Here is a 130,954-nt window from a genome sequence, read left to right on the forward strand (position 1 = left end):
ACAAAGGGGATGACGTGTTCCCCTCCTCCTCTCTCCCCCAGACATCGATGACTGCAGCACCAGTCCGTGTCACAACGGAGGGACGTGTAGAGACCTGGTGAACGACTTCTACTGCGAGTGTGCCAGCCCCTGGAAGGGCAAGACCTGCCATTCCCGTAAGTGTGTGTGCGTGCGCGTGTGTGCGCATGTGTTTGCGTGCGTGTGTGTGCATGTTTGTGCATGTCTGTCTGTGTCTGCGTATGTGTCTGTGTCTGTATGTGCGTGTGCATCCGTCTGTCTGTGTGTGTGTGTGTGCGCATTACGTACGTGTCTGTCTGCCTGTGTGTGTCTGTGTGCGTGCGTACACGTGTGTGCGTTGCGTGTGCGTGCGTACACGCGTGTGCGTGCGAGGCTGACCTCTGTGTCTCTTCCAGGCGAGAGCCAGTGCGATGAGGCCACCTGCAACGGCGGCGGGACCTGCTACGACGAGGTCGACACCTTCAAGTGCATGTGCGCGCCGGGCTGGGAGGGCGCCACCTGCAACATCGGTAAGCGCCCGCGACCGCCAGGCCGGCCTGTCAGTCACAGGCCCCCCTCGCCTCCCGCCCCCCCCCCCCCCCCGCCGAACGCCCTGACAGTAATCTGCTTAAAGAGCCCCTCCCGGGGCAGATTATCCCCTCACGGCTCTCTAAACTCCGTCAGGGTTCGGGAGAAACGTCTGAGCCGCGTCGACGTGCGTGCCAGCGCAAAAAAAAACAAAAAAAACAACCTGCAGAAATGAACAAGCACTCCGGGACGGTGAGGGGGGTGGTGTGTGGGGGGGAACTCGCTGGAAGTGTGTGTTTGACTGTGTGTGTGTGTGTGTGTGTGTGTGTGTGTGTGTGTGTGTGTGTGTTTGTGTGGGTTAGAGAGAGGTGATCATGTTCTCTCTGCTCCATTTCAGCCAGCACATACAGCCTCTTTCTGGAGAAGGTGTTCATTTCGTTGTCCCTGAAATACTGTCCTGAGGCGTTTGTGTTAACGGGCTGATTAATTGATTTTTGCAATTATGATAGAACGGTTACCTGTTCTCATATTGAGTTAGATGGTTTAAGACATGGATCCTCAAATCCAAATCCGGCCTTGGTTTTCGTTTCCCTCAGGTAATTAACTGAACAATTAGCGCTACTGATTAGGAGGAGACTGCATTCACACCTGACTCCCAGGTAAACGGAGGGTGGAAGACCAGCAGTTCTTGGACTGTGCTTTGAGTAACAAGGGTCTAAGGCATCCCCTGCCAAATCCCTGTTTAGCAGTCTCAAAAAAAAGAATGAAATTGTGTTTGTGTGTGTGTGTGTGTGTGTGCGTGTGTGCGTGTGTGTGTGTGGTTCACAGGAGGAGGGAAAAAATGCTAACCGCTTCCGTTTTCACCCCGCAGCCAAGAACAGCAGCTGCCTGCCGAACCCGTGTGAGAACGGAGGCACCTGCGTGGTCAGCGGAGACTCCTTCACCTGCGTCTGCAAAGAGGGCTGGGAGGGCAGCACCTGCACCCAGAGTGAGTGCCCCTTCCCTGGGGTCGCGGGGGGGCGAGGGTCGGGCCTCTTAGCCCTGGAGCCTGGTGGTCACTTTCTGGAGCGGGGGCAGAGTCTGTTCTAACGGACATCTGTGCCCCAGGCTGCTAACCCCAGCTCTGAATGGTACCTTACAGGCTGCTAACACTAGCGTTGGATGCTAACTTACAGGCTGCTAACTCCAGCACTGGATGCTAACTAATAGGCTGCTAACGGCAGCGCTGGATGCTAACGCACAGGCTGCTAACGGCAGCGCTGGATGCTAACGCACAGGCTGCTAACGGCAGCGCTGGATGCTAACGCACAGGCTGCTAACTCCAGCACTGGATGCTAACGCACAGGCTGCTAACTCCAGCACTGGATGCTAACTTACAGGCTGCTAATGGTAGCGCTGGTCCCCTCATAGGCTGCCGTAGGCCATGGGAAATGCTGCTTATTCTTTAAAAAAAAAAGGGAACACAGATGTTATCTTTTTGTTTTTTTTTCTGGAACATTCCTGACCCGCATGAATCCTCCTCCCCCCCCCTCTGCTGTGTATGGGTCCAAAAAAAAAAAAAAAAACGAAAAGGGGCGTAAATGTATTCCCAAATATTATGTCATGGGCGCAGTTAATAAGACTGGATAATCGGTAACTCACAGACCAAAGTCGTCTCGCCTCTTAGACATGCAAGCGGGGACTTGCTTTTTCTTTTCATCTGTGCTTCCAGGTTTTGATTTGTTTTGGGCTGACGTGTGTCAAACATGCCACTTTCTCTTTTGCAGATACCAATGACTGCAGCCCACACCCCTGGTAAGTCACTCCCTCGAATATTTTTTATTTATTTATTTTTTTTTTTTGGGGAATTCGCGATGGTAAACAAGTCCCGCCGGTGTCGGTTCCCACAGCTTCGCGCAGGAGCGTTTGGCATCGGAAACACGCTCAGCTGTTCCTGTCTGCTGCAGCGCTCCTTCTGAAGGCTGTGCAGACACAGCCGCTGGCATCCAGTGTCTTTTTTTTCCTCCCCTTTTCTTTTTCCTAATGAAAATTGGTGCAGAGCAGTTTTGTGCCATTAAAAAGTGCAGGGCTGTTTTGTTATGAGAGTAAACTTAACATGGATGGCCAAGCAGAGGGGAAAAAATAAGAACAAAAATAAAGTATAGTAAATCGATAAATAAGTATATAAGACCTGGCACAAAAAAGAAAGGGACTTTTGGCTGGACCACAACAGTGGGTAACAAAGTTACACCATTGGTCGGCCGAGTTATGAAGTTACACCATTGGTCGGACGGATCACGTGTGTTAGGTCAAGCCATATGCTAGGTTTTGACCTGGTCTTGTTTGGTGAGTTGCATGCCTAGAATCAGGGAGCTGTGACTGCCTAGATGCCAGACTAGCGGTGGACTGTGACTGACCGTGTTGTGAGCCACTGTAACTGACGGGCATCGCCCTTTCCGCAGCTACAACAGCGGGACGTGCATGGACGGCGACAACTGGTACCGCTGCGAGTGTGCCGCTGGATTTGCCGGGCCAGACTGCCGAATAAGTGAGTATTACCCCCCCCACCCCCCCACCCCAAAACTCCGCCCCCCCCCCCCCCCCAGGGGACCCGGGCCTGATCCTACGCTAATGCCCATTAAAGTCTGCCATGTGGGAAAAGTCAATCCCCCCCCCCCCCCCCCAGCTCCACTCCTATAGCCAAAGCCCGCTCCTCTCCGTCATTATGGACGCGGTGTCGATGTCCAATTAGAACAGCTTTGCGCTTGCGGGTCGAGGGGAGAGGGCAGCCGGGGTCACGCGATTAGGGTTCGGGGTCCCCGGGGGGAGAGCTGCGCTCCTGGGCGCTAATCGGGGACGGAAGGCCGCGCCGATTAGCAGCTTGTTTTCGGGTTTGCTTCTCTCCTTCTCGCTTTGAGAGGCTCGCCCACGTGTGTGTTTACCCAGCTGCGTCAGGGTTTTATCAGTCAGAGCCGATTTTAAAATGATTAGGAGTTTCTGAAGGCGTGTCAAGCTCAGACTGCAGTATTACAAGACGTTGTCACAGCCTTCCTTTACAGAAATGGAATATTTAGTAAATTTGTGGACTTTCCACAAATTTAGTGTAAGTGTAATCCTTAGCAGTGTAAATGTTGGAACATCTCCGTGGCAATAATGTGTGTAGTACCAGTAAAATATCTCACTCCCCAGCATGTTTCTGAATGTGTTCCAGTTCCGTGAGGGTTATGCTAGCGTGTGGGTTTTTGTTGTTCCTCCTTCGGCGATGGGGCCCGGGTTACCGCCTGTCCTCCGCGGGACGCGAGGCGAAACGGGCCCCGCCACCTTCAGCACTCTTAAATCTTGATTGTTACTCGCTGGCCTCCGATTGGCCCGCGTCGGGTTTCAGCGAGGAGACCATAACGAGTCCGACTCGTTCTGTGGAGAGCAGCAGCTCCGGCTGAGAGACAGGCTCTGTGTGCCGCACGGCGCGAGTGGCTGGCCGATTGTGTTTCTGTTTGGGTGTATTAATTCATTATCCCCCCCCCCCCCACCTCTTCCGCAGATATTAACGAGTGCCAGTCTTCGCCTTGCGCGTTCGGCGCCACCTGCGTGGACGAGATCAACGGCTACCGCTGCCTGTGCCCCCCCGGGCGGGTGGGACCCAGGTGCCAGGAAGGTGAGACCCCCCACCCCTCGGGTGACCTCAGTTCACCCACAGTCCACTGAGGTCTGCATGTTTTCCCGTGCCTCGAAAAAACACTGTTAACCATCTAAGGTGTGACATCACAGATGTGATTAGAATGTTCTCAACATGAACGTTCTATTGCTGATGTCACAGTCACTGCTGGTAACTGGATGCAGTGGAGTTCCAGAACACTGACTTTTGAAAAAATTTTGCACTCCGTCCCTCGTAAAAAGAGGCGGGTCCCTGTTCCCTGAAGGCCCCCTGGCTGCAGTAGTTCTCAGTTCAGGGGTACTGAACGTGACAGATTTACCACTGGAGTCGGGTCGCACAGAGTGTGAAGTGCGAGCGATGGCTGCAGATAAGACGGCCCCAGGCCAGCCCTAACCCGCCAGGAGAGCGCGCGAGCGGTAAACTTGACTCCTTTTTCTCCCTCCCCCCCCCTCGTAGTGACGGGAAGACCCTGCGTCACCAACGGGCGCGTGGCGGCGGACGGGACCAGGTGGGAGGAGGACTGCAACACGTGTCAGTGCCACAACGGGAAGAGCACCTGCACAAAGGTACGACTCCCCCCCCCACCCCACCCCCCCCCTCCCCCCAGGCAAACACCTGAGGCCGCTTACCGCCCCTTTACTGTGGGCCACACAGACTGAGTACTTATCAGGCCCCACATGCCACACCCTTTATCTACAGTGCCCTGAATGAGTAGTTGGCCCCTTCCTGATTTCCTCTTATTGCATATTAGTCACGCTGAATGTTTTCAGATCTTTAGACAGTTTTTTTTTTTTTGTGTTACTTTATTGTCCAATTTGGGGAACTCCCATTGGTTAGTTTCTCCCCCGTTCTGTAAAACAGAGCCACCCGTCGAGTGAGAAAACAGTCGTGTGTCCCGCTGTTTTACATCACCGTGGCGACAGTACACGTTTAAATAATGGGTCTCTTGGTGAAGGGATGGGTGTGCTGGACATCTAGCCCATCCCTGAGGTAGCCCCCCCCCCCCCCCCCCCGACCGCCAGAATTTTTTCGGGGTCCTGATGGACCTAACCGCTGACCACCCCGAATATCGCCTGCTCGCCCCTCTTCCTCGCTTCGTCCGTTTATTTATTTTTGACTTTTTTTTTTCCCGTTCAGCAGATGTGGTGCGGCCCCAGGTCCTGCCGGGTGCACAGCAAAGGTCGCGGGGAGTGCCCCGCCGGCCAGACCTGCGCCCCCATTAAGGACGAGCACTGCTTCGTCAAGCCCTGCCCCGGCCAGGGGGAGTGCTGGCCCTCCGGACAGCCCCCGCTCCGGACCAAATGTCACCCCGGCTCCAATTTCCTGGAGAGCAGCTGCGCCAACATCACGTTCACCTTTAACAAGGAAATCATGACTCCTGTAAGTCATCAACCCGGGGGGGGGGGGGAGAGAGGGGACGGGACGGGAGGGGAAAACCCGATTCGGTTATGAGCTCCCAGTCCATTACGGCTCCGCTAACGATATTCCTGTGCTAACTCGATAGAGCCACTCGAGATCAAATTCACTCGGGCGGCTGAAAGAGGGGCTCTGTTTCGTGTGGGGGGGCGAGACTGGGCGGGACTGGGCGGGGAGGAATCATAATTCGCCTGCCCGGTGAAGTTTTGTGTCAATTTTCTGGGTTTTCCCCCCAGCCATTATGATGATTACCTCACCCCCACCCACCCATCAACTGCCAAAAGATCTATAACCCTCTGCTGTCGGTATTGATTAATAATGTCTGTCGCTGCGTTCGGAAATGGCCAAGCTCCTTTTTTTTTTTTTCCCCTCCTCTAGAATTTTCATTGAAACCTGTGTGAAAAACACATTTCTCCAGCCTCAGAGTGGACAATACCCAAGTCTTCACACTGAACCTCGTTTCCACCCGTCGTTTAATGTGAGGACTCGGGTGTTTTCCGTTCCAACGGTTGAAATAAAAAAGGGGAGAAATGTGCGTTTCACACAAAAACCAAACTCACGTGGCCTGTCCTCGAGCAAGCTGGCCGAATTTGGGATGGCGGTCTGTGACGATGTTGTGAACCAGAATCCCATAGGGGAGAACAACAGCACTTCTTCTGGAAGGTTTTGGATTTTGAAACTGTCCCCCCCCCCCCCCCCCCCCCCCCGCTGTTAGTCACTGCAGGGGTTGACGGTGGAGCACATCTGCGCCGAGCTGAGGAACCTGTACGTGGTGAGGAACCTCTCGTCCGAGCTCTCGGTGGCCATGACCTGCGAGCCCTCGCCGACCGCCAACAACGAGATCCACGTGACGATAGTAAGTACCCATAAGCCACTGCTCCATTCCGAGCGTCTGCCGCATGATTGCCTGTGATTGGACGTAAAGGCCCGTTCGGGTCAGAACACCACCAGCTTTGTACGGGCCTGGGTTTTAAACAAGGGGTCTCTGGACCCCTGAGGGTCCTTGACAGTACTGTAGGCAGGTCCCTGCCCAAATTTGGTATGTGATGAATGTATTTCGAAATGGGGAAAATATTTCAAAATATCAAACCTTCTATTAAATATACCCTTCTTTAACTTATGAAGAAGGTCCCCAGATTGCCTTTGAGAAGTTGAGAAGCCGTTGTCTTCTCAAAGTTGTGGAGTGTCTGTTTTACGCTTGCGGTGGTATTGTGGAGTTGTAGACCAGAGTTGGGTGGGATCGGTTGCAGTTCAGGTTAGGAAACGATTGTAATTTGGTTCTTTTGCACAGCAGTATCCACTGAAATTACGACATGAACTAATGCCGTCCCACGTTCGAATTTCGGATTTAATTTTCCCCTCCGTTTACATTTCTTTATTCCCCCCATTTTTACTTCAGTCAACAGAAGATCTGAGGCAGGACAGAACGCCCATCAAAGAAATCACCGATAAGATCATCGACCTCGTCAGCAAACGCAACGGCAGCAACGCCATCATGACCGCCATCGCGGAAGTCCGGGTGCAACGGCGCCACCCCCCGGCCCCCACCGGTAAGAGGCCCTTCGTCACGGTCGACATCGTTAAGAGGCAGGGGTGTTTTACCAAGTTTAAGTTAGTCTGGGTCTACTTTTGAGCCTGTGAAAAGTTTGTGGGATTAGTTTCCTGCAATCCGATTGGCCTGCCGAGATTGGCCTCCTATTGGAGCCCCGCCTGAATGAGATCATTATTCATCCTTTCACTGGTTTCTTGGTAAAGCACATCCCTGGAAGTTGAGCAGACTAATCTCACATCGGTGTCAGCCTGGCTCATATTACCATAAGGTTATGAGCAGCCTGGTCAGGCTCATAGTGCTGTAAGGTTATGAGCAGCCTGGTCAGGCTCATAGTGCTGTAAGGTTATGAGCAGCCTGGCCAGGCTCATTGTGATGTAAGGTTATGAGCAGCCTGGCCAGGCTCATAGTGCTGTAAGGTTATGAGCAGCCTGGTCAGGCTCATAGTGATGTAAGGTTATGAGCAGCCTGGTCAGGCTCATAGTGCTGTAAGGTTATGAGCAGCCTGGTCTGGCTCATAGTGCTGTAAGGTTATGAGCAGCCTGGTCAGGCTCATAGTGCTGTAAGGTTATGAGCAGCCTGGCCAGGCTCATAGTGCTGTAAGGTTATGAGCAGCCGGAAGGGCTCATAGTGCTGTAAGGTTATGAGCAGCCTGGTCAGGCTCATAGTGCTGTAAGGTTATGAGCAGCCTGGTCAGACTTATAGTGCTGTAAGGTTATGAGCAGTCTGGTCAGGCTCATAGGGCTGTAAGGTTATGAGCAGTCTGGTCAGGCTCATAGTGCTGTAAGGTTATGAGCAGCCTGGTCAAGCTCATAGTAACCCCCAAGACATAAAACCAGTCTTAAAACCAGTATTTCCTCATTAATCAGGATGTACCACATCCTTAACTGGTGCTTGCTTTTTGGGGGTGGTTTTTCGTACATTTGGTTAATGGCGTGTCCTGCTTTACTGATGCCACGCCCCCTTATCCGCAGCAGACTACCTGGTTCCCCTGCTGAGCTCGGTGTTCATCGTCATCTGGATCCTGGCGTTAGGCTCCGCCTTCCTGTGGTGCGTGCGCCGCCGGCGGAAGCAGAGTAGCCAGGGCAACGCCGGCGCCGTGGCGACGGAGGACAACACCACCAACAACGTGCGCGAGCAGCTCAACCAGATCAAGAACCCCATCGAGAAGCACCCGGCCAACGCCAACACCAACGCCGTCCCGGTCAAGGACTACGAGGATAAAAACTCTATCATCGCCAAAATTAGGACAAACAACTCGGAGGTGGTGGTGCCGGAGGAGGAGGAGGAGGGGGCGGAGAAGCGTCTGCAGAAGGGCCGCTTCGCCAAGCGGCCGGCCTACACCTTGGTAGACGGGGAGGACCGAACGCCCCACACCACGCCCACCAAACACCCGAACTGGACAAACAAACAGGACAACAGGGACCTGGAAACAGCACAGAGCTTGAACCGGATGGAGTACATTGTATAGTTGGGGGGGGGGGGGGGGGGCGGAGGGCAGCCGCGTTGCCGTGCAACCTTAGCCCGCTTCCTGCCTCGTAAGCGAGATGGGAGAGGAGGGGGTGGGGGTGGGAGGGTAATGTGGGGTGGGAGGGAGGCGGGTTCTCTCCGAGTTTGTAGTTCTTAAAACTGTTGCGTCATATTTTTTTGACTCTGAGGTTATTATTTGCATAGAATCCCTGTGTTAATTTAAGTTTTGACAAGGCTGGCTTACACTGGCAAGGATCGTTGCTGTGGTTGGCTGGGACTGATCAACTGCTGCGTTTTCACGTCTATGCAAAACTAGTTTCAAGTGCCCGTTTTTCACGAATCAAGACGCGAAAAATTACGTGGTTGGTAAGCGCGCACACGGTGGTTCTTGAGTATTAAGCGAATCTCGCCTTTCCCTTGCGTGGAAAGTGATTGTGAATGGTCTAAAGCATTTTGTTTTTCAAATATAAAAAAAAAAAGAGAAAATGACAACAACAAAAAAACCCTAAATATAGTTTTGAATTCTGAATTTACATGGGCTCTATCTAGTTCTGTATTTGAAAGTATATCTGCAGCTCCATACCACAGCAACCATCACAAAGTTTATTATTTATTATTTTTATTATATTTTTGTTTGTCTGGGGGGTGGGGGAGGGATGGGAGGGGGTCAGGTCAATGTCAGCAGTTGCTGCCAATATGAAGAATTTAAGTGTCAATTTAGAACGTTGTATAGATATGTAAATATTTTTTTTAATTAATCACTGTGTATATTTGATTTATTAACTTAATAATCAAGAGCCTTAACATCATTCCTCTTTTTATTTATATGTATTGTTTAGATTTGAAGGTTTTGATGGCTTTGTAAGCTTACAGCTTCTTTATTTTTGATGAAAATTTTGTTTCATGTTTCATAAATGCCAAAATTTGAAGTGTTCTTGAAAGAATAGTTTATTTTTTAACGATAGGACGGGCATTTTTGTGCCTGCAAAAAAAAAAAAAGAAAAAAAAAAGAAAAAAATGTTTTGTACAATGTCAGATGTTTGAAACCATTTCTATAGTATCTTTTTTTTTTTTTTGCCAGGACTTTTTTTGTAAGTACTTACGGCATGTGAGAAAAATGAAAAAAAAAAATCTATAATTTTGCTGCTTTTTGGGTTTTAGGAAAAAGCATAGCGACGGGCACAGAGACGGACATGACAGGCATCGCTTGCCGTGAATACAAAAAACACTTTAAGGGAACAATATCTTTTTTGTAGCTTAATAGTTGCATGTGACAAAAAAAAAAAATAAAGGCAAGGTGTTGAAGAAGGAAAAAAAAATCAATTATCTTAATCCACACAGTATAACGGACAAAAACCACATTTAGATAAATGTATCTGTAATTACTTTCTGCTTTTTACTAGCGTTAATGTAATAAGCTAGGAGATGAATACTTGAAGTGTGGGATCCAATGAGAACACTGTAGAACCATAATGGGGGTACTGGCCTTTATTAAACAGGAGTCTGTGCTTTATCGCTGTGCACATATTTTTGTTTTTATTTTAGTTTTATTTCGTTTTATTTTTTTTATTTTTTAAAAGGCTCTTACAAAAAAAACAAACATGTTAATCTCATTTGTTAACTTTTGAGATCATGGAGAAAATTTTGCGTACTTTTTTGACTTTAGTGTTATAAACTTGAGAATGGATCTTTTTTTTTGTTTTTGTTTTTTTTGTTTTGTTTTACTGAGGTGTTATTCCTGGCAATAAATCTTTTTTTGAAAGTAATATTTATTAAATATTTTGTATGAAAAGAGGATTCAACTTTTGAAGTGGTTTTATTTGGCGCCAGGAACCTGATTTTAACATTCGCACCAGGCGAAATCAGGCTGGGAGAACTATGCGAGTGGTAACTGTTTTAACCCTTTGAAAGTGTAGGTTTTTCAGAATATATATATATTTTTTAATTATAAATCAGTGTTCTAGAACACCACTGCTTTCAATTGGCAGTAGCGACCGCTACATCAGCATTAGAATGTTTTAAGGACATTGTAATCACATATTTGTGATCTTACACCTTTAAGGGTTAAATATGCTCTTGCCTTGCCCATTTGGTTTAGTTTAAAAATGCTAAGGCAATTTGTGTGCAGGCCCCCCAATATAATTTGCGCTGCTCATTTCTCCATCTTTGTACATCTGGGCGGTGGTGCAGTGCATGATGGGTAGGGGAAGAGCGGGCTCCTTGCCCATAAAGGTTGTAGGTTCGATTATCAGGTTGGGGTACGGCCGCTGTTCCTTTTGAGCGGGCTAATTAGCTTGGATTGCTTCAGTAAAATATCCAGCTGTGGGAAGAAATGGGATCGTCCGTGAGGAATGCAGGTTGTGTAAAAACCGCCGCGGGTTAGCTTCCGCTAAATGCCCGTCACGTAGCGCGAGGCGTTTGATGTCCTCGAACGGTTTATGTTCTCGCCTGAGTGTTTTTTTGGAGGCTTTCTTGCGCAACGCTTAACGGGGGGGGGGGGGGGGGGGGGCGACGCGAATAAGCCGGGGCAGGACAGCCGAAACGTGCCTTCTCCATTCTTCGGGGGTGGGGGGGGGGGACGAGCCCGTTAATTACGAGATCACTTTGGACTTGTGCGTACTGGCAGACACGCCCCCCTCCCAAACCGCAGACCGCCCCGAGGGCTTTGGACCGCTTCGCCTCGTGAAGCGGCGCTGTTCCAAAACTCTCGGGCGTCCCGTGCGAGGTTCATCTCGGACCGCGAGAGAGGGGTCGGGTATTTTCGGCCATCCGCCGTCGCGGTGGAGAATCTTGACATGAATCTGTCAGATGACTTAATGTTGAACCGTGTCCAATGACTTTTAAGAGCCAACGTGACATGAGGAGGGTTCCATGGATGATTGGCTACGTGTGTAGCGGTGTACTGTAACAGGTTGGGGAACTGGGCTTTGGAACCTGAAGGTTGCAGGTTTGAGTCCAATGTTGGACTCTACCACTATGGCCTTGAACAAGATACTTAACCTGTATTGCTTGTCTAAGTATCCAGCTTTATGAATAGATGCTATGTAAAAAATAAAAAAAAATGCCATTTAAAAGCTGCGTTGATCCAGCTTGTCAGAGAGTGTCTGCTAAATGCCTGTAATGTATTGTAATGTGGGGCTGTGGTCCAGAACTTGCCCTTGTCTGAGTGCTAAACCAGTTAGGAAAGTAGCAGCAGATTATCCGCCTCTTGTGGGCATTATTGCCACACTTACCTGAGGTGTTTAAAAGCCAGGTTTAGACTGTGCTAATCCAGCAGACAGCCTTTCTCTTGGCAGGGGTCTGAATTAAGAGGCAGCGGCCATCTTGGAAAGCCAGGCTACTCGCAAAGCCCTTTCAACGTTATGTGCGAGGCGCTGACCTGCTGTTTCCTGCCATCAAAGCCCAGCTCTAGTCCTGACTCTTGCCGGATATTGTCAGTTGCATTTGGGGCCCCATTGGTCATAACTGCGTGCGTTTCTTACACGAAGCCAGCCTGATTTAAGCTTCAAACTTATGGGTTAGATGGAATCAGCAGCAATCCTAGTGATACTGGTTGGGAGTTTCTTGCTGTGTTTCATTTATAGAAATCCAGCAGCATTTAGTCTAAAATAAAAATACACTTTAAAAATCTGTATATTTCCACACATTTAAAAAACAATGTGCCTACTACTGTTGATCTTACGTGGATGAAAGACTTGAGCAATAAGAACTAGAGAAAGTTAAGTGTAGTCTGGCACATCTAAGGAAGTACGGGAAGTGTCGGGAAGTACCACACAAATACTGTTGCTGTGTGTCCGCGCCTATAACGCAACTGTTTGCCCACATTACAGTGTCTCTTGATTACCTTTAAGACCTTTGCTTTTCGCGGGACAACTATGAATAACGAGGCATGCGATTAATCATACCACCATTTCTGCCCACCCTGTCCTTACTGGCAGAGGAAACCTGTGGGGGGGGGGGGGGGGTTAACATTTTATTATAATGGAACATCCCTACGTTTAATGTCATCGTCGCCGCTTCCCATAAAACGCGACAGACCGCTTCGGGCGGGAGGAGTAAAGAGATCGTCAGTTTTTTTTTTTTTTCGCCGATGGAAATAAATTTGAGCCGCGGACAGGGGCGTGTGCTGCGCGGGCAGCTCTCGTGATTAACGTCCTCGGCGAAGAAAACCGACGCGCGGGGCTATCCTGGTACGCGCGTGCGCGTTTGGATCGGTTACCAGCGTCGCGCGGTAGGCTGCTTCCCTTCCTTCGGCGCTCGCCGCGTCAGTTCAGCAAGCTCAGGAGCAGCCGACCAGTTCCGCTCTCTGGTTTTAACTTTTTTTTTTTTTACTTCCTTAGGGATCCTCCGAGCGTCTCTCCCGATTGCTCTCCCTCCTGCCACGTATCCATTTATCGCCCTGCTACGCCACTCACCTTCAGAGAATAATGCGTTAAGGAAGGATCCTGAAGCCGTGTTTAAAAAAAAAACTCTATTAGGCTACACAATGTTTTTGTGGGAGACTTGAGAACGCGTGACGGTCGCATTTATTTATTTTCTGCTTGCGGTCACATGCGCCGTCCGCGCTGCATTTAGAAGTGCCGCAGGTTAACTGATCCGTGCCAAAAAAAAAAAAAGTCAGACAGTTATGACCTGGGTTCTAATTTAATACCCCGTGATTGATGTATGGCGTTTGGTTCTATATGGGTCTATATGATATTAGGTGCACGAGGAAATGAACGGGCATGAGAATGCCGTCGGGTGGTGTCGACTTCAACCTGCGAGCCCAAGTCATCAGATGGTGTCGGAAGCACGCGCGCCAGCTCCGTAAAAGAGACATCGCCTCCGTCCAAAGGGCCAAATACCAGAACTAGTCTATGTGTGACCTCCTGCCTCTCAGCAACATGTAAATATGCATGAGGGTAAATGAGCATCGAATATGGAAATTTATGCTTTTCACGAAGCCCTCTAGCCTCTCTTTGTAAAGTCGTCCAAGAATTCCTAAAGAATCTGGCGGCTTCTAGAATATAAATATCAAAGACAATGACGAACCATCCAAACATTACAGGGCAGAAAAGGTGTGTGTATTTATTTCTGTGTTTGTATGCTGTGTGTGTATCTGTGTGCTGTAGTGTGTGTTGGCATATTTGAAAGCATGTGTATGTGTGAGAATGTATGTCTGAGTGTGGTTTAGTGTTAGAATATTTGTAACTGAGCTCGCAAGTCTGTGGCCATGTTTGTCTGCGTGTGAGAGAATGTGTGTAATGTGTGACTGTATGAGTGTGTGGTGTGTGTGTTTGCTGTAGTGTGTGTTAGCATATTTGTAAGCGATCTTCTGTATGTGTGAGCGTGTATGTCTGTGTGTGAGTGAGAGCATGTGTTTTTGTGTGTTTGTGTGTGTGTGTGTGTGCTTGTGAGGATGTTGCGTGTGTGCGTGCTTCTGAGGCTGTGTGTTTGCAGGGTGTGTTTTGTGTTTGTGTGTGTGTGTGCTTCTGAGGCTATGTTGCAGGGTGTGTTTCTGCATGTGTGTGAGTGTGCGTTTGTGTGTGTGTGCGTGAGTGTGCGTGTGTGCGTGTGTGTGTGTGTGTGTGTGTGAGTGTGCGTGTGTGTGAGTGTGTGTTTCTGCATGTGTGAGTGTGTGTGTGTGTGTGTGTGCGTGTGCGTGTGCGGGTGCGTGTGTGTGTGTGTGTGTGTGTATGCATGCATGCTCGTGTCGGCCTGCGTGTGCTGTAAATATGCGCATAATATCGCATGCATCTGCGTGGCGTCGGGCGTCCTCCTCCTCCGCCTGTCTCCCCTCAGGGGAAGACCTCTCCTGGACCCCGATTCTTTCCTCCCTGTCTGTGGATCTGGAGCTAATCTACCAGCCAGAGGATGCCGGCCTGACAGAGGCTCTTTCATGCTTGCGGCCAGCCTGTTTTGGTTTGTCTGCTCTGTGTTATTTTATTATTATTAGGTTTTTTTTTTGGGGGGGGGGGAGGGGTTTTTAATGTCTTTTTTGTCTTTTTCTTTTTGCACAAGACCAGATTGATTTCAGAGTAGCTTTTTCCCCACACTTGGAAGCAGCGCCTCTTCATACACGGATGTTTTTTTTAGCTGTTTTTTTTTTTTTCAAGCCCCAGAGCATGGCACTTTTTCCCCATGACCTCTGACCTTTCCCTGGCTGAGGGTGATCAGGGATGACTTGGCAGAATCTGTTTTCGTTATTGCTCCGCAGTTGGGGGATATCGGAGACCCTCCGAAGCGGTGTGTCTTCGCACCCTCTCTCAGCTCCTTGCCTCCTCCTCCTCCTCCTCTGTGGCCCCCTCCCTGCCACCCCCCTTTGGATTTTTGGATGTCTGCGGTGCTGACTCACGGCTCGAGGCCCGGGGCCCTGCGCTGGGACGGAGGCCCGAAGTGGCTCCACTTTTTGGCAGCCCAAAGATCCTGGCTGTCCTGGTATCCAGCCCCCCCCCCCCCCCCCCCCTCCTCCCCGCACCTCCTCCCCACACTTCCAGAGGAGCCGGGCCGGGGAGAAGGCCAGAGCGGCGCTTTGATCTCCTCCGTTCTGTCCACCCATCTGCCTTCACCCCTTCCACTCACCGTGGGAGTTCTCCGGGATTTGGACCCCGCCTCATCCCTGGGTCTGTTTTTGTCGCCACGGAAACCAAACACCAGCCAAATCTCCGCGCCCAGGACACGCCTACCTGTAGCACCCCACCTTGAATCTTTAAAGCCATTCAACGAGGAGGCGCAGAACCATAACTTGCTTGCTTGCCAATCATGAATCGTCTTGTGAGCTAGTGATCATATTACAATTCTGATTTATCACATTACATTTCATAGATGCCTATGACGTGCTCATAGCCTTGTATTCATAAAGCTTTTTTTTTAATCAGGAGTGCTGTTCTGGGATCAGTCTTCCCTATCCACATACATAACTTATCCATTATGAGCTAAAAGGCTGAACTGATCTCAGATCAGCGCTCTCTACTCTGAGATGCTTTATGAATATGTGTCTCTGTCTCATAGACTGTTCCTCAGCAGCGCATCATGAACTCACAAGTTTTCGAGAAATACCCCCCTCCCCCCCCGGGGGGCTCTTTTTACACCTGACAATGGCGAACGGCGAAACAAAGCGACTTCAAAGCCGCTCGGTAAAAAAAGGGCAGAACAGAGGTCTTTGTTGAGGTGCGTAACACGGCACCGTGGCCGAACCGGGGGCGCTTTCTTAGTCCCTTTTGTTTCGCGAAAAAAACGTTAAGTCGCGATTCGGACGGAAACCCGACGCCGGCCCTCCCTCGTGGAGAAAATGCCTCTCGTGGGTCCCCTAAGAAAAGCCGGGCGGTTAAAACGTTGACGTATGTAAACGCTCTCGGGGGGGGGGGGGGGAGTAGTAAGCAGTAATTTGGGGGTGGGGGGGGGGCGGGCAGGGTGTCTGTAAAATAGCGGACGCGCTTCGTAGAGAGAAAGACGGCCTACGGTTGGTGAGACCGGGCCTTAATGAACAATCCGAGCCCCGTGGAAAAAGACTCTTTGAAGTCCGGCAGTTCAATAACCCCGGCAGGTGGAGAGCGCTCCCAGCCGTAACAAAGCCGGTCCAGGGCCCATTGTCCCTCTCAAACCCGGGCCTTCAACAGCTGATAATGAAGCCGAAGTCGATGGCGGAGTTCCTTGGCTGAGCAAGAACAGAGCACGTGTTTGTGGGCCTCTGTGCTAGGAGAGGAGAAGGGAACCTCGGAAAACCCGACGGGTCCAATGTAATCCCTCAAAGGCCAACCCCTGCTGAGAGCCGCCGCCATTCAGTGAGCTTTTACACGTCTTCAGAGCTAACGCTGTGCCGATTCCTACTTCATTCCGTAAACGTTTCAAATCAAACCCGGGATTTCAGAAGCAAAGTCCGTTTCGTGTGTCCGTGTTTCCCAAGGTGAAGTTATTCAAATTCAGAGACTTCCTTTATCCCTTTGAAGAGTAGGGTTTCCAGCACTCCATTCCTTTCAGTTACCAGCAGCTAACATGGGCATTGGAATGTTCAGTTCGGAACATTCTAGCCCACACAACAGTATTTGTGATGTCATACCTCAAAGGGTTAAAAGGCCTGGATCGCCCACCTGGGGCTCTGCGCCTGACTCCAGACCATCTGGGTAGGATCACGATCCGTGAGGTCCGTGCAAGCTCTGCCTCTGGTGATGCGGAGGCTTTGGGGACATCCTCTGGACTTCACTGATGTGAGCCATTGAAGTAATGAGAACCGGGAATGTTAACTATTATATCCCTAATGAGCAACATGCCAGATGCTTTTATGGGAGTTCTTCTTGCGAGAGTCTCATTAAGGAGTAGGGTGTTAGCAGTTAGGGAAATCGTGACATGGGCTACTTCACAGAGAGGGTGGCTCGGGTTGGAAATCCCCAGTGCCTGTGGCCTGAGGACAAATGGACCCCCACACCGAGGCATGGACGCACATGGAAAGGCACAGCCAATGGGACGGGTGGCTCCAGGTTCCAGAGAATTCTCACGCTGCCATTCCATTCCATTCCGGAACACAGTTTAAATCGCTTTAAAAGTTCATTTCAAATAACCCTTGTGTGTTTTTTTTTTTGTTTGTTTGTTTGTTTGTTATTTTTTCTTTTTTTTTTTCTGTGGGAAAAGATCACTTCAAAAAGCGAATGCAGTCCACAACTGTTAAACTGACAAAACATGAAAAGCACACGGCTAAAGAATGGAGGGATCTGAGTCTTGCAAGGGTGGGTGTGCGTGTGGTGGCGGGTGGAGGGTGGAGGTGGGTGGAGGGTGGAGGGTGGTTCTTTAAAAGCGTCTAACGGTGTTAAAGTCTCACTGCCTGAGCTCCGACCGTAAAGCATGTAGTCTTTTGTTACCTTGCTGCAGCTCTCTCTGTGGCGGTTTGCGGGTTGGGGGGGGTTGGGGGGTTGGGGGGGGGGGGGGGAGAAGGGGGCGAGGGGGAGAAGTGTATTCCACAAAGACACATCTTCTGACCTCAGCGCTCTGTGAAGCGGACCCACAAACGCTGGAATTTGCCACACACGTTTGTGACAAAACCCCGGCGGAGGGGAGGTCTTTTACAAGCTGGCCTTTGTGTGTATTGTGTTCATGTCTGTGTGGGTTACTCATGTCTGCGAATGGCTGGGGCCTGTCTCAATACACCCCCCCCCCCCCCTTAAGGAGGGCCCAGTGTGTTCAGGGATGTTCAGATGCATGCACACACACACACACAGGCAAACACACATATACACACATACAAACACACATATACAGGCACACATAAAACACACACAAATGTGCACACAAACACATATACTCACACAAGCATATACACACAAGGACCTGCACACACACACATACACACCATGCACACACTTGCAGACACCACAGCAGGGACCTTCCTGTCTCTGCTCCACCCTCTGCAAGAGAGAAAAGAGGATTTTTCTCTCTTTTTTTTGGAAAAACGAATAATTAACAAGAAGAGCCATGACTCAGCCTTTGAAAGCTCTGGGAACCGTGGCGCTGGAGACCGGAGGAATGATGTAAACTCTCTCTGTAAAGGCTGGAAAATGGCCGCCAGGGGAGGACGAAAGGGGATCATAAATAAGAGACAATAACCATCCCGCGTGTGGGCGAAGCTCTGTAAGGCCGTCGCTGGTGCTGACGTATAACCTTTCATAAGGGGGGGGGGGGGGGGGCATTGTTATTTTGTTGTATTTCTGCAGTAGTTTTAAGGCCCCGTCGTGCATTCTTCTCTTTCTGTGTACAGTGCCCAACACGTGCCCCCCCGCGGAGAGAAAGGGACACATGCAACCCACTCCCCCACCCCCCACCCCACACCCCCTTCTTGTGCTAACATCCGATAGCGCGTTAATAGAAGCTGTGGAAATGACACAAAGCCACACTGTCGGTCTAGAAAGCATTACAGAATAGAGGGTGGAAAGGGAGGGATATAATTAAGACTTTAGACTCTAGTGCTGGTCATGCACAATAAGCTCTCTTTTCATCTGTTGCAAGAGTGAGAGAGACAGAGAGAGAGAGATGGGGGAAAAAAATGGATATTTGGTTTCAAAAATCCAAAAAAGAAAAAAAAAAAAAAGAGTGTTACAGCTTCAAAAAAAGCCGAATGACAGTGTAAAATTTGATTGCGGCGAAGCTCGCGCGTTTCCCCACTTTTGGCCAAGAGCGTGAAAGCACTCCACTGCATCCGAACGTGGAACCTCCGCGCTTAAACAAGCCTCTGATGGGCCGGATACTCTCAGACAGCACAATCACCTAGACTGGAGGTTTGGCTGTGTGTCAGAAGTGGAATTTGGATGCCGGAGGACAGAAACCGTTTTTATTTCTTGTGTCGTACGGGTTGGAGGAAAAGCCATTGTGAAATCTTGCACCCATCATGGCTTTGCTTTTAAGAGCACAGCACACCAGCTTCAACATTTGTGCATGTTTTTGCTCTGGCAGAGCACTGTGAAACCTCATTCTACTTATCAAGGTCTTGATTGAAGACCATGATTGGTTAATTAGTTGAATCAGGTGTCCTGGTGCTGGGCTGAAACAAACATCTGCACCCACACCGGCCCTTTTTGGGTAAGATTGGACACCCCTGCTCTAGATTTTCACTCCAGCCCTAACAGAGCACACCTCATCCGACAACTAGAGATCTTGCCGAGCTGCTAATTAGTAGAATTAAGTGCGCCAAATTATGGTCGTAGTGAAAACCTAGATCTCCAGAAACAGTGTTGGGAACCACTGGTCCAGAGTGGGTTTCAGCTGACCAGTTGAGCATTTATGGAACATTCTGGAACAACAACATTGTTCTGAGAGAACAATTTACAACTTCCGTCAATGTGGTGCAAATGGATTGACTCTCTTCAGGAAGAGTGGCACTTGACACCCAATTAAGTGCCCTTTCATCAGGAACTCCTTTATGTTCACTACCAGTTCATGAGCTAAGTTCTATGCCTGTTACATAAACCATGAAAATTCCCATAACTGTGTGGGGTCCCTTATTTCCTCACCCTAACTCCTCACCCTGCCTAGAAAGCTACAGGGGACTGTCAAACAAAGGCAACACTTGACGAGCTGAGGAACACAAAGTACATTGAAAACAGGTGCTTCAGCGCAGGTGTGGTTCTTGAGATAATTAAGGAATTAACGTCCCAGCATGCTCGTGGTTGTGTATAAAAATGCTTGGGAGGCCCAGTCCTGCATTGCTGAGGCTGGAAGAGAGTGCTGTCATTTTTTTTTTTTTGAAAGAGTGCTGGTTGTCGGGGCATGTTTAGCAGGGGTTTGACTTGCGAAGACTGCTGAAGTGTTCCATGACAAATATAGTGACTAAGATGATGTCACCTTTGAGGCCTAAGGGGGAAAATGTCACGCAGCCAACTAGGTCAGAAGTCCATACTTCTCGATCTTTTCGTGCGTTGATTGCGGATGAAAAGGGGGAGACCGTTGTTTTCAAATCGACCTCGGGTGTGACCAGGCAGTTCAATCAGAGCAGTCTATCGAGAAGTCTGAACACGGCTGTTGGTGTTTTCATTATCTGTACTTTTCACCGTCTGTAATTACAAAATGGCCACCGTGCCTCTCGTAGCTGAGAATGGCATTTGTGCTTGCTTCTGCTTCTCCTGCAATGGCCTTAAACTTGCCCCCTGATAACCTCTCAACCCCCCCTCATTTTTGAGTAATTGGAGGAGTGAAGATAAGTGTCCCTTTCAAACCTAAGGCCTCAGATTTTCTAACAATAGCGTTGCCATGCAACCTTCTCGTGTGTCTAATAAGGTAACCAGAGACGTAGTACTGCAATTAACACCCATGGTTGAGTTTGAGGGGGTTTATGCCCTGGACACCTTTCCAATGTCCACAGATTTAGGGGTGTGACACAATCAGGATAGGCAGGAGGCAATACATTCATTGATACCTGGGTCAGACATGTATTCAAAATACTTTAACTCTTTCGATACCAGTAATATGGTGTCTTATCTTCTCTACCTACATTCAACAAAAAACACACCCTGTTTAAATGGTCTCTTCATAATTGACGGTACTCTGCCTGGGAGGTAAGCCGTGACTAAAGCAGGGATCTCAAACTCAGATCTCAGATAATTGCTTGTATCGGCTAGTTTTCGATGTATTCCTCCACTTAAATGTCTAATCTAAGTCATTAATCGGCTAAAGAGTCTGCCTACCTGGTTTCTAAGGCCTAAATTGCCTGCTGATTGAATCACAAAAAACAGCTGAGGCTCTCCAGGACTGGTGTTTGAGACCCCAGGTGTAAAGGGTTGGAGTATTTCAAATAGTTAATTAACTCAGGTGTGTTAATTGGTTTGCAGGTACCTTCTTTCCTGCATGATTACACACAAACGTGATTCTCAAAGGTGGACTGGCTGTCAACCCATCGCAGGGCGCACACACACACACACACACCATTCACTCACACACTCGTACTCATGGGCAATTTTAGACTCTCCCGTTAGTCTAACCTGCATGTCTTTGCACTGGCGGGGGTGGGGGAAGCCCACATGGACACGGGGAGAACATGCAAACTCCACAGCACATGCAAAAAGCCCTGGCTGGGATTTGAACCTGCTACCTTCAGTGCTTCCCACTGCGCCACTGTGCCGCCCATCAGTAGCACGTTAGTGTACCCTCTTAAAAAAATAACTAAATCAATAGAAACGAGAGCAGATAGTTGGCCGCTGAACAGACTGTGCCACACAACCTCCTTCGAGACGTACTTTTTTAACATCTCTGGCGTGGTGCTTTTAAACTTTTTTTTTTTTTTTTTGCTGTTTAATAAACATGAGATAAATTATGTGAACTGCAAGGCAACAACTTTGACACTAGCACCGTGTGGGAGAATTAGGACTTCTTTTTAGGTCTTTAATAATTTGTAATCGCTCGTGTATATGCTTAAATAAATATGACATGAGCAAGCATAATGCTAGGGTGTGAATGTGTAATTGGCATGAAAGTATGCGCAACAACTTGAACCGGCTTCAGTCGAAGTAGTGCAAATTCAGCTGGATTCTTTCATCAAAGAATATCTCAGGAAAGATTAAAAACCTACAGGCCCTACCATGCATGCAGCCTTCGTGCCAAGGGTACGGCATTTTGACATGCATGAACAAGAAAGAAAATTCAAATTAATTTTTAAAAAATGCCCCACAGGAGTCCTGTGAGAGAGAATTTTATTCTTGATAGACACTTTTTTTAATTTCCTGCAGCTGATCTTGATTTTTTTTTTTTAAATCTTACTTGGTTCATTTATTATTGTCATGAAAGAGGAAAAATCTATGGGAATAAGAAAAAAAAATCCAGGCCATCAATCATGTGGTTAATTGCAATTATTTTATTTTTGTGATACATTTTCTTGTGATTTGATTATCCGTTTTATTTCAATATATTGCAATGTATTAAATTTCCGTCAGGGTTATGTAAATATTATGTTCCATAGATCATACACAGCTTTCCCTAGCTCCAGCCTTGTTGCCATCAGTTGTGGTTCCGATTCAGCCAGAGCGGGAGTCCAAATCTTCAGCCCGTGGGCCCCGCTCCAAGTCCCAAAACCCAAAAACCCATGAGCTGCCGCTGGGTTAAAATTCAACTGGCAACCGTCAAATTTAAAAGCTGCGAAAATGATTAATGCATTCGTGATTAATTGTTATTATTGTGATTTTTTTTCTTTCTTTTTCTTCACAGTGCAGGTTTTCCAGGGACTTGTGGTCAGGGCTTGCAAAAATCGGCCCAGTGAGTCACCAGCTTCTCTTCGCTCGGTCACCTGACTGGCAAAGAAAATAAAAAACCGTTTCACGCCAGAGGAGCGAATCCCGTGGGAATGGCTGAGGAGAGGGCACGGAACCTCTCCATTTCAGGGGCGCGGCCTGGCCGGCGCCTTCCAATCGGGTGTCTCGCTGCTCAAGAGATCAACAACAAGAAAATGTTGACACTATGCAGAAAATGGATGGTAAAAAAAAAAAAAAAGTTTGCTGAGAAAAAAAAAGTCCATGCGTATGCTAACCGTTTTATTTGTCTTGGATTTACACGATCACGCCATCGCTGGCCACAAGTGCCCTGAGGATTTACCCGTGTAACAACCTGCTACTCTGGGAGGCGTGGCCTTATGTGTGCCCGCCCCCCCCCCCAATTCACCGTACCCAAACATGGCACGCACAGGGTACTCAGACTGAGATCTCCAACTGCCCCTCTGCGGGCCAAATCGACGGAGTGAAGCGTGCAGGCATTTTCCTAAAATAACACATGGATATATTGTTGATATTATTGTCACCGTCAATTTACGCGATGTGTAATTTATGCTTTATTATGCCTACGTGTTGTCATGCCAACGAAGTGTATTTTAATTTTCATTTGAAGCGTGCAAATTCTAATTACCGAGAGGAGGCTTGAGAGGTGACCCAACTTAGGTGTCTAGGGGGGTCAGGCTAAAGTTTCATTATGGGGCCTAAGATACCCCTTGAGGGCCCCTCTGGATCTCCTGGAGAGCCAGCAGAACAAAGACCTGGGACCCTCAAAAAAGCGCACGAGAAAGACTGATGCGTGTTTTTGGGGGTGGGGGACAGGAGGACGGGGTGATGGGAGGGGTGGGGAATGGGGGCACGGGGGGACGGGGGGGTGGGGGGGGGGTTCACTGAGCCTCAGACGCACTCTGAGCGCGGTCCGGGCAGCTGGGAGGAAGTGGTCTCATTGAGGGGAGATGAAATCATGTGCAAATATGAGCGCCTTTCCAAAGCTAATAGGGTTATGAAAACAGCTCTCCCTTCCCCTTTGTGTCTCTGCGCCGGCCCTGCACTGTATCGCTGCTCACGGAAAGCCCCGGAAAGCCTCCATAGACAAGCTCAGCCCCCCATTGTCTAAGTCTCACTCTCTCTCTCTCACACACACACACACGTACACACACAAACTCTCTCTCTCTCTCTCTCTCTCTCTCTCTCACACACGCACAAACACACACTCTCTCTCACACACACACACACACATACACACACAACCTCACACACACATACACACATAAACACACTCTCTCTCTCTCTCTCTCTCTCTCACACACACACACACACACAACCTCACACCCACATACACACACAAACTCTCTCTCTCTCTCTCACACACACACACACTCACTCACAACCACAAACAGACACATGCGCAATCACTCACACACACACATAAACACACTCTCTCTCTCTCTTGCTCTCTCTCTCTCTCTCGCTCTCTCTCTCTCTCTCTCTCTCACACACACACACACACACACACACACTCACTCACAACCACAAACAGACACATGCACAATCACTCACACACACAGACACATACACACATAAACACACTCTCTCTCTCTCTCTGTCTCTCTTGCTCTCTCTCTCTCTCTCTCTCTCTCTCTCACACGCACACACTCACAAACAGACGCACGCACATACACTCACACACGTGCACACACTAATGTGAAAATCATCACAAATTACAATATCACGTGTACTTGCCAGCCATATGTGCTTATTATTTGGAGAGAAAGACAGCTCCCTCCCATGCTGATCGGGGCCGGGGTGTGGTCAGACGCTGACCCCTGTCCCGGCAGGGTCACCGGGGCAGCCCCGCAGCGCGCGTGAACAGAAACGCTGACCTCCGCACATTTTGGGCCATGTCAAAGAAATCTACTCGCCGGTGCCTGATCTGACCCTGCGTGGAAAAGGCCTCTCTTTATAAAAAAAAATACATATATATATAAAATACAATATCAAACTAAATAATTAAATAAACCCTGTATGATGCAGATGATTTTAGAAAGATATTAAATAATGACTTAAAGGTTTTTTTTTTTGCTGACAAGTGGAAAAAGCTTAGATCATCACATCATCCTTTTTTCCACATTTATCTCTCTATATTTTTTTTTCATTGAGGTTTTTTGGCCCTCCCTTCCCCCTCAAGATAGTTTTCACCATTTTTGTTGGAACATCAATGACCCAATCTGAAAATTCCCCTATTTTCTGCAGACCACACTTTTTAGGATGGGTCAATGTTTTCTACCCACTCTTTGAAAGATTAATAAGACACAGGGATCATGGGAAAGTGATTCAGATTCATGTTACTTCCATTATTTTTGGTGGTGCAGCGTCACTTTGCTATTAAGATTGACCTCCTGACTGACTCACCAAAACAAATTCAGGAACAGAAAAATAATCTTGTTTCTCTGGCTGAAGAGTGGGGCTGTTCTGGCAGGAGGACCCATCTTTCAGAATAAAGAAAGCCAGCGCAGAGAACCTTCATAGTGTTTGCAAACACTGGGCCACACTCGGAGCGAGCAATTTCTGTCACTAAAACTGTCATGAAAAGACATTGAACACAAGCCTCCTAGCCCAGGGCAAAATTGTTGACATTAACCTCAGCTGTGTCTCACGTGCATGAATATTGGCCGTGTGTATTTCATACATTTTTCATTTACGTCAAGCCGGCCAGATTAAACATAAATAAATAAATGAAATATATCTGGCAAATCAGTCCGAAGAAATGAACGAAGTGCGCAAATGATGGTTTTGTCGTGTGGAAAAACTCGAGCCTGCCTGTGCGGTGTCTCGCGTGATTACAGCGATCCCTCTGAGAGGCTGTGCCAGAGAGAGGTTCGCCACGGGACCTCAAACACACAACCGCCCACACACTGCCCCGAAAACCCCCTACCCCGACCCCAAAACCCAAGCCCCCCCCCCGCCCCAGCTCGAACAAGACACGAAACCCGCATCCAATTAAAACGGTCGAATTTGAGCAGGGCTACAGTTCTCCTGGCTGGAAAAATTGGTTACGTAATGTGAACTTTTCACTGAAGGAATAACAACCCTTCCGTACGATGTTCAGACTCTCGCCTGCAAGTCCTTGAAAGGCGAACGCAAATAAAGGGGGAGAAGAGAAAAAAAAAACAACATTTATTTTGTCAAAGAAAACTATAATTAAAGGCTTCCGCCTTAAACAGCCGGCTCTGGCGATGCGTTTTCGTGCCAGTGCTGGAGCCTGCTTTCACTGGGGAAAGTGTGTGATTCACAGATCAGAGACACACAGGAGCCAATACGCATCTTACTGCACTGGGCTGCTGATTTTGGATCAGTTTCACCTTTTTCATAATGAATAAATGCATTTATTATTATTATTAGAGTTAAAGTTTACTTATTATTAAAGTTATTTATTATTATTATTATTATTATTAGTATTATTATTATTATTATTATTATTATTATTATTATTATTATTATTATTATTATTATTATTGTTAGTAGTAGTAGTAGTATTTGTATAGTACATGTCAAGCATATACAACACAAAGTGCTTTACAGAGATTAAACCATTTTTATATTAAAAAAGAGACAGACATTTAGGGACAACAAAACAATGAAATATAGCCTTAGAGGTGCTTAGAGGCCCTAACAGAGAAGGCATGGTCACCTTTAAGACATGGACAGGGAAAGGCAGATCACCATTCCTATACTGAGATACCTTATGGGGGGTGCATGTTGGGGGGGGGGGGCAAGTAGACAGACAGTTCTTATTGGACCCCATTCCTCACATCCTTATGAGTCATTGCAGCCATTAAAATTCCACTACGGGGGTAGTAATCTCTGCCCTGTCCTGAGGTACCCTCATTAGTCTCTACAATATAAGCCTCAGGTAAGTGACTCAGGCCTAGACCGGTTGGACATACTCCACTCACCCTCAGAGTTATCATTCCTGAGTACAAATTCATTTCAAAAAAATGTTTTAAATAAAAAGAAGTGGAAGAGCCTGAGCGGTTTCTCATCCTCCTTCATCCTTCAGACGGCGTGTCATTCAGCCTTCTGGGTTTATTTGACAGAAGAAAACTGGTGAGGAAAGGAAAGTGTCCCTCTTTCATTCATTGACTCACTGAGACTCACTGGCTGTCATTCAGTGAGTCAGTGTCCATCATGGGGCGGTGGTCATGGTGTTGGTGCTGGTGGGTGAGGGATGTGGCGGGGTGTGTAGGCATGCAAACTGTGAGTGGGTGGGAAAATACAACTTAAAAAATGTCATATCTGTGATTATTATTAATACATTCTTGATTAATTGTGCACCATGCATTTTCCATTCACGACGGAAGACATGAATGGAAAATGCTTAAACTGAAATGCACAAACGGCTGCTTTTTTTTTTGAGACTTGCCTGTTGTTTCCCCAGCTTGTAAAACCATGAATTATGCGTCACCAGCTTCACTTCTTTGATTTACAGGAAGAGGCCAGCTGAGAGGTAGCTACAAGGCACAATGTGAACATGAGCTGAGGGCGGGAACAAGACAAAATGTGATGGGGACAATGTGTAGAGGGAGACATCGTCTTTTGTATGAGACATGCTAATTCACATTCTAAGTCACTGTGGTCATTAAAAACCCCAATGAACTATTATTATGAACTAGTATGATTATGATCATGATTGTGATTATAATTACTATTCTTATTATTGGAAACCAACATGTAACTCACAACCTATGTGCAGCTGCACTGCTGTAACATGTAGGGCTGGGCGTGAATTTTGCTGAGTAACTGGAAGAGGAAGTCGAGAGCGTTAAACAGAAGCTTTCCTATCCAGGGGTGCGTGTTTGAGTCCAGAAAAGGACTCTGAGGAAACCGAGCTCTGAGGAAACTCACAGAAGTCATCGGAGCTGATGTCAGTTTTAAATTAAGCCCCCCGTCACCCGCGAACTCCGTCGAACACATGAGTCACCAGGGCCATCTGCAGTGTAACTGCGTTTTTCACCATTAAGCAAACTGCTCAGGAACCATCTGAATCAGGAGCCACAAGGTACTTTGGTGATTCCCAAACCGAGTCTTTGAGTCATTTTCCGTTGAACTGAAAACCATCTAGAGACGATGTATTCAAGAATTGTAGAAGTAACCTATAGTTCAATAGAAGGTTGTATCTGACCTGACTAAATAAAGCACCAGCATTATAACTGCCATGACGTTTGAATTTGGCCAATCAGTGATCTGCAGTATTTCGACTCCAATCGTCAATTTCTGCTGGGCTCACCTGGTATCTAAACCAAGAGCTAGGACTATACTTTTTACTTGGAATCAGATACAGTGTGGTTCTGCTGACAATGGAAACATTAGTAGAATCTGGGGGCCTTTAGTTTATAGTTACAGTATGGTGCAGTATGGTATACTGGTGGGAAAATACCCACGCTGGAAATTCCTACAAATTAGGCTTTTGAAACAAGATGTGTGGACTCCCCGGTCCTATCGATGACTCGGGATGAAACACATCGAAAACCAGGAGGCACCACACCCCTTAGGAACTGCAGTTTGACATCGCTAGCTTGTGAGAATGTCCAACACAACAGGCCCTGTGATAGCAAATGTTACCACAGAATGACCCTTGGCTTTTTAGGGTGTTTTTTTTTGTACGAGGGTGGGTTCGTTTCACTGGAGCACTAACAAAAAATTTGGGGTGACATTATTGGGCAGTTCTTAGGACACTGCGGTCTGTTTCCTGTGTTTGCGCGCTTGCGTTTTTTGGCTCAGAAACGGGGGGGTGGGGGATTTCGTTAAAAGTCAAACGTCAACAGCAGGGCACGGCGGACTGCAATCAATAAGGCCCCAGACTGCACTGGGAGGAGAGCACGAGCCACTAAACCGCATGATGTATTCCTGTTTACTTCATTCCGACGCTCGTGCTGATTGACACGGAGGCAAACCAGATCACATTAGTCAGCTCGCCTCCTGCTTCTGTGGCTCTTCACCGAGCTGCTTTTTGGGGTGTGGGCATCAGTTATTAATTTACTGCAGGCCGTCTGAAAAAAGGCCCAATATTAAAAAAAAAAAAAAAAAAAAAGTGAGGGAATACGCTCTTAAATAAATATGAGGATTGCGACAGAGCCTCAGGCCAGGAAAGAAGAAGAAGAAAAAAATCTAATTAAAACCTCTTGAAGTTTAAAAAAAAAAGAAGAAGAAGAAGAAAAATGGCAGCTGTTTGCTTAACAGCACTGCATTAGCGTGCTCACTGTAGTGGGAAATTAGAGAGCGAAGAGCGAGATTCTTCATGCAGTTTGTGCGTCGTTATTCCTCTCCACCAGCTTTAATCAAACGGGACAACGGCCCTGAGGACAGAGGTGCGCATGCAGGGAACCCACAATGCACTGCAACTGCTGTGTCAAACTTCAAACATGATGGATTATAAGGATGGATAACTTTTATTATTACTATTATTGTTATTATTATTAGTAGTAGTAGTAATAGTATTACCAGCATCATCCATATTCTCAAGAGAGAGAAATTGTTATTATTATTATTATTATTATTATTATTATTATTATTATTATCATTATTATTATTTGATGAGAGGGTTTGCTTTTGCCTGCTTGTGAGAGTACGTATAGCCAACCTTATAATTTTTTTTTCCTGCAAGGGAATCTACATCAAGTCTGGACACAAACCTTCCTGTGTGTTGAAGATAAATCATTGAGAAGACTGAATATTGCATATTCCTATTGCCTGTGGAAGTCATTTTTCTCTTTTCGTGCACAGCCAGTCTTTAACAAAGGCAAACACTTTATCATCAGGACAAATCCATCCTCTCCTTCCTTGGCTCACAGAGTGGTGCAAGGTGAAGAAGGTGAACAGTGGGCAGGAACTGTAGCTGTAAGCATAAGAGAGTAGCAATTTTATTAACCCTTTAAGTTGTGAGATCACAAGTATGTGATTGGAATGTTCTCAACTGAACATTCCATTGCTGATGTAACAATCACTGCTGGTGACTGAAAGCAATGGAGTTCTAGAACACTGACCTAGAATTTAAATAAGCCTTTTTAAAAGCACTTAGTGCAGATGTACAGGGTCTCAAAATAGCCATACAGTAGAGAAGGACCTGTGTGCTTTACCTCTCTCTGTTCGCTCATCCCTTAATTCACCGTGGGTACACATGGGGGCCAATGTAATTACCACCCCCCCCCCACCCCACCGCATGCTCCAGAGCAGTGTGCCGCTCTGTGAAGCCAGGCGCCTAGCAGAGCACCCGAACCAATCAGAACACAGAGATAAGCATGAAGGCGAAGACACCAGAGGGGACACACGAAACCCTAAGTCCTCCTGAAACGGGAATGCACGTCACCCAGAGATGCTGGGTAACAGATAGAGAGCAAAGCAATATTCTCCACATCGCAGGATCGGGCCGGCGTCTGATAAGCAGGTTTTTCTGCTCGAGCTACAGAGTGACTTCCGCCTGGCAGGGTGATATTAAACAGAACCGACGACAGCCCGTCTCCTCCCCTGGCATCCAGCCACCGCTCGTGTGTGCGGAACAGAGGAAAAATACGGCATGAAGTAAAAAAATCAAAATGCAAATAAGAATTGTCTGAACGTTTAAACATGTTTCGGTGTTTCAGGATGTTCGTCGCGGGAAAAATCTCACACTTCTTCAGCTTGAGGACACAAACGTTCAGGAGCCTGCATTTGACAAACAAGCAGCCCGATCCTGCAGGAAAACCAAACGTCAGGGCAAATTACAGCGGTATCGTTTGCTTTGGCAAGGCTGTGAATATTTGTCAATGGACAGGAATGAATTGCGAAATTGTAAACAAACAAAAAAAAAAAAAATGCTTCTGAACCCTGGAAGCGTACCCAGCGTTGATTATTTCTGGTCTTTTGTTTCATTTCCGTGTTGATTGCTGCGTATCGACACCTTCAGAGTTCAAAGGTTCAAAGTTGCAGGTGCAGCCTTGCTGTACCTGCGAAATCCACCCTGAAGTGAAATTCTGAAAAAGAAGGCCATTTTATTGCCATTTTTGTCTCTGGAAGTTAATTTTCTTCCGTCTCTGAACAAAGAGTTTGACGGAGTTTGACACCTGTGCTACAGTGGCCTCCACCACCACAGAGCCGTAGTCTGAAGCACATTCAGATTAAATGCATTACTTAAGGGTAAAGCAGATGCAAAGACAGATCTGCCATCATGCCAAAATGTCTTTCATTACAAAGCACTTTACCTGTGGCGTGCATCTTACAGTTCAGTGCGGTACATATGAGCTTATCTTATTCTTATTTAATCTGTCAAAGAGCCCAATATGGAAATGTATCGGCTGGTGCAGGGGAACGAGTCCTGTCTCCCCTTTGAAATTAATGTAAATTCATTTTGATTTCCGAACACCTTTCCAAGCGGTTGAGAAAGCTCCCCTTTAGCCATAGCGAAGCTCGAACCCGCACACAATTATGAGCCTTCTGGGGGCCATTTGCTGATCTCGCCATTTTTTTTTTTCAATCTGTGTTAAAGACAGCTGTATGCCCCCTCCCTCCCTCCCTTCATCCCTCCCTTTCAGTAAACAGAGGAGCAGGCAGCAGAACGCGGGGAAGAAGGGAGCCGGTGCTGTCAGCCGCTTGAGGAAAGCAAGGCGTGTTTCGGTCGGGGCGGAGCACACACCGCTCCCTAATCTCCGCGGAATTTCGCCCCGGCGAGATGGTCGGAGGCCGGCCGCACTTACCCGCTTGTTCCCCGGTTACGCTTCGCCGAAAAAAAAAAACGACGCGGTCGCTCGGGGAAGAGGCGCGCAAACCCCAGTCTGGTTCTCAGAGAGTTCTCCAGACTCCTCGTCTGGATAATGCCCCCCCCCCCCCCCCCCCCAACCCCTCCCCAAAGGCAGATGCAGAGACAGTGATGACTCTGGCTCGGTCCCTCCTCCACGTGACTCCTTTACAATGCACGGGTACCCTTGGAAATGGTTAAAAAATATTTCCATTCTTCTCGGGATAAACACACAGGACAGTGTTTGGGTGGGTGCAAGGACAAAACGTTGACGTCTTGGGGGATCAAATTCCAGAACGCTGCATGCAAATGCGCTTAATTTCTAGTCACCGTAAAGAAAATGTTTACGGGGACTAAGGCCTGGTCACGGTGGCATGAGCATAGAGTTTTTTGAAAGCACTCGCTATTGAAGTCTTGCTATTGAACAGACGATGTTCGCAATCAATGCCTTTTGCATTTTTTGTTTCGTTTTGTTACTACCAGCCCCCCCACCCCACCACACACACACACACACACGCACACCGCATGCTAGCTAAGACTATTTTAGCATGGCGTCAGTGGTAGCTTCCTGTTAGCTGCCTCCTCGAGAGGTGCATTGAGAATTCTGGCGTAATGACATGCAATTAGGGTGTCTGCTTTCCGCAAACCTGTCACAGGTTCACAGGCATCGGCCTGGGGCTAAAGAGCCCGATGGCCCGTTTCCCAAGTACCTCTCCAGTCCTGCTGGGTAATTTTCCCCCCGAAAGTCAGGGGGAGGGGAGCCTCCATCAGGCCTTGTCATCGTGATTCCTCGGTTTTTTTTTTTTTTTCATTCTTCCATTTGCCATTTCATTCATTTTTTCAATCGTTTAATTCAAAGTGAATGCTTGATTGGCAGGATTTCTGCAACTGTCGTTAGAGGGCCGAAGGAAACGTGTTTTCAAGGTGGTCGACTTCTGCGAATGTTTGTTTTAGAACCGTGTTATTCCCTTGCACCCAGCAGTCATGGCCCAAATTTGCATTGGTGACATAAATTTGAATCTTTGCCAAAATTTGACGAGGATGGGGGGGGGAGGCAGGGGGGGCTGAAGAGTATAATAGTTATTTTTGTGTTACCTGAAGTAGCTTGACGCTCACAAACTGTCACAGTTCCATTTGGATAAATACTTTCGCCTGCACTTTTCAGCTTAAACTGAAGAGTGAAGTGTAATTAAGCCCAAAGTGGTGGAACTAACAGTGACTCATTAAATTTAATCGGATGTATCGTGGCTGAAGTTGGTGATTGACAGCATACGGTATCTCTACCCACAATGCAGTTCAGGAGCTCTTGCTCCTCCTCCACTACCATACAGCTCGGGATTAACAGGTAATAATGTCATAAAAACATTAAGTAAATAGACAGTATTGAATTGAAAGTTCCTGCCCTCTCCCTGGAGTGATGCAAGAACTGCAAAACACTTCCTTCTTTTTTTTTTTCTTCTAACATGTGTACTAACAATCACATTTGAATACTACCGGAATCCTTAACATTCAAAATCACACACACACACACACACACACACACAAAATGCAAACACGAGCGAGAACGATTAAGACCTGCTGCTTCGCAGCGCCGACGGTTAGGGAGAAATAAAACCTTCGACGAGACGGCCCTCAGCGACGAAACTCTTTTGTTCCGTCGCCGTTGCCGAGACAGCGGGTAATTATCGCCATTATTTCCCATGGCCCAACGCGGCGGGCGCATTGTGGTATTGTTCCTGCACGCTGCGCTCAGACCTGACTGACTGGCATCTTCCGCTGCTTATGCAGTGCGGTTTTTTTTGTTTGTTTTGTTTTTTTTTGCTGCAGAGAAAGAGACGGGACCGGATGGTGCGGCCGGGAGCGCAGGTATGATAAAAGCAACAAAAAAAAAAAAAAACATTTAAAAAACAACAATGAAAACTTACAGCGCCCCCTAGCAGGCCACCGCTGGTACAGCTGTCAGAACGCCAGCGTTTTCAAGACGGGCTGATCAGAGACCGTACGTTGCTCAATGTTCCCTGCGATGTAGAGACGATGTAGGGAAATGCTGGCAGATCATCAGCAGCCACTGGCACGGGTTCGACAGGCGCTTGCTCGCACCTCCGGCGTAAACTGACAAAGTGCTTCGGGGCAGAAACTGGAAAACTCGCGTAACCACTGACTCCAGGGCAAGCAATCAAACACTGGGCCCAAGCTTTGCTCAGAGCGCAAAGCTGTCAGTACTAATCATCTGTTTTTTTGTGTGGACTTCCAAAGGGGGACAGTCAGAGACCCTTGATAGCATTCATAGCTACTTAGCGCTGCAGTGGGAACTACAGTGACTATATATATATATATCCTTGCATTTATATAGCACTTTTCCAAATGCTCAAAGTGCTTTACAGTGATGAAGGGGAACTCACCTCACCCACCACCAATGTGTAGCACCCACCTGGGTGATGCACGGCAGCCATTTTGCGCCAGAAAGCTCACCACACATTAGCGAAGGTGGAGAGGGAGAGAACATTTTTAGCCAAATAAATCCGGACTAACAGTTTGATCTAATTTGTTTACAGCTTAACGTCATCGGATTCAAGCGTGAGATCAATAAATCTTCATTCCCCCCCCCCCCCCCCCCCCCCATTTCCAGAATCAAAACTGGGCTGAAGTATGAGGTTCTTTTTTTTTTTTTTTTTTTTTGGTCTTTCGGCCGCTGAACTGGACAGAACGTGCCCCGTAAAATTCCGGAACTATCCGGCCTCCGCTCCCTGGTGAGTTGATCTCGCCAATTCCCAGGACTGGGGCTGCCCGGGATGTCTGGGCCCCGCCGTTGGGAAACAGCCGAAGCCATCAGCTTAAGACATCAGCTGTTGTTTCGAACCATAAAAGTCCCGCGCAGTTTGGCGTTGGTTGGTTTTGGCTGCCCGCCTGAGCCAAATGCTCCGTGGTAGAGTTGCGTTTCTGTTTTTCAGGCTGCTGGTTAGTCTCCCTTTAGCAGCAAGTTGACCTTTTTCCCTTTCTGTCATTTTTTTTCTTTTTTGGATAAGTAATTGTGTGCCTCCGCATTTTAAAACATTATCATATTTATGCACCGTTCAGGCACAGAAATAGGAGATTATAGACCTTTCTGTGGATATTCAAACTGTCCCACAGGCCAGACAGGTATCGCAAAGTCACCCTACAGCACAGGAACTTGAGGTCTGCAAAAGGGATTGTGTTTCATGTGTGTGGTGACTTGGAAGAGGGAAAAAGCTAAGAGTAAAAACTGTCATTATTCTCTATCCTGAGACATTCATTCGGGTCCGAGAGTACGCATTCCTCCCCGTCGTCTTGTTGTGAAGGGTGCATGGCATCGGATCTATTATACAGAGCTGCTTGTGAAACAGACATGTTTATTCTTTTCAGCAGACAGAACGTGATATTATATTAAACTTTCCCTGCCTCCTCGTTTCCTGTGACAACAATTAAGGGGGGTGAGAGCGGAGTGAACAAAGCACACACACACACACACACTGTCTGGGAACATGAAGCAAATGTTTTTTATGCTCTAAAAATGGAGAGAAAAAAAAATGAAAAATATCTCTCGTGTCATGTGACCGAGTGAAGCACTCTTTCCCACCCTAGAAATAAAGGTCAGAATCCTGCTGTGTGACTTCACCGTGATTAGTCATATCCCGAGGTGCTTCTTCCATGTGTGTATATATATATATAAAAAACAAAAGAATAAATTAAAATATAAACGTGTTTATTGCCAGGCTTAGTGGCATGACTGTGAGTGATGTACTCATAAAAAGGGAACTGCAAAGACTTGTTTGCTTTGATCTGTTATTGTTTTCTTTCCGTGCTGTGGGAGAAAAGAAGTGCGGCGCATGAGACAAGTAAAACATCACACCACCGCCGCCGCCGCCGCGCGCGCGGTAAGGCTAGCGCGCGGTAAGGCTAGCGCGCGGTAAGGCTAGCGCGCGGTAAGGCTAGCGCGCGTTCTCGCGTCCTGAGCACGACGAGCTTTCAGGTGAGTCGTCCCACCATGACTCGGCGAACCCATCTTTCCCACAATCCTCGGAGGCTCAGCGAAGCCGCGGCTGAATCACATGGGAGGAGACAAGTCACCCGGGCCATGGGAATCAGAACCCTGGCCCCCGAGCTGCTTTGATGTCAACAAGTGCTTTTTCCGTCCTTCTTCTTCTTCTTCTTCTTCTTTCTCTTCTCGTTCTTTTTGTTTTTCCCGAGGAGGAGCTGGCGGAGCTTTCTGGAAGGACATCACACCGGGGCCCTCGCGCGTCAGGACGCCTTATCTTCTGCGGCTCGCACCTGAAACAATATTTGCACATGAGCGTTCGATTTAGCGTTCGGCTGACCCTCATCCGCGGCGGTTACCGAACGGCTGCGCCGCCGTACCGCGAGCCGACTGGGGGGGGGGGGCATGGGGGGAGGGGGAACAGCTCACGAGAAAATGGGGGGGGGGGGGGGGGGGGGGGGGCGGGGGTAGAACCGCTAACCTGCAGGTGCACGCCGCCGCGGAAAAGGCCACGACGCGGCGGAGTTTGGCGGCCTGACAGACGCTCCTGGGCGCGACTCCCCTCTCCTTCTGAGCGCAGCTAGGGCTGCGAGTCAGAGCGGGCGAGCGAGTGAGGGAGTAAGAGAGCGTGGAGGAGGAGGAGGAGGAGGAGGAGGAGGAGGAGGGAGGAGGAGGAGGAGGAGGAGGAGGAGGAGGAGGAGGAGGAGGAGGAGGAGGAGGAGGAGGAGGGAGGAGGAGGAGGAGGAGGAGGGGGAGGAGGAGGACATCTGTGATAATATCGCCCTTCTCGCGCTCCGGATCACGCTCCCCGGGCCTCGCGCACGGACCGCCACGGCGAGCGCTCCGTCCGAGCGGAGAAGGCGCGTGAGAGGTTACTCCAGTGCAGCGCTCTGCATTCAGCAAACGGTTTTGTTTTTTTTTTAAACCCATTCCCCGTTTTGGCAGAATTCTTAAAAGCTTAAACTGAACAGCCTTCTTCCTACACACAAGGCAAGTTAAATCACGTGTAGAATGTAAGGTAACAAGAGTGTCTGGTTCCAAGGGAAATTAAAAAAGGTTAACGATCACCGTTTTTAAATTTCCCAACACTGCTGTTATATTAAGAACGAATCTGATTGAGAAATCAGTACGCACAGGAATGTTATGTCCGCTGATGTCTCAATCAAATGTATTGTATTAATTTCCCAACACTGCAGTCATATCGAGAAGAATTAAGACGGCAAATTATGATTGGGAAATCAGTCGACACAAGAATCTTGCACATATTGCACATCGTATTGAATTTCTTTATAATTACTACTTGAAGATCAGAAAGAAAACCTGCACATTCTTAATTGCATTCCAAAATAACAAGAGCCAAAATGGCCGAATGCATTGTTTCCTGTGTGCAGGTCCCTGAGATGTCAGATTAATGATGCGAGAGCTTGTTGAGAAAGCGGAATAATGGGCTGACTTGCTCCTTTAAATCTGAGATCAAGGTCTCATTGCTTCCAGACTCCCCCCCCTCCGCCCCCAGATGGATGTTAGTAAGTGCATGAAACAGGCACGTGAACTAATTTGGAGAGGGGGGGGGGGAAATGTGCATCAGATGTTAGGTCAAATGGCTACGAGCTAACATGCAAGTAAGAAGTATAATGAAGGGGGGGGGGGATGATTCATAATGTATCATACAGCTTTACGACCAATAGTACCTGTGTGCTGTCGCAAATTGGGAGGAAATAATTTTTACATGGGTCAAAACCCAGGGGTGTCAGACTCCAATCCTGTAGGACCACAGGGTCTGGTGTGTCTCCATACTGACTTAAGTCACTGATTGGCTAAAGAGTCAACACACATTCTTCCTAAGGTCATTGATTGGTCGCTGATTGAAAGGAAATCAGTAAAAACCCACAGACACTGGTGTTTGACAACCTTGAGTCATGGACACTCAGAGACTGACTACAATGACCATCATGCACCAGGCACTGCTGTATTGGTACATTGGACCAGACGCATTTGGCACATACTACACTTTTGATGCCACTGCACTCTTCCACCGTGGTCTGGTAAATTTCAGCAAACATGAAAACATCCTTAACAAAAAGAGAGAATTGTCCTCTTTCTGTTTCAAAAAAAAAAACGCAAGAGAGGAGGAAAAAAACGAAACAAACCTAATTGTCCAAAAGAAGTGATTCACCAGTTCCTATAGTAAGTGTTTTGGTCAAGTTTAATAGCTTGCCTGGGTTCACGCGCAAGGCCTTCCAGACCAGAGTCAGCGCTTAAGTTACAATTTCTCTGCCCAAAATTATATATCAGGAGTGAAGTGTGGCGGCAGCAGCCGATGTTGTGGTGAGGTCCCTGGGGCCTCAGGAACTGTCCCAGGGGAGCGTGTGCACACGTGTGGTCAGTGCTCTTAACCCTTTACGGCGTGAGATCACAAATACGTGATTAGAATGTTCATAACTGGACATTCTAATTCTGATGTCACAATCACTGCTCGTGACTGAAAGCAATGGAGTTCTAGAACACTGACTTCTAAAAAAAAAAAAAAAACATGCAACAAAACCTACACTTTGAAGTGTACGTAATGAAATGGTCTGAGATAGGCAGGAGTCCTGCCTCAATATTGTACTCTGTCTGTCTTTTTTAAAAATGTTTTTCACCGTTTTTTTCCCTCCCAATTCTGAATGCTCACATCGTAGACCAAACCAGAGGGGGCCGGACAACAAGCAGGTGCTCTCCTCTGAAGCGTGTGACGTCACTGCTGCAGCTTTGCACACCCCGGGGAATTCTGGGAAGACGGCCGCACACCTGTGCTTTTCACTGGGCTGCGGGTTTACTGGTCTGTTCCTGTTCTTACAGTCTCCCTCCCCCCACCCCCCCCTGCTGTGTCACCAGTCAGGAACTTCTTCTGGCACATGCTCCTCATTTACGGTACCACGGCAACCACAGTCACCATCAACAAGAAGAACAACAACGGGGGGGCGGGGGGCGGGGGGCAGGGGGGGGGGGCGGGGGTGGTACTTTATTAAGGCGCTATAATAACAGGTTGGGTCCCGGAATTAGCGTGGGCTCCAGCTGTGGCCGGGGAGCTGAGGCAAAGAAAAACATTAATCAGGAGAGCTCCTAAAACAGCCCCCCCTAGGGGATGAGGGAGGACAGAGGAGGAAGAGGAAGAGGATGAGGGAGGGAGGAAGAATGCAGTAAGGGAGCCATATGGGAGGCGGGGGGCGGGGGGTGGGGGGTGGGGGGGGAGTTCGCTTCCATAATTTCCACGCTCTGTGCTTGCTCCCACCGCTTTGAAATCCAAAACCAGGCTGAAGCAAAACCCCTGGCAGCTTTCATAGTTGATATCAAATGAGGAAATATGGAGAGATTTCTTGGAATGTAGGGGGGGAGTTGGGGTGTGAGGGGGAAGGGGGGGGTGTCAAAAATGTGAGACTAATTACTTAACAACTGGTTGTGGTGGAGGGAGGTGGGGGGGGGACAAGAAAGATTACTTTTCCTGATACCCTCAGTGCAACTTTTGTGAAGACAGCTACCCGCAAATGCACGTGTGACCTGGAGCCCGTAAAGCTATCCGTCCTGCAACGCTTGCTTGTTTTGGTTTTTTTTCAAGTCGCTGAAGAAGGCTGGGGGGTAAGGGGGGGTGGTGTTAAAACCCACCCCCCCACCCCCAAAGCAAGGACTGCCAAGTTGAGTCAGTGGAGCACTGAGCAAAGCTGAGAAAGTCCTCTCCCACGGCTATTAGTGACCGTTCAGCCTGCAGGCTGGGAGCTGTGAGCTGGGAACTGGTCACTGGGAGCTGGGAGCTGGGAACTGGCAACTGGTCACTGGGAGCTGGGAGCTGGGAACTGGGAGCTGGGAGCTGGGAGCTGGGAACTGGCAACTGGTCACTGGGAACTGGGAGCTGGGAGCTGGGAACTTACACTGTTTTTTTTTGTTTACATTTACATTGCATCCATTTATACAGCCGGATATATACTGAAGCAATGCAAGTACCTCACTCAAGGGTACGACAGCGGTGTCCAACCAAGTGTCCAATCAAGTGTGCTGGAGGGGAGTTATCAGGCCCCTCCCCTGGCAGGTGGCCCCCTCTGGCGCCTGCAAGCATCCAGGGAGCTGGCACCACTGTTCCTGAACGGCACAGAGCTGCCCCCCCCCCCCCCCACTCCCCCAGGCATGTTAGCCCCCCACCCCCCCGCCCCAGCGACCATGGGCCAGGAATCAATACGGTGATTGACAGGAGCAGGAAGGTGTGCATCTGTTGGTACTCTCCGTTCCCTCCCCAAAATCGCCCTGCCATTTCACTAAATCTGGCCCCCTCCCCGAAATCGCCCTGCCATTTCACTAAATCTGGGCTTAAAGTCTTCCCAGTTCACAGAAGTCAAATCCACACTCCGGGCATGGATGCTTGCCCCAAAACCCCCCCCCCCCCCCCCCCCCCGCCCCCTGCCGCCCTTTGCATTTTCTGTTACACAAACTGAAATGGGGGGGGGGCAGAGAGAGAAAGAAAGAAAGAGAAAAGAGGGTATGAATGTTTACAAAAAATTTCAACTGACAACAAACGCTTTCAGTGTGAGCTTATTTGGGAGCGTATTTCTCGGGTCTTCAGGTCTGCACCTTTGACGGTGCCACTTAACTGACTGTAGCAGTACCGATCTGCGGCCCCTGGGCAGACTCTGGGGGCACAGCGGGCACGGAATTCAGGGGAAGACATGTGGGTGATATGGCTGCCAAAAGAAGCACAGCCTCTTCCTCACTAAGCCACCCCCCCCCCCCCAACAATGTTCCAAGAAAGCCATGCATATTTCTCATTTGATATCAACTATAAAAGCTGGGTTTCAACAGAGTTTTGGATTTCAAAGCGGTCAGAGCAAGCTACATTTTAATCGCGACGTCACCTGTTAACATTAGATCTGTGATCTTCGATAGTGGCGGGGCAGGGGGTAGGGGGACAGGGGGCAGGGGGGCGGGGGGCATTTTGTGGCACACGCTTGGCCTGCAGCTTCATTTTGCATTCTTAATTAGCCCCCCTCTGGGGCGTGTAAACATCACGCTTGTCCCTCAACACCGTGGCATAAAGCCAACCCTCAACACCACAGCGTAAAGGTTTGTGTTTCTTTGGAATTCACCATTCAGCCATTTCATATATTTTATAGTTCACAGTGTGCACATGGTGAACTATAAAATACATGCAGTACATGTGTTACATTATTTATTTGCTACACAAAGCAAAATAATTTGGTGCTTTGCTCCAGAAGAAAATACCATTAGGGATGTATTCTTAGCAACCGGTGGTGTTAACACTGGCCTAGCGGCCTTTACTGAGCAATAATCTATATGTGAAAAGCTGCTTTGTCATTATGCTTGACTATACATCTGTACTTTATAGACACAAAATCCGTAGTTTCAAACTTCATCCTTCCCTTCGCCGAATCATAAACTTCCTCAGAGTGCCTAGGATCTCCCTTTTTATTTCTCTGGCTTATTTTCTGACTCCCTTCCACATGCACCATGCACAATTGTAATTTAATTTATAGCCCTTAAAGTCCTCCGGGTATCTGTTTGTGTTCAATACCATCTTACTCTTATGCCTCGCCACAGGATCCATGACCTCTATACATAACGTAGCCTACATAATGTCCATTGAAGGGTCTACAGACACACTAGATCTTTTTTTTCTTTCTTCTTTCTTTTGGTTTGTAGCCTGGCTATAAATCTGAGGGAGTCCTGTTTCATTACAAACCACCGTGCTAAAATAAGACAGACAGGAGAGAGGGGCCTAAATCCTGAGCCGTTTCGACTCTACTTTTCACTATGGCCGTCTGCCAGCAATTGGGAAATTCACCTGCTTCTGGGCCCAGGGGTCCTTTATGAATCTATAGGCGTACTCTGCGCGCGCACACTTGTCAACACTGAGCGAATTAAGATTCCAAAACCGTCCACGGCACCCGCCTCGCGAACATGCGAAAACCAAACGCGAAATAAGCATTAGGCTACCGAAACCACAGGCATTTACAAATAGATCGTAAACGTTTCGTTAATGTATGTTTTGGTCCATAAATCTATCTCTGTTTTAGTTCAGACATGTAACACATTGCTCCTTACCTATAACTCAGCTGAGGAACTTTAACATCATAGCGTGACAGCTTGAATCGATTTGCAACGGTTTATTTCACCGCGGCGTATCCGAAATTTAGTTGCACATTGACTCCCCAAAACATCTTTTGATCCCTCTTAGAAAAGTTGCATTGCTTTGTAAAAAATAAATAAATAAATAAGTAAGTAAACAGCAAGAAGGCTACTGTTACCAAGCTAACAAAGTTATCTTGTTGGGATGAGAGAGAAAAGCATAAGGACTGGGTTGAGACTGGGAAAAAAAAAAAAAAAGTCTACAGCCCCTTTTTCAACCCGACACTTGCTTACATAAGTATCTGGCTACCTAGACAAATACAGGAAGCAAGCCGGAGAAAATGAACTGGGTAAACGCTAACTATGTCATCCACGGACATGCCGAAAAATATACAGATGGCCGAATAGTTCTGATAAGATGTTTTTCCAGCATTAACCCTTGGCACCGCAGAACCTCTGCAGCGGACCTGGAGCGCTGAGCTACTGGCGCTGGTTTCCTCGCGGGCTCGTTAACGAAATATACGCTCGCCTTTCCCAGCACGGATCGCGCCTTCGCCTCGGTATGCGCTGAATGTTTAAACAAAACGGAGGAAGCTGCAGAGAACAGGGTCAAAACGTTAAACGTCCGAGTCAAACCTCTCCCCCGCCCCGCGATTATTGTTGAGAAAAATCACTAATAAAAATTATTCTAAGAATGTGTTTAACACTTGTTCATCACTGTAAATATTAAGGAAAAGTGAAAAGGAAATGTATATCAACCACTTATATGAGATTGAACTTGGCATAAATCACCTAATAATATACGCCATTACAACCGAATTCCTCATACAGGAATAAGCTTTTAACAACTGTACAACAAAATCTTTCATATTCACCACGGGCTCTCCCTAATTTTAGTCATATAAACATATTTGATTTGTAAGAATTGCAACAATGTGATTGTGTGTGCACACCCCTTTCTGTGGAACTAATAAAATCCGTCCACTGGCCAGTTAAGTGGGATGTTAGTCTCTCCTGATTAATCAGGAAGTACACCCTTTTCCTGGACCCTAAATTTCGCGGCCAGAGGCAGAGCACTTAGTTATGCCGTACGCTCACACATATCAAAAGATTTTGTGCTCACACTCTCTTACAGCTGATGGTGAGAATGTTAAGCAATAGAGCAGTGTAGTGGCCATGTAGTTTAATGGTTAAGGAACTAGGCTTGTAACCTAAAGGTCATTCCTGGGTTGGACACTGCCGTTGTACCCTTGAGCAAGATAGCCTACTTGACTTGCATTGCTGCAGTATATGTCCAGCTGTATAAATGGATGCAACGTAAATGCTACGTAAAAGTTGTGTAAGTCGCTTTGACATTTACAGTGCGAAATGTCTCCAGTGTGCTTGGCTTTTCTTTCTTTTTTTAGGGGGGGTGGGTGGGTGGGTTACATCACTCTTCAGTCTTTGATCTTGTTAATAAAGTACAAATAGTTTTTTTTTTTTTTTTTTTTAAACATGTTGGTACTTTACAGCTTCTTGTGACCGTCCGCACCTGCAGTGTCATGTTGATGTCAGAGTTGTTGGTCCAGGTGCGGCCGTATCACTGTTTCCATATTTCAGTGCCTTTGTGAACTCTAGCCCCATTACTCACTGAGTGCTTTTGCGTTTGCTTTTGCTTTTTCCCTAATAAAATGTTTTGAATTTTCGTTAGTTGTTACAAGCAGCAGCATAACCAGGAATTAATTTTAGAGGGAGGGGGGGGGGGGGGGGGGCTGGGTCAGGCCAGCAAGTTGAGTTCTCTAACAAGTTATTTTTCACGTGTATTCCAGTATCCCCAACCCCCATCCCATCACCACAATCCCCCCACAGGCCAACCTCTACATCTACTCTGTGTTCCTTTCCTTTTCATTTTAAGACATTTTTCCATGACCTTTAAAAGTCAGCTATTCTGTTTCTTGATTGCCAATTTACCAACTGTGCCCAGGCAAGTAGCTCCTGGTGCATTGGCCCATGAAGCGGTGACTCATTCCCAGGCCACGCGGCGCTACAGGAGAGCTGGGGCCAATCAGAACGAGCTACAGGAGAGCCGCAGCCAATTGGAATAGGTTGCGGGAGAGCTGCGGCCAATAGGAACAGGGGCATTCGTCTCACTTACAGCGTCGGATGTGGGTGGCTGCTTGTTGCCCAGGTAACCTTAGGTGGCGGTGTACTGAATAACCCTTGGTGACTCATCTATCCTTGGATGGGACAGCGCTAACAGCATCCCAGGGCAGCACCCGGCCTGAGTCGGCCAATGACGTTGCTCAGACTGGAACGTGGGAGCGACCTGTCCTGAGCCGGGGGCTCGGCCTGCGTCTTTGGCGAGCGTTTTCACCAGCTCAGCCGTCTGGGAAGAACTGGGTTTGCGTCTCACACTTATGATTAAAGGCAAGGCTGTACAGGTCCATCCAAGTTCAGAAAGTAAAAGGTCTCCCCAGTATGATTTGCTCCAATCGTGGCCCCTGTTGGACACGTCTGCACTCCGTTGAGAGTTGAATTAACACTGGGCGTTTTACTGTGCGCCTAGGGTTTGCAGATCAGCGCAATTCGTCAGCCGTGAAGTAAGTAATTAGAGAAGTCGGCGGGCTGAGTTCATGCGGAAGAACCACAGGGCAGGACTTTTACCATCGACCCTGCACTCTGAGCAAAGGTCATGTGCCATCAATCTCACACCAAACCAGAGAGAGAACGTGTAATGATGCTGTCCAATTTTTGTCTCCTTACCTGTATGTACCTGCCTGTTTACCTGTCTGCTTACTGTGGTGCTTACCTGTATGTTACCTGTTTACCTGTATGTTTACTTGCCTGTTTACCTGTGTGCTTACCTGTCTCTGTAACTGTATGTTTATCTGCTGATTACCTGTATGTTTACCTGTTTCCTTACCTGTATGTTCACCTGCCTGTTTACCTGTGTGCTTACCTGTCTCTGTAACTGTATGTTTATCTGCCTGATTACCTGTATGTTTACCTGTTTCCTTACCTGTATGTTCACCTGCCTGTTTACCTGTGTGCTTACCTGTCTCTGCAACTGTATGTTTATCTGCCTGATTACCTGTATGTTTACCTGTTTCCTTACCTGTATGTTCACCTGCCTGTTTACCTGTGTGCTTACCTGTCTCTGCAACCGTATGTTTACCTGCCTAATTACCCGTATGTTTACCTGTCTCCTAACCTGTCCGCTAACTCGTGTGCTTACCTGTATGCTAACCTGCCTGCCTGCCTGCCTGCCTGCCTGTCTGTCTGCTTACCTGTGTGAACTGCCACAGGCCTGTCAGCCGGAGCTGCCTAGCGGAGTGAGTGTGGGTCACACTTTTTTTGTAACTCCGTGTCAACCTGTCTCCGGCTGACCCCCGAGGGAGATGTTATCAGAGGCGCGGGGGCCTGTCCGTCACCGCAGCCCCGGCAACAGCGTTTCGGACTCCGCAGTTCCCTTCTCATTTGAGTTCCCACAACCGAAAGATAAATCTCTCTCTGGTTTTTTTTTTTTCTTCTTTATCTCTCCTTTTGGAACGCTGCTGTAGTTCAAATACAGCCTGCAGCGTGTGTTGCAGCCCCGGCCTGTCAATCATGTCGTCTGACTTTGAGGAGAGAGTTGCTGGGAAACTAACACCGACCTGTATCCTCGGGCCATGAAACACACACCGAAAAATATCTCCAATCTGCAAACTATTTAATTAAATGAAATGCATCTGCCTTGTGTTTCTTTTCAGAAAGTATATTGCATTCATATTTCTAATATTTTACTGGAAGTTTACATAAGTACATTACTTAATGCAACATATTTTGCATTAATTTGCCATGTCTTCCAAACAATTTTTTGTGATCTCTTTATGACCTCTAAAAATGTTTATGTACATTCTAACATTCCTAACAAATGCCTTATTTACTACTTTATATGAATAATGTATCAAAGATCCATTTTATTTATATTTTAAGTCTCCCAGACTAGCTGTAACCAGAACGACCCTCCTTGCAGATTTGTAATGGGATGGAACAAGGGTCCTCACCCTGGTCCAACCCTAGTCCTGGTGAGCCGCAGGGCCTGCTGGTTTTTGTAGTTACTCAGCACTTAATTGGTCAGAAAGAGCAGCTGGATTACATAGATAAACTCACCACACCTGGTTTCTCTGGTCTGAGCAGGTTGGTGATGATGGGGTGAAAGTAAGAAACCAGCACACACTGTGGTCCAGGTCCAGGACCAGGGCTGGGGAACCCTAAGTTAGAAGAAACGCGGGTTTAAATTGCATTCAGGAGGGGTGAACTACAGGACGCCATCACAGATTAAATCGGCTCAGCAGATATCATCTCCTGCGTTCCTTCCATCCTCTCTTCTATAGGAGCCCCCAGTTAGTAACAGGAGTTTCTGGTGTGATATTACCATATGAGGGCCATCCATTGTCAAAGCATTGTCCCTGGTCTCATTAAAATGGAGTTTTTATGGTTCAGTGTAAAAACAAAATAAAAAAAACAGAAACAGAGCTGTTTCTGTTTTCAATGTTACAAATACAGAGGTGAGTCTCAGGTGCATTTAGAATCCGTGGGCCTTATTTGCGGCAGAGGCCCAGGGCGGAGCCTAAGTGGGCGGAGTCAAAGAGGGCGGGGCCTAACGTGCGGGAGCAGCGGGAGAAACTCGGCCGGGCGGGAACGGGCGGGAACTCCGGGCCCCGTAACGCGATCGGGAATAAAGCCCTTCGTCCCCGCCGCGGCGGGAGAGGGAAGCGTTTAGCCACCGCTAAGTGCTACCTGTGCCCCCCCCCCCCCCCCTCCCTCGGAACTCACCCGCGCTGTGTGTGTGATTATCTCCTCAGACGGCAGCGCGCTAATCCGCGCGTAATGGGGGGGTTCTGCCATGGGACGAGACGGGGATGGGGGAGGGGGGGGACGGCGTGGGGGTGACATCATTCGCCACCCTGCTCGCCGGCGTCAGCTGGAAGGCCGTCTGATTTCCCGCTACTTCCTGCTGGGGGCGGTGGTAGGGTGGGTGTGGGGAAGCGCTTTTAGCCTGAATTGTGGAATGTAAAGGGTATAGGGTGAGGAGAAGTTGGCCGGGGTGGCAGAGGGAAGGGGGGGGGGGGGCAGGGGGCAGGTGGGAGAGGTGCAGGTGTGCCCTGTCTGCAGTTGGCCAACGCGAAACTCAGACGTTTCTGACCCCTTCCCTTCCCGTAAGAGGAACAGTGACTGGCACCCGAGTCACAACCACAAGAGTGAACACTAAAAAGGGGGGGGGGGGGGGGCGGGAATACCCTCTAAGGTGCAGAGAGACAGACTCAAGCATTCTTTCGTTGAGACTGCGGCGGCCACCTGCACAGTCAAGTCGCAGTCACAGGCGGGAAGCAGAAGTAAGAGGTTGGTCAATGATGTCATAACTGTAAATGCACTGATTGGCCAAATATAGATAACTGTTTCCTAGGCTCCAGTTGCCCCAGTGACCGCACTGGCAATCCCCAAGCTGTCTTCTGGATAACCTGGGAGGCCAATGTGATGGGCAGCTCAAAAAACAAAAGAACACCTCTTCTTGTAAAAAAAACACTTCTTCTTGACAAAAAGAAAACTTTCATTACATTGCATGTTGCTTTGTATGGAATCCTCATGTCATCGAGAAGAGAGCTACATATGATTTTGTTTATTTCCTTTGAACAGAAAGATTTTCAAACTGAATTTCAAGTTAGATTTTTTTTTATACAGCACCACTTATTCCATGACCTCAAATGACTTTACAGAGAAGAGGAGGAATCTCATCTTAAATTAGCACCAAAGTATACGGCATCCACCTGGGTTCTGTACAACAGCCATTTTACACAGGAATGCTGATCACAAACCAGGGGGGAAGAAAGGAGTGAGTTATTGAGTCATCTCCCCCCAGGGCATCCGGGAGAGGTGTGAAAAAGGTTTACAGCAGCTTAATTCCTTTTACAAGGAGTGCGTTAAACTGCTTTTCAGACCTGGGTCCAATCATAGCTTAAAATGCTTCAACCCCTTTAGACATTTAGTAAAAATTTCTGTGGGTTAGTGACCAAGAGACACACATATTTTCACCAATACGCGGTAGGTAATCCACCGCAGTTTGGTTAGTAATGCTGAAAACTCTCAGGCATTGGCAGTAGTTTTCATAATATGTCCGCGTCTTAAGATTAAAGTTACTTCAAACACACACGTTTGACCCGGCTCTGTGGTGTTTTAGCCGCGGCGTAAACAATTTAATAATTTATTTTTTATTTTTTCAGTTTTGTGGTCACGAGGTAACGACGGCGCAGCGCTGTGAGGTTCTGGCGTGTTAAACCGGTGATGACCGCCTCAGATTCCCACGGGTCCAGGGGAAAGGCAGCAGACCCCCTCTGTGTCTCTGACCAGGACAGCCTGAGGCGCTGCTGGAGGTATCTGACAAAAAAATAACCAGACGCGCCCCCCCCCCCCCTCCCCACACCCCCTCCCCACACACAGAATAACCCTGATGGCCAATCACAGAGTCCAGCAGGGGTCCCACTTTCAGCTGGTAAACACCAGAGGGAGATGAGATGGGGGAAAGGGGTGGGGTGGGGGTTGAGGGGTGGGGGGGTAAGGTTTTGGTAATGCCTGCCTCTCCTCCCACGCAACAATAAGAACAGAAATGCGAACACGTCATCGTGCTTTCACCCTGCGGCTCCTGTCTTTTGAAGTCTGCAGTGTCAAACACATGCACCTCGCCTCCGCCCTCCCCCTGCCACTCCCTCTCCACTCCCCCCCCCGTGCTTCTCAGCAAACCAGCTGTTGTCTTCAGGCCCCCCCAGGCAAGACGCTGGGATCCAGAGAGCGGCAGCAGCGTTCCCCACAACAGCACAAAGGGGGGGGGGGGGGGGGGGGGGGGGGCATGTGCAGGTTACCCTGACGCCAGCGCCAAGGAGACAACAAAGACAATCGGCGATCACTCAGGAACAGTGAGGAGGCAGGGGGTGGGGGGGGGGGGGGGGGGGGGGGGGGGTGTCATAGTGGACGAATCGGCAACTGAGAGTGCAGTGAACCCCAACCACCCCCCCACACCCCCACACCCAAAACACACACACATACAAGGCTTTGGCTGCATGCCCACTAAGATGCAAGCTCAGATGGTCCGGTGGAGTCTGCAGACTGGTCACACGGTAGGATTTATGAACTGCGCATTGCCTGTCAGCATCTTACCCAGCAGCCTTCACTTTCCAAAGATCTGGTTATTTGAGTCCATTAAGCCCGTTTAAAAAAATAAAAATACATAAATCTTACTGTCTGTCCCAGGGCCCGTATCTTCAGCAGGAGTGGTGACATTGACTGACTGCTACGTCGGTCTGCATTGTTTTAATTGTGCTAGCGGCCTAGCAGCCTGCATTCACTTTCGTCACATTTTCAAGCATGCATGCGCTACCTAGCTGCGACCGGCCCGGCCCCCATGCAGCAGAAACACGCACGTGCAGTCGAAGGCCACGTTCACTGCCCAGAGCCACAGAGCTAATCGTGGATGCTTTTCACACAATGACCACCTCCTCAGCTCAGGGGTTAGAATGTTTTCGTAAGTTAGAAATTGCTGATGTTGTCACCAAAAAACATGGTTTTTGGTAGCGGCTGGGACAAAAGTCAATCTGTGCTTCGTGCATATCATGTCAGGTGAAACTTACATCATTCAAATCACTCAGCGTACAAAACCAGGTGGTTGTGACCCTGTCACCGAAAAAACATGCAGCTTGGGACAAATGCCAGAAATTGACGGCAGCTTTTAAGACGGTCTGCAATTATCTGTCTTTAAGTGGCTTGTTTACACGATGTATATCCACACACAATACACAATGTGCATCTCGCACTCCTGTCAGCTCTTCTTGGAAGGACTCGCAGACTAAAGGCTGAGGGTCCAACCGCTCAGTTGCTTCAGCAGGCATTTAGTGTCACTCAAGAGCATTTACTTCATTTGTCATGTCCAGCCGTGACAAATGGATGTTTCACAATTCAAATGCAAATGCGACGTGATAAGTCCCCGTGAGTAACAGACTCGTGTGTGGAAACGCCGCTGAAGGGGAGGTACGCACGGTGAGAAACGTTAAAACGAGGTTTTAAAAAAACACGCGTTTTCCACCAGCTCATTAAATAAACACCCGCATCAACACCTGGAAGCACAGTAAGAACACAGGGAGGGGGGGGATGCACAGTAATGGGCGAGATCCAGATCAGCACTTGAGGAAACATGGGTAAAAAAAAAAAAGAAAAAAAGAAAAGGCAGCAGATTTACACAGAGCCGCCGCAGACACCGCCGCGTGAGTAATGGAACTCCGCTTTCTCACAGACTCGGAGATGACGTGAGAAAGCGCGCTGGCTGGCAGGGTGTGTCCGCGCGAAAGCGATTGTTCTACATCATACTCCGGGGCTAGCTACCCTCCTGGAGTTATTCGCTCAGCTATTAGCCAGTGATAAATGTCTCCAGCGAGAAAAAAAAAAAGAAAACCTCTCCCTGCACTTAAGCTCTCCCTTATGCAGTCAAATTAGCATCCAGTTCTGAGTTAGGGGGCACAGGAGGGCTAGCTGCCTAAAAATCCTGGCTTGTGCGTTTTTAAAATAGAGCCATTCCACGCTAAAGTTCTCTTTCCCTCCTTACCTGTAAGAAATTTGGAATATTTGCTGTGTTAACATATTTAAGTAACCCTGTTCTGTCACACTGAAACTAATGAGGCGTAACCATCAGGCAACCGTGGAAATGTTTTCTTCAACAAAATGTTGACTGCGTGCGAGATCATGAAAGCTGAATTGTACTGCAGAAGGATTTCTGCGTTCAAGTTGACGACAGTTTTCCGTAAAATATATTGCTTAATGCAAAGCCAGCGAAAGGAATTTACCTCTAACTTTGAATAGAAAGGCAGACACAAAGAGACAAGGTGCATTAGAGTCACTGCGAAGATGTGCGATTCACACTGCCTGAAGTGGCTTGCTTGGGCAGCAGCGAGCAAATTGATTCAGAAATGGAAGCGAGCTCATACATGCCCATACCCACTAAAAAAATAACAGCGAGGGCAAAAATTAATGTGCGTTTCCGTGTCAGATTAAACCAGCAGATTGTTCAAATCTCTGTGCATACAAAACCAGCGAGCAAATTCTGCAGATTAGATAGCCGTTTGCGGGTGAGGGCTAGTGTTGAGTTCTGTGTGAGGAATGGTGACTCACATCTAGGACCTCAGAGAGCGGTTCTACCTAAAGCAGCTGGCTGCGTGGGGATTTCCTTTAAGAGAAACTATTTGCCTTCAGTTTATACAATATCAGCAGTGAATCCTGCCAATTCTCAGACGAAAGTCAAACAATAAAAAGAACTGCCACAGAAACGATCATAAGCAAATGATTAAATAATTAAAGCATATTAAGACTATTTATTATTTCTTCATTTAAAGCAAATATTTATTCTATAAACGAAGCTGAAGCGACCAGATCTTGAACATCAAATCTGGTCTCACCAGACAGAGCAAGAAGGTATGAGTGCCCCCTTGTGGTGGTATGGGTAAGTGAAGTTTCCAGGAGGGACAGCAAGGTTGCATGACCCTTTCATCATTTTGTTGATTTCACAGAGACTTAAACATCTGGATACACTAAAAAAGATAACCTTCAAACTTTTTACCTTTTCTCCGACAGAGAAACATCTGCTCCAATTTTAGATCCCCCCACCCCCACACCAAAAAAACAAAAGAAACAAGTAAATAGGGCAAAAATCAAGCTGAACTTCGCGCTAATAACAAACTGTAAATCTTGCTGGTGCGTATGGTAGCAGTTTTAACTTCACAGGTGGGGTCAGTGTTTTGAAATAATACTGCCTCAGGTTGTGAGATATAAATCATAATTTAGATCCTGGCAATTACTTTCTCCACCTGTCCTCTTTGTGGAATGCACGTCTACAAAAAAAGTTAGTGACTGAATTAAGGTGGAATGGGATTCGCTTTTCTTTTTTAAAAGAGGCAAGAAGAAAACAAGACAGAGTGTCTCGAGCACCAAGCCTTTTTTTTTTTCGACCTCGGTAACGCATCTGGGTGTAGACAGATTTCGCATATTGCCCCCCCTCCCACCTCCCCCCTTCTGGATCTATTGTCTTGCGGATGACCACTACTGACCAGCGGGTTGTGGTTGACTAGTTCCGACAATTACCGTGTCGTGGGAAAGCAGACCAGGGGCTGGATCAGCCCTGTCAATCACTCAGTGGGGGGGGGGAACCCATAACCCATAACCCATAACCCTCTGGTTATGGGTTCCAAGCTTTGCTAAGATCATTTTTGAGATGCTTCTTTTTTTATTCTTCTTTTGAAAAAGAAAAAGTGAAATATGTCATGAGGTGGTTGAGAAAAAGGAATGCTTTTCTCTCTTTTCCGTTTCACCGTCCCTCACGAGCTGTGAAGCGATCACTCCCAGCATGCATTGGGGTCTCCCCAAATCCTTGCATCTGAGAGCTGAGAATCCATTGAGAATGAAGCAGAACCTTTTTTAATTTTTTGTTTACCCCTGTCAGGCAGTGATGTAGCGACGGGGGGGGGCCCAGTTTCCGCACGTGGAGACAGAGCCGTGTCATCACCGGAAGAGAGCAGCTGCGTGCGCAGAGACGCGGCGTTTGCACCAGACTCTGATCAGACAGGCGTTTCGCCAGAGTTAACCCCGCGAGCTCCCAGAACGTCGCGGCGGTGGCCCGGGACGGCTCTTTGGGGGAGGTCCCAAGACCGTCGCGCTTGGAACCGCTCCATTCGTTTCTATCAAATTACAGCTGTGAAAGTCAAGTGGGCAGCTATATGCCGACTGTAAACATCAGATGGCACCCCTGCCCCCCAGCCCACAAAAACAGTCTGTGACTTCTCCTAGCCTCAACTCCTCTGGGGAGGGGGAGGGGGAGGGGGAGGGGGAGGGGGGGGGGGGGGGTAAAGGGCAATCACAAGAATACATTCCAAGTGTTCACACTACCTTCAAATTATACCACTGATCTGATTCAGCCATGTCAGCCACATTAAGATTTTTTTTAGCAGCTACAGTAGTTATCTTAATGTAGCATGCACTTATCTTATTGTGCCCTTTGATTGGCTGTGACTCAGTGGGCTGCATGTTCAAATTAAGTCCAATGTCACATGCTGTTCTTCACATTGCTGAACGGTGACTCCACGGGGACCTTTGTGCGTCCCGTAGCACAAGTGCGCCACTGTGGTCAGGACGACACAAAGAGTGGTTGGGTTAGAGAGGACCGCATTCTGCGCTAACACAGAGGACCGTGCGGCGCAGAAATCGGGACTTTCTGACTTTTCAGTGTGAAATTCCTGCCTTTTTCACACGACACAGTAAATTACACACACCCGGCACCCCAAAGACGCAGAGTCCCCCCCCCCCCCCACTGACGTACGGAGAAAAGCCTCCCTCACAGAAGTGGCACTGACGTACGTAGGACCCCCCCCCCCCCCCCCCAAAAAAAAAGTCATTTTCTTGAAGAAAGATCAGGGGAAGCGAAGTCCTGCGAAACTCATTGTTTTATGCAAGAAGAACTAAATGAGAGCAGGGTTCTGCAGGGATGTCACGTGATCAGTGTTTTCTGTGCCTGAATGGTCTAAACTGCAGGTGCTTAGCAACAGGCTATGTAACTGACCTGAAGGAGCCAACTGCCAAGTCCTGTTAATGACCGACCTCTGACCTCCAGAGACTCTGCCTACCAGTGCAGCATACGTACCGTTTCTACATCGGCTGCTCTTGATCCTCGTCCTGAGAACCACAGGGTCTGCTGGATTTTCTGTTACTCAGCATGTAAGTAGCACAGAAATGTATCACTTAAAAAATCTGTCACACAGCTAACTCTTTTCTTGGGTCTGAATCAGTTGCTGATCTTAAGGTGAAAACCAGCAAAAACTCTGTGGCTCTCCAGGAACAGGATTACGGATCACTGGGCCATGTCAATGTGTAGGTATAGTGAAAGGGACTGGGGTTATTCAAAGTAAACATTTTGTATGATGTCATATAATTAAAGTAAAACTATCATTTTAAAGAGCACCCTCTACACCAGGGATCTGAAACTCCAGTCTTTGAGTGCTGCAGATTATGTGTGTTCTTTGTGGTTTCCTTTCAATATGCAACCAATTTAGGCTTTTAACCCGAACCAAGGCGGGCAGACACTTCAGCCAATCGACGACTTAAGAATTAAGCTCTTAAAAGTGCTGAAACACAATGAGAAACCATAGACACAGCAGCTTCAGGACTGGAATTCTTTCCCGCACCTCCCTCTCCCTTTGGAAACAGCTGGAACAGTGGGGGGTAGGCGAAGGGGGGCGAGGGGGGGGGGGGGGGGGGGGATCTGGTGATGTAATCCACTGAGATTCTGGGTGCAGCCTGTGTCCCAACCTGCCCAAGAACCCCTACGGCGGCACCTATGGCACGTAGGCCGTCGCAACCATGGCAGAACATCCCTAAAGATCGTCCAATCACACGCAGCGTGCACAGAAACTCCAGGAGAGAACACTCCTCCCCCCCTGCAGCATCATCAGCTGCCATTCCCACGCCTGTGCTTTACATTTGGGAAAGTATGGAGATCCTGGAAGAGGAAGTTCTGGGACATGAGGGAACAGCCCCCCCCCACCCTCTCCCCCACCCCACACACACACTCACACACAGCCCTGTTGGGGCAGGCTGCATGACAGACGTATGCTTCATAACAACCAGCACGATCCAGCCTGCTTGTTGAACACGCTAACCACCCAACCTGTGGCGTAACAATACACCCTCATGCGCACTGAATGAGGCTGTGGGAGATCCGGGAAGTGACTCTCAGTCTGGAAGTACTGATTCTCAGGCCCTAAATATCTCCAACAGAGGCAGAGCGGTGGAGGTGTGCCGTCTCTAACAGCCGATAGCAGGAGAGAACGGACCAAAAGAAACCAGCCGTGCAAATGGATCTTGTGAAAGGAAAGCCGTGCGAGCTGCTCCAGATAAGAGCGCCGGCTAAGCGGCTAATTGTAGATGCGCTATAAGCGCTGAGTCAGTCTGCCGCCGTGGCGACGGGCGAGACGGGCGAATCTCACGCGATGTGGCGGCGCTGGCAAACGCGTGGGCGCGGAGAGGCCGAGTCCCAAACGCAAACGCCGCGCCCGCCCCGTCTGAAAGGAGGCGTTCGAACGGAAGCTCTCGTTTCGCAACGAGGCCGAGCCGGCTTTGTTCGGTGCCACACAGAGGGGCCGGGCAAGCTCCCAGAGCGGGGGGGGGCGGGGATGTGGGGGGGGAGCGGAGGTTGGGGGGGGCGGGGGGGGCGGGGGGGGCGAGAGGACAAGAGAAAGAGTCAGCTATCGCTGCTACTTAATCCAGAGTCATTCACTGATGCCGCTTTTGTGCTTCGCCACTTTGTGAATGAACCCCCCCCCCCCACCCGCAGCCCCCCCCCACCCTCTTCAATTCAGAGGGCATCCTCTCCAACCCCCACCGCCCCACCCCACCTTACCACAGTGAGTATGGCTTTGCTGGCTTTGACCTGCCAAAAAAACATCTGAAGGCCTTACAAAAGTTGGGAGGGGAGGGCGGGGGGGGGGGGGACTTGTTTTCACCTCAACTGTGAGCTGGACAGGGGACTTTCTGTTTTCTGGGATGAATCAGCAAGGAAATAAATTTTGGCAAGGAGGAGCCAGGACGGAGGAGCTGGACGAATGGGCCCCTTTCATTACATTGCACTGCATTACATTGCATCGGCAGACACTCTTACCCACAGCAAATTACCACACAGGAAAAACGGAAGTGTGCTCACCTGAATATTAGTATGAACAACGGTGCCCGAACATTCACAGACCAGGGAGTACATATGCAACCACATTCTGAATTTATAAAGGTCACATCCATACAAAGCCCAAAGAACAAAAACATTTTAAAAAAAATTTAAATAAGAACCATCTTTTCCACCCCTCTCCGCCCCCTCCTCCTCCTCTTCCCTCCCCTCTCTCTCCCCAGCTTTTTTATTTGACTCCAGCTCTGGTCAGCATCACTTTCAGCTCAGGCTGACCCTTATCCCTCCCCCCCACCACCTGCCCCCGCCCCCCGCCCCATTTACTGGCGGTGTTCCTGCAGGAGCTGCCGGGAGGGTCGCCAGCAGGGTTTCTCACACCTTCCCTCCCTGCCCTTCACCGCTGCTATCACAGCTCCTGGTTTCTCTTTCCTCCCTCCCTCTCTCTCTCTCTCTCCCCTGCCTCTTCTCTCTCTCTGTCTCACAGGAGCTGTATAGGAACTGGCCCATGCGTGCGCGCAGCTCCGCGGCTAATGCTAACCAGCAGCAGATGGCTATGCTGAGGAAAGGGTTAACAGAACGCGACAGATGCAGTCTCGCCCATTTTTAAAAATCCTTTACGTTTCTCGTCCATGTCTTCGCTAAGTTGGGGAGTTGGAGGGTAGTGGTGGGAGCGGGCGGAGGGGCTGCTCTTTAAGATCTTCCAGGTGATCTGTTCATATTTGCAGATGCTAGTTTTTTTTTTCCGCCACCACCTCTTCCCTGGGTTTGAAGGCCATTTGTCATTGGTTATTGGGAAGAAAGGTCAACCCCCCCCCCCCCCCCCCCACCCACCCTTCTGCTTTGTCCTTTGCTTTCTGCACTCCCACGTGGACATACATGCTCAAGCTAAAGGTGTTTGGACTGCGATGCCTCCTTTATAAAAAATGTTAGCACACCTGGATTAAGGCGGGCACGGCCCAGCAGCGGAATTCCGGCAACACGAACAGACACGAACGCCCCGCGCGGTCCGGTTAGCGCTCCGCAAACAGCGCTGAGTCACGAGGTAACACTTGGGCACCGATAAATCACTGAAGCGAAAGGCAAAGACTGTGGAGCACATTTGACTTCCCTTCATATGCCTTGAGAGCACGGTCGCTTTATTGGAAACACTTAACACTGAAGGACAGCGGCTGCGTTTTGGTGGGTGTGTGCTTAGTGGTGGTGGTGGTGCGGGGTGCAAAAACAAGAGAAATGTATCGACTTGGCAACTTAAGAACTTTCTCCAAAAGCGCGCATGCCAGTAATTATGAATTTATGAGCCCTTCACATATGTTATTTTGGAGGGAAAATATAATTTCGGCATTACTGGAAATCATAAAAAGCACGCCGACTGCTCTCGGCTAAAGTGAGTTTGCGATTGAAAACCCTGTGTGGTCTCCTGCCATCAGCACGTCTGGGGGGGGGGGGGGGGATGAACAGAGCATGCGGCGGAGAGTGCATAGGCTACGTCGCGCACTTAAAATCCTAACCCCCCCCCCCCCCCCCCGAAATCGCCGTTTCTTCGTTTCCCAGACAGTTCAAACAAATGTCACTGACAGATCTGCTTAATAAGACGCAGATTTTTTCGAGGGGGCTGTCGTATAAATATTCGTCGTCCTTGGAGACGGCCCTATCAGTGGCACTTACACCCCCCTCCCCCCCCACACCCCACCCCCCCCCACCTTGGCTCGCAGTCCCGAGGTCTGTGAGGGTAAAAGGCAGTATGCTAAGCTGGAATAAACTCGCACCTATTACCATTACACAAACCAGAGCCCCCCCCAAAACAAGCATTTTAAAACTGAACCTTGTAAAAGAGTCACTTTCTCAGCTGTCATGGCCCATTGTGAGCAGCAAGTGGGGAACGGGAGGGTTTTTAAAGCAAGGAGAGGGCCTCGTTTTCTCTAAAAACGGCGCCTAAAACTCTCTCCTAGAACACGTGTGATTCTCTGGGAATTTTTTTTTCACAATATGCAAGAGTAATTATGCATCCTTACTAGAGCAAATGGTCTTCTCTGCTACCATCCAGCCTTCTTATTGGAAAAATGTGGCATGTCGGTGTATCATAACGTTTAGGAAACCAGACGTACGTTGTAGGTTCGATTCGCAGGTGGGGCACAGCTGTTGTACTAGTGAGCAAGATGCTTCGCCTGAATTATCCTGCTTTATAAATCTGATTGTATGCAAAGTACTATAAGCTATGTGCATTGCTGTGGATAAGAGCATGCACTAAATGCTAAATTTAAATGAGAAAAATATCAAAAGTTCGAGTTGGTCTGCTTGGATTCCTGTTTTTTTTTTTTTTTTTTTTTTTTTTTGTGACAGGCATCGAGTCATGGAGAATGTGAGTGCAGACGTCCACAACCCTAAGCTCAAAACCCTTCAAATAAATTCAACATCAGTACAAGAGAATGGCTGGCTTTCGTTTTTGCTAAACAGGCACATCTGATGTTCATTATCGGCGGCGCTCTAACTGAGCAGCGGACGTCCAGGCACGGTCAAAGAGGAGCCTCCTCCGAGCCCCAAAATCCCAGGCCTGCTCCATTAGCCAACGCTTTATCTGGCAGACGGCCAGGGACGGCTTGTGATTTACAGGACCCAGCTCCGTCTTAAACTTCAAATGGATCGCGGACACTGGCGTAGAACACAGCAGCCTTGCCTTGAAATGAAAAGAGAGCTCGGAAAGATGGCGAAAATAGTAGGACGCATTCCCGTGCAAATTGAATTTGTTAAGCCACGCCGCTGGTAGCCCCCTTCGTCGAATTCCAGACAGCTGATAAAGAAAGCGTAATGCCTCACTTCCTCCTAAGGGTCAACAAGGCATCGCTCTCTCAGACCTTTGTCTCTACTTGTTTAGCCCAGTAGACACGTTTGCCTTATAGCCTATATAAAGTACCAGAGGCAGAATTGGATGATATTTATTGAACTGTTTCCAGAAAAAAAATATCTTGGAATGAAAGATTAAAAAGTTTGTCGCAGAGTTTGACATTGACACCACAACTTTAGCAGTTGCTTGTTCCTACAAAAAAAGACCTATTTTAATGAGCTAGCCAACACCTCCCTCTACTGGCAAAAGGAGATTAGATTCTAGACAAAACCATTTTCGCCTCTGCAATGTAATTATATGTAAATTTCAGATATTCTATAAACCAAGAATCTACATTATATAGGATATAGAAATCAAAGCACATACCAACCTTGCTGCACATGTTCACAGAGTAACCGAAACATAATGGCGTGTCTGAACGGAGATTTAATTGACTGTTCAATAGACCAACAGACCTCTATTTAATCAGAAACAGTTGTCCAGCATGCGTACATTCAAGACATTACTGTAGTTGCAAATAAGGCCATCAATGATTAAGTGCTCATTGACTTTTCAATTTATTATGAACTGTAAAACATAAAAGGACTGAATTAATTAGATATTATGCACCTCAGTAAAAGCGCTGCTAGAAAGAGCTATCACTAAAATAATGTCCGCTGAAAAGGCTAATAAATATGTCGATCTGACTGCATCAATTAAAATGTAATATGCAAACTGGGGATGTGGATTAAAATAAATATTAATTAACTGAGCTCTTGTTAATCACCATTAAGCAATGCTGTAAATAATCTGGAATTCATTCATCATTATTTAAAATGGGGACTGAACAACATTAATTTATGTGCTTAACATTAAATTGAGTGTTAAACAGTTAATGAAGGATTAAAACAATGCCTGAATCTGTAGTCATTAATTATAATCACTGTTAGAGACACGTGCCTGTCTGTGTGACAAGTAATCCATTGCTAGAAAATAGAAAATGGCTGACATTTTTAATTAATTACATACTGGTTGGGAGATAATCAGTTCAGCATGAAGGCTGTAGCTCGGCTGGGAAAGACATTCCACAGATTGCAAATTCAACCTGCGATATGGGTTCAACCGGTAGGCAATACATCATGTACACTCGTCTTATCCTGTTCGCTGTCACACCATGATTCAAATAAACATAATGGATATTTGCAAAACAATCTTATTTTTGTTTGTTTGTTTTTTCCTAATAGTGCACTTGATTTGGTTAACAATGAAGCAATGTTTCTGGATGTTAGTTGGTACGACAAACTTCATTCATTTTACTTTTTGTATGCAATGCTTTGACAATTTCCAATATATGAAATCTCCTGGCTGTTACCTGCTAGTTACCATCACCGTCCAAATTGCTGAATCGATTGAACATTTAATGGCAGATAGTGCACAGAATTGCCTACTGTGTACACCATATCGAGTAACATTTTTATTTTTATTTTGGAGAAGTAGCCAGATAACTAGCTATGAATGAATGAATAAATGAATGAATGAAATGATCATGTCCAAGCGCCGCTAAACAATAATCGCTGGACAAAAAGGGGAGTGGCACTTTCCGCGGTTTGTTTTGAATCTCCATGTGAATATAAGGACCCAGAGTGATCCACTTGGTGTGCCTGTTTATTAAACGTTAAATATCGTTATAAAATACACAAAAGCAAGCATGATAGCAATTTTGTAGCGTATTATGTAATATATCCATACTAGTTATTGGAGAATTAAATTGTTCTGTGGCAATATTTGTTTGATTTGACCTAAAAGAAATTAAAAAAAAAACATGCATATAAATGGTTGCATGTACATGTTTTCAATAGAGGAAAATACAGCATTTTATTTCAAATAAAATGACTTGTTCGCCATCGTTAAGGTGATTCGACGCATGTGCTTGTTCGGCCTGTTCTGCTGCTTATCGGGCATTGCTAGTCGGTTCGCCGAATGTAGAAGGACCACAAAATGGTTCTCATGTGTGAAGGTTCGTCTATCTGAAGGTGAGTGACATTGCAACATTTTTGAGTTGAATTCTCCTGAGGATTTGTTTTACGAAGTAAATAAATGCCGTTTTATCACAGTTGGTGTTTTTGCTCTGGAACTATAATATGAATCCTTTCCATTTTTAAGTAACAGTTTAAACTAGCCATTCACCACTAGCCAGTTAGCGGCTACCCCTTATGCAACTCCCGGCTGTAAGGTTTGATATTAACTATTTAAGTTAGCTTAGATAGACATAACGTCAAGTGCATGTTTCACTATTTGCTTCCACTACAATGGCAAAGTGGGTGCCTTTATTGCGAAAAGGGGGAAAACGTGAATGCGATCGAAGTTAGTTAGCAAGCGGTCTTATTCTCTCTCATCTCTCAACGTTTGTTTTGCACAGGCTTGCAGCACTGCAGTGCAATGGGTCTGAGGAGGTTTTGGAATAATTACAAAGTGCTGATTGTTATGGGCACAAGTCTTGGGTCGATACACGCCGGGTGGTACTATTTAAAGACGAATCCTACGTTACGAAAGCAAGGTGAAGAATACATTCCGGAGCCGGCCATAGTGGCGTACGTTGCGCCGCCGCCACCGGTTTCTCAAGTACCCCAACCATCTCAGGGGAAACAGTAGATGTGTAAGTATACTTTCCCAGCTGGCCAATTTTACTTCACAGAGGTATGCAGCTTCTTGTTTTTTAACGTAAAAGTGAATTATCCACATTGCCGTGTTGTTCGTGCAACGTAATTTGCGTAAATAACTTAAATGAAACGTCATGAAATGTTTAATTACGCTGAGGTGTGTATTCGCGATGGCTCCAAACTACGTCGACACATTGGGTACAATTTTACTAACTGATCATGTACGCTACTTCGTCTCATTCTGTGGGTTGTATATGTTTTTTTTTTTTGTTTGTTTGTTTACAGTATGCAGTAGGCCTACGTCCGAAAATTCAATGCTTGGAAAGGAATGCTCTATCTTTGAATTTTATTACATCCTTATTTCAACACCCACGTCCTATTTAGACACTAAATCTAACCTACGCTTCCATCGCAGGACAGGTGCCAGTGGGCTGCAGTCATGAAGAACTCGGGCTGGTTGCGGAAAAATTGGCTGTGGGTGGCCGGAAGTGCTTTTATCAGCATCCACATTGGCACGTGGCTCATGCAGAAAGCCCTGAAGAGTTCCGTGCGCTCGGAGACGCAGATGAAACAGAGGAGTGTAGAAGACTAACAGCCGGAGACTTGTTTTTGATGCAAGTGAAAATCATTTTAACTACCTTCTCTTTTTATTTCCTGACAAATGTAAATAAAATGTGTGACTTTTGATGGGGTAATTTGTGCAATAAATATTAGTTTTACAGTTTGGCCCTCACGTTTTCTGGTCTGGTGCATTCTAAAATGCATCACTTCTCTAAAGAAAGGTCCCTTCTCTCTTTATCGTTGCCTTCTTTGGTTGGATATTTCAACATATTTGTCAGCCTGGTGGTTGTCCCTGCTGGTCTTAGTCAGGTTTCTTGTAAATCCACTGCACTTGGTAAAATGCATGCATAAAATACAAGGGGAATGCTGTCCCAAGCAGGATTTAGAATTCCGCTGTGCTCATATTTTGTTGTCTCCACGATGTAGCAGTGTGATGGACTAGGTGACACTGGTGACACTGCTGACTCAAAGAGATGTATCACAGCTGTCCTTCCTGCTGACCTGTCATTCCCCTTCGCTGGCTGGGGGATTGGCTGCCTTTCCGAGATTTCTAGCAGACATTCCTGGTCTTGCTCGAATCGACCACCCTAATAAGCGGGAACTCTTCCTCAAGAAGGGCCTAACCCTGCGTTTGTCATCCGTGGTCCTGGAGATGCACGATGTATGGTGGTTTTTGTCATGGCCAATCTCTTGGATCAATTAAGGTTGTTGAAAATTTGTTCTACCATAATTGTATGGTTAAACTTATTTAGTAGGTTTGGCTTGTTGCCATGTGCTGTCGGTAAACTGTTCATTTTGCACAAATGGTTTTAAGGAATCCACACTGATTTCACCTGTCAGTTTGCAATTTAATCAAAAATTGAACCTTTTTCAACGCAAGTTATTTGCCATATACTAATGTAAATCTGGAATTTTGGTGTTTATTTGAATATTATTGGTGAGAATTGGTTGAAAAAATATCCTAGATCGGCTCATAAAAAGAACAATGGTTGAAAATTAGATTATAATTAGAAACAATGAAACCTATCCATATGGCACAGGAATTAAAAACGTAATTTGGTCTGCCCGATTTAAGTTCCTGGGAGCTGAATATGGGACAAATTTTTTCAGGGCATTATGCAGCTATTTCTGGCATAATATGGCTATCATTTGTTCTTCACTAGGTGTAAAAAGTCTAATTAAGAACAGTTTGTGTCTAAATAACTAATAGCCACTCATGGCAATACTGAGCTTACTATGGTGGAACAAAACTAGCATACAGTGGGTCCTCAGGACCAGGGGTGAGAACTACTGGCCTAAATCAATGTAGATTTTTTGTGTAGTATTCAAATTCCACCACGTGATGGTAGCATTGATTTCATTTTGGAATTTTTTAAATTGTAGGCCTCGGTCTTGGAAAAAATTTTTTTCAAGTGTCAAGGTTTGGAGTTTAAACTTTATTCCAGGTGGATTTTGCTTTATGGGCGTTGTGAATTTCAGTATCTCTGACATGCAAATTGTAAAAGACGATACATTGTGAAATAGGTTTATCTAAGTTTTATTTATCCTAGAGTACAACAATATCCTAAAACGTGCATTCTATTCAGACATTTGTCTGTTTTGTGCATCGGTAATTACTAAATGTAATTTAAATTTCATAAATGTACCTCATAATATCTGGATAGTTTGATTTGAATTGTATTACCATGATTTGCACGACATCATTACGTTAATTTTCTGACGCTCTACACCGGGCAATTTACCTGTGTGGAGAACAGTCGTGGACCTGGCTAACGACGTATCCAGACCAGCGCATGAAAGCGCAACATCAATAAAGTACGAAATAGGAGTTAACTTATGCAAACCTAGAATATGTTCGCTCATACGGCTAACCTGCATATTCAACCATAAAGGACGCCGTAAACAATCTATTACTGTTAATGGGGTGTATCTCACACAAACGGGCAATTGTGTTTCTTTTGGGCAGATTCTGCAACACGCAGGTATTTTCGCATCATTAATTAAGGAATAAATGAGATCATCTTGAGGAGGAGTTGGAAGGATCGTGGAGAGGAAGAACAGGGACTAATGGCGGAAGTTTGAAAACCTGCGTTTTTGTTATTGCATGCGGAATCGGCGTTATAGTGTTGACATCCAATTATAATCTAAAATGTTTATTTCACCTACAAAGAACGGATAAATAATAGGCTGCAACCGAGCTTATTTAGAGTTCTCTGTTTTGATGCGGTTTTACCTTTTCTGAACTTTTAAAAACAACTTAAACCAACTACCCCGAATGGACGAAATCAGGAAACTCCAGGCCTGGCGTGGGTCTAAGGACAGAGTCCATTGGCTGGGGTGAGTTCGCCTATTTCCCCGTATGGATAGTGGAAGTTCGCCTCGCTTTGGTTTTCGTTTCTTTCATGCTACATCGCACACACGCACCGCGCGCACAGTGTTTCCGTTTTGGTCGGAGATCGTACAGCACACACATTGGTGTCTAAAGGACAATCGTATCAATTCCCACCCGAGATGAATTCTTGAATATCAAGTTTCAGTGCTGCGTCATGCATGCTTCAATGGAAGTTCCCGGACGGACTCCAATGGCTGTTTTCTTTCTTCTTTATTTCTTGGGTAAAACGTGTAAAGCTTTAGAGATGTGATGGGTATCACATTTCTGGTGTCTTTAACCCCGCTGTGATTGTGCAACCACAGAGCAATGAAGCCTCTAGTGCCCCTTGTTAGCTTAAATGTGTGCACTGAACAGGAATATTTGCTTTTGTCAGTTGGGAAGAGTTTCAGAGGAACACACAGGCCTCACAAACCATTCATTTTCATATGTATCCTATGAACCTCAGTTGTGAAAACAAGTTGTTTTTTTTGTTTTTTTTTTTCTTCCCCCCCCCCCCCCCCCCCCCCCCCCCCCCCCCCCCCCCCCCCCCCCCCCCCCCCCCCCCCCCCCCCCCCCCCCCCCCCCCCCCCCCCCCCCCCCGTGTTTCTGTTCTTGGCTTGTTTCACTTTGCAGCCATTCGCCAGGTCTTCACCCACTCCCCCCCCCTTCATAATTTCACCATAACCCTTACGAAATGTGACATGTTTCCATTGAATATTAAGTTTCTTTCGTAGTTTAAACTTGGCGCACACTTAAGTAGCAGTTACATTTCACGAGAACCTCCTTAAAGAGAACATTAGCACCTGTAACATTGTCAGTACTTTAACTGATAAAAAAATATCAGTTGAGCGTGAATAACTTCAACCGTTAAAATTATTTATGTTCATTTGCTTGGAAATGGATGGCTTCTAAATATTGATGTCCCTCTGGACTGAAATATTGAAATATACATGCGCTGCAACACCTTTGCTGATTTTATTTGAAAGGAAGGTATACCGCTGAGCTCAAATATATTTGTGCAACTCAAACAACCATGAAAACCACACACCTGGATGCTGAGAACAGTCAGCACCCCTTTGGCAATGGAGTCCCATGGTGCATTTCTCTATTGTGTTTGTGCACACGGGCCACAACCTTTTTTTAGATGCAGTTAGAAAAAAATAAAAATATTCTGAAGCAGGTATCAAATGAGAAATACTAAATATCCCATCCTCTGCATTTGTAGCTCATGAATGTTTGCAGTTGTGATTCACTGCTGCATTCGTAGTTCATGTTTGTTTGCAATGGCGGTTCATTTTAAATAATAAAAGGTATACTGTTAATGTTGCCTTACCTACAATAAAGTATTACCCACAAATCGACACAGGAGTGCGTGTGTGAACAGGAAGTCGATCTCCCAGACATGGTCCATATTGCAACACTGTAAAGCATTTCTCAGAGTATCACTTGCGAAGATTTAAGAATGGGTGGCACAGTCTATTTTGGCATTTCAGTGGTGCTAAAGCATCTGACAAGTTGAAGGAGAGCTAATGGTTCCTCTGTACGGAGGTGAAGGTGTGGCTGAGGTGTACAGCTTTCCAAATCCCATGAGTCAGCACCATCATGTGTTTTTATTGGCTGAGCCAGCACCGTCCTGTGTTTTTATTGGCTGAGCCAGCACCATCTGCAGAGCATGCGATTCTGCATTGTCCAAATAGCTGTTGAAGGAATAATAATAATAATAATAATAAAACTTTATTTTTTCTAGCACGTTTCATACAGAGATGCAGCTCAATGTGCTTTACATTAGTAGGAAAGAAAAAAATTAAAATAAAATGAAATAATAAATAAAAAAGCATGTAAATTTAAAAATAAAATAGCATGTGATAGATGAAAATGCATAAAATATACACTCCATGGCCAAAAGTATGTGGACACCAGATTCAAAATTCAAAATTAATTGGCATTAATACGGAGTTGATCCACCCTTTTCTGCTATAACAACCTTATACTAGATGTTGGAGCATTTCCTAGCATTGCACAGCAGCAATGGCAACAGCAAACAGTCAAGCTACAGGTATTCCATTGCAAGTCCTCTTTTTGTAATGGTGCTTTGTGGTGGGTTTCTTTGATTGTTTGGCTTTCTTCTCAGAAGATGAACGGCACCAAAGCCTTCCTGGACCTGGGGTAATCCTCAAACTTTTCCAGGTAAAACCTGAAAACGTATATCATTAAAAGGTCAGTCTTCACATAAAAACAACACTGGGCGAAGACAACCTCGGTCTGAACTGCTGAAAAGGCACTGCTGGTCACGTGGCTAAGAGGAAACTGGAGTCCCCCCTATAGTCTGAACCATTTACTTACTGATTTAGGGGGTAAAAATGACGTGTAAGGTGACACGGTACAGATGTGTAGGACTTCGCTAAGGGTATTTTTGATGAGAGTAGCTTTCAGGAGATGCAGTCTTTCCCATCTACTCAACATTACATAAGGGAGGCCTGTTGTCTCTTGTTTCTTTTAGACTCGGTAATTCTAGGAGGCTTGGTAATGTCATTCAGCTGTGCAAGTTTGCTTTGTTTAAAGTGTCAGGGTCGTAGTCTCCATCAGGAGTGTCATCGCTGACGCATAAGAAAAATGAGGAATCAAAGTACTGTTTTCGTGTCTATGCCAGAATGCCTCGGACCTGGGGTCCCAAACCGGTCCAATTAAAAGCCTGGACAGCTCTGCAGTTTGAGATGGAAGCTACTCAGATTTCTCAAAGTAACGCTTTGTCCTGTGTTTCTGTGCCTGTTGAAATAAAAGGTTTCAGTGTTTTTTTTGGAATCCGAATAGGACACGTCAAGTATTGCCAATAACATTTTTTACCTGAACTCTGAAGTATGTACTGATGAGTGCAGTTCTAATGTCAGTGAACAGTGGAGGAGGGTGCAGCTGAGGGTGTAACCGTGGTTACCTGTGATGATGGTAGGCACGCGGTCCAATGGAGCACACGGTGAAGAGGGCGAAGGAGAGGCCTGGCAGCGACCAGGTTGCTATGGCGTAGCCGGACCATTCCACTATCTCCCCAAAGAAGTTGGCACCCGAGACGTACTCAAACAAGCCCCCTGAAATTGAAGCAGACGAAGTCCGTGATAAATACGGTTCATACAGTATAAATATACTTTAAATATAACTAATAGCTTTTGGCACTTCCATTTTGTATCTTCATAGCGCTTGTAATCCTGGCTCACTCCTAGTTTATGACTTTATTTTGGCATTATTTTACTGACTTGGCCTATGCTTACTGTGTGAACTAGACTTGATGTTCATAGCCATGGAGAACAGATACTTTGAGAATTGTACCTTATCGGACCAGTGTTCTGTAGTTGTTCCAATGACCTTTGGTATGCACATATCGTGTGTCACTTTGGATAAAAGCATCTGCCAAATAAAATGTTATAAGACTTCCCTGCATGAGCACAAATTGCACAGTGTCTGCAATCAAGATGTAAACAGCTGGTGCTATTTATAATTTTAAAAAAAATATATTTATATATATATATATATATATATATTTCATTATTTTTAAGGGAGGGGAAAGAGGCCGGACTTATGATGTGGGAATTATTTCCACTTGCCTATGTTGCAGAGAGAGAGAGATTTTACCCCTTCCAATGATTATCATACCTTCATATGGATGTAAACCACGCCAAAGTGAGAGATCGGATGAACTATTTTAAAACACACGCACGTATTTTACTATTAATTTATGATCGTGGAGTAGGAGGCGGTGGCCTCCTCTTTAGGTTTTAATGGTGCTGCTCTTTGAGTAGGAAGTGTTCCTCACGCTGGTGACGCACCATTTTGCCTGGCATATCAAAGCCAGCATTGGGATAATGGCTTCAGTGTGCTCCCTTTGAACCACCAGAACAAAAATAAAGAATTAAAAATGGCACTGGGTCTGGGTCACTTTAAAGTTCACCCTTTTTGATTTATGTTGGAAGGGCAATCTGGCTCTATAAAAGGCGAAATGATGGACTGGCTAATTAGTTGTCCAGTTTATGAAGAATCGCATGAAGTACAGTGGTCTGTTATCTTCTTGATGTTTTACTGTAGTTTTTTTGGAGAAGTCAATAGCAAGGTTAAGGGGAGTAGTCCAGCTTTTACAGATCTTGTGAACGTAACGTTACCTTTGGGAATCTTGTAAGTGACTTCACCAGGTTCTCTCAAACTGCGCAGCACATAATCGCTGTGGACGTTGATGGCCATTCCCAGGAAGAACAGAATCAATCCTAAATAACAGAAAAGGCGCGATGTGAATATCCACACCTGTACTCTCGAAAGTCATTGGGTTGTAAAAGCTGGCCGCCAAAACAACGCACGTGTTGGTCGGCTTCGTGAAATTTTTAGCTTCATGCAGCTGGTCTTGCTTAGAGCAATTGCGCTTGTGAATCTTTACAGACATACTCCAGAGCCTTCTTTGGATAATTTGATCACACCGTAAACATTTCAACCTTTGTTAGTATCAAAAATGACTTAATGGAAGATTACAATAACATCTCCTGCTTGTTTAAAAAATTGAAAGCCTACATAACATTGACCTGCAGTTAAAGGTGTTGCTGCCTTAATTAATCAGCAAAAATGAAAGTATTACACTGCGTGTAATTGTGCATTAACCTTTATTCTCAAAACCAATTTTCTGCATAGTGTAAATCTGTTTAATTATATAAATATCAGTAATGTGTGGTAAGATGTGTGGTTTGGAAGGTATTGGGTAGGACACGTCCCTAAAGGTAAAAAATAAAAAAATAAAAAGATGTGTGCCTTACAGTTAGCTTTTTGCATGTGTCCTTATCCTGCCTGTGTTAATGTACACCTGTGTAAAAATACCCCTGCACTGTAAAAACCAAAAGAATGTTTGTCTAAGTATTTTAGTCTTGTATTTAGACTTCAATATCTAATATATAACTAGATAAAATATTTTTTTACTCGAAAAAAACAAATAAGATTTTAAAGTCTCGTTAGAAGACTAACACGCTTTAGACAGACTTTTTACGCGGTGCGTGTTAATGTACACCACTGTTAACATAACATCAGGTGACTAGTGATGTCCTAGGCTTGCCCTTGCCGACTCCGCCTGCCCGTTCCCCATACCACCGGGAGATCGTTACGCCCGGTTTGCCATCCTTTCTCCCTCCGTCTCTCTCACCGATAACCAGGCGGATGTCGGACGCCCAGGCCTCGTCGTACCGGGCGCAGTATAGCATGTAGTAGCCCTGGAAGAAGCCGTTCATGGAGCAGAATATGGCTGCGTAAAGCACTATGCGCAGAGGGTACGGACGACCTTTGGTCAGCAAGGAATAGATGAATGTCCTAAAAAATAAAAATAAAAAAATACCATTTTAAAAATGGTAATTAGGTCAACATTTTCAGAGAGGCAAAGAATCAAGTGCAACAAATTGGTACACAAAAGTGCATATTATATTATGCCTCCAAACAACATACATGTGTATAGTACCCAGATTACTCTCAAAAAATTGGTTAAACCTAAAAAAAAAAAGTTGATACTAGAACTTTTGGTTGTAACTTATTACCGTGATACATGCAACCTAAAACTACCGATCTCCAGGAAAGGCACAGTATAAAAATTGATATTCCTCTTTATAAATGTGAATAAGGGCTATAAAATAGTTAAGCCTCTAAAAAAAAAAAAATTCCAGTATAAGCTGCCTTTTTTTGTTTTTTTTCCCCCCCTCTTTAAGCTGTGAACTCACAACACCCCCCACCCCCCAACTTTTTAACAAAACATGTTACTAACCCGAACATTCAACCAATGAATCTCTTAGCTTCTAAGCCTCAGCATGTGATTCCACACTTGTGATGTTTCTCTTCCCAAGTAAAAAGGAAATAGCCTCTAATAATTGTCTCAACCAGAAGCAGAGGACACACAAGCTTTCAAATTTTTTAAATCTCTGACTACAGGAGAGAGTGTTCAGCGATGGGGCCAAATACTTTCACCCTGGTATGCTAGAAACATTCAGGTCTGGGAAAAAAAATCAGCACATCTGGAATAATTACACCCCTGCGGCTCTCCTCTGTGCCCCCCCCCCCGCCCCCCCCGGCACACGTGACTCCTGTAGGCCCCCGAGCACTCGAGCGACCGGGCTGTGCGCGCAGTGTACCTCTGGAAGTAATGGAGGCAGAAGGTCCCAGCGAGCAGCCGGGGTCCCAGCCCGGAGGAGGGTCCGCGCGAGCTCCACATCAGGCCCACGGGGACCAGGAAAGAGGGGAGCTCCTGGAGGAACCAGGCCGCCCGGGCGGGCACGGTGCGGACGCGCTCGGGGGGGGTCCACGTAGCGCCCGTAGGGGCTGGACTGCCGCGTCTGCGCCAGGAGGTACGCCACGCCCGCCAGGACGAATCCGCCGCTGAGGGCCTGCACCGCCGCCTCGCTGCACGCCATCGGGCCGGAGGACTGAGCGGCCGCTTCTGTGGGCCGTCGAGGTAATCCCCCCGTACCCGTCCCCATCGGACCCGGTTACCATCTGAGGAGGCGTGTCTGCCCTTTTTTGGCATGAGGGAAGGGACATTCCCTTGATCCTCCTCCTCCTCCTCCTCCTCCTCCTCCTCCTCCTCCTTCCTCTTCACTTCATTTGAAAATCGTCCACCGGGAGAGAAGCCAGCCAGCCAGTCTGCTTTCGCTTTGAAATGTAACAGGAATTTCACACAGATTAATGAGCGAGATGCTTGCCACAGTTTTTTTTTTAAGTGGGAGGAGCTGTCACATTTTGATGGAGCCAAAGTTTCCTTGACTAAATTCCAGTTGGACCGAAGAAAGACTTGATTGTGGTCCACAAATCCACAAGCCCAAGTTGATCGTGAAGTCACACGTCATCACAGAACTTGGGGACCCGCTTTGCCAGACTTGGTGATCTCACAGTTCGCTGAACCCTTGACTGTTGTGCGTGAGCATTTCTGAGAATTAATCAATTGTCCTGAATTAATTTCAGCACGTGAACATGGTCGACAGGGAGTCCTGCAAGCATCTTTGAGGAGGAGAGATTTTAATCAGGCTGTTGTGAGAGGTCAAGGCGATCTTCCATGAGTAAAGGGGGAGGTAAACCAAAGCACGAAGAAGACCAGTACGGCTGGAGAGAAATGAACGAGGTAAAAACTTTTCCACTGGAAAAAAAGTAAAACTCTAATTAAATAACAAATAATAAAGATAACACCCCGATGCTTCTATCTACACAGAAGCACATAATCTCCAATAGTATGCTTCTCTGTTGCATTTGTTACGTTAAATTCCTGTGCAGTTCCTGAGGGCCGGTGTGTGTATGATGGGTGTTCTGGCCAACCAGTTGTTTTGGTTTAATGTTCTAAACCAGGGGTATTGGACGGACTCCAGTTCTGCAGGGCAGCAGTGCCTGCTGGTCTGTGGTGTATTTCAACGTTTCAGTAATTGATTAACTGGATTAAGAATCCAAACAGGAAACCACAAAAAAATAAAAACTGCAGACATGCCAGTCCTCGAGAAATGGAGTTTGACATACCTATAAAAGGCAGTACGCCAGTTCACTCCTGATCAGACCATATTAAACCGGCGCACACGAGCAGCCTGCTGCTTGTAGCTCGTGACTGTCAAGAAGATTGATGTGATCCACTTGAGTCTCAAACACTGGCAAATCAAGCGTGCCCGCCACCCGGATGGTTTCAGCCAAATTATCAAGGACAATGCAGGTTATGTGCATAGGTGCCAGCTCGTCGCCGCTGATGGGCACAGTACTCAAACAGAATAGAGACTGGGAGCGGGTGATCAAGAATTATTATAAGGGGCGACATAGCTCAGGAGGTAAGAGCGGTTGTCTGGCAGTCGGAGGGTTGCCGGTTCGATCCCCCGCCCTGGGCATGTCGAAGTGTCCCTGAGCAAGACACCTAACCCCTAATTGCTCTGGTGAATGCGAGGCATCAATTGTAAAGCGCTTTGGATAAAAGCGCTATATAAATGCAGTCCATTTACCATTTACCAATTATCCAAAACGAGGAGACTTCATTAACACTACAATAGACTTTTTTCTGGCTAAACCTCTGGAGACCGAAACATCAGACCCCCTAATGATTGGCAAACCGATTTGATTTAAGGAGACCAGACACTGGCTTTCTTAAATCATCCATCCACCCATTATCTATACCCCCTTATTGCTGGGCGTGGGAGGTGCTGGAGCCTATTCCAGTGTGCAGTAGGCGAGAGGCAGGAATACACCCTGGGCCGGTCAGCAATTTATCAATGCAATTTAAATAAACGCCATTTTCAAAAAGTGCAAGAAACCTTACATTTCGACCTTAAAATCGTAAGTTCAATTAAATGACTGGGCTATTTAATGAAGTGCAGAAATTGACTTGCAGTCCCAAAACTGATCAGCCCCTACACAAAGGGCTACGGGAGAATAAGAATTGAATGTGTTTATCTTTAAAGGATGTTTCTTGTTGGATGGTCTTACCCTGCTAATAGCTGACCTTTGCCGTCTATGTAATAATCCTATGATACCCTCGTCAGAAGCCTTCTGAGGGGAAGATTCAGTGCGAGTTAATTTGTGTGTAACCAGTAGAATGTCTCATGATTAAGCAGAACGATTAAATCTCGTACTGACTTCAAACAACGCAATCCCAAACTCAGTTATCAGCTGGAATTGATTTAATTTTCAGGATATGAGTTTTCAGGCAGTTTTTGAAGCTCTTTAAAGTAAAAATAACACAGAAATCAGGCCAACATTTTTATAAACTGAGACCACCATCTAAGCTTTTTCCATAGTCAGTCCGTGGGGAAAAAATAACAACTCTGCTTGAAATGAGTTCTTTTTTAGACATTTGGTTAATGCCCGTCATTGACAGAAAGAAAACACTCAAACTAATCTTTCATAGCTTGTCCCTAGTTGCCAGGGCAACTAGCTCCGTAGATAGTTCTACCTCATTTCCTTAGAAACTGCTTCGTCATGGTGCTGTTGATAAATGCCGGTTTTGTGATGCGTGTCGTTGCTTTAAGAAGTACACATCAAAATGTTTGGTGAGAAATCAGCTCTGACAAAAGTTCTTCTAACTCTAAGTACATCTTGTCCCCGTTGGACCAATCCAAACTTAAATTTAAACAGTTAAATTTGTTACATTTCAACAGTGCAAATTAGGTTATGGAGGATGCAGAACGTGACCGTTCTGGTCCCACAGGTCATGTTGTACCGTTGAGAAAGGAACTCAATGTGAAACGTTTCAGAAAAAAAGAACGTTGTTTTAAAAAGGGATACAATATTAATTGCTTGCTATGTAGTTTTCCCCAATGAAAAGTGTATGACAAGCAAAGGCTCAGTATTGCTGTCAAGAATGCCCTGCATGAGTGTTTTTTTTCCCCTCACAACATTATGCTTCAATAAACAAAACAAGAATTCTTTGATACATGATGCCATGATATCACAAAGGTAAAAAGTGAAAAAAACAACATCAGATTGAATTTGCAGCTGCCAAACAATTGTGTGGGTGAACACTTTTTGTCAGCACAACTAACTCCTTGTCCATTTGTTTCATGTCAATGACACATTGAAAACATAGTGCCCCCCCCCCCCCCTTCCCAATTTAAATCTTCTTCCTCCTCCCCCCCCCCCCCCCCATGTCAGTGGTGATTTCTGTCGATGTGAGGCTGTGGCCTGGCCCCTGTTCTCCTGTCATCGTACGGACTAACCGACCTAACGGAAAGTTCTAGAAGCTGTGTTGCCTGCCTGGTGGTGTCGGAAAAGCAACAGCAGTTGTGTGCCCTTTCAGACGCGGGCCAACATGAGCATCCACAGCCAGCCATTTCCCGCCAGTGCTTGACTCGCACTGGATCCTGTGGGATTTCGGCATAAATTTGCGGGAAACAGGATCCTGGACCTCTCCCACAAACTGGAACCTATTTACATTAGGATTAGGCAACTCTTGGAAGGGATGGATAAAAATAAAAATGCGTCATGTGATTCCAGTCTCCTGAACAGGATCCTGGACCTCTCCCACAAACTGGAACCTATTTACATTAGGATTAGGCAACTCTTGGAAGGGATGGATAAAAATAAAAATGCGTCATGTGATTCCAATCTCCATTCCAATCTCCCCCCCCCCCCCCCCCCCCCCCCCCCCCCCCGCAGTCGCAGAATCACTTCCCCTGCTTTCAGCACTTTTGTTTTTTTTTTGTGTTTTTGTTCAAGAATTTCTGAGCTGCTTCAGTTACCTCCCGCACACAGGCACTTTTTGTTCAGACACCTCCGAATTTAAAAATAAAGCACAATTGCTGATTGCATTGACAACGTTGTTGCCCCCCGAATCCTGCATCCTCTGTTCTCCCTCAGGGGTTTTTCTTGCATGACAGTGGGAGGGACCATCGGGGCTGACGTTCTTTGCGAGGCTTTGCACCCGCAAGATGATTGACACCTGTTCTCGTCCAATCCGTAGAAACCACCTGAGCTGGATTTTCTGTGACGGGGATCTCAAACTCCAGTCCTGGAGGACAACTGCAGGCTTTTGTGGTGTCTCTTCAATCAGCAGCCAATTTAGGCCTTGGAACAATGTGTACACACCAGACAATCTGTGACTTAAAATAATAAATTACGTGCAGGAATCCAGCAGGAAGCCTGCCATCAGAAACCCCCCAACCTACAATCCAGTCCCAGTGGAAACTCATTAATGCTGCCCAGCATTGTTTCCAGAAAATGGCCCAAAAAAAAGAAAACAGGAGAAAAACATCAGCAGTGGTTTAAGTGCCCCTCTACTACTACATTCGGTCAAATGATTCTCTTGTTTCACTTTTGTGGTATCCATGGAAATGTTTACTTGAGCCAATAGAAAAATCAGCATCCAGCCCCAGGATCTCACACCATCTGTCCTCCATGGCTTCAGAAGATCTTTCAGTTATATGTGTTGGACATGGGGTGAAAAGGCTCATGGGAGAAATGTTTTTTTTTTTTTTTTAAACTGCTCATCCAGCCTGAGCTCCGTCCACAGAAAACCGTAACTATGGGTACAGGATGTCGGGGATGAGCTGGGATGAAAACTTTGCTTTGACTGCAGAATCCCGTCTGTTCTGGTTCTGGCCCATGTGCAAACAAATGTCCTCCTCCCTCCAACTTTCTGGATGTACTGTATGTACGTGTGCCTTTATGGGAACTGCTGAATTGTGGGGGAAAAATGGCCATTATCAATTTCAGGTAACTTCCTGAACTGAAATGTGATTGGCCCCACCCCACCCCAACCCTGGTTTTACCCAGCATGCACAGTACACAGTCTGAATTCTCCAAACGACGTGACTGTGTACAGTGTGAAGCTACATCACTATTCTGCAACTGAACTAGAGTAAAAGCGTTTTGACGATTGTCTGTGCTGAAGACACGGGTTTCACACACCGCTGGGAGGTAGACCAGGGGCAGCCATGTTAGATGAAGTGTACTGTCCTGGCATTAACCGGCAAGTTTCCCTAAACTAACCCTCACCCCTCCTTCATCAGGATTTATGCACAGCTGTTCCTCCTGTTTGCAATCAAGTGCATTCAACAGGCAGAGGTGAAGGGTGTCAGCAGAAGATTAAATACTGAATCAAATGCTTTTGGGTAGTCATGTCCCAAGAGGTTATTTTGAGGGTATTTAGGCATCTTCTCCAGGATTTTCTTCATACCATTCAACTGCCGGGGGATCTAGTGGACACATTTCCTGGTGTGGGTCTAGAGGAAAAACACTGGGGTTTCCAAGGGTGTTTCCAAAGTACATATCCCATATTCTTTTGGCCTGGAACCCTCATCCCTTGACCGCCATCCAGAGCAGCTGTTCTGCAAACCCCCTCGCATTACCGACAGTGGCCACCGGAGGCCGAGGAGCGAAGTGAGCACAAGGTTGTATGAGGAGGGCTACAGCTGCTAACAAGCCACTGTTTTTTTTGGGCAGGCACAGAAATGGGTCAATTGGAGGTTGGGCTGCCCGGAACCGTTTGGGTCAGCACCACAGACTGGCCACCCACTGGGAGAAAATCTCAGACAGCCCTTCTTCAACCTGGAAAATAGGGGGGGGGGGATCTAAGCACTGTTTGCGGGAGCGTCTTGATGCCTCTCTTCCTTGGATCAAATAAATCCCCACCTGCCACCTTGCTCCCCTTTTCTCCCCAGCCCTCGACCATAACGCCAAAATCCACTCTCTCCTTCACGCTGTCTTACCGCAGGAACACTGTCGACAGTCTGCAGAAATACACCAGCACACTGCTGTTCACCTGACCCATCAACACTCTCAGAAGAAAGGGGGTTCCAAAACACTCCTCTGTGTCTCCATAGAGGAACCCTATAGGGTCCCCAAGGGTCTCTTTGTCAGGAAAAAAATGGTTAAATCTGGGACCTTTCACACTTTTCGGTCATACTACAAAGGGTTCCGCTATGGCCCCGCTACTGAAATCACGGTTCCTGAGGACTGAGAACTGCTAATTTCCCACCCTCCCTGTTCCTGGGAGTCCGGTGTGAAGACAGCCTGGCCAATCAGTAGCACTAATTGTTCAGTTAATTCCCTAGGAGAAAATAAAACCAGGGCCGGATTTAGAATCCAAGGGCCAGACTTGAGTGTCCATGCCCTATGGAGTCAACCCAAAAGAGCCATTTCTTCTGAGAGTGTAGGGTTGTCAACAGTCCAGAGTTAAACAGGCCATCCGGTATTTCAGCCAAAAATGGGTTTGTCCCAGGACAGCTATTGTCCCATATTTCTCTGACTTGTGATGCCATGGATGAGTCAGTATAACACTCACAGAAACACAAAGCAGGCTGCTGAAACACTAGAAAGTGCTATTGTGCTTCTGTTATTCTGTGGTTACCGTGCACAGAATAATGAATTTTATAAATGACCACCAATATTCTAAGCAGATAATGACGGCAACCTGAGACCCATTACATATTTTCAATAGAACCAGGCAACATAAAGGTTTCTCTGGAAAAAATCGTATTTTGAACACAGCAGTAGGCGTACCATTGTAGATAACAAAAAGGAGCTAGCTTACCATCCTCTCTTGTACATCTTCAATTGACAGAAAAAATCTTTTGAAGTCTGCATTACTAATTACATTGTTGAAACACACACACACACACACACAGACAGACAGATACACACACAGGCACACACACACAGCCTGACAATATAATGCCTCGGGACCTCGCAGCTCACCTTGGCACATACGATGAATGGCAGTTGATTTAAAAAAAAAAAAAAAAAAAAAAAGTTTTTAAAAAGCTGTCTTTGGAACAACTTTTGTGTCATCCAAACTGCCATTTAAAACCCACTAGCCTCGGCTAGCCTTGGTAGCCGGCCAGCACCCCTGCCAAGGCTGTCAGAGTACACTTTCTTGAGGTCTTTTCAAAGGCTGGGAAATCATTATTCCAGTTTTGCCAAATGGTTCGGTTGGGTTATTATTTATTCATTTATTTAGGTGACTATCTGTGAAAATGTCCATTGTGAAGTATTTCTTTCTGACGACCTGTATATAGCCATCTAAAATTCAAGGCTTGAATTATTTATTAACAAAGATATTTATTTATTTATCGTTTGTTTGTTTGTCTCACATATACGATGCCCCAGCCAAGACAGTGATGTTGGCATGGCCACTGTTTAGTGAAACTGGAGCGATGCTCTATGGAGCATTCTGGACAATCTATTTGGAAAATCTATACATCTCTAGGCCTCGAGTTTAGAAATGACGTATTTTACATCAGTTATGTTTATTCATGGTTATATATTAGGAAAATGCCAGTATACGTCTTTAGCTTGTGGCTTAATGAATACGTAAGGATTGTGTAGGGTTTTCTATTGAAAGCATCGTCTGCCCCAGATAGTCAATCCCTCGCTCTCATTTTCTAATTACCAGTTGAACACATCCCAGGAATCCCTTTCAAAGCACATAACATCGCACGATTGTTACTCCCACGCTGTCGAAACCGGTTAAGATATTTATACACACGGGCTATTTGTCTGGCACATTTACTGTGTGGCAGTAGTCTTGGCACCTTCTCCCGGCAACACTTGTTTAAAAGAAAACTTAAAAATGTCAAAACTTTTTGTTAAATTAAATTCAGTTTCAAGTAGTTTTTGAAACTGAATTTAATTGGTGGCATAGCCTAATCCCAAGCCATACCACCTTGTTTTTAGTTGCTTGTGGTGAGAGAACAGGGAAGTGCACAGGCATCCATAGAAATCACTATCTTCAAAAATAGCCAAATTATCAGTATGCCCGTAGGTCATTGTTAGGACAACTTGACACACTACTCAAAAAAAAACTGTGTAGCGGTTAATCAGGTAATCAGTTAATCTCCCCCTCCACAGGATAGAATACCATGGCAACTTGATATTGGCTGAACATCCTGTTTTGAGCAGCCTGGAGCCAGTTTCCTAAAACAGATTTTCAGATCTAGCCTAGCTCCCTTTGTTGTTTACTGTAACAATGCTGATCTTGGCAACAGTGATTTATATGATCAAGGCAACAAGCCCCACAGTCCCATCAGAGTCACGGTGCTTAATGACATTGGAAAATGTAGCCTACCGGCAGCAAACAGGACAGACTAATTTTTCCCCATCTACATCTGAGGCACACGTGCGTGTATGTGGACTGTGTCCCAGTGGATGTCCAGCATGTGGCACTATTCTGTATGTCCCAATTCTCATTCTACCACAGCTGACCTGTAGCGCCACCTGGTGGACAAGCAAAATATTTTTTCACTAAGAGAGCAGGAAGGTATGGTGTCCAAGCAGAATTCACTGACATATTCGTGTGGTGTTTCTTGGGTCTTCAATACAAAGTGAATGTTCCTTTTCGGTTTATATCAGTGTACAGTTTGAAAAAAAAGTTTTGACTTTCAAATCAAGCAAAAGAACAGCTAAAGGAGCTTCTAAAGCTCCTATTTCTTCACAAGGGAGATATGAAGTCCATGAAGCACGATCTATCATGAAAGTCTTCAGTGACTTTGAGCCCCTTAATATAAAACTGGATCAGCACTTTTCTGTGAACCACCCCACCGATGTGACTTTGATCACTAGCTTCAGAACATTCCAGAAATGCTACCATAGACGTTCTTTTCATAAACTGTAAAACAGGATGTGCAGATAATGTGAATATAAATGTGTTGCAACCAGTAAACCATTTTTTCTGGATTATTCTTTCACAGCATGTCTTAATTGCTTAATTCCAGACTTGTTGGAAAGTCCATCAATGAGGCTGAGCCTTGAGGAAAAGGGTGAGAAAAATGTAAGAACTGCCTAAAAAAAATGTATAATCTAAAAGTTTGAGATTTTCTTTTTACTTCTCTGCTTTAGCATCTGCATAGGTCAATAGGTCATAGGTCAACCACTGACAGGTTTCCTGCAAATACCCCACAGCAGACCGAATAAGGACACATTTCTTTCCATTAGCAACAACTTAAGCCCGGAACTAGTGCCAAAGAGGAAAAACACAAACACACAATTAAATGACAAAGGAAAAAAGGAAAAACAATGAGTTTCAGCATTTTTAAAAGTTTTTTTTTTCTTTTTCTTTAAACATTTATAATGATCTCTGGATAACATCTGCAGAGCATACCGGGTGCTTAATCAATGCAACCTGAGATAAAAAGACTCCACCGTGGAGTGCTGCAGTTTTTTAGTTTTTTTTTTTTTTCCTTAAACAAGAGAGGTTCTTGACTTCAAGTGCAGACCACTCCGTTTCCCTCTCGGCAATTGACAAGGACAAACAAAATGATGAACAGATAAACAGACAGTTTAATCTAGCCTCCTCTCTCCGAGTCTTTCTGCAGGGAGATCAGGCGGGCGCCAGGCTGGCGAGCCTTGTGCTAACGGGTCCTTAACTCCGAAATGCACAGCTCCTCGTGAAGCCTCAACACAGGGAGGTGCAAACGGGCAAAGGAACGACCCACTCTGTAAACCTGGGGTGGGGGGGGCAAACGGTCAGATACTGGAACAAAAATAAATGGCTTCCGCTGTCCTGACTTTGGATTCGAATGGCTGTGCATGCTGGGAAATGAAGGCGCAAACATGGTTGCGGAAAATTCAATTAAGAGGGGGCGGGGGAGGGATAATTTACGTCCCGATAACGGTAGCCACGGGCAAAACCGGCACAGTCTGCAAGCTGCTCAGTCAACAGACTGGATTTGACGTGCGCCTGCCCCCAAAAACAACTTAACCAGCTCATTCGTGGCATCTGAACGGGCAGTTATGGCACCTCACACTTTAGGAACGTGGAAATATTTCGGAAATGTGACGAACACAAACCTTGCGTCTGCGACGACGCATCTAATCGTCACTCCAAGACGAAAGGAAATTCGAAAATTGCTATTCGCCAAATCAGGCCAAAAGTTGGGACTCTGTTCGGCATTGCACACCGCATCTTAAGTTTCGTTACTTCACAGGATCAAAAAATAATAATAAAGATCAATTCAGGGCAAATGCATAAAATACACCAGTCGTAAAACAAAATCTCACTTTATAATGGAAAGGGAAGGCTGAACTACAGTAATGCATACGCTAAAATGTGCTACTGAATGCTTATAGGTCAACTTCAAACCTGCAGGTCAACATCAAGGTAGAATCAAAACAAATATGAAAAAGAATATGTGAAAAAACAAGACGGGTAAAATGAGGAAAAAGACCGGGGAGGGAAAAAAAAAAAGTCTAAAAACAAGTGATTATTTTTTTTTTTTGGTATAGATTGTACAGCAGAATGTTAGTGGACTTGTGTGTGCACGTGTGCGTGTGCGTGTGTGTGTGTGTGTGTGTGTAGCCCTTTTATTAGAAACTGCAACAGTAGGCCTCTGTTGTATTGTGTTGGCAGTAGCTACCTAAACGGCTTATATGTACGCTTCCAAAAAGATGCACGAGCAGCTGATATTTCTCTCTTCCTGTCCGGTATCATTCGTTAAAAATAAAAGCGCCTTTGCAGTTTCAGTGTACATCCAGCACAGCTAATGTTTTTTTCCTTTTTTTAACAGAATACAAGTGTACAGTTCTGCAGAGTGCAAATGTAAAGATAAATGCTTTTATATATATATATATTTTTCCCCAACTCACAATTTGTTTTTTGTCTTTTTTGTTCTTTTTTCTGTCACTCAGGAAAATGGGGAGGTGTGTGAAGTTCAAAAAGTCCTGGCATGCCTCGTACACCCCTCCCCAAACCCCCCCCTTGCCCCCCCCCCCCCCCAAACCCCCCCTGGCCAGCTCATAGTGAACACAAAACTGGCTGTGTCACTTGCACTAGCACACCGAATCAATGCCAGCCACCCCCCAAACACAAAGGGGGGTGGGGAAAGGTGGTTTCAACCAGGTCTCAAGCTGGGAAACGCACAAGTTGAGGAGGCGGGGGGGGGGGGAGGGGAGGGGAGGGAGATAAGACGGTGGGCACATATTTCTCCTATGTGTGTTTGTAATGGTAGCTGTGCGTTAGTAATGTACCCCAAGCACGTCAGTCTGACCCGGTCCTGGAAGGGGGCGGGGAGGGACTCCGAAGCCAAAACTGCTTTCTGAGGGGGGGGAGGGGGGGGGGGGAGGAGGGGGGCCGAGGTGCGGGGGGGTTCGACGGGTCCCTCCTCAGTGGGCCACCAGTGATCCGGCTGCGTAGCTGACCGAGCTGTCCTGCCAGCTCCTGCACTGGCTCGACTGGGCGTAGTTGAGGAAGGAGAAGTTCATGTCCAGCCCGACCTTCTTCAGCTCAGCCACAGCCTGCGCACACAAACACACAGGAATGGGGGGGGGGGGGGGGGGGGGGTGGGCGAGTGGGGGGGTCAGCATGTGCCTCCAAATGGCCCAAGTGCCCCCAGGCGCTGCAGTGGGTGTGGCCTTTCGTTCAGACCGACATTACTGACAGGGTGAGGGGCCGCAGGGGCCGCTTCAAATGTAACTGAACTGGCACCTGTATTCATAAAGCATCCGAGTAGGAGTAACAATCTAGAATCAGGTTCTCGCCCATATCCTAACCCTTATTCATAATGAGCTGAAAGGGCCCACTGATATACTTTATGAATATGGGCCTGTATTCATAAAACATCTCAGATTAAGCGTATGCATCTACGATAAGCGTTCAGCTGTCCATATCTTAACTTTTTAATCATTAGAAGCAAAACTGCTTAACTGATCTTAAGGTCAACGCTTGTGCTCTGAGAAACTTTATGAATACGGGCTTAGCCGTTTCAGCGCTGAGCTAGAATAGAGGCCTGCACCCCCATCAGCCCTTCCGAGATGAGCTTGGAGGTCCCTGCGCTACAGGATGCTAAACAGTCTGTTTAAAGTCCTGAAATCCAAAATGAGATCATTTAAATCCTAAATGAGATTTCGGATTGAAGGATTTAATCGCCGCTTGGAACGGAAAAGCCTTGCGTGTGCCACTTTTTTAAGTTGGTGACCTCACGAGACCCTACGCGGGGTCCCGCTGGTTCGCGAGATGGCGGGCAGGGAAGATCCGGTGCGCCGCGATAATGGCCTCAGTCATTAAACACCCACCGGTCCGCGACGCGGAAAGCAAGCCGCGTCGGATTTAAGCCGAACAACAGAGTTCTGTTCTCACTCCAGGAAAACTTTCGATTAAAATTTGGAAGGACGGCTCCGGTGCTGTTGACTTGTGCTTTGGCCAGCAGCCAATGCAGAGAGTCCGCGGGACTGAAATTATCCACTAAACTTGTATATTTTTGCTTTTTCTCAGGGGACTATTTTCTCCCGATTTTTCTGCCCAGTCACCGTTTGATAGCGTTTCAAAATACGCCGCCAACACCTCAAGGCTCGGACCACACACACTACCAAGCAAATCTATTCCACTTTTTTTCCCTCCTTTGCCATTCTGTTCCATTTTATTTTCATCAGGGAGGACACGTTTTTTACATAATTAAAATGGCAGATACTCACGTTTAACAGTACTCCGATGGGGTGACGTCCACAGATTGTGTTGTGGTACTTCTTCAAGTAATTGCTAAAGGATATAGGGTCTAGCTGCTCAATGATGCCCATTCCCTGGATAGAAAAGAGTTAACAGTTAACAGATTACTCAACCCAGACTTTGACTGACAGCTGAGGAAGTGGAGGGTAAAAAATTATATGAAATTCTTAAGATATTTAAATTTCACATATACCCTTTAAAAAATACCTTTCGCTATGGATGCAGTGAAGACCAAACTGGCTTTAGGACTAGCAAAGTGTGCGCCTCACAGGATGCTAATGCAAAATGCTAAGCACACTGCCAACCTTATGGGATATACCATAAGACTAGACTTAATATATCTCAATAATTATGTCAGGCTTCCTGTGATTAAAGCCATCTGTGTGAAATGGTGGGTTTATCATTAAAAGCAAAATAATGAATCAGACAAGACAACTAACAAATGAATCTACAAGAAACCTAATAGCCTGACAGACGGAGTACATATTACTATAACTGCTCACTATGACTGATGACAAAAGCCTTGAAGCATAACATTTTCTTTTTTGGAATTTGGCAGATGCTCTTATCCAGGGCAACCCAACAGATCACATTTTTATGTGCAATCCATTTATACAGCTGGATATTTAACTGAAACGATTTAGGTTAAGCACCCTGTCCTAGGGTAGAACTGCAGCATTCCACCCGGGAATCGAACCTGTGACCATCCGGTTCCCTAACCATTATACTAAACTGCCACACAAGACCAAGCCACTGAGTGGAAGACAAACCAGGCAGATAAGCCTGCCGGTACTGCTGTGAGCCTGGTCTGGGCCACATTTGTGGTCGGAAACTTCCGGAAATTCTGCACCACACCTACCAAGCTCCTGTAGGCCATTACTCAGTGGCAGTGTAGAGCCCAGGGTTTGTGCCCTATAAGACACAGGTTTGACTCCCGGGTAGGTTTCTGCTGTTGTACCCTTGCGGGAAGGCTCAGGACAGGCCCGCGTCTGGTATCTGCTAAATTCCAGAAATGTAAATAACTGCCACAGTTAACGTAAGCCACTCCAGCCACGGCCGGCGTAAGTGGAGGCAGCTGCGCTTGCCATTTTATCGAGGTGCTCGATGGATCTGTAGATCTCCCCCTGGGACTCGTCGTAGTAGGTGTAGCGGAATCGGTGCCCTTCAGGAAGGTGGGGGGCGGGGGATGGGTGGGGACAGAGGAGAAGTTTAAAGAAAAATTAAAAGTACATCAGCAACGTTCCGTACAATAGACTGCTGCACCTTGGGCCTGGCCTTGAATTAGTGCAACTGCATCACAATTTATCTGCTGAGGTTGTTACACACACACACACACAGACACCCGCACCTGCACACACACATGCGCACACACACGCACGCACAGAGGTTGTACAAATTTGTTGAGTGGTGGCAGACTGCAGCAGGAATGACCCATTATAGTTTCCACACCGTGTTTAGCCTCAGGCTAAGAACGTACATAGCCCTGGGCTAACAGAACCCTTAGCCCCAGGCTAAGCCTCGACTATGACTAACCCTGGTGTAATGCAGAGTTTAAAAAAAAAACCACAGTTTTCACACTTAACCGTCTATGCCCATGCGCTAGCCTTACCCCCTGGCCTAGCTTCCGAGAAGCTTGCTTTTACCCATCCGGGCTAACCAGCAGATACCGAATATTCGCAGACCCGTTTTGAGGTGTCACCAAACACTCAGCGATAACCTTGCTCCAGAGTACATACAGAAACTTAGACTAAGTCCACGCTCTCCAACCTTTGAAGAGGCAGGTACGAAAGCAGCTTCACCTGGGGCTGCCGGCCCCTTAATCCTTTTTTGATGACAGCCTCTCAAAGCAGTTAAGAGCATACTCAAATCTGCAGGTTAGCCCTGGGTTTAGCTGGCATTAAATATGTAGGGAAATTAGCTCGGCTACAGTTAGCTCCAGGTTTAAGGACAGCCCAGGGCTAATACAATTACGTGCGAAACCCCTAATTATAATGTGATTTTCCTAACGTCGGCTAATGGGTCCCTGGTTGGACGGCCCTTCAAGGATCACGAGAACAAGCACAGTTCAGCACATTCGGGCTCCGCTTGGGAATAGAAAGTTAAATTGGGCATTTCAGCTGCAGTTTAAATTTGATGAGCGAATGTATAGAACTATCACTCCATTTTTTGCAACAGTAAAGGTTTCGTTTATTAACTGCTAAACTCAAGACTTAATTGCAAGAGAAAACAAAGTACATTTTCTTGACATTTTGAGTCATACTGAAGTATTTAGCTTGAATCCATACTGAACAATAGTGTTTTAGCAATGTATAACAACAGCACAAACTCTCTGAAGAGTAGGTTTTTTGGAATATTTTTTTCAAAATTATGTCAGTGTTCTAGAACTCCCATTGCTTTCAGTTACAAGTAGTGATTGTGACACTAGCATGACATTCAGTTAAGTACATCTTAAGCACACACATGATCTTACATTTTAAAGGGTACAGGTGCTCCAATTTCTCTTATACATATACACAGGGGTGCCAATTGGGAGGGGGGGGGGGGAGTTAGGATGATTCCAAGGGCCCTGACTGGCCTGTAAGATCTTTTCAAAGTCCCTGGTGCCGCCCCTGCATATACACCACTGGAAACATAACCGTTTGTGACTCCGTGTCTGCCTGGTCACACATTAGCATGCGCACGCTACTTCCAGGGCTCGGCGTCTGGCGGGAACAGAGGCGTTACCGCGGTAACTCACCCCAGTGGCAGAAGTCCGATGAGATGACGAAGAGGTTGGAGGGGTCGGCCAGGTATTTACTGAGGAGCTTCCCGTACTCCTGCTCCTTGGCTTCGCTCAGGGCGCCCACCAGCACGGGCACGATGGCGAACTCGTCTTTATGGCTGCGGGGGGGCAGAACAAAAATATGAGATGAGCTGGCGGGCCTGATCGGTGGAACGGCCCTGTTGAGCCCAGGCGGGTTTTTAAACGAGGGGGGAGGAGGGAACGGGAGGGGGGGGGCACCAGACAGCTCCCACGCTTCGCCGCCGGCCTCGTTAATCGCCTCGCGTCCGTCACGGCGGCCCAATTAGGCAAACGCCGGCGCGCTGTAAACGCGCTGATCCAGTGTCATAAAGGGTCCATCAGAGGCTGAGGACTGTAAAGGCGCTGATTCACTGTCACAATGGATCCATGAGAGGCTGAGAAACGGCGGTCAGCGGCGGGTGACGGGCGGGTGCTTCCTGTAGCCAGAGCTGCCACAGAGCTCAGTTCTGAACGCTCAGCGGCGAAACGGCTACACGCTAACTAGCCAACACGCTAACTAGCCAACACCCTCAGACAGCACAGCCACATCTTCCTGTTGTAGTGCGAACTTTGTCAAAATGTCGGCCAGGTGGCTGCCTACCTACCCTACCCAACAGTCCACACCTCGACCTCAATCAAGAATGAAACTGCCATTCTCAAAAAATAAGAATTCCTGAATTTCAATTGGGCCGGATTATATTTCAGCCTACAATTCAGCCTGGAATTTCTGAGTGGTTCTGACTGGATGACAATTGACTATGCCGATGTTTTCAACCTACTGTGACCTCCAGGGCCTTCGGCAATTGTACTCCCAACAGCGCTTTGTCTTAAAATTGTTGTTTTTGACAGGTCCAGCGGATTAAATATCGAAAAATATATGTCAGGCCACTCCACCATTACAACTTGAGTCACCTCTAGTCTCACTTAAAGGTTTCAAATCACCACACCATCACCGAAAACTTGTTCTGCTACCCTATCACACAAGGTGAAACATGAACAGTGCTACCTTTTCAGAAAGTTGTTCTGCGTACATAGCACCTCGCTCACAAGTGCCACGCACCCTGTCAATCAGTGACACACAACCTGTCTGATTGGAGAAAAGGTCGGCAGCCCCGCCTCCCGCAGCATTACCTCTCCATGGCTTTGGCCGTGTAGGGCAGGTGCATCTCGATGCTGTGCTCGTCCTCGTCCGTCTGCAGGCTCATGCGCTCGAACATCCCGGTTTTCCAGAGGTCAGCGTAAACTGCCGGGGGGGGGGGGGGGGGGAGAGGAAACTTTATTCCTGCGAGGCTCCACCGGGAACAAATTCACATGCTGCGCATTTTCTCTCACATTATTAAATCGTTTTCCGATGCACCGTCAGCCGGAAGGCGACTTGGAGCTTGTCATAGATAAATCACTACCCTTGCTTTTGAGATGAGGACTTTGCTGATCTGCAGTACCACTCTTCACAGGTTTTCTCCACCGTACCAAGTTTAATACGTACTCTGATACTCGACGTCAGACGTTGGATTAAGTGGGGGAGGAGGGAGGGGGTCATTTCCAGTTCAACCCTGACAAAGTCTGTGTAAAAATCTTGGTGGTCGTGTGGTCCTAGGCCGCGGGCCTTACCCTTCTGGTCGATCTTGAGGTCGTACAGCGGCGTTCTGTAGATTTCAGCGGGCGAGAGGGCACAGTGGGACAGTGGCACGTGATGGGAGGGGCCCAGAATGAAGACTCTTCGACTGCGGGGCGAGAGGAGAGGGGGGGTCGACCCAGGTCACACACATCCATGTCTGCCTCACACACTGCTGTTTGGAAGGCCAGTTTGACACAGGCTCTGTTACAGGGCCTCCAGGGTCACATGGGTACTCGGTCAGAGGGACTCGGTCAAAAGGACAGGGGGACTCGGTCAAAGGGACAGGGGGACTCGGTCAAAGGGACAGGGGGAATTTTAGAACACGAAAAACCAGCCAAACTCACGTGACAGTGGGGTCCACCTGTTTGTAAGCGTACGCTGCACAGGATCCGCAGTAAGTGTACCCAGCATGCCTGCAAACACAACCTTAGTCTTAGCGGAAACAAAATAAACCAAAATGGCAACAGGGACAAGAATCATAACAGGAAGTAAGTTCGTAATGACCAGTGGAAGCACTGAATTACAAATGGGACATGTTCATACTTTGGGGAATGGCAACGAAATACACGAAATGTGACCATTATATCAATTCAGCCCATTTGATATTTGTAACGAATTAAAATTCATCTGGTTATGTGCACATTTGTCGGAAACTGTAAAATATCACACTGGTTTTGGTCTGCAGTCACATAGATGAGCACCTTTTTTTATCCCCGCCCACCACAGGCGTTCAGTTACATCGGTTTGCCACAGTGAACGCGTAGCCCGTTTCTGCTCTTAAAAATCGTAGCTTTTTTTACGGTCACTCAGGAGATAATGCAAAGCCTTACGGTGCGATGATTGCTCTGGCAGGTTTTACCGAAGACTGCACTTGAGACAGCCAGCCCTCTAATTGCGCATTCAGCTGCGATCCTGGACAGGGAAGAAGGGAAAAAAAGGCCTTTAAAAAAAACAGAATGCACATGAATTTTAAATCACATCAGGGCAAAGGCTGACTGCATTACCATTTTCAATAATCCTGCTGCTACGTTGGAAGGGCCTGAGGGAGGGGGGGGGGGGGGAGAATAGATAATGCAGAAATAAACAGCCTTGTACATTTTTGTCCCCACATACCCACTTAAGCTGCATGCATAAGTTTTAAGGACACCTGTCATAATACAAGTGATGTCCCTCAGCTGGCTCCTGGCCTTGTATGTAATGGGACAGCGCATCATAACAACCAGCTGCCATTTCTCTACTGTAAGCCTATCCAAAGCTGCAAGAGCAGTTTCCGCTCTTCATATACGCATGCAGTCTCAGGTCTCACAAAACAGTTATACTGATGCAAAAATATGTTTATTCACAACACGTGCCTGTGTAAGAAGTGCAAAAAAGGTGAAACAAACTGAAAAAGACGTTTCAGTTTTACACCATCATCATTTCTCCAGTTAATCCTAAAAATCGGGGGAGCAGACGCACTTTATTTCTTAATTTTTCGCAAGCAGGTTTGCAATGATAAATCCAGTCATCCAGTTAACCTAGTCATTTTCGCCTCTTGAGAAGTCAGGCGGTCGCCTGTTCAGCGAACGGCTGTCCGTCGCGCTGAAGCGGGGTTTTGCCCGCGGAGCAACATCTGCCAGCGGCGCCCGCTCTCTGCCCCCGGGGGGAGGCGCGGCGGGAGTTAGCGGATGAAGCAGCGGCTCTTATCCGCCACCGCGGCGGCGTGCCAGGCTGGCACAGGAAGTGCGTTAGGCAGACGCCGCTTCTGTTTTCCACGGCACGTTCGTGTGAAAAAAGGGGGGGGGGGGGGGGGGCGGGTTGGGGAAGGAAGGAAAAATTTGTTTTCACTCCCAGACGCGGACGACAATCTGTTCTCCGGCAATTTGCTCAGCGGGAAAGTAAGTGAAAGACCGTCAGGGGCTCGTTCGAGCGTTGATGACAGCGAGCAGATGAGTGCCTGGACAGTGCCGACGTCATTTGCCCCCCCGTGTCGGCATATCTGGTTGTCAGTGAGTTTGTCCCACGATGTCGTGCCGATGTCCCCCCCAGTCGATAAAGCCTGAATGTGGACTGTGGCAGGGGAATGCCGTTCAGTGTGAAACGATTCCAGGTGGACACGAATTGGCAAGATCAGGCCAGTTCTCTACCCACCGATTATGCGCTAGTTTTTTGTGGACGGTGCTTAACTTCGCATGTGCCATTTTATCAACCATACCGCCCCAACACACACACACACATGCACACATTAAGTCAGTGTTCTAGAACTCCATTGCTTCCAACTGCCAGTAGTGGTTGTTACATCAGCATTGGAATGTTCAGTTAAGATCATTCTATTCACATATTTGTGATCCTGCACCTTTAAAGGGTTAATGACAAAATCTTAGCCACCGTGGTCTGGACTGAACAAGATGAGCCAGAAAATTGACTGAGGACTTGGAAGGCAAAGGTCACAGACAGCAATCCGCAGACGAGCTAGTACCCTGTCTGTGAAGAAAAACAACCATGCCAGGAGCAAGTCTGCGCCGCTCGCTGACATCACACAGCTGAAGTGGTAGGTAACATTAATTCTCCCCCCCCACCAGAGACATAATAAAAAGCCAATACTGAAATGCTTCTCTGTGGGAGACTGTAATTAGGGTTCCTTTTGCTTGGTGATTGAAGAACGAGGCCGGCTGAAACTAAAAGTGCGGTGGAGCCATTGCAGCCAACAGCGCTTCTCTGATGTGAACCAATCATTTTGTTTTGCCGTCGGGAGCAGAGCCCTTTTGATTGGTCCAAACAATTCAGCCACTGACAGCTCACTGTAGCTCCACCCCATTACAGGATTTGCAAACTCAACTCTCCCATCGTGACCTGTACCGTAAAACAGACCTGAAGCACCTGTGCTTGATATATATGATAGATCTGTGCTTGATATATAGTTGTGTATTACTAGACCATACCCCACAGTATATTACCGGCATTCTCATTCCGATCTGCTCTTTTTGTATGAATAAACACACAACTGTGCGCATGCAAAATGGTAAACACCCAGTCCAAGTTCTGGCAACTGGGATTCCACATCCCACTGCAAACTCCTGACCACAGAATGTGCTCCTGAATTAAGCAACGGGAGTTCTTTGATCTTCTTTTTTTTAACTTAAATTCTGAAAGGTCTTCGCGGCACAGCTCAACAGACTGTGTGTGAATCTACCATCTTCGGCACTTCACAGTTAATCCGTTTCCAGGCCTCCGGCCGCGGATTTCTCACGAAGACCCCCCCTTCTCTTGCACGAGAGCATGCATCTTATCTGTTGGGCAGGAACGTTCTCGGCGCGTGCACAGCCTCCTCCAAGCTGAAGCTGTTTTTCTGATAAACGCGTGGCACCGTTTTATCTAGGATTTAGTACATTTTTCATAAATGTTTCATTTTTCTTGAATACTTTTTTTTTTTTTTTTTTTTTACCAACAGTCCAAATTACTTTCTTGTTTTTAGGTTGCATACCTTCAAGTTTCCCAACATCATCATCATCATCATAATAATAATTTATTATTATTGTCATGCAAGCAAGCTGCTGAAAAGACGGACCTTTTTTTCTACACACCACTACCGCTAGCTTGTAAGGCATTCTGTCCAAAACAAACTATGGCTGTTATCAGTTTCATCTTCATCTCGACTGGAGAAGCTCTGTACCAAACCCATGTGTTTTTATATACGAAGTGAAAAAACTACGGGGGTATCTGTCAGTAAAAGCTTTAATACCAAGAATGTTTAGCCAGGCTATACACACGCAAGGATAGCTAGCTAGTTTGCTGGCTAGAGGACTCCCTGTAACAAAGCTAAAAATGTCATGCTAAAGTGTTGGAAACTGTCTCGTTAAATAATCTACAAAGTTAATGACATTTACCCTGGCGTGGCATGCTACTAGCCCACACTAGTAACTGTTAAGCAAGGGTAATGGCACTAGTCAGCTGGTTAGTTTTTAATCGTTTTCAGTCACTTGACATGTAGATACTTCGCTTGTTCGCTAGCAAGAATGACTACCCAGCTAGCTAGCTAATGGAAGTGACTCAGCCCTGCTAGTGTCAGAAAAGCAAATAAAAGCCTTTCTTTTGTTTATAGAGAGCACATCCGCTGTCTGGCCGGCTAAGAAACCAAAGCGCTGAATCAGCTCTATAATGCGGCTTTAGCAAGCTAATATTAGCACTCATTAGTAAACACATTTAATAGAGTTTAATACAGAACGATGTAAATAAACAACTATGTAGCTTATTTTGATGGTTAGCTAGTTAGTCACCAAGCGAGCTTGCTAGGTAGCCATCGAGCTAACGTTATGTTAGAGCTCGCTAGCCAGTTAATTAGCAGGCTACAAACACGGGAAGGAAGCGGCCCACAATAGTGAAAACAACAAGCCCAAGATTTTTTTTTAAAACAAGAACCCACAATTTTAAAATGTCATCATAAGACCCGAAAGTATTCTCGTTATCTAGGTTGCCAAAAAAAGTTTACGTTTACACGTGTGCTCGGTCTTTTGTAAGCAGAGCTTGTCAAAACAATGTCAAATCATAGAAGCACGGCCTGTCTCGTTCCCTTTAAAAATCCCCTTTGATGATATATCCCCCAGCTGATTGTGTCCCCCACCCCCACCGCACAGTAGTTCATTGTGCCCGGACCATGGCCCATTGGAAACCCAATATTACCCCCCTTCTCCCCGGTTCTACCTGAAGCGGTGTACCAGCTGCCGGCGTGACTTGCTTCTCTGCACACCACTCGGTTCGACATCTTAGTGCCAAAGCCGCCTATCTTGTTCAGGTAACACCTTCTCAGGAAAAAAAGTAGCAAGACGAAAAGAAGAAAAATACTAGTAGCCACTACCAGTACAAGTGAAGTGGGGTGCACTAGCTAGCGCTAGCTAATGGGAAATCGACTATCGGGATGAGGATGATAGTAGCTGACAAGCGAGCTATTTACGTAAACATTCAGCTGACTAAATATAATGGTTTGAAACTACAGTGAAATAAGCAGAGTGGAAATCTTCGACGCCTTCTTTTGCAACGCGTAAAACTGGATATTGACTGTTGGAGAAGAACAGAAAGCCAGGCGAGTTCGTCCAAGCGCTGCTGGAAGAGAACTGTGGTCACCCGTAGTGGTTTGTCATTACTCGGCTACCGTGCCTTGGTTGCGACGAAGAACCTCTCATTGGTTGAGAGTCTGTCGGAATGTTTCCATTCGTTGCGAACTTGAGGCAGGTGAGCAGTGTGGTCTAGGTATACTTAACTGGATTGGTTAGTTGCAGACATAGTGGGGGCTTTGATTTGTTGAAATTATGATGTGGGTGTGGCTGACACTTATACTTGAATAATGAATGGTCAGCGGCCACCGAGACGTCATTCGGTGGCTGATTCTGCCACTATGCAAAGTTGATGAGGGATGTTTATAGAGTACTGTACGAATAAAATAATTGCCAATTAACAGGCTGCCTAAACGTAAACTTATTAAATGAAGTACCAATTGTTTTAAAACAACCATACGGAAAACATATTGACATTAGTAACCATCAAAGTAACCAAAATAGCTTATAACAACTGAAAGTCTAAATTCATGGGAAGCAAACTCAAAACCACATTCTAAACACCGTAATCGCGATTTACTACGAACTCATTTCAGTGAAAAAATTGAGGAAGATCATGTTTCCACGCATTTTGATAAATCTTAAGCTGCAACAGACTGTTGTTTGTAGAATTCTCATTTTGATGTCCGTTCAATACGTGTGTTAGCCATTTAATTTGCATTACGTTATGCATTTTCTTTTTTCAATCTTATTAATCTTATTCTTGTGATAAAATAGCTTATTTCCCCTAATTTCAATATAACTAAGATCCCATTAGAATCATATGCTCAAATGTAATTAGCAGGGTTGAGTGGGAGAGAAAGAAAAATGAAAATGTATTAATATATGACGTTAAACCACAGTAGGAACATGCCACTTTCAACTTTAATCCCTCGAGGAAGTATGGAAAACTGTCCGGTCAGCTGACGTTGCTATTGTCCGTGTCACGTGGTGGCCATGATCAGCTGATGCTTTTGTGGGGACCGCAACCACAACTGGAATTACTGGAGGAAGTATTTTACCTAGCGACTGACGCGGAAGAACACGACAGAAATACCCACGATATCTCTACATTGCCCCGATTTATGCAAAACTACAAATAACACAGGTAGCGGTAATCGTTTTCTTATAAATATGGAGTATTGTACAGCGCCTGGATGTGTTTTCATTTGTGACATGACAAAAATCGTAAGCAAGATGTGAGCCTGTGTTAGCCTGCTACCAGCTTCAACGTCATATCGTCTTGACGCCTGTTTATAGGTAGTTAGTGGCATCTGTTAGTTTTTTGGGGCTTGAACGACAGAACGAAAATAGTTGGTTTCCAAATTAAACTTTTGACTGTGTTGACTTGTACGTTGAATGCATCGTTAGCTAGCTAGGCTGAGCCCCTCCAGGCAAATTTGTGATGCGGAGCCTCTTTCATTACTTTATATATTGAATGTTCGAGCCTTTCGTGATTCTTTAAGATGTGTATTTCAGCGTTTTTTTTTTTTTTTTGTTTTTGTTTTTTTTTGTTTTTTACTTAAAGGTGTCTATTGCGTCGTCGTCTTCGTGAACACTATTAATGAATACCTCAGACAGTGAAGAAGACTCCTACAATGAGAGGTCAGCTTTGGTGCCAGCTGAAAGTCCGACCTTGCCACCTTACAGTGAGGGTAGCGCACCTCTGGGGCAGGTGGATACAGAGACCATAAGGGTAGGTGCAGCTTGGTTTGTGTGTACGCTCTAGGGCATGGCTATTCAACGTTGATCATTGAGGGAAAAAATATATACATTCAGATGCATGCATCAAAAAACTGACTGTCAGCATTCCTTTTGACTAGTGATCGAATAATTATGATAGCTCTGCATATTTAAGAGGAAGAATTTACATGAACACATGCACGCTACGTCTTACTTAGCATTAATTTATAAACAGCACATGGAAATATATTTGCCCCCCTCCCCCCACTACCTTTTTAAAAATAATGTGACCCCTGGGAAGAACTATGGTCTTGGGCGCCTGTGTGTGTATGTGTGTGTGAGTACTGTGTATGCGTGCATGCGTGTTGTGTAGTGTGTGCATGCAGGTGTGCGGTGCATGCGTGTGTGTCTGAGTGTGCGCGTGTGTCTCTTTCACATCCTTCCCTGTTGCCGTGCAGCGGCGCCCAGCGGCAGAGCTGGGCTCTGATAGGCCGATCCGGGGCCCCGTGGAGCGAGAGCCCACCGTGGAGAGCGAGGATGAGGAGCTCACGCTCAAGTACGGGGCCAAGCACGTCATCATGCTCTTCGTCCCCGTCACTCTCTGCATGGTGGTTGTCGTGGCGACCATCAAGTCCGTCAGCTTCTACACGGAGAAGAACGGGCAGCAGCTGTAGGTGGCTTTAAAAAAAAAAAAAAAAAGTTGTTGCTTTTTTTTTTATCCAGCGACTACCACATTCACAAACACAATGAGCCTCCCAGGTCTCCGTGCCACTATCAATATCATATTTTGGGGCGACACAGTGGTGCAGTGGATAGCACTGTCACCCCACAGCAAGAAGGGCTTGGGGGTTGAATCTCGGCCAGGGCCTTTGTGCCATAATAAGTACATGCAGGTTAGGCTACGGGGGGGTGGGGGCGCATTAACAGGGTGTTGCTGCAAAAGAGCATGTGTACTCAGTCAACCTACCCAGTATAAAGTTTAATCGACAAGTAAATATTCTTTACAAAAGAGCTCCACAAATGTTTCGTTGCACATGTTTCTCTTCACCCCCTGAGGTTACGTTGTAATAATTTGATCGCAGTGCTGAAGCAGTTGGCAACCTTTGCGTCGTGGAGGCTCAGTTTGAGCACCTGTGAGCAGCTTTTTTTGCCGCAGTCGCACGTTGGAGAGGCCGGGGATGGAAGGAGAAATAACAGCTGTGCCATCTGTCGTTTCGGCTGCAGGATTTACACTCCTTTCACGGAGGACACCCCGTCGGTGGGCCAGCGGCTGCTGAACTCCGTCCTTAACACCATCATCATGATCAGCGTCATCGTTGTCATGACCATCTTCCTCGTTATTCTCTACAAGTACCGCTGCTATAAGGTGAGCGCTCCCTCCCTGCCTCTGACGAAAACGAATCGAGCACCATCCCGGATTTTATGCCTCTGGGTGTCTGTTGCACACGTTGACTAATGATGACAGAGAGGGGAACCTACAAAAACGAAAGAAAAAAAACACAAGTGTAGTCTGATGGAGTGTAGTCTGTGATTTCACTGGTTGATTATTACATAAAAATATTGGTTTTTTTTTTGGTTTTGGTTGAGTTATTTTATTTGTAATTGAGCCTCTGCTTTGAAACTGGCTTTCATTATAACGGTGCATCAAAGCGAGTCCTGCAAGCCAATAAGGGGAGAGCCAATCAGCAGTCCTTGAAGGCAGGGAAGTGGTGAAAGACATGTTGTGCATGGGAGTGTAGCAGAATGAGCGGGCAGCTGTTCAGGCTTGATTCTTTGTGCTCCCGCAGTAAATGAAGGCGTCTGTCCTTAGAGCAGGCGTGGGCAGTTCCATTCATGGAGGCCACCCTCTGTATGCGGAATTTCTGTGTATAATGAACAAAAAAAGAATTACCAACCCATGCGCTCAAAGAAGTTTTTAACAAACTAGGCTATATAGCAAATGAATGGTGCGTTGGCTTCTCATAGATAATCATAGAAAGGAAAGACAGGAGCCCGCACTCTTAATGAATAGATATAGATTATGAATGTCTACGCAACAAATTCATCTTCATTTTTATTCCTATTTGGACAAGGAGACACTGAGGACGGCTTAGGCCGAAACATGTCTGTCTCTTTGTCCAAATAGGAATAAAAATGAAAATGATTTTGTTGCGTAGACATTCATAATCTATATATATTAATTAAGAGTGCGGGCTCCCGTCTTTCCTTTCGGTGTATAATGAACAGCCTGCGTATTTATTGAAATTGCCGCGACCAGCGATAGCCTTGTCACTCAAACGATGCTTTTCTCTCTGGTGCAGTTCATACACGGCTGGCTGATCCTCTCCTCCCTGATGTTTCTCTTCTGGTTCAGCTTCATGTACCTGGGGTCAGTTATTCCATCGTCTGTCCTCGTTATGACGTGACGTTGCTTTGCCCTTGAACGCACGCGACGCAGAGTCTAGATCAAATTCAGATTTGAAAATGGTGGATTCCTGAATTCAGACGTGGGTAACGTGCGCCATTTGAGGAAGCGAAAGGTGTGATGCCGCCCCTGTGAACCTAAGGGAAATTTCGTAAAGGAAATGCCCAAAACTGTGGTTTGAAATTTTAGCCTAGCTGAACATTCTAATGCTGATGTAACAACCACTGCTGGTAGCTGGAAGCAATGGGGTTCTAGGACAGTGACTTAGAATTTTGAAAAACAACATTTCAAAAAATCTGCTCTTCAAAGGGTTAAATTCCACTGAAGTATTTTGCCCCCCCCCCCCCCCCCCCCCCATGACTCCACAGGGAGGTTTTTAAGACCTACAACGTGGCGATGGACTATCCCACGCTGGTGATGATCATCTGGAACTTTGGGGCGGTGGGGATGGTCTGTATTCACTGGAAGGGACCTCTTCAGCTTCAGCAGGCCTACCTCATCATCATCAGCGCCCTTATGGCCCTCATCTTCATCAAGTACCTCCCCGAATGGTCGGCCTGGGTCATTTTAGGAGCCATATCGGTCTATGGTGAGAGCCCCCTCTTTCTCAGCTTTTCGCCTCCCCCACGTTTTTCCCCAGGCAATGAAGCAGGGCTGGGGTGTCAGTTCCATTTCAGTTCAGTCACTTGAGGAAATTAAGTTAAATAACATTAATTAGTGAAAAAATGGGCATAATGTTCAATAGGGTCAATAGGACATAGTGTTCATTAATTCAACAAGTTGAATTTCATTTCCTGAACTGAAAAAATTAAATAGAATCGACAGTCCTGCTGCTAAGCAGACTTAGGCAAAACGTGTCCATCAGTTTGTGTGAATAAGTCTGCTCAGCTTCCATAGACGATTTCTGGTTTGATCAGCTCATGGTGTCTCTCAGCTTGCTTGGCCAAGGTCGTGACCCTGCCTTGCTTCAGAGTTCCATTTACTTAGGTCTGTTTGCTTCAGAGTTCCATTTGCCTCAGAGTTCACAGTTACATTTGCTTCAGAGTTTCAAGTTCTGTTTGCTTCAGTGTTCTATTTGCTTCAGAGTTCAGAGTTACATTTGTTTCAAAGTCCAGAGTTTTTTTTTTTGCTTCCGCATTAAATTTGTTTCAGAGTTGCATTTGCTTCAGACTGCTGTTTGCTTCAGGGCTACATTTGCTTCAGTGCTCCAGAGTTCCGCCTGTGAAGCTGACCTTTGCCCTCTTGCAGATTTAATCGCAGTGCTGTGCCCCAAAGGGCCGCTGAGGATGCTGGTGGAGACGGCGCAGGAGCGCAACGAGCCCATCTTCCCCGCGCTCATATACTCCTGTAAGTCTGCACGGTAACCGAGGCGGAGCCTCGGTCTGCCGAGATCCAATCACACGCCGCCACGGTGTTTCTTCCAATTTGAAAACGAGGGATAAAAAAAATCTTGCTGGACGCAACAGGAGCGTACATGTTAATCGGACAAAGCTGGAAGGGTTGTGTAAGAAGATAGCTTGTGTAAACAGAAGGCCATAGCGGGGCTGGCTTTGAATGCGGTTAAGGCCAGATCCACACAATAACTCTAGTATGTGAACGGCGCCAGGTTGGGTTAGACTGGGAGACCTTGAGGACTGTTAAAAGTACACACAGTTGAAAGAGAAATGCTAACTTCCTGCTTTGTCAGAGCTTAATTATAATAAACATGACAGGAACTTGACCACAGTGGTAAGTGTATTTGTAACTGAAGTGGTTTAGGGGAAGGAGGAATTGAAACGTGTGTGTGTGCGTGCGTGTGTGCTCGTGCTTGTGTGTGTGTGTGTGTTTGTGTGTGTGTGTGTGCGCGCCCTGGAGTATACAGTATCCTATTGAGTACACATCACCAGCATTGACCTCCTTTTCTCTAGCTGCTATGATCTGGATGGTTGGAATGGCCAAACCTCCTAGTACAGCTGCTGAGCCCACTGATCAGGATACAGGTGTGTACACATGAATTTTTACGTGATTTAAAATGGGAAAAAAAACACTCACCTCTTTCACAGATTCATACTTGAATATTACATTAATTTACAGCTTGACGGTTTTACTTCTTAATTATTCAGTACTGACTTAATATAATAATATCCACAGATGTATCCACAAAACATGTAAAAACCCTCTTTGTCAGACCACGCCTCAGTGTTTCTGTTTTACTGTTACTAAGTTGTACTGAAGAAAAGAATACAAAGTTTTGTGTGTAACCTTCAGACGAGGAGGAACGGCTGAGTGACCGCAGTGACACCGAGAGAAGCCAGGGGGAGCCAGAGTGCCAGGTGATCACCGGGACGGAGCAGGTGTACGGCCCTGGGGACGACCTGGAGGAGGACAGTGAGTGGCCGTCACAGTCTAGACTGCACCTGGCAGACACGCACACTCTACCCCCCTGCAAACAGGCTGCAGCTGGACGTCCCGTTCAGCACCAGCCAACCGGTCCTGAAAGAGCTGTGCGGTCACTTTTTGTTCTTATATTTAAAGGGCTCTTTAAGCCACAGGACAAAGATGCATATAACTTCCCCAAAATTTATACACATGAAAATAATGCATTTTATTAGTGTCATTGTATTTGTTTTCTTTGGTTCTTAATGTAAAGATATTTTTAAATTTTTAATCAATAAGACTACTTGAGCTTTGAGAGATCGCTGCTATATTTCCAGCCAAGAACAGATCTCTCTGTAGTAATTATGAAGTGTTCTAATGGAATTTCCACACGGAGCTATATTCCGATATTCCGTTTCATTACGAGCCTATGGTGGTTTTGGAAGGGAGGGGCGGTAAATTACGTCTGCCTTTCCCCTTGCAGGGGGGGTGAAACTGGGCCTGGGGGACTTCATCTTCTACAGCGTGCTCGTGGGGAAGGCGGCAGCGACCGGCGGCGACTGGAACACGACGCTGGCCTGCTTCGTGGCCATCCTCATCGTGAGTGAATGAGTGAATGGGAATCAGACGCGACGCGTCACCAGGCAGCTACGTTTCCATAGCGCTGCACAAGCACATGCTCCTCATCCAGGCACGGGGAAGTACATCCGTTCAGCATGACGTCTGTTGACATCGCTCAGCAAGCAGGACGTGCTAAATGCCCTGCGTTTGCGTTGCACTGGGCGGTGGTGCAATCGCTGAGGGGACGTTCCTCTCCCAGAAAGGGAAGAACATCAGTGTTAGTCTCAGGAATACAGAAGAGCTGTTTCCCTGAAAAGACCCAGTGAGGCTATCTGAACAAACCAACAATCAGTATGAACTGAATTAAATTGTTAGATGTTCAAATAGGATGTAATCTGCAGCCTGACAGTTTTGGAAAATTACAAGCAATTTTTTACTCTTTGCAACACGTTTTGCATTCTGAGGCACTTCTAAAAACGGTTCTCTAGGCATGCCAGCGTGACAAAATGGCTGATTTGTTTGGCCCAGTATGTCAGCAGTTTTTGTGAAGGCTACTGCTGATCGCAGACTAAATAAAAAAAGCTTTTCATAACTTTGCGAGAGACATTGCAGAAGTCAGTGCTTCATGATCGTATCCACAGCAACATCAGCAACAGCGGAGGATGTCTGACATCATGTTTGTCACGAGTACATTGGTGTTTTTATTCTTATTTTTTTAACATACAGCCTACATATATAGTTTTACAATTTTACAGTTGTACATATGTATATGTACAACTGTACATATACATATGTACAGTTGTAAAATTGTTGCTATGCAGTCGTTTGGTTACTAATTATATATACTGGTTATTTATAATTAGTATCAGTTGCCATTATTTCTTGAAGCAGTAAATTGAAGATAAGTGCACTGTGTCACGATTTGAACCACAGAACAGCTGGTCCTTAAAATTAAAACAGCGCTTTTTCGCATCTGCTTAATATGTTTACTGCAGCTCTGTTTCCAGCGCGTGTGCGGCGCTGGTTCTCCCCACACTGACTCGAGTACCTTTAACGCAAGAGCATCTGTCGCTGGCGGCTCTGGAGGGTTTAAATGGTTACAGATGAGACTGGATTCTCTGGCACAGTGAAAGCAGTTCAGCTCCCACTCCCTCCGCACTAAGGAATGTCTGTTGTAGGAATGTGTATGTGGAGCTAGCGTTGAGAGGGAAACGTTTCTTTTGACAGGGGCTGTGTCTCACTCTTCTACTCCTGGCCATCTTCAAGAAGGCCCTGCCCGCCCTGCCCATCTCCATCACCTTCGGGCTCATCTTCTACTTCTCCACCGACAACCTGGTGCGCCCGTTCATGGACAGCCTGGCCGCTCACCAGTTCTACATCTGACACCCGACGGGGGGGGGGGGACTCCTTTCGGACGCAGCGCGACCCGAGTCCTGGGTTTGGCCAGATATCCTTCCGCTACGTGCCACTACTTTTTTTCGGAGAAAGAAACGGGACTTACGGTGTGTTATTACTTGTAGCTTTTGAGTTGACGTAGTTTTTTTGTTTGTTTTTTTTTTTAAAGAAAAATAATCATGCATGTAATGTAAGTGGGATCCCCGTGCACACACACACACACACACACACACACACATACATGCAGGCACAAAGAAAGATTTTTTTGCCGTAGTTTGTTACAGAATCAGTATGTGTGGATCATGATTCCAAGGAACATACAGGATGCTGAAGTTCATTGACTGAAATGCCCACCTTTAAAAAAACACATACTTTTAACGCCCCTTCAGTCATTTTCAAGCGATTATGGAGGACTCACTAGTCAAAGGACGGGTGTTGTGGTCGCCGACCAGTCAACGTATACACGTTTTCAGATGAAACACTGTGGGTAAAATATTGTATGAGAAACTACGCACAAGCTTGAAATTTGATGGGTCATGCTAATCTTAATAATGCTGCCTAATTTCTTCAAATGTGTTCTCTTCCAGGGATGAAGAAGCATAAACTTACATGAATGTACAGTATATGCCAAAATTATTTTGGACTTTTTTTAACATGCATTTCAGTTTTTGTGTGTGTTTATTAGTTGACCCAGACAGACGTTATGTCCGATGAAAGGTATTTTAGAAGCCTAGAAGCTTGTTGCTATTTGGACAGATGTTTCTGTTGTCCACACCACATTGAAATGGCTGGTTTAGGGTATTTGGAGGGTTCATGGTATAAAGCAAGAAAACACACCTCAAGTAATTCCAGCACAGCTTGTACAGAGACACTGTGTTTCCAGAGACTGTACATATTAACAGATTATAGCCTTTATTCACGATTAACTTGAGTTTCAGGTTTTATGTAACGCCTTTACCTTTCTGCAGTGCAGCAGTTTCAGGTCATGTGCCATAGGAAATAGCAAACAAAGCAAGTTCCAACAAAATAACAATCAGGTACTATGCAGTACACACACGTACAGCCTCCGGAGGCATTGCATCACTGTGCAAGCTGGTTCAGAGTACAGTGCAAGGCCAGTAGGTCATGAGAAGCTTCTCTAATTACCTAAAATATCCTTCACACGCCAAAACTGTCTGCCCCAAATAAACACACACACACAAATCTTAAATGACATCAGAAAAAAAAACCATGAAGTTAAATATCTCTTTGTAGGTGTAAAACGCACAAAAAAAGCTGCCAACCGCAACGAGATCAGTGCCTACCAGACCTGGGTCAAATACGCATTTGTTTTGGATTACAAATACTTTTCTGTGCTCTATTGATCTTGCCTGGTGTAACTGAGCCTGCCAATATGACCAGAAGTCAGGGTTTGCACTTTTTGGGAGCATTTCATTGGTTCCAATACACCAGACAAGATCAGTAAAGCGTAGAAAGAATTTGAATCCAAAACAAATACGTATTTGACCCAGGTCTGGTGCCTACAGTTGCAACCCCTTAGTGCAGAAAATCACAAGACCTAGGGACCGCTTGGGTGAGGCGGATATTCGGGGTGACCGTACACTGTTGGGAGGTCCAGAGAGTTTATCTTTCCCTTTCCCAGTAAGGAAGTAAGATGTGTTTTGATTCAGGAAGAGATTTGTGTTTTTTTGATGCCTAAAGTTCTTTACAAAGAAGGCTTGTACATAATTCAAGATCCCTCTGCCACTGATAATGTGGTGGGCAGAAGCAGTTATGACCGTAGTGTGAAAATGATTTTGCTGGCACTGGAAATACTGACCTGCTGAATAAATGATCAGATTGCACACTCTGAACGTATATTTATAATGAAAAATATATTTTCTAGAACTGAATAAAGGTGCAATATTTAAATTTATTTTATATCTGAAGATATACTTAAGTGAACCCTGTCCTCTGTGGGTTTGTCATGTGCCGTTTTAAATGTCATGTGCTATAATAAAACCCTTAGCAAATGAGCACAGGGACCATTTGTGCTTATTTTTAAGTGCAAGGGGAAGCTTTTAAAAAAAATCTCCATATACCATCTTTATCATTTCTATTGGCATTCATTTAAAAAACTGGACAATTACATCACTCAGTAGATGCTCTTACCCAGAGTACATAAACATTTTTACACACAATCCACCCCTTTACACAACTTGTATAAAATATTTTATTTAAGTAATGAAGGTTAAGTTTCTTGCTCAAGAGTACAACAGCAGCACCTTGCCTGGGTATTGGACCCAAAACCACAAGTATACTTCCCTAGCCATCACACTACACTAACCACCCTACATTCCTAAACTGAGAATAATACATTAAATATCAACAACCTGTCAAAAGTGTGAACACATCTGGTAAACACCATGAACACACTATCCAGAGTTTCACTACATTTGTTCCTTCATTCACTAACAGAAATGAGTTGAACAAATCTCAGATTTTACATATTGTATTTGCTCTTGATGACATGAGATCTACATCATATGCGCGTGTATTAAACTCAACATGCATTTTTGTAACTGCAATATAAATAATAGTTTTACTGGAATATTCAGACAGGGTTGCCATTGTTTATTAGTTTCCAACATAATCCACTACAACAAACAAAAGGTGTTCTGCAACAACTATTTTATTTTGGATGCTTAAAAACTAAGTTAATGAGCAATAAGTTGAGAGAAAATGCAGTGTGTCTTCACTTAAAAAAGAAGGAAGTGTACGTGTGTATGGCCACAGATGGGTGTCTCTGTCGCCTCCAGGAAGTTAATTCCGATCTTCAAATTGCGACTTGTTCTTCAGGAGATACGCAGCTAAAAACTCGATGGGATTTGGAGGCCTGAAAGAAAAGAGCGTTGAAAGTTGAGTTTGGAAAGAAATGCATGGTTTAGTCTTTGGCACTTGAATTTACAGGCTATGTCAAAACAAGTTCAGTCAGCACAGGGTACGTCAAGTCATTTGTATTTTTTTTTTTTTTTTTTACATTAAACTCACTTCTATTTATACATAAAGTAATAAGATTAATTCACAACGTACCTTTCCTTAGCCAGTACCGAGAGCCCCTGAAGAAGTATGGGGACTACTGTCTGATCCAAATACGCTCGCGTGGGAAGAGACTGTAGATCCACTTTCTGTTTAGAAACCTTTTCTGCATTGGACTTCTCATTCTCTGCTATTCTCTAGAAGATTCAGAATTATTATTATTATTATTATTATTATTATTATTAAATTATTCTTTTTTATGGGGGGGGGGGGGGGGGGGGGTGCAGAAACATAAAAATCACATTTCCAATACATAGAGTAGTGCCATAAAATAAAGAACAAAATATTCTGTACCTGAACATTTTCCGTGAGACCATATTCTGCATGTGGATTTTCAGCAATCTAAAATTGAAATTGAGAGCCAACTTATAACAGAGACGCCGGCAAAATGCGTGCATGACGGTGGTTATATTTCCATTAACCAACTTACAGGTGTGGGCCCTTCCATGCTTTGGTCCGCGTCAGCGTGATCTAAGGGAAGGTGTGCAAAATAAACAAAGTAAAATTATACCTATTAAATGTAGCCACTGTATGATTACACTGAACAGGCAAAAGCAACACATGCTAAATAGTATGCATAAATATTGTGTATACATATAGCTTGCTACACCGATATGAAGCAGAGTACTGATGAGAGAAAGTAGAGCAAAAGGTAAAAAAAGAAAAAAAAAATCCAACTAGATAAAAGATTACTAACGTTTACCCCTTCAAGAAACTAGTTGGCACCCTCTGAGGGACAGCGGCTGATCAAGTAGCCAGATTATCCTAACGATTAGCACTTGGCAACCAAATACAAGTCATCACTTAGCTCTGAGTATTTAGCCACCAAGCATTAGCTTGCCAACATGCTGCACATTTTAACCAACTAACGTTAATAATGTTAGTTAGCAAGATAGTTAATATCAGCTAATTGGGTGTATTAAATCATGCATTGGTACACTGTGTGTAGATTCAGCGTTCACCCATATGAACAAATGGTGTGGTTTTAGCAAAGACAGGCATACACATAGCAACCAGTTAGCCAAGTTCGCTAGCCAATAGTGGCTAGTGCTAGCTAGCCTGGTGGATAGCCGATCCGTTAGCTATCGTCACAAGACAAGTGGTGTTTACGTTGCAGTTGAAAGCAAGCAAATAGAAAGCGGTTGCCGCTACAATGTTAATACCTTATCTCGCTGAAAGCGAGCTACAAGTTAGCTACGTCCATATTCCATGTTTAAGATGTAGGCTACCGCTCATATTAGCTAGCTACGCTAAACAACTTCCATCACGTTTGTTCTGATTGTTACAACGCATGGCCTGTCTTCGCAGTGACTACGCTCTTCTTGAATTAGTTTTCTGCGACATAAGATTCGGAAAATTGCATCTTGGTTCAGGATGAGCACTTTATGACAACTGTAACTCTTTAACAAGACAATAGCATGTTTCTGATCTTGCAACAATTAACTTACCGTCCGCCATGTTTGTTGTGTGTAGCTACGCGATGTGGGGCTCAACCAGCTGCCCAATCACAGCAAAGATATAGGAAAGCCAGGTCCTGATTGGCTAATCGTGCTATCCGGAACCGCAAAACCCGGAACACTAATTTCTTCCAACTTTTCTGAAGGGCCGTTAGTCGCTGGGGGATATTGAGTTTTTTCTTTGCACTTAATAATTTTGCTTCAATGGTGTCACATTGGACGTGTGTAATCATATCAGAGTGCGTTTCCCAAAAGAGGGGCATCAAGGAAAGCCGTCCTTTAACCCTCATCCTACCAACATATTTAACATACATGGACTACCGACTGGGGACCCCAAGAATAAATTACTGTAAGAAACAACCATCATAGCAAAATGTTAACTTATTTCTTCTCAAACCATCATTAGTTATGTAATTAGTGACATCTGAAAAAAAACATATTATTATTATTTTAGGAAAGTTTATTTGCATATTGTGTAAAATGAAAATGTATACTTTTCTTTAATACAAATTGCAGATTTTATCCCAAGTACAATCCACATTATTACTTAAAAGCTTATTTACCATCTTTTGATTCTGGTATCATTTAGTTTTCAGTAATTTCAAGTAAACATTATTTGTGTTATATTTATATGGTGAAACCAATCGGGGTCATTTTGACCCCAATATAAAATAATTGAAATAAACCCACAGTCATTCAAACTTCAACACTTTTTAATTTTATTTGTCTTTCAATACAAGAGTAGATAGAGACCTTGGTTTCAGTATGACCCCCTGTCAGAATAAAGGTTGAATAAATGTAATTCACATTTAGATTTTTCAATTTGTACATAATGTAAAATGAATGGTGTTTACATAGAACTATGAACACCACACACTACAGGCAGTTATAGCACACGATTTGGCTCATGCTATGCTCAGAGCATATACTGGCATGTGACTGTCTCCTTCAAAATGACTGACAGAGTGCCCCTACCCCCCCTGATGGTGTGTTATACTTTAAATTAGGACCCATGGAAAACATGAATTTAGGTGCTTTTCATGTTTAGAGGGATTACTTACCCTCTTAAGCCACATTATGTAAGAAATAGCTGAGCTTGCCATGAAGAATAAAATTTGCATGTTCATATTGTGTTTATTGTACTATATTGCAAACAATTACAAAAAAGAGATATTTTTTAGGTTGTTAAACACGTGTTTAGTTTATTTAATAATTATTTCCTCAATCTTTAAACTTATAAACACAATGCAGATTTCGTTTGTTAATCATTTGTTGGTTTGTTTGGTTAGGTGTCCATACTTTTACCAGTTAGGAGCCTATTGATTCAGCTCAGTGTTTAATTTGAGCAGACAAAAATAATTATCTCTTTAATATCGCAAACATTTTTAATAAGAACAGTAAGAACATGTGCATTTTATTCTTTGTGGCATGCATTGCTATTTCTAAAATAATGTGACTTCAGAGGGGAAATAATCCCTGTAAATATGAAATCTAATTGAGAAAAATTAACCGTTTGTTAAAATTCTGGGATTCCAATTGTGGTTGGAACGAAAATCAGACACAGGGATCGGGGTGTCTCAGGACTCGACTGTCCAAACGCATGCGTACTGAGACGCCCTAAATGTGCAAACCCCCAAACCAACCCACTCCATTGTCTTTCAGTTGACAGCGTTGTTAAAGAGCCTATGAGCGAAAGCGTGCAACTCTGCAGCCTCGTTGATAACGCCCCTTTTATCTTTGGCTGGCACTGGGGGAAAGTCTTTTAGATGCTTATTTAAAGCCTGTATTCGGGGGACTGGAGTAACGCCCAAGCCCAGCAAGCTTTCCCGCTATGTGTTATGGAGGCGACGGTGAGCCAGGTGAATGAATTCTCCGGGTGGACGAGGCAGAAAGAAGAAGGGCTCGGCCTGCACCAGCACCGCACCGGAAGGCGACGCCCCCGATCAGGTGTCGCTCCATAAGCGGAATTTGTTCTACTTCTCCTACCCACTCCTGGCGGTGTTTGCGCTCTTCCGAATCCTCGCGCTGTACTTGGGCATCCTGTTCGCCTGGGTTTGCGAGCGGCTCTCCAGAGCCATGGCGGCCAGTGCAAAGCGCCCCGAGGAGTCGGACGTCGGGAGCAAGGAGTACGAGGACAGCGGCGAGCTGATCCGCAGCCACCACAAGCAGGCCTTTGAGTACATTTCCGTGGCACTGAGGATCGACGAGGATGATAAAGGTTAGAAAAATAGCTCTGCTTCTAGGGGAAGCCTTGTGTTTTGTTACTTTGTCGTCTTTCAGTCAACAAACTGAAAGACAGCAAAGTTTGTCTTTCAGTTCATTATTAGTTAACGCTCCTAGTAGTACTGTCTTTTTAGCCAAGCAGCACAGCTGTCTGACTGACAGTGCCACCACCAACTATCTATAGACTTGTTGGTATTTGGTAGGCTTGGTATCTATAGCTAAGATGCTGCTTTCCCATGGTTAGTTTTGCTAACTGGCGCTTCTGTCAGTCAGCTTGCGTGTTTCTGTTTTTGAATGTGGCCCTGAATAATTTCCAGCCAATGTTATAGTTATAGTCTGTCACAGTTGTGTTAGCGTCTGTGCGTTCGTGCGTTCGCGTGTGTGTATGTGTGTTCTTGCGCGCGCGTGTTTGTAAACAACACGTTTCTGGGTCAGTCTGCGAATGAGTAAGTGCTGTAATGCTAGAAGCTTTTTTGTATTAAACGCAATCCGAATGTGAGACTAATTTCAGATAGCTTGTTAGTACACAGTTTACTCATTGGCACGATTAATATTTGGCCATGCAAGTTTTGGAGGGGTGCTTTAAACTGACAACCAGGAAGTGGCGAGCTCCTGTGTTTTTCGACGGTTTGCCTGTGCAAGACGTTCAACTCTTCGAGTCTGCGCTTGTCTTGAGCAGATCAATCGTATTATTTAACCATTAAACATTACATAATAAACGTGTATTAATAATGTAAATGAATGAGCTGCTGTAGATTTTTGAGTTAATGTTCGCCAGTACAAAATTTCAGACTGACCAGCTGTTCCTAAAATCAAATGATCCACCTTAAATAATAGTTCTTTTGAATATGGAGAACAAACACCATCACTCCTTATGAGAACACAGCATTGATTTTTACTGTGTGCCAGCCACCTGCCCCCTCTAAGGGCAACCATGTGCCAGCCTGCCATCTCCAAGGGCAACACTTAATTATGGGCCACAATACCACTGGTTGGACAGTGTCATGTCTTCCCTTAGTGTCTGTCCTGTACGAGGCCTCTCTGATGTTGCCCCGTAGACACTATGCTGATTGGTGGCGTGGCGGAACCAGTGGATTGAGTGGCCCAATCGGAGTGTCCCTGCAGGCATGAGTGAGCACAGCCTTGCATGATTTAGGGTGGCAGTAATTGTGAACATCAGTGGAGTGTGAAAGGCCATCTCTGTGCACGGATGCATTGTGCAGATGGAGGCTCTCACCCTGATCATGGCAAGTCCCATCAGTTTTATTTGTACGGTGCATTTTACTGAAAATTGTCACAAAGATGCTTTACAGAGTAGCAAAAAAAAAAGCAAAAACCAGGCCAGAACCTGCAAATTGCAAGTATGTGAGGTTAAAAACAAAAAAACTTCCCAGTGGGGAGAAAAGCCCTCAAACGGTAGCAAGAAGCTCCTTGATGGGAAGAGATCTCAGGATGAACCCAGCTATCGAGCCCGTCCTCCACTGGCTGGCCTGGGAAGAATAGGTGTAACAGAAATGTAATAAGGGATCTATCACAGCGAATCAATTGGATTGAGCAGGTTACAGTTGAGGTAATAAACTAGTTGGAGCGTCAAAATTAAGGGAAGTATAGTGTGCAGCCAGTCCTGGGCACATCTGGGTATGGTGTGAGTCTGAAGCATTAGCATTGACAGTGTTGCCTTCTGTACTGTCTGTCAGTTTCTGTCCTTAGCCGTTATCTCCTTCTCCTTTTCCTTTTCCTCTATGCAGCGTGCCTATCGTCAGACACGGGCCAATTGCTTGGTGTTTCCATAGATTTCCATAACGATTTCCCTAGAACTGTCAAAAACAGAACGGCGTGTGCCCATTTTTCTCTTTCGTTACAACGCGTTACCGCTGTTCTCTTCCGTATGGAATTCTATTTGTAGTCGTGTCTCACGCGCTGTCGGCTTGGGCGAGTCGCGTGTTGTCTTTTAGGTTTCACTTTCCTGTGCATAGGCGCGTGTGTGCGGAATCGGAGTTAAGTCAGGAGAGATCTTGTGGAATGCGATGAATTGCTGTTCAATGGTTGTTTTCCATGCCAGCCCTAGACCCAAATCTCCCAACATAAAAGAACACGCCCGGTTCTGCCCGAGTTTGACTAAGCTGATTTTTATACTGTAAAAATTTTTATGGTTTATTGTCATTTTTCAGTTTTATTTACTTATTTAGCATTTATTTGTGGGAGACAGATAGCTACATATTAACATAAATGTGTTGTTTAAAATGATAATCTGATGCATTGTATCATAACATTTGCTGCTAACCCTAATTTCCACTGCGCGTGGACGGATCCTTTCGTTGTTTGTTATTGTAGTTGTTGAAAATGTTGCGTGAAGGTTTTATAATAAAAGCTTTGAAAACACTTTGCAAAAAAAGAAAAGGAAACTTTATGCAGTTCTGATTTATTTATTTCTTAGAATGGCTGATGGTGAACCTTAGTGCCGAATGCTAAATTGCGATCCCCTGTAAAGGCAGTCATGTGTAGACTGCGTGTAGCCGTGAGTGGCGTGGCCTTATTTTGTAATGGACACGTAGGCCCCATAAGGGCTTTGTCCTGGGTGCTGCTGTGCTCGGCGTATCGACCGCGGCCGAGCCGGAGGGGCTGTGGGAGGGGCCTGCAGGGACTGCTGTTTCAGCCAATCCACCGTGACTTTAGTCATAGTTGACATGTCTGTTAGAGGGCTGCCCTGTGGGACCCCATCTGATGCAGTATGAAACGTTTCAGAGACAGAGGCAGGTTAGACGGCGGTGGTCTGGTAGACGGCGGTGGATTTCAAACACCAAGGCCTTTGTCGGTGTAAATGTACAGCGGGGGATAGGCGGGTAACACACCTGGCTGACAGTCTTCTCAAAGAATATCAATTTATACACTTCACGGTTTAGGCCCTGATGGTATGTGACTCATTTCATCATATTAACTCACGAGTGGCTCTAATGAAGCCTTCATAATCATAATCGGTGACTAGCCTATAGGGAGCTATGCTGTGTGTTAAAGGGATGAAATATATGATTCCTGAGATTGGTATCCTGTAGCTTTTTTTCCGCTAAAGCCAGAGAGATATTCCCAGCTCTGCGGGCCTGTGCTTACGCTGGACTCCCGAGTGTTGATGTGTAGCCTCATTGTTGAGGGGTATCACGGTCGTTTTTTTTCGCTGCGCGAAAACAAAGACGTCGATTCATTTAGCAATTTCGGGCCTCTTTGTTTCTGGGCTGTCGCCCCATCTTTCCTCTCCTGAGGGAACACAGATATGCCATCGCGTCGAAAAATCCCGCTCCGCAATCCGGCGACCTCATTACTAACGTCCCGGAGTGATGAACGACGGCGAGTGGGCGAAGCCGCGCTTCGATTCGTCGACGCGGGTTCCAGGTGTCAATCGCTCACCCATCGCTCACCGCGATTCGTCGGTTAGCCAGGTCTGGCGTTGACAGCCCGAGGCGCTGCTTCAGAGAGATGGAGTGATGTTTACTCTGACAGCGACGCCTCTTGCTCAGACCCAGCGAAGTTAGCGGCTGCTTTGATGGCGGCCTGACGTCCGCGGCACTTTCACATGCTCGCCAGTTGACCGCTTTGGCATGCCGTTGGCATGGCCTTTTCTGGATTTCATACCAACTTCTGCTCCTAATTATTTAATTAGACCAATAATCCATTAACATTTTAAATTAAGACTGTTCTTTATCTGTCTTTGCTGAGGTCTTATATACAGTTGAACAATTGCTGGTATATTTGGCTAATTGCCTAATTGAGCCATGGATAAACTGTGGCAGCTAAAGCCAACACACACCATTGCACTCGTCCACCTGGCAGTAGTCTGACTGTGGAGATGCGACTGTTGATGACAATAGTCGATAGCCTGTATAGCCCCCTATCCCTCTGTCCATTTTCTGCTTTCTTTTCTTCCTCAAATTAGGGCTCATGTTTGAGAGTCTGTGACCCCTGTGTTGACCCCGTGCTGACCTCTTTGTTGGGTTTTGTGCTTCCAGGTCACAAAGAGCAGGCAGTCCAGTGGTACAAGAAAGGGATCTCAGAACTGGAGAAAGGCATTGCCATAGACATCATGGGACAAGGTGAGCTCCTTCTCCTGACTGATGTCACTCTCCTTCTCTTTAGCGATCTCACTATCCTAAGTCTGTCGTTTTTTCCAGCTGTCTTGTGTGTTTTGCTTGGCTTGTTCTTGTGTGAGCTGGTGTAGTTAGTTTGTCTACCTTGTCCCAAAGCCAGGGAGATCAGAATGCGCTTGCATCCGTATTGCAAACGGGATTATTGAAATGGGATTGAGGCAGGAATTGATGTAAACGCATATCGGTGCTAAACCAGAAGTAAAGACCCCATGTGTGGCAGTGCTCTTAGAATATATTGTATTTCAGTTCAATATATTTTGTTTCGCTGCTGTTTATAGTGTATTCCGTTTCTCTTTGTGTCCTTGTTGTTTTTTTTTTTTTTATCACAAGGTCTCAGATTTAATCTCTAATTTCACTCGTCTTCTCTCCGCAGGGGAGAAATGTGAGCGAGCGAAGCGTCTGCAAGCCAAGATGATCACCAATCTGATAATGGCCAAGGATCGACTGGAGCTTTTGGGTACGCAGACAGGAAAGAGATTTAGCCCCCTCCGCTCTTCTTTAATATCCGGTTACACTGTGCCACTTGCCTCGTTCAGTGAGACCTTATAAATAAGAAATAAAAGCAAATATTCCTCATTTTCATCTTCCTTCATTTGAAATTATGCGCTGTAAAAGACTGACAGCAGGATATTAAAGAAGGGCATACCTCCCGTTGATCGCATGGTGCATTCAGTGGCCTTTCACATTGGGGAAACAATATGGCAAAAAGGAAGAAGTAATTTGTTTTTTTCATTTTAAGATGAAAGCAGCCATAGGAAATAAATAATAATAATAATAACCCAAAATGCTATTCATGTGAAAAACCACTCCCTGGCAGATTTTTAGAATGGTTCGTGAAAGGTCTTGTACATTTCCAAGCTTACCGCTCTTGTGCCTTTGATTGGTGCCTGAGCCATTATTCCAATTTGTGTGACCATGGTGATTGAAAGGGAAGAATGTAGACTGTTCATTGGGTGGCTCATTGCACGGTGTTCATTGGGTGGCTCATTGCACGGTGTTCATTGGCTGGCTCATTGCGCAGTGTTCATTGGCTGGCTCATTGCACGGTGTTCATTGGCTGGCTCATTGCGCAGTGTTCATTGGCTGGCTCATTGCGCGGTGTTCATTGGCCGGCTCCTTGCGCGGTGTTCATTGGCCGGCTCCTTGCGCGGTGTTCATTGGCCGGCTCCTTGCATGGTGTTCATTGGCCGGCTCCTTGCATGGTGTTCATTGGCCGGTTCTTCACATGGTGTTCATTGGCCGGCTCCTTGCATGGTGTTCATTGGCCGGTTCCTCACATGGTGTTCATTGGCCGGCTTCTCGCACGGTGTTCATTGGCCAGCTCCTTGCACGGTGTTCATTGGCCGGTATACTGCACCATGTACTGACTTGAGGACATGTCCCACATTGCCTTCATTGCCCTGACTCCCAAACACCACACAGCACTCTGTCACAGGAGGAAAGGATTTTCCTGTCATTCCGTTTGAAAGCAGCCAGTTTTTAATCCAATGGTTTAGGTTGATTTCTGCAACAATATGATTTTCTTCATGATTAGTCAGGAAATACAGATTTTTAGATCCTTAACATCTCAGAGGCAGTGGACTTGTGTAGATCATAAATACACATCCGTACACAAAAATGTTTGCTCTCTTATCAGAACCAATGGCAGGAAAGAATGTTCTGCAGCAAAGCAAAGACTAACAGCCCAACTAAAGACACCCAGGGTGTGAAAAATCTGCAGTTAATGATTAGTGAGGGGGAAAGTACCTGTGTCAGTTCATATGAAAGGAGTGCTGCTGTGAAGTGTTGGGTCAGACAGAGGGTGGAGTTTGACGCATGAGAGAGCAGGATCGGCATGCTCTCTGCTGCTAACGTCCTTTGTGCACGGTTTACCCACATCTTAGCCGCATCGCACCCTCCTTTCACCCCCCCCCCCCCCAACCCCAACCCCACCCCCTCACCCCCTACTGAGCCCCAAGTAGGACCGTCCTTATTTCTTTTGTTAATTTAATTATTTTTTCTTTATGCCCTCAGTAGGTTATTATTATTATTATTATTATTTTCTCTTCCCTTCCTCCTTTTCTATGTTGGTTTTTTTCTGTTCCCTGAATTTGTAGCAAAGGTACCCTCAGGCTCAGCTCAGAGGGACATCTATACAGAAAGCACAAACCAGTGCTACCAAAACGGCCATCTGCGTTCAGGTGGGTGTTCAGTGTCCTGTCTGACTCGCTGAAGCCCTTAACACCTTTGTCTTAACACCGATGTTTACTTTTGCTGGGTTCCACGCTAAAATAGTTTTCCAAGGAGCACATGTGCTCCTAAGGTGAAAAACTTCAGATGCACACTAATGCATCCCATTTAGTAGAAGTGCTCCTTTTTTCCGTGAGTACATGTAAATTTTGAGGAGCAAATACTCCTAAAATCGAAGCACTGTAGAGCCCTGTGTAGGACAAGACCAGCTAGTAAACCTTGATGTTTTTAAGGTTGCGTGTGTGACACATGTATGGATGATTACAATGAACACTTATTAGATTAGAACCTGTGAAGTGTTAGCACCCGTGCTGCATTAGAACCTGTGAAGTGTTAGCACCCGTGCTACATTAGAACCTGTGAAGTGTTAGCACCCGTGCTGCATTAGAACCTGTGAAGTGTTAGCACCCGTGCTACATTAGAACCTGTATAATATTAGCACCCGTGCTGCAGCTGCTGTTCTGCCTACCCAGCCGGTCTCATCTCCGCTATTTTCAGCCGGGATGAATCATGGGATAGGCCTTGCGAGACGTATGTGGGAGTGACAGACTGGGAGGAAAAATAAATACGTGAATAAACAAACCGTGATGGAGGAGAGAGAGTCGCTCCTCGTTTGTTATTCTGATGGTCAAAACATCCAGTTTTTAGGTGTCGTCTCTGACGTGTACGGCTGACAGTTTTTTTTTTTTTTTTTTTTTTTTTTTCCCCCCCCCCCTCTCCCCTTTGGTGAGTGATTAAAATGTCCGCAGAACTCTATCATAATTAACTGGCACGTGTCAGAATCGGAGGTCCATCTCCTCGAGGGGCGTTTGTTTGACTCGACTCCTGTCAAGATTGCCAGAGCGCTTGTTAATCTTTCTTGGCACCAGTCACCGACGCGGCGTTATTTCTCTCGTGGAAAAAGACAACAGCACTGCGAGCTCTATCTACGTTATGAGAAATGATCGCTCGGAATCCGACGGTTTGATGATGGATTTGACTGGGGAGGGGTGGGTTGGAGCTGAAGATGATTGGTTCTTCTATCCACTGTCCTGGATTAGCGTATAAAACGGCTTTGAGAATTGGGTGAAACTTGCCTGTTGAGAACAGCAGTTGCGTTTCGGAGATGGGAAACCGATAGCCTCTGTCCTGTTGTTGACAGTGAGCGGGGCGGTGCCCAAAAAGAGGGATCCTCTGACACACTCCAGCCACTCCCTGCCCCGGGCGAAACACGCCCATAAGACCCCCTCCACCGGACCCCAGGGGCAGCAGCGCTCCCCAAGCTACAGCGGGATCCCCACCTCCACCGCCAGACCCGCCCCCCAAACCGGCAGCAGCAACAAGGTGAGGAACCGCCCAAAGCGACCTCACACCCCAACCCTACAGCTTGTATCTCACACCTGGGCTCGTCACTCACTCAAACACTCACTCATTCGCTCTCTCACTCATTCACTCATTCACACACTCACTCACTCATTTGCTCTTTCACTCTCTCACTCATTTGCTCTCTCATTCACACACTCACTTATTCACTCTTTTTCTCTCACTCTCACACTCACTCATTCATTCACTCATTCACACTTTAATTCCCACGCTCACTCATTCACATACTCCATCTTACTTCCTCACTCACTCACTGAGTCAGTCATTCACTCATTCTCTCACTTCTTTACACATTTATTCAGCCTCTAGGACCAGTCTAGATTCTGACATATATTTTTTAAAATATTTTTATATTTTTAAATACGCACTCAGAACTCACCCTTCAGGGGGATTTTTATTTTCAGCATAACGTGTGGCTAAAGTACCCTTTCTTCACACTGAACACATGACTTGGCCACCGCTCCTCTTGAATGATGCTTTTTGTTGAGAGAGTCGGCACTGATAACTGACACAGTAAGAGTCCTTCACATGCCTGAACCCGCACTGCTGTCACTGCCGTTAACCCCTTCAGGGCTCCGCCAAACCTGGCAACCGACAGAACGGCAAGCCCACGACGCCCACGGGGACACCGCTGAAGAAGAGGGACATGAAGAACCTCAAGAACGTGGACAGCAAGCTGGCCAACCTCATCCTGAACGAGATCGTGGACAGGTGAGAGTGGACCACCAGGCACTGGCCCACTGACCTGTCTTTGCTTCAGCCTTACTCATCAGGCTTGTTTCCCAGACCTAAATCAGTGTCCGACTGAAGGACACCAAAAAATCCTGCAGGCGCTGCAGCCCTCCAGGACTGGACTTCGAGACCCGCGCTCTTGGGAATGTGGCAGTTTTTCTCCAGTGACGGAACGCGCGCTCATTTCTCTCCCCTCCTCTTCCTCAGCGGGTCGACGGTGCGGTTCGAGGACGTGGCGGGACAGGACCTGGCCAAACAGGCCCTGCAAGAGATCGTCATCCTCCCTGCCCTCAGACCGGAGGTGCGTGCCGGAAACAGGAAGCAGGAAGTGGCTCAAAATCAGTCCTGCCGTTTTCAGCCGTTTTTGTTTAAAAATGAGCATTATGGGAATTCTGTTAGACTCATGAATTAAATTTTAGGTCTTTTCCTGACCTGAATGAATGGAGACTAACCGATAACTGATCCCTGACTCCTGCTCCCATTCCCATTCATCACCACAGACTTATTGATAAAATGATCAGCGTTTTGATTGTAGTCATACATGTCATATCTGAGCAGCATGTGCATTTGACTTTTAATCAGACATATTTTCATGGAAGTAAATAAGTCCTTTGTGGCATTGTCGCGGTAACGGATAGCTTTGAGGTCATACTGAATGAGGCGGGTTTTGTTTTGTTTTTCGTTTCAGCTGTTTACAGGTCTCCGGGCGCCCGCCAGGGGCCTTCTCCTCTTTGGCCCCCCGGGGAACGGGAAGACCATGTTGGTGAGTGGGGTGGAGAAGAGGTGTGGGGAGGAGTGGGATTTGGAAAACGCACAGGGTCGGAAATGACCGCTTCACGAACACTAGCGTTGTTGACGGAACCTTCCAGCAAACACAGGGCCCCACCCCCACGCGCACATTTGAAGGAAGTTTTAATGACTTATACATTAAACATACAAAATAAATAAATAATTCACTGACTGGAACATTGCATTAGTAATTCAGTAAAATACATTGTGTCCCTTATACTGCATTTAATGCTCCTCATTTAGCTCAAAAGATGCTACCATTTTAAGTGCCAAAGATAAATCCTTTGAATAATGAGTCATGTTTTCGTATTTTATTTCTGTGAATGACTCATCGTTTATAAGCTCCTTGCTGAATAGAATCTACCCCCTTTTCAGCAGTTATGAGTTGGTGAGATCTATAACAAAAGGAACTGCATGTTGTTTGTCACAAATTGAAATGTTTTTTTTAAACAAACTGTTTTGCATGTCTTATGAAGAGTAAATATATTTACAGAAATATATAATATCGGTATATTGCCGAACTACTTGTAGCCTCAATCTTAACTGAAATCTTCCAGTTAGAACTGTATGGCTGCATTACATGGGCACATAGCAACAGTAACAGTATTTAGGTTGCCCAACTGAGCATGACACCCCCCCCCCCGTTTCTTAGAAGCATACATTGGTTGATGTAGATCAGTTTGAACCAATCGCAGCAGAGTTCTTTTATGCTTCCAGCAAATCCCCCCGCTGTGAATTATTTAAGAGTCCCCCAGAGGCAGATCTGTAATTTAACATTTAAAGGAAGCCCCGTTTGAAAGAGTGCGTCAACGGTCCGGTGTTTACCTTCCATTAACAGGCCAAGGCTGTCGCCGCGGAGTCCAACGCCACCTTCTTCAACATCAGCGCGGCCAGCCTGACGTCCAAATACGTGAGTGACCCGGGCGGGGAAGCGAGCGCTGATCAGGCTCCCGCACGTGCGGGGGGGGGGGCATGGGAACGAGCACTGATCTGGGATTCTGATTTGATTTGAAGTCCTTCCGTCTCTCACACGCTCGTCTCTCATAGGTCGGTGAAGGGGAGAAGCTGGTGAGGGCGCTGTTCGCCGTGGCCAGAGAACTGAAACCCTCCATCATATTTATTGGTGAGGCCCCCCGTTTTCCCCCCGACATGAACCCACCAAGGGTCGTCAGTAGCAACTAAAGGGTCGTCAGTAACCTGGAGTGTGGTTTCTACTGACTGCTATGTGTTCTGTTATTAAACTGTCGTCTTTCTCAATCATTTTTTGGTTATGTCATAAGTGCACACAATATGAAGAGCTTTAGCTCTTTTTGACTGCTGAATACAGGAGGAAAAACATTCAGCAGTATAGCCAAGTGCCGGTGACCCACAGAGACATTTAGGGTCGGAAAATCGGCATTCCCTGATTTAATGAGGAAAATTCCCGTCCCTGATCCCTTTGGTTTCCCTAACTCCCCCCCCTGCCCTTCGCCCTCAGACGAAATCGACAGCCTCCTGTGCGAGAGGAGAGAGGGGGAGCACGACGCCAGCCGTCGGCTAAAAACCGAATTCCTGATCGAGTTTGACGGGGTAAGGAGACTCGTGACCCTGCAGTCCATGTTCTTCTGTAGAAACCGTGTTCCTGCAACTACTTCCTGTGCGCTCACTCAAACAGCTGGCAGTGCAGTGTGCGGGAGGTAGGGCTTCAGGGATTGGTGCTCGTCGGTGTTGCCGACGGCTGATTGGCTGCTGTTCGTGTGCAGGTCCAATCGGGAGGGGATGACAGGGTGCTGGTGATGGGAGCCACCAACCGGCCGCAGGAGCTGGACGAAGCCGTGCTCAGGTAGGGAGGGGGCGCACCTGTTAATATCTGAGGGGCAGGGGTAGTGTAATGGTTAGGGAAATGGACTTGTATCTCAGGGGTTTGGGGATCGATTCCCAGGTGGGGCACTGCTATTGTACCCCTGAGCAAGCTACTCAACCTTAATTTCCTCAGGCGCTGTATAGATGGGCTATTTGTTTAAAAATGGAAAAGAACACTCAGGTCTCTCTGAATGTTATACCGTCTGTTGCACTGCCGAGCGCATCACTTGTAGTCCTGCGTTTTATAAACAGGAAGTCGCAACCTCACCGCGTGAGCACTGGCTTACTGTGGTTATCTTATCAGTTGAGAACATTTGTGTTTGTCTTTAGTAAGCCTGTCTTGGGTAATCTGAAGCGCTTTTTTTTTTTTTTTTTTTTTTTTTTTTACAGGCGATTTGCAAAACGGGTGTATGTGGCTCTACCAACAGAAGAGGTACGTCAAATCTGGGTTTCCCTCTACCGATTTTACATTTTTGTGAAAACCTGTAGTCACTCCAACCTGTAACATCTTTAATTGGTTGATTCAGAGGAGATCTGAGGAAGGGAGATCGACACTTATGTTTTTAAAACGCTTAAAAATGATCCGATTCTTTATACCATGTTTTTTAGACACGATACAAGCTGCTGAGAAACCTCTTGGGGAAGCATGGGAACCCGCTGAGCCAGAAAGACCTGGCCAAACTCGCCAGGTAAGAGCGCCCAGCTCCACACACAGGCCCTGATGTGCTGGAGGTGCTTTCCAGTGCGCTACTGAACTAGCGCTGAAGCTAAATAAATACAGGCGACCGTTCGTGTAAGGTGCCTCGTGAAATTCTTCTCAGTTGTGGCTCTCTGGGAAACCTGAGCTTAAATCGTTTAGATTTTGTAAGTGAAGTCAGTGTAAACATGAAGTGCAACAGCTGTATGCTTTTTCAGAGAATAGAGCAGCGATTAGGTTTCCCATAAGCTTTTTTTCTGGTGTGGAGATGATGCATCATGTTATATCGACAACTCTACATTGTCTATCACAAAGTATCCATTGTCTATCTAATTTGAATTACTTAACTGCCATTTAAAATGATTTCAGAATGACAGAGGGATACTCCGGAAGTGACCTGACCTCATTGGCTAAAGATGCAGCTCTCGGGCCAATCAGAGGTGAGGATGAGAGATGACCAAATGGCTGTATGATTCCCTTCTGTGCCATCCTTTGGGGAGGTTTAGTGTCTGGATTGTCTTGCAGTTTTCATTCAGTATTAAAGAACTCCCCCAACTTGCTTTGCACACTAGTTGTTTTGTCATATCAGTACTGTAAGCGTAGAGCAAATGTACAAGTATCATCTTTGCAGTGGTAAACCCCTCTAACACAACGGCCTGTATTCAACAGTTATTTGGAAGTACATGCAAGCTCTTTCTTCACATTCTCAGGTGTAAAATAATTCCTGCTTTTACTTAGTTAGTCCGATTCAAAGGCAAATGTTGGTTGAATCCTTGCCAGTATCTTTGCTCTCTTTTTTTGTGTGCTACAGAGCTCAAACCAGAGCAGGTGAAGAACATGGCGGCGAATGAGGTAAGCTAGCCTTCACCTTCAGTGGGCTTGAGAAACTTGAAAAATTTCCAAAAAACAATTTTTTTTGTGGGCTTGAACCCTGGTGGGTAGGATATACTGTCATAGACATTTTTTTTGAATGAGGCTTTAACCTTGTCCTTCAGGTAAATTGAATATGGTGTCCTCAGTTGGTTCTTTGTGTAGAGTGCTCTTCTTTTTGTCTGAACTGCCTTTGAAGCCATCTTTCGTTTCTCCGTCTCTCTGTCTCGGCCCAGGTGCGGAATATCAAGTTCTGCGATTTCGAGGAGTCGCTGAAGAAGATCAAGCGCAGCGTCAGCCCTCAGACCCTCGAGCTGTACGCGCGCTGGAACAAAGAGTACGGGGACACCACCGCTGTGTGAGACGGCGCCCCCCGCTGGCCTGGAGGCTCACCGACTGACTGGACTGTGAGGGGGGGGGGGGGAAAGGACAGCAAAACAAGACGAGAAGATTGAGAATTCTCTTCTCTTTTGAGGGGTTGTTTTTCTTTTATTTTCCTTCAAAGAAGAACAAAAAGCATACACAGACCGCGCAACGATAGCTTGGAAGCAAATTATTTTCTTGCTGCTGAGATCTTGCACTAATAGGGTTCCAGTGCACAGAGCGAGCTCCGCCATTCGTGGAAGGCCCGCCGTGAGGTGATCAGTCTCTGATTCACTGCCACAAACCTCTGACATTTGTGGCAAAGGAACTACGGATGTAGAAAAACAAAGTTTTCGTCTCCTCGCATCTTCCCTTTCTGCAGGGTCTCTTTCTCCAGAGGTACTAGCGCTGATTAAATCTCACCCTTTTTGTGTACTGTTTACAGCTACTGCTTGAATGTAGTGCCACATTTCCTACACAACAGTGCAGTCAGTCCCAGCGTGTCTAATTATTTAGAACGGTTACTAGTCTTACTTGCATTTTATTGTCTGACAAAACAAACAGGAAGTTGTTGTTCTTTGTCGAATTAGATCGTGAAGTTCTGGTTACAAAGTGTGCCTTTGTTGACATAGAAGGACCCGTAATTAGATTTTTTTCCCCCCTTTATTGACTTGGCGATGTAATAAGCTCCCATCGCCCCGCCTCTGAACTGCCCGAGTGAGGTCGCGAATCTGATTCTCCACCAGCGCAGATCCGACAGTGCCAACGGAAGCGGATTCATTTATATTCGGTCGACTCGGCGGACGGATCGTTAAGACGCGTTCAGAAAATGAACGCTGACGTCCTCTCGAGGTGAACAGCATGTGTGATGACGCGTGAAGACGCAATGTCGGTAGTGAACAAAGTTTAGAATAGCCTTAGCATGTAGCTTCGTTTTCTCCCATGAATACGCCTCAGTAAAAACGGCTTTCCCCTGCATGGCTGTGGTCTGTAAGGACCTGTGCCTTACCCTGGAGAGGAAAAAATGCCTTTCCTCAATGATGTCCTAATTCTATGAGTGGTCCCGCTACATGTATTATAAATAAATAAAAATTTTGCCTTACCTTTCGGACGCATGACCATACTGTGCCAAAGTATGCCACGGTGTATTGCATTTCACACGGGTGAACACAGTAGTAAACCGAAACGAATTTTGGAGCGCTTTTTTTTTATTTTTTTTTAAGAAAAAGCAAAAATCAGGGTTTTTTAAAACGGCACTTGATGCAAGTTTGACAGATTATTCTTTTCTTGTGATATAGCTGTGTTACGTGTTGGCTGCATAGTTCAAAAATGGCAAGACAAAAAAGTCTGTTTTTTGCAATAATGTTGAGAGTCAACTATATTGGCGCTTTATTAACTGAATAATCTAATATTGAAAAGTGATTGTTATTAATGCACTAATCCTTTAGCAATTAGTAACTACTCGTTTGGGGAAATGGTCAGCATGCTGAATTGTGTGCTGTTAGCTGTCCAACCACTAGAGGGCAGCAAAGAAGAGGCATCACAATGGATCTTGTCAGACCATTGTTGGGACCCAGTGTTATTTGAAGGGTACGATAGATCTACAGAATTGCTAGTGTTAGGTAGCACTGATGATAATTCTCTGGTGCAATTTAGACCAACTCCTCACAAGTGACAAGCAGGGTTGTTATCCCGCAGTGAAATGGCTGTGATTGATTTGGTAATGTCAAGAGATTATGCCATGATCTGGTCAATAAACCAACCAAATACTCTGCGAATGCCCAATTTTTTTCTGAATGTGTCAATATTAGGAAATTTTTTGTCATTTCACTAAAATAGTTTTTCCTAATTTTGTGTAGCTGGTTTGTGAACAGTAAATGACTTTCTAGAGATCTCGGTCAACATCCAAAAACGACAAATGACATTCAGGGTATGTAGCTGATCTGGGTATCCAGAGTTTCTCTGTGTATTTTCTTCCAAGATGTACATTCTTCCATGTATACCAATGACACATCCTGTGAAGGCTGAAAAGTGCAAGTGTAACTTACAAAATGGTCTTTCTACTACTCTCTGGCCTATACCTTAACTGAGCCACACTACTGTGCATGATTTGCAAGAAAAATGACTGGTGAATTAGTTTGACGGCAGTACCGGTTTGTTGGGCTCGTGTGCTGTTTGACAGATATGTTTTGTGTTTACCTTTTTCTTGCTGTTCTTTTTTTTTTGTGAATGGAGAATTGAGTAGAAGTGTGTTGATGATGTACAGAGACGCCTGTTTGTGCGTGTGTCTGCGTGTGCGCGCGTGTGCGTGAATCTAATAAACATATTTATACTGGGCCACTGGTTTGTTTATTATGGTTGGTTACCATTTTAAAAAATGGTTTTGTGATAGTTTTTTGGGTTTAGTAGCCATTGTACGCACACATCGTACTGACGTCTCATTACATTTTAATACAAAAGTAACATTGCACAATACAAGCAGCACAATGGCCATGTTTAGTACCTGTCTTTGTTCTCAATGCTTCTCTATTCCTGTGAATGTAGAATTCAGAGTCTAGTTTTGTGCTCAATGTTGGCTTTCTGTTTTCAAGGAAAGGCCTTCACTCATTTAAAAAAAAAGCAGGAAATGAATATTGGAGGCATTAAATGAGCAACAGGAAATGAATTCATTTTCATTGTTTTGTATGAAAAAGGAGTGAAAAACAACCACCCACGGCCCCCAACAGACATAATTAGGTTATGCTCAGCCTGCTCATTGAAGCTATTTTGCTATGATATTCTGGATATATATTTGGAAATGCTGAGACTACATAGTTCATTATTTTGTCATTATAAATTTAATCCGGAGACCTCTAACCCTCGTTGGGCTGCATAGTTCTGCAGATGGTTGCTGTGCAAAATTTCCAATTAGAATCTGCATTTCACTGTGGGGGGAGGTGAAAAACAAAAGTTTAATGGGTTGCTTTCCCCCCACAATCCTTTGCAACCTGAAACTTAAGGAGGTGATGCCCAGCTGCACATCTACATCTTTATTTTACTCTTAGAAATAAATAATTTTAAGTAGTCCTATGCAGTTTCACTGGCCTGTATTCACTGTTTATCCCCGGAAATCTTGCTAGATTTATAAGGAAATTCGATAAAAGCGACTTACTCTACTAAAGAGAAAATGTTTAAAAAATATTAACTATTTACATTTTGTTTTCTCAACAGAAAGCTGGCAATGAAATGTGTTTGTTCCCGTAACTGGTGCTGGGAGTCGGACTCTGCAGCCCAAGCCATTTTCTGCAGTCATTACCATGGGAAGGTAACATTGTGAGAGAGGTGGGTATTCCCTCCTTTATGTCAGGGTTGGGTAATACCAGTCCTGGAAGGGATGTATCTGTTTCTGGTTTTCATGCCAGCTTCTGTTTCCACTAGTGAACCTTGCTTCAATGAGTTAATTAGCTCTTTGAACACTTCACTTTTATGCTTTCATTTTTACCCCAGGAAAAAAAGCATATTTAGTGACACAGAAAAGTATTTGGCTGTCATTCATAAGCTGATCAGTTAATGCACTTTAAATTTCAGCTCATTTAAATTATTTGTCTAATTTGGTTAACTGAGAGAAGAGGCTTGCGTGAAATCCAGAACCGGATCCATCCCTCCAGGAACAGGATTTCCCCACTCCTGTTTCAGCATCTCACTTTGAGTGTCATTTTGCACAGGCACATACCTCATATTCTCTTAACGGGTTGCGCAGTCCTGGTCCCGGAGAGCCGCGTGATCTCCTGGCTTTTGTTTTCACCCTTAAAATGAGTACCTCTGATTCAGACCCAAGAAACCAGGTCAGCGATTTAATTGGTCGATTACGCGCCGAGCAACCAGGTGTTTTGAGGTCTCTGTGGAAGGGGCGCACTTGGCTTTCCTCCTGTGAGATTTAATCACGCGCTGGTTAGCGTCGCTACCCCTCTCTGACCCGTGACGCGCTTTCCGCGGTGCGCATTTGGGTGGCGGGTGTCAAGAGTTCAGCTGCGTAGCCGCGTAGTTTGAGCGTCAGAAAAAAAGGTCATTTTTTATTTTCGTTCCCTTCTATTTTTTCCCCAATGAAAGGGCTGTGAAAAATCCTCTCCTGCTCAATTTACGTCACCCGTTGCCTTTCTGTGACCGAGAAAGCTTTTAAAATTTTTTTATTTTTTTACACTTTTTCCATCCATTTTCTTGCTGAGCGAATGCATGGCAAGAATAGAGGTGAACCTTGTTTAGTTTTGTAGCTTACTTAAAATTAGGGCTATAGTCATCATGCTTAGAGCGTGATTTGCTAATAATTTAATGTAGCTGCTCAAAGCTGGTTTCAGATTAACAGGCAGCTAACGCTGATGAACTCATTTTAAGAATGAAATATTCATCCAGTCGGTCAAAGGCCAATTGCTTATTTAGTAGTGTATTATGCAGTGCTTACTGAATTTCCAGCAATTGCCCCTCTAATTAGTGACCCCCTCATTCAGCATCATCACGTTGAAGATGTCCTCTTGTCCTGATCTCTCTAGAGCAGGGATCTCACCCTCGCACCCTGGAGGGCCGCTGGGTCTGCTGGTTTTCAGTGTGCTTCAGCCCTTGGGTGCTTAATTTAAGCCGCTGATTGGCTGAAGAGTCCCTGCACCTCGTTTCTAGGGCCCAAAATGGCTGCCGATCGAAAGAAAGAAAGAAAAAAAAAACACAGAAAGCTGCAGATGCTGCTATACTTGAGGACTGCAGTTTGAGGTCTCTGCCATACAGGGATACGGCTCCTCTCGACAGCGATATCAGACATCCACTAGAAATACCTATACTCTGGTCATACACTGTCCAGCATCAGCCATTTCAACGAATTAATGTATTTTTCAACAAAATAGTCTGCTTTCAAATAAAACCATAGTTCTCACCATCTGCCTGCCCATTAATATGCATCTTATTATAGCTGAAAGAAAAAGGCAAGCTTCAGCATTGCTTAAATCCAGGCAGGGCTAGCCTACATTGTGAACGCTTGCTGTTCTTGCTGTAGCTTCCTCGTGTGTGAAGTGCCAACACGAGTCACTCTGGCTGAAGGACTGCTAACCTCCAGCAGCTCGAGGGTTAATCCTCACAGGCTAGAGGTACACACAGCTCGAGGGTTAACCCTCACAGGCTAGAGGTACACACATAGAGGCATTCACAGTGCGTTCCCTCTACCGCCCTCTGTCTAACCAGTCACTGCATCAAGCTCAAGTTGTGAAGCTCTGTTTTCATTTCAAAATTCCTGTCTCTCAGAAGCTGTTATGCCCCCCCTCCCCCCACCCCCACCCCCACCCCCCATGCCTTCACCTCTCACTTGTCGGACGTCTTGAGAGAGTCATCTGAGAGTGACGGGAAGTGTACTTCGACCAAACCGAGAAAATAAAATCTCAATCTGTCACGATCAAAGACAGTGTTCTTCCTTGGGCGACGTGCTGGGCGTAGACCGGGCTGGTCCGGGCAAGCCAGGGCGGGGTGTAGTTTTACGGACAGGGTTTTAGGACCCCCCCTACCTCCCCCCCCACCTCCCACCCCCCACCCCCCACCCCCCCACCCCCTCATGCAGTTACATACCTGTAGTTTACAGGCATCCAGCTGTCCCATGCTGGAGAAACCACTCTGCTACACCGTGGTGGAAATGCATACTGTGCTTAAGTCTGAAAGAGCCTGAGGTTCCCCTCACCTCTGGATTGGGTTAAATGGATGGAGGGGATTTTTTGACCTTTCCCCATGTCACACTCTGTGACCTTTGACTCTCCGCCACGCGGGGATGACCTCGTGCACTGTAAGCCACTCCCACTTCATGTCCCACTGGTGCCGTGCCGGAATGCAGCCGTCAATCGAGCGGGACTTCCTTTGAAGGGCGGATCTGACCAAAAAGGTCGTTCCCGCCAGCGAGAAAGTTCTGGAACTTTTCCGAGGGACAGTTTGTTCAGCGTTTTGTACAGTCTGCTGATTCTCAGCGATTCATCATGTCAAAATTTGAGTCCAGAAGCGAAAGACACAACCGATCTGCTCAACTTTGTTATGAAGTTTTAAGGTTGTCGTTCTCGTCTCGTCTGCTGTCTGCTGAGATTTTCAGTCTGAACTGGCCATTACCTTTTACTGCTCAGTGGTTCAGGGAGGGTGTAGAAGACCACCTGAAATTGTAAACCGAACCGTTCAGGAGTGTCAGGAGTGCTACTGGCACAGGTCGGATCATCCAGGAGCTAATCTTGTAAACCTCCCCCACCGCCCCCCCCCCCCCCCCCCCCAACACACACATACACACACCTGCAAACAAATGCACACACATGCAAACAAACATACACACATATGCAAACAAACAAACACACACACGCATACACACGCACGCGCAAACAAGTTAACGTCTTCAAGACAGCCGAGTAGGCTACTGTCTAACCCTCTCCTTCTAAGCTAAATGCAGTGTATTGCTAGATGTTTGAGCTGCTTGCTGCTTGAGGCTTTATGGATTGAGGTGGTGCAGTAGCAGTCGGGTTCAAGTTGACTGGATTATGTAGACAGCCCCGAGGTGGAATCAATAATTCTCACACAGCAAGGGAATGATAAACTACCAGACTAACGGTCTGGAGCAGCTTTTCACTGCGTGCGTACAAGCATGCATCAGTTTTTGATTTTATTCGGGGGTTTTTTTTGTGTGTACAAAGTAGAGTGCACAATGGATGATTAAACCTTTGGGGAAAAGTAAGGTTCTAAACAGCCTTGAAAATTGAAGGACAGGTTTATAGCTCGCTAACACAAGACATCCTCATGATGTTGTTGTGAGGACATGTTTGTGTCGTAGTGAGATGGGTAACCACTAACGAGCATCTCTGGCTTACTCAGGGACGTGCAGACGGCCTGGATGGGGATGAGGGCATGTCGAACTTCCCGCAGTGTGGAAAACCTTCCTGGAGAAACACGATACGAAGAACAGGAACCGACGCTCCCGGTGGGGAGTGCTCCCTCGTGAGAGAGAGAGAGAGAGAGAGACAAGTCTCGGCTCATTGCTCTTCAGACGGCCTGCTGTAACTGCTAGCCTGAGGTGAAGGGGCCTAGCCGAGCCGCTAACCTGATGTGTGACAAATAACCATCGAAACGCCGGTGATTTACGGCCGGAGAGACGCATTCCAGCCTGCCCTTTCCTTTGGTTGTTTGGCAGATATTAATTTAGCGCGTGTCATTTTCCCATCTTCTCGAGAACGCTCGTCCGCCTGGGGGGGTTACCCTCCGAAGAATGACATCGGAAGGCGCCCACTGATGTGTTAACTTTCTCTTTATATCTTGACAAAGAGCCACAGGTACTATTTTTTTTTTTCTTTTTTCTTTACACCTTTTGGGCCGTGGAAAATAATGCGTGGCTGCATTTCTGAGTTGACCTTGGTACGATGTTTGAAATACTGAAGTACTTGAGCAGAGTACTTGAGTCACTTAGGCTACTATCAGGAAGTATGAGCGGGTAGTGTTTACAGAACGGAGGCCACAGGAGTCACCGTGGACACACAATGTAGGGGGCGGAGTCAATGCATGATGTACTGTTTATGCATTCCCATTGGTCACTTTGACAGAGCAAGGCATGACTCAAAACGATCAGCTGGGCACATTTTAATTAAGGGCACATTAATGAGCAAATGGCTGCTTCATCGTATTTCCCGTCTGAAACTAACTTTTGGTCCTCGGTGAACCACAGATGCTCATTTGCACAAAGCGTTTGCTTAAATTTCCCTGAAATGGCAAAGCTATTCAAGCTTGTTCTTTCTTTGCCGCTAGAGTTAGTTCTCCCTTGAAAGAAATAAAATGGAAATGAAATTTGATTTAGATTATGAGAGAACTGATGCAATTAAGGATTTCATGGCTAAAAATACCCCCTTATTGCCTAAAAATACCCTCGGAAACTTGTTTCTTTTGAATGTCAGAACATTTGCTCTGAGCTCCATCTGCAAAATTAAATCTATAACTTCAGAATAAATGTCCTTTGTTCCATTCAAGGATATCCTGTGGATTCTACGTGTCAAATGTCATAATTGAAAGCCTTGATTAATCTATTTCCTGATTCAGGTATTGTAGTTATTGCTGGGCTAAAACAAAACCTGCATCCACATCGCCCCTTTTTAAATAAGTTTCTGAAGATTTTCAGTGTAATTCTTTTTTATTATTCTTAGCTGTCTTATTTTTAAGTGGAACAATATGACAGACTGACCATGCCTTTCTAATTTATAACATATCTACAAGTCCGTGCATTGAATGAGAAGGTGCCATCAATCTGGGGTCCTGCCGTTCTATAATCCTGACAGCTAACGTATGAACCTTTAGGGATGGTGTAGCCGTAGATGTACGGCATGGCGTCGCCTGAAAAATGACTCAATCCACAGGCTCGCATCTGTCAGAGAGATGGACAAAGAATTTTAATCCTTCCCTGTAGCACAGAGACAGAAAAAATCACCATAGTTACTCTGTGTGCAAAACCACACTGACTCTGCAGTGGTTACTGCCCTAAAATTGGAACACATGAAGTCCGTTGTGTCAATGTTTATTTATTGTAATCCAAAAACCCAAGTTAAGAAAAGCAATTTTCGAAGATGTCAATGTAATGAGAAGTAGCACATTCGTGGTCTGTGATGAAGTAAATAAATAAATAAATAAATCATATATTTGTGAGATAGACGGAACAGAATGGATACGCCATTTCCAGAAAACGGTAAATCACGTAACAGACGGGCTATCCTTTCCCTGACACATTCTCCCCATTATGTTCCTCATCAAACTAATGCGTCCGGACTGATTCATCCGCTACTTCCCGCGCTCTTTCATCTTCATTGTAGCGAAGCTATAAGTAGCCCATTTTCTGTCGATCACCGTGCTTCTTCAGAAGATAATAGCGACTCTGATAATAGCAGCCCCCCCCCCCCCCCCCCCCCCCCCCAGATTGGGCCAGTTTGCACAATCTAGTCTGGGAATGTTCAATCTTATAAGAAAAGGTACCGTCCACTTTGGAAGAAGGGCAGAGCTCTGCATGCAGATGGTATAGTTCAGACATTTGATTTTTTAGAATTAAAAATTGTCATATGATAGCGTATTTTAAGCATGGCTTGTTAACAAGGAACTTTTGACGTTTCTGTTTCATAGCAGCAAGACTCAAGGATAATAATTAATTTATGACAGAACATGCCAGATTGAACGTTGTATTTTTGTGCTACAACATTTTGGACTAAACAGCCACCAGCTGTTACTTAGCTGGAGTAAGGAAGAGGGGAAGTGAGAAAGTGTGTCAGTGAGAGAGAGAGAAAGAAAGAGATAGTGAGTCAGTGTGTAAATGAATAATGGCGTGTGAATTGACAAACATTTCACTTCACTCGAACTGTTAAAAGCAGGTACTAATGAACCACAGTGCCAAGTTTTAGAAAGAAAAATAAATAGAAAACTGGGTTGTTTAAACAACCCGAGGATTGAAATCCATGGCTGCTGACCTACATATGTTCAGCGCAGTACACTGCCAAACAGGAACGCTGGTGTGAGTAGACTTGTCCCAGATGTGTTTTTGTATAAATCAATTTGAAAATGAGCACCTGTCGAAAAACTACCTGACTGCTTCTCTCCCTTCTAAACTCCTCCTCTGCCTTTACTTCAGCTGTGTGTGTATGTGTGGGTGTGTGTGCATGTGTGTGTGCGTGTGTGTATGTGTGGGTGTGTGTGTGTGTGCGTGTGGGTGTGTGCGTGCGCGTGTGTGTGCGTGTGTGTGGGTGTGTGCGTGTGTGCGTGTGTGTTTGAGAGTGTTCTGTAATGCAGCTGCATGCACAGCCCCTGTCCAAAGAGTGTTGTTACCCAGATTTGTATCACTGTTTCCAGTATCACTCATGTGGATGCATTTTTCTGCCTCTTTGGATAAGAATGCCTCATGATCTCTTACTGCAGCAGGTCAGGTAACTGTCATATACCAGATTGCATTTGGTAGACCCAGCTGTTGTATCCACTGCTAAGACTTGCTTTACTGTTGGGTTGCCAATGGACTTAGAATGTTTGGCATGAGGAAAGGCCAATATATATATATATATATATATATATATATGTATTATTATTGCTTAATATTCTGAACAAAAATGCTTTTCCTAATTGTCCTATCTAATGTGTTGATTACCTAATAACAGGTGTTTAAAAGCACACACCCATAAAATAATCGCCAGTGGGGATTCAGCCATAAATCTTCCTTTGTCCAAAAGACAAAAAAGGTTAGCGTACATGGATACATATTTACAAAAAAGGAAGAATGTCCTACTTTCTAGCTCCACGTGAGGCTTGTTTTTGCCAGGCTTGGACACGTCTGTGCATCCCTGCGCCTATATTTCTCCTCCGAGGATACAGATTGTCAGATTTACACCGATGTCAGCGAATGACAAACAGTGGATTTCAGCCCCACCTCTTTTAGCCTTCGTCGAAGTGCTGGAAAGTCTAATTTGACGTTGCCATGGAATCGCGTGTAAGAGTTTTCAAAACAAACTCCTGGAGTTTTGAAAATTAATTCCAACAAAACATAATTTGGGCCATTCACTCCATGTCCTTTTTCTTGTTAGGCTACAGCTTGTTTTGTTAAATTGCTTTGTAACTGGTATCTCTCCCTTGCACAAATTAAAGGAATTATTTGAGGGGTGGAGAAGGGGAGAGTTTCATTACATTTAGGCTTTTAGCAGATGCTGTAATCCAGAGAGATTTACAAAAGTGCACAGACAAAATTTGAGCCAATAAGCAGAGGGCAAGTACAGTCATGTAGAGCCACAACCAATAGCATAATAGCATAACCTTATCTTCCATAGTAGGTGCTAGAGGGAATTTAAGTTTATTGTGCTTTAAGTAGCAGGGGGAATTTGAGGATGTAGAGCTTTAAGTAAAGACATGTAAGGTAAGTAGCAGATGGGTTTGAGGGTATCATGTTGCTTTTAGCATAGGTAGGACTAGGGAACCCATATTAAATGCTTAGTTTGAAGTCAGCATACTTTCTGCAGGCATTTATGAGCAACATGCCGGGTTCCCCATTCTCCCTGTCCATCCACAAACAATTTTGAAAGTGACACG

At 46.0% G+C, this 130,954-nt stretch overlaps 6 protein-coding genes and 1 long non-coding RNA gene across 12 annotated transcripts in view; 3 read left to right on the forward strand and 4 right to left on the reverse strand.

Moving 5' to 3' along the window:
• The window catches only part of jag1a (jagged canonical Notch ligand 1a), a 35,919-nt gene extending 27,272 nt beyond the window's left edge, over positions 1-8,647 (forward strand). The window contains exons 16-26 of one of the 4 annotated variants that reach the window (XM_035407289.1): positions 42-155; positions 414-527; positions 1,397-1,513; positions 2,292-2,319; positions 2,967-3,052; positions 4,046-4,159; positions 4,616-4,725; positions 5,297-5,539; positions 6,291-6,431; positions 6,975-7,125; positions 8,102-8,647. In XM_035407289.1, the coding sequence (XP_035263180.1) occupies positions 42-155; positions 414-527; positions 1,397-1,513; positions 2,292-2,319; positions 2,967-3,052; positions 4,046-4,159; positions 4,616-4,725; positions 5,297-5,539; positions 6,291-6,431; positions 6,975-7,125; positions 8,102-8,595 (1,712 nt within the window). In that variant the 3' untranslated portion in view covers positions 8,596-8,647. Of the gene's footprint in view, positions 1-41; positions 156-413; positions 528-1,396; positions 1,514-2,291; positions 2,320-2,966; positions 3,053-4,045; positions 4,160-4,615; positions 4,726-5,296; positions 5,540-6,290; positions 6,432-6,974; positions 7,126-8,098 lie in introns of all 4 variants that reach the window. The other 3 variants (XM_035407287.1, XM_035407290.1, XM_035407288.1) reach the window with 3 other exon arrangements.
• Positions 8,648-35,260: 26,613 nt separating this feature from the next.
• On the reverse strand, positions 35,261-41,727 carry LOC118217987. Its single transcript, XR_004763342.1, has 2 exons — positions 41,167-41,727; positions 35,261-35,369 (listed from the first exon to the last, which is right to left on the reverse strand). It is a non-coding gene; the product is annotated as an uncharacterized LOC118217987 (long non-coding RNA).
• A 19,082-nt stretch (positions 41,728-60,809) lies between these two features.
• Positions 60,810-100,733, forward strand: psen2 (presenilin 2). Of its 2 annotated transcripts, none has more exons than XM_035402642.1 (11): positions 60,810-63,292; positions 93,228-93,395; positions 93,841-94,052; positions 94,607-94,748; positions 95,683-95,750; positions 96,155-96,375; positions 97,035-97,133; positions 97,694-97,765; positions 98,034-98,153; positions 98,626-98,741; positions 99,930-100,733. In XM_035402642.1, exons 2-11 carry the CDS (start codon positions 93,264-93,266, stop codon positions 100,083-100,085), a joined length of 1,338 nt encoding a protein of 445 aa, XP_035258533.1. In that variant the 5' UTR covers positions 60,810-63,292; positions 93,228-93,263; the 3' UTR covers positions 100,086-100,733. The 2 variants fall into 2 exon arrangements, with proteins under 2 accessions (XP_035258533.1, XP_035258532.1); XM_035402641.1 differs by lacking the exon at positions 60,810-63,292 and adding an exon at positions 92,654-92,807.
• srd5a2a (steroid-5-alpha-reductase, alpha polypeptide 2a) lies at positions 65,039-69,745 on the reverse strand. Its single transcript, XM_035402644.1, is given in 6 exon segments — positions 65,039-65,520; positions 66,259-66,409; positions 67,475-67,576; positions 68,494-68,657; positions 69,467-69,618; positions 69,620-69,745. Coding segments are annotated over 6 exon segments (762 nt in total). The 3' UTR covers positions 65,039-65,453.
• On the reverse strand, positions 80,847-91,758 carry LOC118219470 (protein MEMO1-like). Its single transcript, XM_035402643.1, has 9 exons — positions 91,311-91,758; positions 87,461-87,542; positions 86,975-87,043; positions 86,624-86,736; positions 86,144-86,255; positions 84,968-85,110; positions 83,316-83,392; positions 82,200-82,304; positions 80,847-81,023 (listed from the first exon to the last, which is right to left on the reverse strand). The coding sequence occupies exons 1-9, from the start codon at positions 91,369-91,371 to the stop codon at positions 80,892-80,894; spliced, it is 894 nt and encodes a 297-aa protein (XP_035258534.1). The 5' UTR covers positions 91,372-91,758; the 3' UTR covers positions 80,847-80,891.
• A 1,562-nt stretch (positions 100,734-102,295) lies between the features above and the next one.
• Positions 102,296-104,685, reverse strand: dpy30 (dpy-30 histone methyltransferase complex regulatory subunit). Its single transcript, XM_035402645.1, has 5 exons — positions 104,624-104,685; positions 103,606-103,646; positions 103,470-103,517; positions 103,170-103,312; positions 102,296-102,972 (listed from the first exon to the last, which is right to left on the reverse strand). The coding sequence occupies exons 1-5, from the start codon at positions 104,631-104,633 to the stop codon at positions 102,900-102,902; spliced, it is 315 nt and encodes a 104-aa protein (XP_035258536.1). The 5' UTR covers positions 104,634-104,685; the 3' UTR covers positions 102,296-102,899.
• A 1,590-nt stretch (positions 104,686-106,275) lies between these two features.
• spast (spastin) lies at positions 106,276-120,927 on the forward strand. 2 transcript variants are annotated; one of them, XM_035406335.1, is made up of 17 exons: positions 106,276-106,850; positions 110,857-110,940; positions 111,368-111,451; positions 113,091-113,174; positions 114,365-114,546; positions 115,157-115,296; positions 115,525-115,618; positions 116,006-116,080; positions 116,945-117,016; positions 117,154-117,229; positions 117,584-117,675; positions 117,849-117,928; positions 118,339-118,381; positions 118,558-118,637; positions 119,015-119,085; positions 119,457-119,497; positions 119,752-120,927. In XM_035406335.1, exons 1-17 carry the CDS (start codon positions 106,496-106,498, stop codon positions 119,875-119,877), a joined length of 1,779 nt encoding a protein of 592 aa, XP_035262226.1. In that variant the 5' UTR covers positions 106,276-106,495; the 3' UTR covers positions 119,878-120,927. The 2 variants fall into 2 exon arrangements, with proteins under 2 accessions (XP_035262226.1, XP_035262227.1); XM_035406336.1 differs by lacking the exon at positions 113,091-113,174.
• Positions 120,928-130,954: the final 10,027 nt, after the last annotated feature.

This window comes from Anguilla anguilla, chromosome 2 (genome assembly GCF_013347855.1).
Source record: "Anguilla anguilla isolate fAngAng1 chromosome 2, fAngAng1.pri, whole genome shotgun sequence".
Classification (NCBI taxonomy): domain Eukaryota; kingdom Metazoa; phylum Chordata; class Actinopteri; order Anguilliformes; family Anguillidae; genus Anguilla; species Anguilla anguilla.

Coding starts and splice junctions, on each gene's coding strand:
- spast (XM_035406335.1), top strand. CDS start 106,496: ATGAATTCTCCGGGTGGACGAGGCAGAAAGAAGAAGGGCTCGGCCTGC. Junction 116,081..116,944: donor GGAACGGGAAGACCATGTTG/GTGAGTGGGGTG, acceptor TTCCATTAACAG/GCCAAGGCTGTCGCCGCGGA. Junction 119,498..119,751: donor AGAACATGGCGGCGAATGAG/GTAAGCTAGCCT, acceptor GTCTCGGCCCAG/GTGCGGAATATCAAGTTCTG.
- LOC118219470 (XM_035402643.1), bottom strand. CDS start 91,371: ATGTCGAACCGAGTGGTGTGCAGAGAAGCAAGTCACGCCGGCAGCTGG. Junction 85,111..86,143: donor ACGGCCAAAGCCATGGAGAG/GTAATGCTGCGG, acceptor GCCCCCCCGCAG/CCATAAAGACGAGTTCGCCA. Junction 82,305..83,315: donor TCGAGCACCTCGATAAAATG/GCAAGCGCAGCT, acceptor TTTTCTATCCAG/GGAATGGGCATCATTGAGCA.
- psen2 (XM_035402642.1), top strand. CDS start 93,264: ATGAATACCTCAGACAGTGAAGAAGACTCCTACAATGAGAGGTCAGCT. Junction 93,396..93,840: donor TGGATACAGAGACCATAAGG/GTAGGTGCAGCT, acceptor GTTGCCGTGCAG/CGGCGCCCAGCGGCAGAGCT. Junction 97,134..97,693: donor CCCCGCGCTCATATACTCCT/GTAAGTCTGCAC, acceptor CCTTTTCTCTAG/CTGCTATGATCTGGATGGTT.
- dpy30 (XM_035402645.1), bottom strand. Junction 103,518..103,605: donor GCATGGAAGGGCCCACACCT/GTAAGTTGGTTA, acceptor TTTCAATTTTAG/ATTGCTGAAAATCCACATGC. Junction 102,973..103,169: donor TCGGTACTGGCTAAGGAAAG/GTACGTTGTGAA, acceptor CTTTTCTTTCAG/GCCTCCAAATCCCATCGAGT.